General features: G+C 44.3%; 1 protein-coding gene across 2 annotated transcripts; it reads right to left on the reverse strand.

Annotated features, from left to right (window-relative positions):
* Window positions 1-7,017: 7,017 nt before the first annotated feature.
* On the reverse strand, window positions 7,018-108,486 carry Ube2h (ubiquitin conjugating enzyme E2 H). Of its 2 annotated transcripts, XM_059257502.1 has the most exons (7): window positions 108,256-108,484; window positions 59,858-59,934; window positions 58,927-59,001; window positions 38,514-38,553; window positions 37,433-37,485; window positions 13,318-13,446; window positions 7,018-7,296 (listed from the first exon to the last, which is right to left on the reverse strand). In XM_059257502.1, exons 1-7 carry the CDS (start codon window positions 108,306-108,308, stop codon window positions 7,172-7,174), a joined length of 552 nt encoding a protein of 183 aa, XP_059113485.1. In that variant the 5' UTR covers window positions 108,309-108,484; the 3' UTR covers window positions 7,018-7,171. The 2 variants fall into 2 exon arrangements, with proteins under 2 accessions (XP_059113485.1, XP_059113486.1); XM_059257503.1 differs by lacking the exons at window positions 37,433-37,485; window positions 38,514-38,553 and having other exon boundaries at window positions 108,256-108,486.
* Between the last annotated feature and the right edge of the window lie 35,693 nt (window positions 108,487-144,179).

Below are 144,179 nucleotides of genomic sequence, written 5' to 3' on the forward strand. Positions count from 1 at the left end.
AAACCCTAATCTAATCTTTAAAAGAAAACAATGTAACCCTAAGCTGGAGATGGTAGTGCATGCCTTTAATGCCAGCACTCAGGAGGCAGAGGCAGGTGGATCTCTAAGGGTTGGAGGCCAGCCTGGGCTACAGAGCAAATTCCAAGACAGCCAGAGCCATACAGAGAAACCCTGTCTCAAACAGCCAAAACCAAAACCAACAAAACATAACCTTAACCCTTTGAGGGGTGGGGGATGCACTCCTCAAAGTTGGGTTTTTGTTTGTTTTTTGAGACAGGGTTTCACTGTGTAGCCCTGGCTGTCCTGGAACTCACTCTGTAGCCCAGGCTGGCCTTGAACTCAAGAGATTTGTTTGCCTCTGCCTCCAAAGTGCTGGGATTAAGTGTGTGTTACCACCACCTGCAATTGAAAGTTTTTTTTTTTTTTTTGGTTTTTCGAGACAGGGTTTCTCTGTGTAGCTTTGCGCCTTTCCTGGGACTCACTTGGTAGTCCAGGCTGGCCTCGAACTCACAGAGATCCGCCTGGCTCTGCCTCCCGAGTGCTGGGATTAAAGGCGTGCGCCATCACCGCCCGGCAATAGAAAGTTTTAATATACTTAGGGAGATGGCATTCTATATTTCTGCTCTAGAGAGTGGATTCCCAGTCAATTTTTATTTATTGGTACTAAAGCTTGAACCCAGGGCCTTACCTACATAGGCAGGTATTCTACCACTGAGCTACATCTCCTGCCCCTACCATTTTTCATTTTCTGTCTCTACTAACGACCGCAGAAACACCAGAGACATTGCCAGTGGGGGAAATGGGATGTGTTGGGGCTGAAGTCCTGACTCTCAGATCTGGACCAAGCCTATGGAGCCGATACCTGGGCAGGTCAGCCATGATGTATCTGGCTGGGTCCTGGATGGCAGGAGGTTCCAGTGGCTGCTGGGCCACAGACTCTACACTTGAAACATCATGAGCTCAACAGACTCACAAAGCCTGAAGCCCTAGGATCCAGCATGGCACCACTCTCTCTCTCAGTTACGGCCGGCAAGATGGAGGCCTGGTCTACTCACTGGAGCGCTCACAATGGAATCTCAGCGAGCAGAGCTTTCTGTATCTGGGGCTCAATCTTCCTAATGCTGTAGTCCTTTAATATATCATGGTGACCCTCAACCATAAATTATTTCATCGATACTTAACCACTGTAATTTTGCTACTATTAGGAATCATAATGTAAATATCTGTGTTTTCTGATGGTCTTAGGTGACCCCCTAAGGGGTCACAACCCACAGGGTGAGAAGGGAAGGCATTATGGCAAGGCGTGTTTTTCTGATGCTATCGGCACAGAACTCTTTTGAAATCTGCAGAAGGGTTTCTTGGTTTATTTTTACTTTGTTGAGACAGGGTCTCACTATGCCTCCTAGCTGGCCCTGGAACTCTTTATGTACAGCAGGATGGCTTTGGGCTGAGATCCACCTGCTTCTTCCTACTGAATGAATTGGATCGTTGAAGGTATGTACCACCATGCCTGGTCCAGAAGGGCATCTTTAAAAAGCATCTTTCTGCTTTAATCCCAGCACTCAGGAGACAGAGGCAGAGAGACAAGAGCTCTGTGAGTTTGGGGCCAACATGGTCTACAGAGCTAGTTCCAGGATAGACAAAGCTGTTAAACAGAAACCCTGTCTCAAAAACAGAAACAACAAAACAACAATAAAATCCCCATCATTCCCACCTTTCCAAACACATGCCCGTGGTGGTCTTCATCCACAAAAACAGAGGCCAGGCTGCCTGCAGGAGCTGGGGCTGTCTGCCCTATGCTGGCTAGCCAAGGTGACAAGGTCCTACAAGGGCCACACTCCATCTGCCACCTAGCATTCTCTCCTGATTATGACAATAGGGTTCTCCAAGTGCAGATCTGTCCCTGCCACTTTTCATGGCCTCACACAAGGTTTTGGGAGCCACATCCTGAGCCCCAGTGAGTACTTAGGAACCAGGAAATGCCATTGTTTAAAACTTTATCACCACAAACAGCCTGAACTAGAGGGAACACGCCTTTGAGGTAAATCCGAAGGGTCGGATAACCTTTCCCTTCCCAGAGGTTATAGCTCGGGGATCAGGCCTCAGCCACCATGTCTTCATCAAGGCGTCTGTTTAGAGGCTCTGGGAACTGTCCGGGTCCTACGCCTTTTCTTCCTTCTCTGGTGGGAAGGTCACCCCAAGATCCAATTGTCACAGGCAATGACAAGCTATTGCCACCCAGGGGGCAGTTCAGGGTGTGAGAGATGTTGACAGATCACCAGGTGGGGAGGACAGTGGACTTCTCCTGGGGTTGTGACCCATATTTCCCTGTTCAAAAATGGGCCCTGGAACTCTAAAAGCCTCTTGGGTCTAAATAAACCTGTATTCAAGCCTCGGTTTTCCAAGCGGAGGATCCCACAGCAGCCTTTCTGAATATTGGTGCTACGGTAATTGCTTCAGTTTGCATGGAGTTGTCAGTGTCAAGGCAATGGAGACTCGTTAATGAAGGGCCTGCGGTGTGCAGGAGCTGGAATTGAGTAGGCCAGCTCCTAAGAGGACTAGAACTCAACAGCTCCAGCCTCCAGTCCTTTGGGTAAAGGTTCAGTGAGGACTGCAGATGCTTCAGAGCACTGGAGGAAGCCGTGCCTGGAGGGTGCCCTTCCCTATTCAAGGGGCGCTGTTCCAGGTGTCTGCCCCCCCCATGCCAGTTCTGACAGGCATACGAAGGTGGGTTCCTGGAGCCAGGATCACTATGCCCAGGAAACAAAACATCACAACAGACTTGGTGAGGAAACCCTTGTCTCTGGTCTTCTGGTTGCTCAGTGGGGTCAGAAGACTGGACAGCACCGCCACCTGGTGTCCGGCTGGGGTAGTGTTAGGTTCTCCAGCCAGGAAGAGGCAGCACTGGGCACACAGGGGCAGGCTCCCGTCCAGACACTCATCAAGTTCAGACTAACTTCACGTCCTCATCAGGACGTCCTCATCCAGGATACAGGTGCGTAGGCGCACACAGGGCAGTGAGGCCCTCTAGGGCACAGGGCTTGCACGAGATGGCTTTGTCGGGAGGGCGCTGATGCACACACCTCAGCCAGCTGTCTGGGGGGCGGGGTCTTTTGGTTATTCCCGCCTGAGGGTGACACACTCCCTTACTGATTTCTGTCCTCTGTCTTGTCGGATATGTGTGGGCAGCTATTGATCGAGTTCAGCCATTTGCCAAGGTATATACACATTTTATTTAAAAAAGTTTACAGTTTTCATTATACACAACTATTAAGAGGTTATAGGAGGCATTTGTCCAGGTGACAGACATGCCCACTAGATCATCACAATGCAAGGAAGGTGGAAGGAAGGAGCCAGGGCAGGGAGGGAGAGCAGTAAAAAGCTTCAATTTCAATTAAGGGCTGCTGAGTCCCTTTATCTCTTCAAGTATCACACAATGTGTACCAAATACAATCAGTAATTCAAGGCCATTGCTTCCCACGCCCACAGCCAAGTAACTGCTAACCCAAGAGCCATAGCCATCCTCAGGTGAGTGGAAAGCTGCACATCCACTCAGGTGAGTGGAAAGCTGCACACCCACTCAGGTGAGTGGAAAGCTGCACATCCACTCAGGTGAGTGGAAAGCTGCACACCCACGACCCCAAAGGGCCTTCACCCCATCCAGTCCCTAAAGAGCTGGCCAAGGTGTTCAGTGGCCAAAGGAAGATGAACATGGATTCACAAGTCCAAAGAAATGCAGTTCTTTGTGCCCAATCAGAAACAAGTCGGTTTTTCACTCAGCAAGGCTATGACCCAATCAGAAGTGAAGAAAACAAAGTAAAACCCTTTGCTAACTTGTAAATTGCTTCACTTTCCTGAGTCACTAAAACAGAGGGGCCACATATCATTAAAATCCAATACCAGTTTTCAGAAACCTGACCTAGAGAGACTAGACTGGCAGAGGATCTGTCATGATTCTTAGCCACCCCAAAAGGTGGCCTAGAAAATGCAAGTATCAGGTCAAGGCCAACTAGAACTTCGGGGAGCCCTTTCCAGGACACATTTCCTCTGAGAAGATGCACTCCTCAGGAGCCTAGATCAGCCGTTGGCAATTAGAACAGCGCTTGAAGTGGACAGAAACATTAGTGCTGGAGAGATGTGGCAACTTCTGAGAACTCTCTCGTTAGTAGGAAATGCTGGTTGAAGCTGCACAGTACTCTCGAGGAAGGTGGAAACTGCTGACAAGAAATGTCAAGTGCCAGGGTCTATGTTGGCAACCACAGAACACAGCCCACTGGCCCAGTGCTGGGCTTCGGGGGCAGAGGGACGCGGCAGGTGTGGGCTACCAGGCAGCAGCCACTTTGCTTGTCGGTGTTTGGCAAGAGCTCCAGTCATCTGAACGGCTTGCACTGGTAAACCACACGGTAGGCCCTCAAAATGGTTACTACAAGGGGTGGGCAAATGCCAGCAACAGCCCGGACTTACTGCTCCCCCTTCCAAGGAGTGCTCAGCCTCCGAAGGAGCTCAGCGCCCCCTTGGGAGTCAGGAGGGACGCCCACAGCCAACTAAAGAGGGTTTCGGTGCCCAAACAGCAGAGCTCACCTACTTACTATGGAGACCTGGAGCCCCGAGTCACAGCCAGGCTTTATTTCTGGTCCTTTGCACCTATGGATATGGTATGGTCATCTAGTCCTACCTCACCAAGGAGTAAGGAAGGGCCAGAAAGATTGCGAAGTCAACTTCCTAGCAGAGTCAAGGCCCAGAGAGCAGCAACGTGCACAGAACCAGACCTGGCTCCAGGAAGTTGAGGGTAGAGTGATTTGGGGGGCAGTCATGACCTGTCAGTACTGCAGTGATTCACCATTCACCCGGATGGACCTTCTACCCTGTGGCCTCAAGCCCTAGGCTCCACATGGGCATTCTGCACGGTCAGCTGTGTACTGCTGTTGCTCTGCATGGGAGGGAGTGATGTGTCTTCAATGCAGCAAGGTGGATTCTGGGGAGGGTTGGAGCAGCAGCTGCTCACACCCATTCCCTAAACTTGACTCTGTTATGCTTTGTTGGATTTTTGTTTTGCTTTGTATTTCTTTCAACAAGATTGAACACAATTATCAGGATTTTTTTTTTTTTTTGGAAAGGTAATTAGAATACTATTTTTATACGGTATTGAAAAAATACAATTTTTTATTGTTTGAACTCAATCACCACCCAGCACTTCAAGCCTACCCTAAGTAGCACCTACAGAAAAGGTTAGAGCATGAGCAAACTGCTAGTCCTCAGGGGAAGCAATGTGGAGGCGCCAGCAGACCCTCCTTCCCTCCGACAGAAGACAGCATGCCAGGTAGGCACGGCGGCATTACATGACACAGCGATTCACAACTGCTGAACCACCTTCCAACAGGCAGGGTGCCCGAGGGGACAGCGCAGTGAACCGACCACAGCCCCTCCCCCCCCCAGAACTGCAGTTTCCCCAAAGAAAACCTTTTGCTTCATGCCCGTAATTAACATAAAATAAGTAAATTATTTGTCTTTTTATTTAGGAAAATAATCATGCTAAAAGTTGTACTTTATATAGATTTTCAAAGGAAAAACTGATTGTGCTTTCTGAATTAAAAAAGAGAGGTGTCTCCCAACCTCACCGACTTAAACCCTGTGGAATACAGCACTTCTACACTAGAAACACATGGAAAGAAAAGTTAGTCCAGTGGGACATTCAAATGTCTTCAGAAGGTCTTAGGATTGGCTACTCCTACTGCTCAGGTTTCCACACAAAGAATACAGAGCTGCTGTCTAAACTGTCTTCAAATCCCTTCCAGAGCCAGATGGAAGCTGCTGGGCACTCTGGGTGGCAGTCAGCCGAGCAGACACTGAGGCGGCAGCGGTGACAGCGGCAGGCCAGGCTTCCAGCTGTCTGACTTGCTGTTAGGGCAGAGGGAGAAAGTGTCCTCCCTCCCACAACCAGCCTACGTCTGGTTCACACCTTCTCCCTAGCCAGTCACAGAAGAAAGTGGTTCTTCCCCACCTCAACAACTTGTTTCAATTATTACCCATTTTAAATTGAGGATGTTTTGGGTCTCATATACCCACACTTCCCTCTCCCATAAGCGGTCGGCAACTGGGCGCTGCCACGAGCAGCTGCCAGAGAGAAAAAAAACAAACTAAGACTGGAGTTCAAAGGATCGCTCGCACAGGGCCGAGTCTTCCTCCACCTGATGGTCCAACTGAGTGCCTCGTCCAGGGAGGAGACTGTCTCCTCGTAGGTAAAATTCAATCTGTAACCTGTCTAAGTTCAATTCACACAAATAAAAAATAAAAAGGAACAAAAGAAAAGAAAAACACCAAACAAAAACTGCTTCCAGTTTTTGCCGCTCAGCCCAGGGCGTGGTCTCCAACGGCCCAGTGCTGGGGCAGATCTAACTGCATCTCCTACTTCTCTCCTCCAGTCCTGTTCTCTCAAAAAAATGTTCTGGATGACGAGCTGTACCCCAAGAAAAAGATTTATGTTCAGAAACACTTCCAAAAGTTCTTCAGAGCAAAACCAATGTGGCTGCAGGTCTGGTAGCACAGAGGACAGGAATCTACCTAGAAAAAATGCTCTTAAATCTGAGTAAAAAAAAAAAAAAGTCTCACTTCTCATCCACCTCCCTGTCTCCCACTGCTCCTCAGAAAGGGCCACGGAGGACGTGGAGCAGTGGAGCAGCTGCTGTGTACGTGGCTAGCTTCACACGCTCCCAAAGCTTGCCTCTTCCTCAACCTTTCCTTTCCACTCTCGAAATGCACTGTTCTATCTTCATCCAAGAGCTGGTAGATTTGGTTTTTTTCTTTGGAACCATCACTAAAAAGAAGCAACCTTTTCCTGTTAGTTTTACTCATGTTGACCTATCCGAGCGGCAATTTCTTGACAGTTCAGTAGCACACAGGCTGACTTGGCCAAATGGACTTATGAATGCATGCATTCAGACCGCATATTGCTACCAAAATGGAATGTGGGAATATGCTATGCACCTCAGGTTGAGAAATGACCAAGAAATCAAGATCTAAAGGGTGATATATAATATATATATATCAATGCTATTATTCATAAAAACCTTGTTTAGTAATAAAAAAAATTGCTTTGTTTAAATATGAATATTATAGTCTGCTTCTCATGGTTAGGAAATAATAGTCTTTCTGAAAAGCAGATGCTTTTCTACTACAACTCCATGTCCTGGGCCTCATCTTCCGAAAAGTCAGACATAGAACTCTCCGAAGAGCTGTCTCCAGTGCCCTCTTCCTGCTCCTTCAGGGCCTCCTCCGTTGCATACTTCTGGATGTACTCTGCACAGGGAAGGGGAGGGAAGAAAACACAGAGTGAGTTCAGTGACCCCAAGGTACAAACTCCCTGCTCTACCAGGGTAAGGGTTGTTATGAGGACTAAAAGCCAAGGGGGATTCCAAAGGGAGGTGACTAGTGTGGGGTGAAGTGGGCAAGCCCCACTTTTGACTTTCCATGTTATAAAGCGATGACTTTCCCAGGTAGAACAGGACTAGTGATGACTCCACGGAGGTTATCAGGACACCCATCCTCCTGACCTGCAGCTTCGTAATTACAGCTAGCTCAGGTCTGCTACTGCAGACTCTCGAGATGCTGACCACTGGGGTTTGGAAGCAGACAGTAATAATGGTCTCAGTGCGCTCATCAGGAACAAGCTGCTATGTGGAGGCTGAGGGGTAGCCGAGTGGTTCTGCCATGCATTATTCTCGTCAAGATCTATGCTTCAAGAGCCTAGGCCAGCCGGGCGGTGGTGGAGCACGCCTTTAATCCCAGCACTCGGGAGGCAGAGCCAGGCGGATCTCTGTGAGTTCGAGGCCAGCCTGGGCTACCGAGTGAGTCCCAGGAAAGGCGCAAAGCTACACAGAGAAACTCTGTCTCGAAACACCAAAAAAAAAAAAAAAATAAATAAAATAAATAAATAAATAAATAAATAAATAAATAAATAAATAAATAAATAAATAAATAAATAAAAAGAGCCTAGGCCAATGTGCCGGCTGAAAATGAATTTAAGATGTGCTGAATAGAGAATAAAGTTGTTCCTAAAAGCACACTCTGTTGCTAGGAGGTGGTGGCGCATGCCTTTAATCCCAGCACTCAGGAGGATCTATCTCTGCGAGTTCCAGGTCAGCCTGGTCTACAGAGTGAGTTCAGGACAGCCAGGGCTACACAGAGAAACCCTGTCTTGAAAAAACAAAATACACTGAGTAAACTCCCTACACATATAAGGAAGGGAGGCTTGCGGGAAACCTATCAGGACACAAGCTGGACACACATGGTCCCTCATGTCCTCAGGCTGTCTTTTTCTATGGAGCTGTAGGAGCTGCAATCAGGAGGTAGACCGAAGCCCCCATGGGCCTGCCAGAGCTGGAAACAACAGCATGGAGCCCAGGCAGAAACTCTCCCCTGTCCCCACTTCAGTCTGTACTGTGACAGAGTGTGGCCCAGGATGGCGTGGAACCTACTATGTACCAGACTGGCTTAAACTGTCTGAGTGCCGGGGGGTGGAGGCAGCGCATGCCTTTAGTCCCAACATTTGGAGACAAAGGCAGGCAGATCTCTGTGAGTTTGAGGCCACCCTGGTCTACAGAGTGAGTTCAGGCACAGCCAAGGCTACACAGAGACACCTTGTCTTGAAAATCCAAACCAAACCAAAGCAAAAAGTACCACAAGTACTTTTTGGAATAAGAAAAATGTTGAATTATATACATGTGGGAGCACACAGGTGTTCAAAGCAGCCAGGTGTAGTAGCCTACTGTTAGAGTTGCAGGTGGTTGTGAGCCACTTATGTGGTGCTGGGAATTGAACTTGGGTTTTCTGAAAGAGCACCAAGTGCTGCTAACCACGGAGCCATTTCTCCAGCCCAGAGACTTTATTTCTGATTCATGACTGGCTATTCTACTTTCCCTTCATAGAAGTTGCTACATCTGTCACACCATCCTTAAGATATTCAAAGAAACAAGTATCTATGAAGCATTTACCAAGACAGGCTTTTCAGAAGGCAAAGAAATGAAGAACAATGTCACTGACGGGAAGATACCACAGACACAGAGGCAGGGGCTGCACCATGACAGGAACCGGATGAAGGCTCAGGGAAGCAGCTACAGCCACTTAGGCCCTACGATGTCAACTCTGCACAGGACAGTCCATTCAATTTTAGTGTCACCAAAATTGTGTGGCTGGGCTATGAAAACTCAACACTAACTTTTCTTTTTCTTTTTGAGACAGGGTCTCTCTCTGTAGCCCAGGCTGGCCTTGAATTCGGAGATCCACCTGTCTCTGCCTCCCAAGTGCTGGGATTAAAGGTGTGTGCAAGCATTGCCCAGCATAAATATATATATGCCAGCTATGCCCCAAGCTGGCCTAAAAAAAAAAAAAAAAAAGGGCAACAAGACCAAAACTGAGGAAAATGAGGCAGAATGTGAGAGGCCTTGGTGAGTACACATAAATCAAGAAATTCTGTGTTTTTCTATGGCAGTGGTTCTCAACCTGTGGGTCACTACTCTCACAGGGGTTAAATATTAGACATCCTGCACAGCAGATATTTACATTACAATTCCTAACAGTAGCAAAATTACAGTTATAAGCAGCAATGAAAATAATTTTGTGGTCAGGGGTCAGCACACCATGAGGAGCTGTACTGAAGGGATGCAGCTTAGGAAGGGAGAGAACCAGTGTTCTATAGGTTAGTTTCTCATGACTAACAGAGGGCGTAACTACACTCCAGTTCCTGAAACTCCTCCAACAAGAGAGTCGCAGAAAGAAGCAATCAGAGGAGGAAGAAAAAGAGGTAGATTACCCAGCACTGAGATCCCTGGCCGGATGGTGCTTTGTGTGTGCATACCTGCATCTGCGTGGAGGCCAGAGGCGGGTGTCAGGCCTCTTTTTTTTTCTTTTTTAAAGATTTATTTATTTATTATGTATATGGAAGAGGGCGCCAGATCTCATTACAGATGGTTATGAGCCACCATGTGAGTGCTGGGAATTGAACTCAGGACCTCTGGAAGAGCAGTCGGTGCTCTTAACCTCTGAGCCATCTCTCCAGCCCTTTTGTTTTGTTGTTTGTTTGTTTGGTTAGTTGGTTGGTTTTCTTTTCTTTTCTTTTTTTTTTTTTGGTTTTTCGAGACAGGGTTTCTCTGTGTAGCTTTGCACCTTTCCTGGAACTCACTTGGTAGCCCAGGCTGGCCTCGAACTCACAGAGATCCGCCTGGCTCTGCCTCCCGAGTGCTGGGATTAAAGGCGTGCGCCACCACCGCCCGGCCAGGCTTCTTTTTTTATTGTTCTTCACTTTTTTTGAGGCATGGTCTCTTACTGACCTTGGCCAGGCCAGTCGGTGAGCTCCACAGAGCCTCCTGTGGCTCTGCTTATGCTATCAAGGCAAGTACTTGAATGACTGAGCTCTCTCCCGGGCACTAGCAAAGGTGTTTTTTGTTGTTTTTTTGAGAGGGGTCTCTCTCTACAGCCCTGGCTGTCCTCTAACTCGAGAGATCTGCTTCCTTTGAAAGCCTCCTCCACCACGTCGGGTTTTACTAGCAAAGGTTTTGAGCAGGGAAGCCACCTATCTTTAGAAAACGCCAAGGGAACCCATTTTCACCGGCCGCCGCTTAGTTTTCAACCTTGTTTTTACACCTGCGGGGTTTTTTTTTTTTAAGATTTACTTTTATTTTTAATCATTTGGATATGGGTATGTCTGTGTGTCTGCCATACGTGTGGGGGTACCTGAGGAGGCTGGAGACATTGGATACTTTGGAGCTGAAGTTCCAGGCAGTTGTGATCTGTTGGACGTTGGACTGGGAACTGAAATCAGACCCTGTGTGGTGGGTTGAATTAGAATGTTCTCCCTAGGCTCATTTATGTGAATTTTTGGTCCCGAGTTAATGAAACTGGGCAGGACTAGAAGGTGTGGCCTTATTGGAGGAGTGTGTCACTGGGAGTGGGCTTGGAGGTTTCAGAAGCCCACGCCCTGCAGGGCCAGTTTTGCTCTCCCTCTGCCTCCAAGTTATAGTTCAAATGTGAGCGCTCAGCTACTGTCCCAGCACCACGTCTGCCTGCTGTCTGCCACACCCCCCACCATGATGAGAATGGACTAATCTTCCCAAACCGTTAACAAGTCCCCAGTTAAATGCTTCCTTTACAGGCTGCTTTGGTCATGGTGTCTCCTCACAGCAATAGAACCATGACACTCTGGAGAGTGATTCATGTTCTTGGTCATTGAGCCATCATCTCTCCAGGTCTTACACCTACATTCTTCTCTTTTTTCTTTTCTTTCTGTTTTTTCTGTTTTTCGAGACAGGGTTTCTCTGTGTAGTTTTGGTGCCTGTCCTGGATCTTGCTCTGTAGACCAGGCTGGCCTTGAACTCATAGAGATCCGCCTGGTTCTGCCTCCCGAGGGCTGGGATGAAAGGTGTGCGCCACCGCCGCCCGGCCCTATCCCTGCATTCTTAAAACAGCATCAGCTAGATCTAAACACTAACACCTAGGAGAGAAAAGTTATGGACTTCTCTGTAATGCAAGTACACCATGCTGTGACTGCCACTGTAGTGTCCCAAGACACCCTGGGAGAAGGGTCAGGCCTAGACATACCCACTTTGAGTCCATCTACCTGGAGAGTTACCTGAAGTCATGAACAAGCAGCTCAGGGGAGACAGGGAGCTTTGGGGGGGGGGGGGGATGTCTAAGCAAAAGTTGGTCATAAGAGAATGGCTACATTCAGGGAACGGAATGAGAGATGATTCAGAAAGGAAGTGTCAAAGCTGTATCGAGGCCCAGGAAGACGGACCTGAGAAGGGTCCACAGACTCAGAAGTCAGGCCACAGCTTTGGTAGAGAAGGGAAGCAAGGATGAGCCGGAAATGACACACGGAGGCTCGTTCCTAAGAGGGTCCATGGGAGCAGACAAGGACTTTGGAAATGGGTGATCCCAGTAGTGACGGGAGCAAGGGTAAAAGCTGGTGAGGAGGTAAGTTTGAGAAATAAGGCAAGGCACCTCTTATTTCCTGAAGGGCAAAGGGAAAACGGGGAGGCAGCATACTAAAGAACACTAGAAAGCAGGGCCGAGCTCAGGCCTAACTGCCACAACTGCCTCAGATATCAACAACGGCAGACTGACCACAGCATGGACACCATAGAAAGGTGGAGTCGGTCGGTCGGTCCCTGAAACAGAGGTAGCTCCTTCAGATGGACACAGGCCTGGATCCTTTTGTAACTAGGACCAGCGCAGACTCGCACTACAGTCAGGACGGTACCACATTGCTGAGGCATGAGTACAAGGACTACAGAAGTATCTTCTTTACTACAAAGCCTATGTTTTACAGACACTGGCAAGTAAAGGCCAGGCCAAAAATTTAGCATAGTTCCCTATCAAGATTCTCTCTGGTTGAAACTGCAGTTTTCTTGGAATACATGGTTGTTTGGCTATGTAAGTTACTGTGCTGTATATTAAATTAGGTCTGAAATTTTCAAAGTACTTGAGACCTAAGAAAATAAATTACAGGCCATTTCTACTTTATTTAAACAGAAATACTCAACAATACTCCATGGAGACTTGGGGAGGACCAGGAAACAGATTATTTAACACACGCCTTGCACAGCTAAAGGGGACGGCCCATGTATTTGAGCTCCCCCAACATACTGCCATTGTTGGCAAATGGACTGGACACATCGAGGATTCTGATGCTCTGCATTCTGTGCAGATGAGCACATCACTACCTACAAGGAGGGCACTCCAGCGCCTGCCGTTTGTGCAGAAAGAACAGACACACTGTCACACTTCAAGTTCTTCTCCATTCATGTTACTGCTTATGCGTCTACACTTTTTACTAGGCAAGTCCTTGATACAGATAAAGGGAAAGAGGCAAGCCAGAGGCTGTGGGTAGAGTGCAACCACAGAACACACTGAAGAGGAGGGAGGGCGGGCAAGCTGATGAAACTCATGAGTTTTAGATGTTCTTTCACAACCGTATTCCTTTTAACCCCACTCCAGCATCAGTATGCAAGTGGTCCTAAGTGTGGGAAAGCAGGATTCTAGCCCCTAAGAGAGGACCAATGGAGTCATGTCAGTCACATGGCGTCTGTGTAGTGAACAGCAATCCCTTTCTAGACTAGAGAAAAACTATGAGGAACTGAGTAATTTTCTTTTTTCTAAGACAGGGTTTCTCTGTGTAGCCCTGGTTGGCCTTGAACTCTCAGAGATTCGCTGGCCTCTGCCTCCTGAGTGCTGGGATTAAAGGCGTGCACCATCGCCGCCCAGCAGGAACTAAGTAATTTAAGGCAGCTTTAAATGGTCAACTAAAAGTATATGCCATCTTACCTTTAATTTTCTGCTTGTATTCTTCTGGTCGGTGGAGGTACATGGCTGCAGCATCACCATTGAGAGGATCTATGGGGTTAGGATAGGCCAACAACTGGGGCAGGAAGGACTCAAATATATTGGTAAGATCTGAAAAAACAAACAGAAATACTTCATTCATGGCAACATGCAATTTCACCTAATTAACTGGAGTTCAGTAGCCACGAATGCTCACTTAAAAATTTATTTTTATTTATGTGCCTCATGTTCACGCAGGTGCCCATGAAGGCCAGGGGTTGCTGGGTACCACAGTTAGGTTCACTACAAGAGCAGTAAGCACTCCATTTTTAAATTTATTCTTCCTATCTTTGACATCATGTTTTCTGATCCCACCACCCAGCTCCCACTCCCTTAAATTAGCCCCTGCAATCTCCCCTCAAAAGTAAAATAAAATTAAGAAAATAAAATAAAATTAAGAAGGGGGGGGAATCTCATCATGGAAGCTGCAATGTGACACAGTGAGTCACTCAGTAAACCCCTTTATCCATACATCTTTACATGCAGACGTTCACTGCAAAGAATCACTGGTTTGGTTCAAGGACCCTGGTCTCTGCTACACTATCATAGAATAGACACTGGACCCTCACTGGGACTCTATCTGGACATCCCATTGCCGCCCTGTGTAGCCCTGGGTCCGCAGGACCACCCCCCAAACCTGTGCTCCAGCAGATCACAAATGGGGTGGATCAACACATAACCCTGGTTCTAGACCTAGGTAGTTGCAGGGTTGGTCAGCCCGCCAGCTCTCATGTCTTCACCACCAGGGTGAGCTCTCCAGAATTGCCCTGGCCAGTTCTCCACCGTCAGGGCCAGCTCTACTGTGTGGCCCAAGGAGGTGTGGCCGCTCTCCGGAGAAGGACTCTTCACTACAGAGCTACCTCTCCACTCCAACACCGTCCACCTCCCATCTTGCTCACCTGCTTAACCTACCTACCATGGGGATGATTTTCCACAAAGTGTGTTCCACAATAACAATCTTAACATCAATTACATTTTTAAAATTTAAACTTAAGGAACCAAATTAGGATATAAAGAATATTATTCTCTTTGAAGGGCAATTTTCCCATCCTTTCCCCACCCCCATTTTCCCATTGATAGGAGTTTGAATCCAGGGCCTTGTGTTAGACTAGTATGACCACAGCCCAGTTTTCTCAATTCCAAGTCACTCTATTTCCCAAATTGAGACCCTAGAGACAAACACACATCATTTACTGAAAATTACACCCCAATAATCTATTCCACCCCAAGTTACTGTCTTTTTTTCCTTCTGAAAAGACTGTATTACTACTGTGTGCACAGGTCCAACTGTGAGGGCGCATGCGCCATGGTGTGAATGCTGAAGTCAGATGACTCTGTGGGGCTGGTTCTGCCCTCCACCTTTACATGGGTTCTGGGCATTAACTCAGGGATGCACGGCAAGCAGCTCACTCACACTATGCCATCTCACCAGCTCAAAGTGAGTTAATTTCCTTTCAAAAATTCATTTTTGTTTTACGGATGTGGGTGTTTTGCCTGAATGTACTTCACTGCACCACAAGTGTGCAGTGTCCACAGCTGACAGAAGAGGGCATCAGATCCCCTGGAACTGGAGTTTCAGACAGTTATTAGTCACTGTATGATGGGTGCTGGGAATTGAACCTGGGTCCCCTAGAAAAGCAGCCATTGTTCTTAACCACTGAGCTATTTCTCCAACCCCATGAGTAATTCCTTAAAATAGCCATGTTTCACCATTTTCAAAACCTTCTACTGTATCATTATTGTTGCTGTTTGTGATTCAGGATCTCCCTTAGCTTAAGCTGGCCACAAACTTGACATGTACCAGAGGATGCCCTTATAGTCCTGCTTCACCTTACAGGTCCCAGGATCACAGGCAATGTCAGCATTCATTCAGGAAGAGTAAGGCAGGAGAACCATCATGAGGCTGAAGCCTTGCCCTAGGCTACCCAGTGAATTCCAGGCCAATCTGGGCTATTTACTGAAATCTTACTTTGGAGGGGAAAAAAAGAATGGAAAATTCTTTTTTTTTTTTTTTTTAAAACTAGGAGTAAGTACAGAGTGTTTTTTTTTTTTAATTTTTATTTATTTTATTATGTATACAGTGTTCTGTCTGCATGTATGCCTACATGCCAGAAGAGGGCACCAGATCTCATTACAGATGGTTGTGAGCCACCATGTGGTTGCTGGGAATTGAACTCAGGACCTCTGGAAGAGCAGCCAGTGCTCTTAACCTCTGAGCCATCTCTCCAGCCCGGAAAATTCTTTTTATAGGACTTGACATTTAATAGTCTGTTCCCCAAGTCCCTTGACAAGATCTCACTAAGTAGCTCAGCTGGCCTTGAATTCATAATTGTACTCAGTGCTGGGATTGTAAGAATGGGTAGTAACTTCTACTGGATATAGATATAATCAAGTTCTTCAATTATTCAAAATAAGGATAGAAACCCAGCCCGGCCTGGTGGCACACACACGCCTTTACTCCCAGCACTTGGGAGGCAGGAGGCAGAAGCAGGCAGATCTCTGAGTTTGAGGCTGGCCTGCCTGGTCTACAGAGCAAGTTCCAGGATAGCCAGGGCTGCTACGCAGAAAAACCCTGTCTTAGAAAAAAGAAAAGAGAAAAGTAAAAGAAATCTATATGAACCACTTATAATCATAAATAACCACAAGACAGATAAGCAACCTACTGCTAATATTAACTCTTGTCTTACTGGTATATCCACATGATATCAGTTACCTCGTGCTCTACAAAGGAAGAAGCCTTGAAAACCTGGGTACAGCACAGCCCACACTTCCCAACTTCAGAGATGATGTGATTTCCATTCACGGGGCCTCTGCTGTCAACAGCGAGCTTCAGACCCCATGCCTCCACTCTTCTTCCTGCTCCAACCACCCTGCATATAAACACTCCTGTCTCTGGAGGAACACTGAAGTAACAAAACTCTTTATTCCTTATTCTCACTGGATCTGGTCTATTTTCATAATGACTGCCTACGCTCTGTTACTAGTGGATGCTTTCCAAGCCTCCCTACCTGAGGTCTGTGCTCCCCATGGAATCTAGGAGGATATGGAAATATTTCTGGTCATCAAAACAGGGTGGGATGCTATTGACATCCACTGGGTAAGGGCCAAGGATGCTATTAAAGTGTTACAATGCACAGGATGCACTCACAACAAAGGACTGTCTGGTTGAAAAAGAAAACTGTCAGATGATTGGAGTGAATACTTTAGATCTTGTGGCCAACAAACGCGGTCTTTTTCAGTATAGCTCTGCCAACGTGGCACCAAGTAGCCAAAGATAAACACCACAAAAGGGCGTGACTATGCTCCAGTAAAGCTTTATATACAAACGGCCCAACTCCACTCTAGAAGAGCCTCCACAAAGCAAGGGATGTAGTGCAGTGGTAGAGGGCTTACTTAGCATGCCCAAGGCCCTAGGTTCATTCCAACACCATACAAATAAAGAGAGGGGGTGGGGAAGAAGAAAATCTTTCAGACTGCAGGTTCTTCCTGCTCACTTCCTGGAATACTGTAGAGTTGTGCTTCTCAACAGAACATTTTACAGAGATAAAAATGTCCTATCTCTGTACTGTCCAAAACATCTGCCACAAATCACATGTGTCTGCTCAAGATACAGTGAGTGTAAATCAGGAAATAAGCTTTTCGTTTTATTCAAGCCTAGTTTTAAACACTCATATGTGGGCAGTAGATCCTGTACCAGATCTCTGGACAGCTTGCTTGGTCTGCTCTCACACCGAGTAGCTCTATCCAGAAGGTGAAGACACGCTTTAGAAGTTTCCACCTGGGCTTTTAAAAGGCTCTCTTCACAAAAGTCTCATGGAACCAAATTATAGTAAAGTGCCACACACCAGAACCTAAGTGCTAAAATTTTAACCAAGAAGGAAAAACAAAACACGTTCCCCTAAGACTTCATAGTTTTAAAAATCTAGGCTGGGTATGGTGATGCACGCCTTTAATCCTAGCACTAGGGAAGCAGAGACAGGGGGATCTCTGAGTTTGAGGCCAGCCTGGTCTACAGAGTGAGTTCTAGAACAGCTAGAGCTATTATATAGAGAAACCCTGTCTCTAAAAATCAAAATAAATAAATAGAACCATAATGCCAGAGCAGGAGAGTTAGCAATAGTCACAGTTAACATCAGTGGTAGATGAACACATGGCACTGGCCTCAAACTCTTGATCCTCCTTCCTTGAATTCCCCAGTTGCTGGGATTATAGGTGTGACCCACCACACTCAGTTTGGCCAGACACACTTTGAGCTTAGGTGATTAATTCACTACAACCAATGAGGTGGTTACCACTATCAAGTCCACTTCACAAATAAAGAAACTGAGGCACACAGGTTATATAACTTGCCCAAGAGGCTGGACTCCCACCTTGCTGCCTCTGTCAATGGATGAAACATACTATCTCGCTTTCATGATGAGGCAAGTTCTCCATGTCTGCAGCAAAACTGCACAGTGCTCAGGGGAGCCATGCATGCCTAGAGACAGGCTTGCCTCTCTCCAAAGTGTCCCTTTCTCAAGTGCAAGGCCAGCAGAATAGGCTTTATCACAGACTGTCCAGGCTGCCTCTGCAGTACTTCACAGTGGCAATGTGCTTATTTTCACGTCCCTCGGCCTAGGAAATAGCCCATGCTGCTCACTGTCACGTTTTATGACAGGGGCTGCTGAAAGGATTCCTGTTGAATGTTCCCACCGAACAATAACAAAACCCTTTAAAACTAAAATCTAGGTTTTGTTCTCTTTGATGTTCAGAAGGGTTTTGGGGCTAGAGAAATACTGCAGACCACCTCTTACAGACCCAGGGCTTGCCTGTGTCCCGGGGAGAGATCTCATAAACTTTCCCACTACTTTCAAGTTTCCTCAAGCTACCAATAAGCTTTGCCAATGTGTTTGCCCCAAACAAACAAAAGAACCCTTAATTATTGGCTCTCCCTTCCTGTTTATACCCTCTTCCTGTGTTAACACACTTCTGATCCATGTTACAGATGTGATGAGTCACACCTGTAAAAACAGAAAAGCAACAAAGGAAAAGTCCACATTAGCTTTGAGTGGAGATGACACACCTTTTGGGCACCAGGAGCTTCTGGCTCTGGCCACTATGAAGCAGTGGGAGCTTCCTCAAATGGCCAGCCGTGACAACTGGGTAAAGCAGCATGCTCTGCACGTGAAGACATGCAGATTCTTCATTCAAGGTAAGACATGAGGCTTGGGATAGAACTCAGTAACAGAGCACTTGGAAGGCTTTGGGCACCAAAACAAACAAACAAACAAAAAACCCCCAAAACCAAAGGCGCTGACAGAGAAAACCCAAACTACAAACTAAGAAAAATTCACAATGAACTCTGTTTTGTTGGTGTTTTTTTAGGACAGGGTCTCACTCTGTAGCCCAGTCTGGCTCTAAATTCTTGGTGATCCTCCTGCCTCAGCCTCCTGATTGTTGGATTATGACAACATCCTTTCTCACAATGAATTTCTTTCCTAGAATATTTTTGAAGTATTAGGTAAAAAAAAAAAAATCTTAGAGGCTTCTGCATCCATGTGCTATAAGCCTGTGTTTACAAACAGTCAGGGAATACCAGTCTAAGCACTGCTTGTCCCCAAAGTCCAAGCAGGGCTGTGTGTGGGTTTTCGGCTCAATCCCAAACATCTGGGTGTGGCAATCAAGAGGCTTCAGTTGAAGACCCTCTCTTTAGCCTTTTTCCTAAGTCAGGCTCTCCCTACTTAGCCCTGGCTGGTCTGGAACTCACAGAAAACTGCTGTCTCTGCCTCCAGGGTCCTAGAGATTAAAGGTGTGCGCCACCATGCCTGGCTCCTGATCCCTTTCTCACCACTTTTCCCGGAAAACTGTGTGGCCACTACCTTCTCCAGGCAAGACCATGGATCTATTTTAGAGGCATTAAGGGGCTGCCTCAGGAGGGTAAGCAGAAGCAACTATCACCAAATGCACTGTGGACATCTGGCTTTGCAAACTCCATCAGGCTGCACTACCTCCATCAATAGGGATATTTGTTCCTCAATAATGAACAATGGGCTAGAGCCTCAAGTCTAATCTCAGGCCCCACTAACTTGCTCACTGATCTTCTAAGTCTCTCCTCTCCGCAACTCAACTTCTTCACCTGTAAAAAGAGAAGTATAATACTGCTGTTCTTTATCAGGACGTTTTACACAGCACTAAAATAACTATAAAACACATTTTAAACTAAGCAAAGGACTAGCCTAAAATATTAATACAAATGTGACATCTCATCAGAGTGGAAATGCCAGCTACCTGTATCTCTTCAGGAGTGTTATGTTCAAATGAATCATGCAGTTCACCAGTTCTTAAAGCACAGAGACAGTAAGGTGGCTCACAACTTAAAAGGAGGACCCACAGGAGAGGAATTCTATGGCTAAGGTTTTTTTCTTGGTTGCTTATGAGCCAGTGTCCATTGTTTGTTTTTTCTTTCTTCCTTCCTCTATTTCAACACTAAAACAGAAAAGTATAGTCAATTTCTTGGGTTAAAATCCTGTGGACAGGACAAACGGTGGTGGAACATGCCTTTGATCTCAGCACTTTTGAGGCAGAGGCAGGCGGATCTCTTGAGTTTAAGGTCAGCCTGGTGGTCTACAAAGAGAGTTCCAGGACAGCCAGAACTGTTACACAGAGAAACCCTGTCTCGAAAAACAAACCAACAAAATAAATCCTGTGGATATCTAGGAATGACACTTTGTCTCACTTAAACCACAATTAGCAATCATTTCAGGGACTTTTACTAGCAAATTTTTTGCTTTTTCAGATTCAGTGCAGAAAATACCACCATTGCGCACTACAGTGAGCACCAGGTGTTAACTATTAAGGCGGGGCTGGGGGTGGCTCAGTTAGAGTGCTTGCCTCCAGGCCGAAGACCAGAGTTTAAATTCTCAGAAGCATGGAAAAAACCTGGGCACACACTTGTAATTCAGCAGAGGAGATGAGCCACAGAGGCAAGCAGATCCCTGGAGTGTGTCAGCCAACTAGCTTCGGTATTTGGTGATATTGCACACTATTAAGAAGAGAAACTCAGCCCGGCAGTGGTGGCGCACGCCTTTGATCCGAGCACCCAGGCGGATCTCTGAGTTCCAGGCCAGGCACCAAAACTACACAGAAAAACCTTGTCTCAAAAAACCAAAAAAACAAACAAACAAAAAAACCAAAAAACAAACCAACCCAACAAACCAAAAACAACAACAAAAACAAAAAAAACCCACGCCCCCCCCCCAAAAAAAGAGAAACTCTGCCTCAAATGGTATAAGGTATCTAAGGAACAACACCCAAGGTTGTCCTTGTACTGCCCATCCTCTGGCTGCACAGGCTACCATAGGTTTCCCTTTTATCCACCCACTTCCTCTAAAGAATTAGCTTTGTAGACTCGCTCTGGGAGCCCACTGTCTTATAATATTAAAGCAATAGAGCTGGAGAGATGGCTCAGTGGTTAGGAGCACTGGCTGTTCTTCCAGAGGTCCCGAGTTCAATTCCCAGCAAACACATGATGGCTCACAACCATCTATAGTGAGATCTGGTGCCCTCTTCTGGAATAAAGGTGTACACGCAGATAGAGCACTCACATACATAAATCTTTAAAAAAATATTAAGCCAAGCAGCGGTGGTGCATGCCTTTAATCCCAGGACTCAGGAGGCAGAGCCAGGCAGATCTCTGTGAGTTCGAGGCCAGCTTGGTCTACAGAATGAGTTACAGGACAGGCACCAAAACTACAGAGAGAAACCCTGGCTCAAAAAAAACAACAAAAAAAATAAAGCAGTAATGTATGCTGATAACTACAAAATCTTTGTAATAGGTCCTTCATATTTCTAGTTTTATCAGATTTCTATAACTGCCCTGACAAAACGCCTCTGCCATGTCTCAGTCAAGCTGGACCTTAGACGGACGGACAGCATTCAGGACTCCAAATTCTCACCCCGACAGGCAGAAAAAGCTCCCTTAGAACAATCACCTCATTTCTCTTCAAGAGTGAGCTCTAATGCTATAAAACATGTGCCCAGCATACCTAAAATTAACTTTGTAAAAACCCATCCCCTTATCATCAAGGGAGTGGGCTCACCGAACACCCTTGCCCTTGGAGTCTGTGGAGGTTAGAATGAGAATTGTGGGATGACTCATCCCTAACAGGCTGAGGGCCAGCCAGCCCAAACCAGTAAAAAAGATACTTTCTGAGAGCTAGCCTGGGTCTGCCTGAGGGCCTTAGCCCAGCATGCCCAAGGGCCTGGACTCCATGCCTAGCACAAACAGGACCAAACAGAGCAGCACATACTTCTGACTGACTACTCTGGGCAGTCACAGCCACAGTCACGACTCCCTTTTCTGTAATTCAGTAAGGAGCAGGCTTAAAGAGGAGGGGAAAAAAAAATCATTCACAACTAGACAGGGAAAGAAAGATTTGGGGGGTCTTACTTACTTTTCTATTGCTTACAGCCAAAGCAACTTAGAAAGGAAAGTATTTAATTGGTACTTGCTTACATTTTCACAGGGTGAGTCTGTTACCATCATGCAGTGGGCATGGCCTGAAACAATAGCTGAGAGATCACTCAAGAGCCACCTAACTCACCCCCTTTCTTGTCTGCAGGGGGGAGGGAGGCAGAGGGGGAGACTGGGCCTGACAGGGACTCACCTCCTCCAACAGGGCCACACCTTCCAATCCTTCCTAAACATCCCACCAGCTGGGAACCAGACATTCAAATATACATGCCTCTAGGGGTCATTCTCTGTGGCAGGGTCCTGTGCTGTTGTTCCCTTTGGGGGAATGGGGCCAAGCAGGCGCAGAGTCAATGACACAGACTCTGGGAGAATGTCGAAACAACAAGCTCAGTTTATTCGGGAAGAGGCAAGCCTTTTATTTTTTTTGTTTTTTTTGAGACAGGGTTTCTCTGTGTAGCTTTGCGTCTTTCCTGGATCTCACTCTGTAGACCAGACTGGCCCCGAACTCAGAGATCTGCCTGGCTCTGCCTCCCAAGTGCTGGGATTAAAGGCGTGTGCCACCACCGCCCGGCTCCATGGCAAAGTAACTAATGGCCACACCATGCCTGGCCATTAGTTACTTTGTTAGGAAAGAGTTTATCTGTATGATAGGTGTACTTGAGTACATGCACTGTTTTTTATAAAGAAACATTTAGTTGGGGTGGCTTACATTTTCAGAGGTTTAGTCCGTTATCATCATGGTACAACAATGGTGGCACAAGACATGGTGCTAGAGTAGGAGCTGAGTGTCTACATCTTGACTTGCAGGCAAAAGGAAGTGAACTATCTCACTGGGTGTGGCTTGGGTATGAGAGCTCAAAGCCTGCCCCTACAGTGACACACTTCCTCCAACAAGGCCACACCCACCCCAACAAGGCCTCTGCCGCCATCATCATCATCATCATCATCATCGGTGAAGACAGGGTCTCACTTGTCTTGGCTGTTCTCGAATTCACTACATGGACCAGGCTTGGACTCAAACTCAGAGATCCACCTGTCTCTGCTTCCCTAGTGCTTGGATTAAAGGAGTGCACACCATGCCTGGCCATTAGTTACTTTGTTAGAAAAGAGTTTATTTGTATGATAGGTGTACTTGAGTACATGCACTGTTATATGAACACCGGGATTAGGTCTTCATGGTTGTACAGCAAGAAGTCTTCTCTAGGCCTGCATTAGTTATGTCTGCACAGATTAAGTCCACTACCTCAAATACCAACCTAAAGGAGCAAGATTTATTGGCACATCGCATGGCTGCTTGGCCCCGTGGACTTTTGGATAGAACACAGAGGTTCTTGTTGGTCAGAACAGACAGCAAGTAAGAGACCAGGTACTGAGTATAAGTGTCAAACACATGCCTCCAGTGACCCCCTCCCTCCAGCTAGATCCACCTCCTAAAGTTTCTACCACCTCCCAAAATAGCACTACCAGGTGGGGGCCAACTGTTCAACACATGAGCCTGCTGGAGACATTTCATACTCAAACCACAATACCTATGCACCTAAACAACCAGACAACCCTATACTGCATATAACTTGCACAGTTACGGGTGAGAAAAACTTGATAAGGGGGCTATAAAAGGTAGCAGACACCTTTCGAATAAAATTTTAGTAAAGTTAATCAGAAATATTCCTAGGTAGACTGACTTTTAAAAAATGAGATTAAAAGTAACATTCTCTAAAATAAATGCTGCTGGAGCAAGGAAGCCCCTGAATCTCTGCTGGCCTAGAGTAGTCAAGAGGTAACTGGAGCAGCTTACCACAGACCTCCTATAGCATGTGTGGCACACACTAACATACTGCAAATGTAAATGCATCACATCTAGACCAGTTCATGTTTCACAACTTAACTGCTAAACGATGAATTCAAGAATGTATTAAAATTAGCTGGGTTTAGTGACCCAAGCCTGTACACTCAGGAGGAAGAGGCAGGAGGACTTCAAGTTCAAGGCCAGCCTGTGTTACACAGTGAGATCCAGTCTCAAAATAAAGAGCAAAAAACTCCAGAGACACAGCTATGGGTGGGGTGGGAGAGGGGGGAGGAAAGAGGGGGGGGGGAGGAGGAGGAGAAAGAGAGAGAGACTTAAGTCTATGTGTCGATGAAATGCAAGATCTGCTCTCACTCATGTTTGTTGTGAAATCTCTTTTAACAGAATGTTTATGCAGCTAAAATCTAAACAGAGAAGTTAGCAGGAATTAAGAATTAAGTCACATACTTGAACTTTAAACATACATGATGTGTTTAGTGAATTTCACTTAGTGCTTTGGCTTTCCAGTATTTTAAGTTTAAACCAGGTAGTTCTGTTCTCTGTGGGAAAGAGCAACAAAAAAGATGTAGCACCCTAAAACCCAGAGAACACTAACATGTTCCACTAAGTACAATCTGAACATAAGAACCAATTGTATGAATGGATGCAAATTATTTATTTACTTACATATTTATTGTGATATTGGAGATCGAACCCAGGGCTTTGTACATGATAGTAAGTGCTTTTCACTGAGAAACATTTCCAGTATATGGACCACGGTAAAAGCATTCTAGGTTGGAAATGGTAATGCATTCCTTTAATCTCAGTACTTGTGAGGCAGAGGCAGGTGGATGTCTGAGTCTGAGTCCACAATGATTTATGAAGTGAGCTCTAGGCCAGCCAAGGCTACATAGTGAGCCTCTGTGACAAGATAAAATAGGGGCTAGAGGGATGGCTCAGTGGTTAAGAGCACTGGTTGCTCTTCTCAAGGACCTGGGTTTGATTCCCAGCACCTACGTGGTGGCTCACAACTGTCTGTACCTCCAGTTTCTGGGGAATCTGATGTCCTCTTCTGGCCTCAGAGGGCACTAGGCAAGCATGTGGTGCAAAGACATACATGTAGGCAAAATATTCATCCAAATAAAATAAAAATAAATCTTAAAAATAAAGCTATCTAAACCCACATATAAAATTCTTCCCCATTAACTGCTTAATAGTTCCTTCCCCAATGTATATAAACTGAGGATGATCTAAAGAAAATGCATACTTCTACATATCTCAGATGAGCAGCTCTTGAAGACACCGCTCATCACCTAGTCAATCTCAAAACACTTCTCACCTTACTTGGGTGGTTTTAGGTCACTGTAGTTCAAACCCTGTCTCGAAAAACCAAAAATAAATAAATAAATAAAAAATAAAACACCACACCACCAGACAAAGGACTGATCTCCAAAGTATATAAAGAACTCAAAAAACTAGACATCAAAATAATGAACAATCCAATTAAAAAATGGGCTAAAGAGCTAAACAGAGAATTCTCGAAAGAAGAATCACAAATGGCTGAAAGACATTTAAGGAAACGCTCAAAATCCTTAATCATCAGAGAAATGTAAATCAAAATGACTCTGAGATACCACCTTACACCTGTCAGAATGTCTATGATCAAAAACACTAATGACAGTCAATGTTGGAGAGAATGTGGAGCAAAGGGAACACTCCTCCACTGTTGGTGGGAGTGCAAACTTGTACAACCACTGTTATACAATCAGTATGGTGGTTTCTCAGAAAATTAGGAATCGAGCTACCTCAAAGACCCAGACATACCACTCTTGGGCATATACCCAAGGAATGTTCAATCATACTACAAAGATACATGCTCAACTATGTTCATAGCAGCACTATTCGTAATAGCCAGAACCTGGAAACAACCTAGATGCCCGTCAACTGAAGAATGGATTAAGAAAATGTGGTACATATACACAATGGAGTACTACTCAGCAGTAAAAAACAATGACAGCATGAAATTTGCAGGAAAATGGATGGAACTAGAAAATACCATCCTGAGTGAGGTAACCCAAACCCAGAAGGACAAACATGGTATGTACTCACTCATAAGTGGATACTAGATATAAAGCAAAGAACAATCAGACTGCAACCCACAGAACCAGGGAGGCTATATTGCAGGGGGGGCCCTAGGATGACTGTGGCTTATAATAAGTTTTGGTTTTACTCAATCACTGGGCAAGCTTCTGTGAAACATTTCACTATCACTATTAGGATAAGAATTTATACTGTATCAAGCTGATAATAGAAAAACAACAACAAGCCGGGGGTTGGTGGCGCACGCCTTTAATCCCAGCACTCAAGAGGCAGAGCCAGGCAGATCTCTGTGAGTTCAAGGCCAGCCTGGGCTACCAAGTGAGTGCCAGGAAAAGGCGCAAAGCTACACAGAGAAACCCTGTCTCGAAAAACCAAAAAAAAAAAAAGAAAAAAAAAAAAGAAAAAAAAAAAAAGAAAAACAACAACAACACCCCAAAACCCAACTCTCCCCGCAAAAAAAAAAAGGGTATAACTTCATGTAATTACAAGCTAAGACTCCATGTGTAAGAAATCTACCTGTAAGAAAGATTTTTACCTATGCATCATAAACACAAAGAAAAAACAAATCAGGTGTTGTAGAATATTATTTCAAAGTGTGTTACTTTTGTTTATGTTGCGTTTGTTTAACTCTGTGAAGCTGTGTTACTGTGCCTGTCTAAAACACCTGATGGACTAATAAAGAACTGAATGGCCAACAGCAAGGCAGGAGAAAGGATAGGTGGGGCAGGCAGAGAGAATATATAGAAGGAGAAATCTGGGAGGAAAGAGAAAAGAAAGAAGAAGCCAGAGAACAAGGAAGACTCTAGGGGCCAGCCACCCAGCTACACAGCAAATCACGGAGTAAGAATAAGATTTACAAAAGTAAGGGAATGGAAAAGCCCAGAGGCAAAAGGTAGATGGGATAAATTAAAGTTAAGAAAAGCTGGCTAGTAACAAGCCAAGCTAAGACCGGGCATTTATAAGTAAGAATAAGCCTCCGTGTGTGATTTATTTGGGAGCTGGGTGGCGGGCCCCAAAAGAGCAAAAACAACAAACGACAAGCAGGGTTTCTTGTCTACATATTTAAGAACTAAAGGTGGCCCTATAACTATAGCCCCAAGATCATCTTTGTGAGTCCTTTCTTGGCTGGCTCACGATCCACAATCCAAAGCCTGTTTACTACATGGTCTAGAACTTGCCCCAAGTGAATGGGGCATCTCTAATCCACTAAATTCTTCAATCCAAGAACAACTCTTCGCATTTTCCTAAATAACTACTTCCTGAGCCACATACAAATATGACTTCTGAAGAGTTCCAAGTCCATAAAGAAGGCTGGTCACGGAGCCAGCTAAATCCTGTCAAAGCCAACAAATCTAAACCTCAGCATATGTCTACCTTGTGTGTAACAGGTGCCACTCCTCTCATGTTCTGACAAGAAGCTGCTCTACTTGGCCTCTGTCTAGAAGACTCAGAATGACATCCAGCTTTGAAGTAATGAGTCTACATATACCGATACAACACTGAGTTTCTGTGCTTCAATTAGTCATAAAGATACACAAAGGAAGGCATGGTCGCGTACACCTTCTCTGTAAGCTTGAGGGCAGCCTGGTCTACAAAGTGAGTTCCAGGACCCTGTCACAAAAAAACAAAAATAAATAAATAAATAAAGCATAAAGCAAGCCTTACACAAACCTGTCAGTGTAGCTACACTAAAACATCTACAAACAGCTGGGCATGGTGGCACATATGTGCCACCAAGCACTTGGGAGGCAGGAGGATTGCTGTACCAGAGGCCAGCCTGGGCTTCATAACCACCTAAAACAAAAACAGAATCTAGAAAGAACACACTGGAGTGACAAAGCATTATTAGTTTTCTTCAGGCAACGTTTTGCTATGTAAATCAGACTCGCCTGGAACTCGAAATCTTTCTGCCCTGGCTACCCAACTGTTAGGATTACAAATTTGGTCTACCAACACAGCCCATAGAAGGGTTTTCATGGTTTTGCTTTTTTCAGTACAGGGCATCAAATCTAGGGCCTTATGCATAACTAGCAGAAGGCTCTACCACTGAGCTCTATACCTCAGCAAACCATAATAAACATAATTACCTTTAGCCAAAATATGAATTTGGAAAGTGTTTGAAAAGAAGATAATTATTTAGTTCTATCCGTCCCGTCCTTCCATGACTGATAAAACTAACTGTTTCTCTTGCCTAGCCTCCAAGTTCCTGACATTCCTTTAGCCACAGCCAATCTTATTTATCTATTACTAATGTCCGGATGAATCTAGGGAAGTAATAGCCAATATGCTGACTTTTAGCTTCAATAAAAGCTTGCCTACTGGTTAACAATCCTAAGGGTAAGAACTGTAAATTGTCCAATTCTATAAGAAAGTAGTCTTTCACCTCACTTGTCCACAATTTGATCCATAATATAACTTACCAGCTAGATCAGTACAATGAAAGGTGCAGGGGTCAAACTTACCTAAGACTAAAGCTGTACTACAGTTAAAGAGTCTCAGGCCCAGGAGTGTGGACTGATAAGGCAAGTACAAAAAACAGTATTTTGAAGAAAACTTACAAACTAAGAAATAGAAGGTGTGGGGAATTTAAAGAAAATGGACGCTAAAGGGAGTGCCACTATTAGGAGGAGTGGCCTTGCTGGAGTAGGTGTGGTCTTGTTTAGAGGAAGTATGTCATTGTGAAGGCAAGCTTTGAGGTCTCATACATGTTCAAGCCATGGCCAGTGAGATAGACCACTTCACTGTTGCCTGCAAATCAATATGTAGGGACACATGGCTACTTTTTCAGTACCATGTCTGCCTCCACATCACCATGATGATGATAATGGACTGAACCTCTGAAACTGTAAGCCACCCAATTAAATGTTTTCCTTTACAAGAGTTGTCATGGTCACAGTGTCTCTTCACAGCAATAGAAACCCTAAGACAGAAGCGGAGCTTTAAAAGTATACATGACTACAGGGAACTCAGCATGGCTCAATGGCTAAGGGCACTCACTGCTTATGCAGTGACTAGAGTTCAGTTCCCAATATCTACATTGGGTAGCTCACAGCTTCTTGTAATTCCAGCTCTCTGACCCTCTCTTTTGGCCTCTTTGGATACATATATGCACATGTGGTGTTTGTATATATGAAGACACAAGAATACCCATAAACAAGAATAAATCTTTAGGGGCTGGAGAGATGGCTTAGTGGTTAAGAGCACTGACTGCTCTTCCAGAGGACCCTGGTTCAATTCCCAGCACCCACATGGCAGCTCACAACTGTCTGTAACTCCAGTTCCTGAGATCCAATACCCATGGCAAAACACCAATGTACGTGAAATAAAATTAAATAAATTTAAAAAATATATTAAAAAAAGAATAAATCTTTAAAAAAATTTTTTAAAAACTATCCATGGCTTAATGAACTTTCCTCATCAATTTTTTGTAAAGATTTACTTATTATTCTATTTATATATGTGTTTATGTCTGTGTGAATGGATGGTGCCTGTATGGTGCTCAGAGGCCAGAAGGAGTCACAAATCCTGCCTTAGTTGGGATTTCCATGTCTAGAATAAAACACCATGACCAAAAAGCAATTTGGGATGGAAGAGACTGTATTTCAGTTTACATATCTCAATCATAGTCCGTCATGAAGGGAAGCCAGGGCAATAATTCCAGGATGAAGAAGATACCATGAGGAACACTTCTTGGCTACTAGTGGCTTGCTCAGTGTGCTTTCTGGTTTTTTTAGACGTATTTATTTATTATGTATATATGTTCTGCCTGCATGTATGCCTGCATGACAGAAGAGGGCACCAGATCTCATTACAGATGGTAGTGAGCCACCATGTGGTTGCTGGGAATTGAACTCAGGACCTCTAAAAGAGCAGTCTGTGCTCTTAACCTCTGAGCCATCTCTCCAGCCCCAGTGTGCTTTCTTATAGTATCCAGAGCCACCAATCCAGATGTGGCACCACCCTCAGTGGGCTGGGCCTTCCTTTATCAGTCATTTTTTACTTTTACTTCCCCAAGACAGGGTTTCTCTGTGTAGCCCTGGCTGTCCTGGAACTCACTATGTATACCAGGCTGTCCTCAAACTCACAGAGAGATCTGTCTGCCTCTGCCTCCCAAGTGCTAGGATTAAAGGTATGTTCCACTATGCCAAGCTCTACATCAATCATTAACCTGCAAGGGGTTGGGTTGGCAGGGCGGTGGCGCACACCTTTAATCCTAGCACTCAGGAGGCAGAGACAGACAGATCTCTGAGTTTGAGGCCAGCCTGGTCTACAGAGAGAGTTCCAGGATAACTAGGGCTACACAGAAACACTGACACAACAACAACAACAACAACAACAACAACAACAACAACAAAACTACAGGCTAATGTCATAGAAGCATTTTCTTGATTAAGGTTCTCAGATGACTCTAGCTAATGTCAAGTTGATCCCTGGCCCACTCCCAACACAGATTCTCGGAGGTGGGCTTATAAGGTAGGTTGTGAGGTACCTGATATGGATACTGGAAACAAACTCTGGAAGAACTGGAAAAACACCAAGTGAGCTTAACTGGTAAGCCATCCCTCTCCAGACCCTCCACCTATCTATCTATCTATCTATCTATCTATCTATCTATCTATCTATCTATCTATCTATCTATCTAATGTGCATTGGTGTTTTGCCATGGGTGTTGGGTCCCTTGGAACTGAAATTACAGACAGTTTTGAGCTGCCATGTGGGTGCTGGGAATTGAACTCAGGTCCTCTGGAAAAACAGTCCCTGATCTTAACCTCTGAGTCGTCTCTCCAGCCCCCCTCCACCAATTCTTAAATTTCATTTGTCTTTGACCCTGAAATCCAGAAGCCCTTAGTTGCAGTTTAAGTTTCTCAGTGCTTTTATCATGGCTGTCTTGCAAGAACAGGAAGGGATGTAAGATGCTATTGTGCTATAAGCCAGAGCAAATCAATTTGCCATCTGCTATTTTCTCTTAATGTCATTAGGAGCACATCAGATAACTACTAGATAAATGCTAGATAGAGAATTTCATATTGATGACATCATCTTTACAGAAGTAACCACATTACCCACTATAATGAATTCTCTGGCAATATTAAGTAATATAAAATTACTTGTTGATTAAATTATGATCATTCCAATTTGGAACTTCTGAACCAACAAGCTTTGTGTGTGCTCAGCAAAGAGACAATACGATGAGAACAGAAGCCATGTGCCAGTCATATAGGCCACCAGCAATCAGCTTTATTTGGCAAAGGGGATGAAGGACTAAATTTAATGCTAGCACGAACAGTGCTTAATATTATGCTATGGCAAGTGCAGATCTGAAACTTCAGCTGAAACGGCTCTTCTAAACACACTTGTGCCCATTGTACAGCACATGCCCCAGCACACTGAACAGCAGGAAACCTTACCGCCAGCTTCTCCCTGCCTCTCTCCAGGTACTCAGAAGTAGGTGATATAGTGCTGTTACAAGTTTTTGGGGCCAGGTTAAGTCTTTTGCTTTTCAGTTGCATACTTACATTAACAGGGCATCTTTCTCTAATTATTTAGTCTTATATTAGAAAAAAATTTTGGAGCTAAGATTTTCTTTTTCTTTTTTTGTTTTTTTTTCAGACGGGGTTCGCTGTGTAGCATTGGCTGTCCTGGAACTCACTCTATAGACCAGGCTAGCCCAAACTCAGAGAGATCCACCTGCATGCACCCCTCCGCTTCCCAAGTGCTGGGATTAAAGGTGTGTGCCACCACTGCCCAGCCGAACCCTACCAAACTAATGCCCTCTTAAGAATTACTGCAGGAAATGGAGTGTCTCAGGACTCACCAATTATATACTAACCTTCAATGTGAGAGGCTTTAGCAGTCTGCAACAAAAGTTCAGTTCTCAAAATCAGATAAATCTTAAAAAACTCCCACAAAAACCTTCATGGGCATTTGAACCAACTCGACCAATACCTGACCCATGTTGAATTTTCTAGAGAAATACTCTATGTTTAGAGCTGAATGTCAAAGCAATCTTCACACACTCATTTTACCTTTGACTACTATCTGCAAGTATTTGTTTTCCTGCACTTACCTGTAATGTCAGAATGGCCATGTTCATGTCATGGAACACTTAGAAAAAATGCAACTGTGTCTGTGGAAATGTACTTTCAATTCTCTTTGACCTTATTAAATGCTTTACAAGAGAATACAAGAACATACACTAACATTTTGTAGGTGTGACTGTCAGTCACACTGGCTTCTACTTTGACTTCTTTTCTGACAGTCTCACAGTTTCTGACAGGATTTTTAAGATGGTGCGGCAACTTTGCAAAGAGAAATGAAAGCACATGACCACATCAAGATTTGTACATCAAGGCTGGAGAGATGGCTCAGTGGGCAGAGTACGGACTGCTCTTCCTCAGAACCTAGGTTCTGTTCCCAGCACCCACAGGGTGCCTCACAAGTGTCTGTTAACTCCAGTTCCAGGAGGTCTAACACCTTCTGGCCTCTGCAGACACTGTACACACACACAGTGCAGACACATACATGTAGGTCAAACACCCATACACATAACATAAATAAATTTCAACTTTTTAAAGAATTTGTACACCAATAGTTACCAAAGCACTACTCAAGTGCCCATCATCTGATAAACACATCAATAAAATGTGTTAACAACAGAATAATATTCAGTCGTGAAAAGAAGATTCTGATACATGCTATTGACTGGGGTGAGCCTTCTAAGACCATGCAAACTGCAAACAGCCACCACCAAAGGGCACATAGTTGATAAAGAATGTTCAGAGCAAATAAACCTAGAAATATAGAAAGTAGACTGGTGGTTCTCTAGGGCTGGTGTGTGTGTGTGTGTGTGTGTGTGTGTGTGTGTGTGTACAGCTAACAAACATCTTTCTTTTGGGGCTGGTGGATAGTGGTGAGCTTGCACACAGCTGGTAAACAAAAACATTCAGTGTGTGACTCATATGAATTACAGTGAATAAATCTGCTAAAAACTTTTGGAGACATGAGGTCCTTGAGAATCGGCAAACTTTTCCTAGAAAGGTTTTCTGGACAGAGTTCGTGAAATTCAATCTAACTTACTTGAATGTAACTGGAACAAAGCTGTAACATTTTGCTAGGTACATTTCTAAAATGTGAATGCAGTTTAAGAAAAAACATTACGTCAAATAGTTCAGGCAGCTTGACAGAAATGTATTGTTCGTCTATCTAAACACACATGTTTATACACATACACACACACACACACACACACACACACACACACACACACACGTGTGCACATGTGCAAACACACACACAGTCACCCCTGGAGTGTGTGTGCTCTGGTTGTCTTGTCTTTTTAGTTTAACAAATGGTTGAAACTTACTGTACAGCAGACACTGTTCTAGGAGCACAGGTGTAAACATACCAAGACAAGGCCCTCCTCTATTATTTAGCTTCTTACAACTGTGGACAATGACCCCATATGGAGGGAGAGAATGAAAAAAAGTAAATATTTTGGAAAAAGTTAAACATTTTAGAAAATGCAGCAACCAAAATTAATTCAAAATCAAACACAGAAGGAATGCAAAGGCCTCAGCAGCACTGCCTGGGCTGCACTGTGAACTCACTGCAGCCCTGCTTCTGAACACACATGTGTGCTTTGCGGTGCATGTGCTGCCATGCTATACATGCCAATGAATGCTGCCCGATACACCTGAGCTCAGACCCGAGACTGCAGTGTGTTGAGAACTGTGATGTTTTTACTGTGCAAGTTTTCTGCTCGTATATAAATAATGGTTTAAGTACAAAAAAACAAATACTTTTGATATTTATACCATTTCTCCTCTGCATATAAGTATCAAGTTAGAAGTTCTAACATCTTTTTAAATGTTCCCACACAGATCTGTTATCTTGTATTATATATTAATCAAGGTGACTGTTACTGGCTTTTTTTTTTTTTTTATTACTCTTTACTTTTTTGGGGGGGCCTGCCACCCAGCTCCCAAATAAAATCACACATGGAGGCTTATTCTTAATTATAAATGCCTGCCCTTGGCTTGGCTTGTTTCTAGCTAGCTTTTCTTAACTAAAATTAGCCCATCTACCTTTTGCCTTGGGGCTTTTCTCTTTCTCTATTACCGTATACCTTTTCCTTCTTCTTACTGCGAGTCTGCCTGTGTAGCTGTGTAGTAGGTGGCTGGCCCTTGAAGTCTTCCTCCTTCCTCTTTTGTTCCTTGACCTTTCTTCCTTCTTTTTTCCTCCCAGACATCTCCTATTTATCCTCTCTGTCTGCCAACCCCGCTTATCCTTTCTCCTCCCTCACTATTGGCCATTCAGCTCTTTATTAGACCATCAGGTGTTTTAGGCAAAGAATCATGGCTGCACAGAGTTAAACAAATGCAATATAAAGGAATGCAACACATCTTTGCATCATTAAACAAATGTTCCACAGCATAAATACATGAAACACATTTTAAAATAGTATTCTACAATGGGTGGCCTTCAGTATTGACATCCAAGATGCTTTATACTTGGTAGTATCAAATATTCAGTCAATATTTAATTCTTTAAAAATACACAAATTCATCACCCTCTATTAGCATGCAAGTTTGCTTTCATTTTTAACAGTAAAATCATATGCATGCCAAAGAATTGTTTTGTTTTGTTTTTTATTTTGTTTTCTCGAGACAGGGTTTCTTTGTCCAGGACAGCTTAGGAGCCTGTCCTGGAACTCACTCTATAGACTAGGCTGACCTCGAACTCAGAAGATCCACCTGCCTCTGCCTGCCTTTGCCTCCCGAGTGCTGGAATTAAAGTGCACCACCGCTGCCCAGCTCAAAGAATTGTTCTAAAATATGGTTTGTTACCAGTAGATGTTTAATTTGTGTATTTGTTGTATATGCTTATATATCTATGGTCACACAAAAAAAATGTCTGGGGCTAGGGGCTGGAGAGACAGCTAGTAGTTAAGACAGTGGCTGCTCTTGCCGAGGCCCTGGGCTTGATTCAGCACCAACGTGGCTGCTTAAAGTCATCTGATCCTTCTGGCCACCATAGGCTCTGAGCATGCAAGTGGTACACATACACACACAGGCAGAACTCCCTTAAACATAAAAAATAAGTTTTAGAATTTTTAGAAGTTTCTCTTTTAATCCTAATACTCGGGAGGCAGAGGCAGGAAGATTTCTGTGAGTTCGAGGCCAGCCTGGTCTACACAGCAAGTTCCAACACAGTCAGGGCTGCTACATAGAGTAACCCTGTCTTGGAAAACAAACAAACAACAAAACCAAAATAACAACAATAAAAACAGTTTCTCTTGAGCTAAAAGGGGTTGCAAATGCACAAAATTTATGAAGTCCTACTCTACCGGAGCTTACAATAAACACAAAACAAGATGTTATAGGATAGGCTGGCTGGGAAAGGAGGCATCTCTGAGAAAGTAATGCTTGAGACTGAGAAAAGGGACAGCCACATAAAGATAAGGAGACAGACTTCCAGAGGAACTACTTCTGAAATGAGTGAACTATGTGCTGCTGGCAACTACCCATCCTCAGTGATCTCATCAACTAACCAGTCTGAGAAAGGCGGCTTTCAGGCTGTGGGTAGACCAACAGTGGAAAAAGCTCTCCAGCATTGTCTGTTAAATTTCTTTTCTATTTTGAGATTACAATATAATTACATCATTTCTCCTTTCCTGTTCCTCGCTCCAACTTCTCCCATATACCCATCCTTGTCTTCGCACAAGTCTTTTTCATTTGTCTAATTTTTTGGGAAAAGGTCTCTTGACTGGGCTAATTCAACCTTAAGAGATCCTTCTGCCTCTGCCTCTCAAGCTCTGGGATTAAAAGTGTGACCGCCACTCCAGGCTCTCCTCACGGTCTTTAGGAAACCATCTCTGGACAATGCAGCTTCCCTCCTTTTCTTGTGTCTTCAACAACTCTTATCTATTAGGCCTTCTTGCAACCCTTTTTTAGTGAGAGACATTGTGTTAAAAGTCTTAGGACTCGGGCTGGAGAGATGGCTCAGAGGTTAAGAGCACTGGCTGCTCTTCCAGAGGTCCTGAGTTCAATTCCCAGCAACCACATGGTGACTCACAACCATCTATAATGAGATCTGATGCCCTCTTCTGGCATTCAGGCATACGTGCAGGGAGAACACTGTATATGTAATAAATAAATAAGTCTTTAAAAAAAAAAAAAAAAAAAAAAAAAAAAGTCTTAGGACTTAAAGACAAATCAGACACACACCTAACAGTCCCTAAATAGACAACAATCTAGTAGAGCAAAAATAGGTACATAGGAACACACACACACACACACAACCAATACCAAGTCAAGGGGGGATGGATGAGAGAGCTGTAAGATGAATTCAGAGATCACTAACAGCAGAAACAGTGCAGGAAAAGCTCATGTGGTAGGAACATCAGAAAAGGGAGTGTCTAATTATGACTGTGGATCTGGACTTGTAGGTAAAAATATTTTGCTTTAGTATCACTGATTGACTTTAAATAGACTTTTAATTATTGTCAGCTCCCCAAGCAGGTCTCAAGTCCAAGGACCAAAAGCTTGCTATTCCTCATACCTCTGCAATATTCAACATGCACGGTATTCTCAAGAGCTGACTCAGTCATTTGTTGACTTGTTACAATGGATGAGTCTCCACTTTCAGAACTCAAGGATGCCTAAGAGATCCCTGGAATGCCCACCAGAGCATGTTTCAGAACCCATAAAAAAACTGTTTGTATATGTATTTGTGTTTATATACATAATAATGTTGCACCTTTAATTCAGAATCTTATAAATTGTACTATTTTTTTTTTAATTTTCCAGCCAGCAGGCTAGCAATGTCCTCAGATTTCTTCCTGCCTCAGCTTCCTGAGTGCTGCTCGAGTTACGGGTGTGGGCTACCACACCTGGCCCACAGAAATTTTGTTTTAAAGATTAAAAAATGTGTTTAAAATTATCTCTATTTGTTGGGGGTGAGTAGGTACATTCACATGAATGCAGGTACCTGAGGCAGAGTCATCAGATCTCCCGGAACTGAAAAGTTACAGGCAACTGCAGCCTGACATGGGTACAGGAAACTGAACTCTGGTCCTAATCATTCTTTTTTTCCCCCCTTTTTTCTTTTTGGTTTTTCAAGACAGGGTTTCACTATGTAAACCTGGCTGTCCTGGAACTCTCGCTTTGTAGACCAGGCTGGTCTTGAACTCACAGAGATCTGCCTGCCTCTGCCTTCCGAGTGCTGGGACTAAAGGCGTGCGCCACCACCGCCCGGCTTTGTTAACCATTCTTGAGCCATCTCTTCAGCCCTTCATTAACTTGTTTGTTTGCACTTCAGACTGTTTCTCTTTCCATTTCCATTTCCATAGTGTGCACGTGTTCTTTCTACTTTAGTCACTGACGCAGGGTCTCTCAAACAAACCAGAGGCCCCTGATCTGGCTAGTCTCACTGAATTTCCCAAGTCTCTGACTTGAGAGGCTGCCCCATGCCCGCCTGGCACTCTCACCAGTCCTGGGGATTCCGATTCCAGCCTCATGTTTGTGCAACAAGCACTTTTAACCACTGAGCCATCTCCCTAGCCATGCCCATTTTTTCTATTGAGCAAACCTTCCCACTCAACCCCTCAAAATTCTTTCCCATTCCCAACACAACATATTAACCACAGAAGAAAAAAAGCCAAACAACATTCTTTTGAGGCAATGTCTCAGTATCTCCAAAAAATATTCCATGGCCAAACTCACCATAGAGAGCTGTCCAAGTTTGATTAATTACATCTAGACACACAGTTCCTGACCTGAAACAGATGGAAAAAAAATAGCACTTTTAAAAAATTAGAAATCTAGTTGCATGTTTCCGGCAGCTAATTTTATAAAAAACACTTTGTAACATCCTTTAAGATGCAGTTGGGAGTAAAGAAGATGAGAAGCACAGGTATTTACAAGCTCTTTTGCGCCTTGTTTACATCCAACAAGGAACAAGACCAACCATATGAAGAAGAAAACACCTAAAGCAACAAGTGTTGAGAATTAACCCAGGGAACAAGGGTAGATCCACCTTGTGATTCCCTGAGGACAGAATTTCACTATACAGTCAAGGGTGTGCATATTCTCGTAAAGTCTCGTAAAGGTAGCAGAGAGCCTGACATTATTGCACTACAGATTAGATAAAAGTATTACATCCTACTAAATTCCTGAATCTACTTTCCTGGGGTTACCTCAGAGAACATCCTGTCGTTAGGATGGTGGATACATAAGGCATTAAAGATTAGGGGCACAATGTAGACATGTAACCTACTCATACTAGGTTCATAAAAATTTCCTATGCAGTTGTTGAAACAGCAAAAACTGAAGTTGGACAAAGAAAAGTATAGTCCAAATAACCAGCACTGGAAGGACAAGATGGGCTATGATGGAATCATTTAAAAACAGTCATTAAGAAATATATAATTAAGATAAACGATCATCATTCACATTTGTCAAATATCTTAAGGGCTGAAAACAGTAAATCCATATGCTGACAATGGGTCTTCAAGTTGGGTCTACACTTAAGAATGGAGATGTGGGTTATTCCAGCTGGATCCCAGTCATGAAAATGGAAAAATGTAACAGTACAATCAATAATTGTGCTGGAACCTCAATGACTTAGATGATCCCATCCCTAGGACTCTACAGTCCAAGTGACCATTCATACAGTGCTGCCTTCCAGTAACACCCAAATGATAACTGAGGGTTCTTTTACAACAGGGAAAGAGAGATGACCTCTAATTAATCAAGAACAGCTGCTGCGAAATTCAAATTTAAACATTTTTAAATAGTTACTTACGCTTCATCAATGTTGGGGTGGAAAATTTTATTCATGAATCCTGCAAAAAGAGATGTTCATTAGCAGCACAAAGGATGCAGAGAACAATGAACTTTAACTTGTCAGTACTGGAGACCATATAGGATTGGAAAAGGTGGCAATACTCAAAGCGTTACTTTCAACCTTAGGTCTTCGGCTACTCACCCCAACTAACTAAAGCGCAGGAGTCCTATGACAAGCAAACAAACTTTGGGACCATGCAGCTTTCTGTATAAGAAAATATTAAAAGCAATTGTCTCCTGAATTATGAAGCACTTGCCAAAAGAGAATATTATGTAATACTAAATGATTTATAACTCGTGCCACAATGAAAGCTAAGAAACGTTCACAGCAGCTGAACTGTTCGAGCTTTACTGAAGATTCTGCACTTGAACTCCAGAAGCATATCTACAGGTATCATTTGGCCACACAGTGGAGCATGAACGAAGCTGTTGAAGCTAGAAGAACACTGCTTCCGAACCACAAAAGTTCCTCTGAATCTATCCACTCAAAGTCAATTCTGAATAAAATTGACGCAACCAAGAAATAAGGCAAGGACTTAAAAATACATTCTCTAAGGTAGCTGAATCTGTCAGAGATCTAACTTTTAAAATTTATTCCTAGAGAAAAGTATAAACTTAAAATTTTTCTGTTTAGCCAGGCGGTGGTGGCGCACGCCTTTAATCCCAGCACTCGGGAGGCAGAGGCAGGCGGATCTCTGTGAGTTCGAGGCCAGCCTGGGCTACCAAGTGAGTTCCAGGAAAGGCGCAAAGCTACACAGAGAAACCCTGTCTCGAAAAAAAAAAAATTCGCTGTTTAAATTATAAGGAGGAATTTATTCATTTTAAACGTAAAACTAATGATTTAATCACTATATACGAATGGAAACTACAATATCCTAAGAAGAAACTCCGAGCTCCTCATTGTGCCATAGTATTCCCATGTTCCCTATCCCACACTTCCAATGGGTTCCTTTAGGATGACTCTCACCAGCACTGTCCCCACACTCCTCTCTCATCCCCTTCCCACAGGTTCTATTGTTACTTCCAAATATGCTTGTCAGCACCTACTGGGCAGTCATTACTCAGGGTACAAAAATGCGACAGCACACTCTCCCAGAGGTCACCGTAGCAGCAGATCCAGAGACAAGAAGAAGTAACTGCTGTGTGGACAAAGTATGGACACAATCAGAGAACACACGTGGAAAGAGGAAGAGGCTATGGAAACAGACATGGTAAACTCAAGAGGAGCCTTATGTGAATCCCCAAAACCTTAGAACATCCCTCAAATTAGGTAACAAGGATTAGAACACAAAAGCATAGGCACTTCAGACTTTGCTCTAGCCATTCCAAATAATCCCACTCTTGTCTTTAGAACCTTTATGTGTCAACAGTTTAAAGCTTTATCTACTATTACAGCAAGAAAGTCCTGTAACGCATAAATAACTGGTTCAAAGGCTGCATCGATATTAATTTTTCATCAAAGGAATTTAGGGATGCTTAAGAGATATCCCAAGCTAATAGAAGTGCTCATGTCTTAAAAGGAAAAAAACTCCTTGTAATGCTAGGAAAATGCTAATAACTTAATGTCCAGGTTAAGCTTTAAGAATACTGGAAGTTGCTGGGTGGTGATGGCGCACGCCTTTAATCCCAGCACTCGGGAGGCAGAGCCAGGCAGATCTCTGTGAGTTCGAGTCTAGCCTGGTCTACGAAGCAAGTTCCAGGAAAGGCGCAAAGCTACACAGAGAAACCCTGTCTCGAAAAACAAAACAGAGAGAGAGAGAGAGAGAGAAGAAAGAGGTCATAAAGGCATAAAGGTGGGGGGCATTTCTGGGGAAGAGTGGAAGGAAGGAGTGTGGGGGTGGCTATGATCAAGATACAAGGAATACATGTATAAATTTGCCAAAGAATAAATTAAAAATACTCTTTAAACAAGGCAAAACCACATAAGAGACTGATGTATTGATAATATAGTACTATTTAAATGATAAAGTAGTACTTATGCTCTGTGCTTTAGGGGAAATTCTATTGAACCACATATATCAAAGCTGCAAAGACATTCTAACTAGGCTACAGAGCCATGGCTGCAGTAGACATCGAAACAGACTATCGAAAGGATGGTTCTTGATTACTTGATCTGCTCAAGGTAGTGCTACAGGACTCTCATGGGGGGGGGGGGGGGGAGAAAAGCAGGATTTCAAGTCTGAGACCAGCCTGGGTGATACAGTCAGACCCTGTCTCTAAAAGCAAGAGATTTTATACAACACTTTGTCCTTTCAAAGAGACAAAGGTGGCTGGAGAGAGAGCTCAACAGTTAAGAGTAGATGCTGCAATTGCTGAAGATCTGAGTTCAGTTCCCAGCAGCCACATGGCGGCTCACAATTACCTGTAACTCCAGCTCCAGGAGATCTGACATTCTCTGGCCTCACATGGCACAAACATAGATATATACACATAAAATAAGAAAAAAATTAAAAATAAATAAAACAAGAGACAAAGTTGGAGAGATGGCTCAGTGATTAAAAACACTGGCTGCTCTTCCAGAGGACCTAGGTTCAATTCCCAGTACCCATGTGACAGCTCACAACTGTCTGTAACTCCAGCTCCAGGGAATTAGATCTCTTCTTCTGGCAGTGTATGCACACATACAATGCACAAATATACATGCAGGTAAAAATTCCTACATATTACATAAAAATAAATCTTTAAAAAGGAGACAAAACGCTTAGTTATTTTTGCCTTTTTTTTTTAAACATCAAGTGTGTTTAAAGAAGCTGGAAGCAAACATTCAAAGGTTAACAGTGCAGAATTCTCAGTTGAAACACTTCTGCAGCAGTATTTTCAAAATCCTATCCCTCCCAACCCATCCTCAGAACCAGAACTAGGGCTGAGTGTCAAGCATCTGAGCGGTAGCTCCAGTATTTCTACATTTCCTTTCTGGTGCTCCTGAATTTCTACCACGTTTAACATTAATAGTTAACCTTTCAAACAAAATCAAGTGAGTTTCTCTGTGTAGCTTTGGAGCCTGTCCTGGAACTCACTCTGTAGACCAGGCTGGCCTCGAACTCACAGAGATCTGCCTGCCTCTGCCTCCTGAGTGCTGAGACTAAAGATGTGCGCCACCACCGCCCAGCCACTATCAGGTTTTTAAAGTAGATTTAATTATATGTGTGTTAACTAGTGCTGAATTTTCTAAAGGAAAATGACCAATAAGACCAAAACCAACTGTTCTGGGATCTCACATCTTAATTTCCTCTTGCTTAAATAAAACAAAATCCATTACTCCCCCCCCAAAAAAAAATCAAAACTCCCTCAGCTTGAAGAATAACTGTTATCTCGGGGGCTGGAGAGGTTAAGAGCACTGGCTGCTCTTCCAGAGGTCCTGAGTTCAATTCCCAGCCATGAATGACATGGTGGCTCACAACCATCTGTAATGAGATCTGGTGCCTTCTTCTGGCATGCAGAACATTGTATATGTAACAAGTACATCTTTGAAAAAGAAAGAATATACTACTATCTCAATCATAAAGGATTTTAGAGCTTGGCCTCACACTTGCAATGCTCCTCCCCTGCCTCCCGAGTGCTGGGATTAAAGCAAGGGTCTTACACATGAGAGGTTGAGTATTCTACAAATGATCTACCCCACAGCCTACAAAACTTTCCAATGAACAGGAGACAAGACTGAATCATTATCTTTTGAACTAAGAATGGTTCTCCTATATGAACTACAGCAGTTGGTAGCTACTATTAATAACCCAAAGATGCTCTTGGTACTTTTAACACCCTGCTTCTGCTAGAACCTGCAGTGAACACTGGTAAAGCAGAAGCTCCCCACGCTGACTATAGATAGGACTTGTCTGGAGAGCTCTGTACAACAAGCATGTGTTGGATTAGAAGGTGGACAATGTTATGAAGGGGAAAAAAATAGGAAGGTGAGGGGCAGTTGAGGCCAAGAAAGACACGTGTGTGTGTGTGTGTGTGTGTGTGTGTGTGTGTGTGTGTGAGAGAGAGAGAGAGAGAGAGAGAGAGAGAGAGAGAGAGAGCACGAGCGAACACGCATTTGGTACGCTGAAGTTGGCTTCGTTTATACTTTTGAAAATCAGCAGAGACACTGGCTGGAGTGAAGGGATAAGGGACAAAAGACAAGGTATGGGGGCAGAGAGCTTTCAATGAGAGGAAGATGAGAAGCCAGTGAAACTAGCATCTCAACATAGTCTTGTTTTTAAACAGATGGTGTCAAAAAGCAAACCAAACAGGCTTGTTGAAGGACAGCTCAATAGGTTCCCAGCACCTCCAGTAGTTGACAGGTGATACAATGGCGTATCTCAAACAAAATGGAATGAATGGGAATCCTACGTGCCTTAGCACCCTGACGCTACGGGGCTCCTTGAAGGATTAGGAACAATGATGGTGACGAGCTCTGACTATATCAAAACTGTCCATGAGAGATTAAAGTATCCCCTTCTTTGGCTGTCCTGGAGAGTACAACTGGAATTATGTAGTTTCTACACTGTTTACAACTAAATTTTAATTTGGCCTGGTTTGAATACAAGAGTATATAAAAGAAAGGACCAAAAAATTTCATAAATGTACTTTAGTAGAAAAAGCCTTGGAGCCCAGAGTCCTGCATCTGGTATGCTTCTAAGAATTAACACCATCAGGGGCTGGAGAGGCAGCTCGGCAGTTAAGCACTGCTGCTCTTCCAGAGGACCTGGGTTCAATTCCCAGCACCCACATGGCAGCTCACAACTGTCTGCATCTCCTGTTCCAGGGGATTTGACACCCTACACAGATATACATGCAGACAAAACACCAATGCGCATAAAATGAAAATAAATTAAAAATGAATACAATCAGAGTTCTGAGAAATAGGGCAGAAGCACATGCATAGGGTAAAGTACTGAATAAAGTTCTGGCCCTCCCTCTGCTGCCAACTGCAAGCTTTGGGCCAGTCACCTCACTTCCAAACATGGGTCTGTTTTGTCATCTGTGGAGATAAACCGCTGGGGTGTGTCATCTCTAAAAGTCCCATTCTGACTCTATTTCTAGAGATCCTATGGGGGCCAAAATCTAGGGTTTATTAACAGTGTCTAGAGCTTCAAGAACAGAGGCTTAAAAGGAAATGTCCACTGAAGGAAAGTGACTTTGTAAGGCAGCACCACTAAGTAGAACATTCTAGAACATGATTGATACATAACTACCAGTGTGCTACACTACCATGGAGAGCCACAAAATCACTGACGATTCCAAAGTGAGCAACATCAACTGACAACTTCACCTTCAAGGACCAGGTCCTAATAGACCAACACTACCTGAGAAACCCTCCCAGACCACAGAGAGCTCTTCCTACTGCAGGCTTTTATTTAAACACATATTTCTTTCAAAAAATTGTTTTTTGAGAATTTCATACATGTCTATAATGTACTTTGATCATATTCATCCTCCTCCCAACTTTCAAATCCTTCTGGATCCCTCCCTCCACAGACTATCTGATATTGGAAAGACATACCAGGCTTTTGAAGGGTGGGGAGAATATGAGCATGAATGTGTGTGCTTCAGACATGCTCTTCAGCCTTGGCTGGCCTGGAACCTGCCTTGCTGGCCTCAAACTTGCAATGATCCTCCTGCTTCCAAAGTACACAGACTAGAGGCATATGCTACCACGCTCAGCTCAAATTGTTAAAAAACAAAATAAAACCCAAAGCCAATCAATAAAAAGGAGCATTATTTCTTTTATATTTGTTCTTGGACAAGCTGTGTGCAGAGTTTCTGGCAAAGCTATTTATGTTCTGGACAACGATGCTAACATGAAACTTGTGGGTTCAGAAGAGAGAAGGCTGGGAAAGAACAAACTAGGAATTCAGAGAAGGGAGGTTCTCAGGCCGGAGTGTGTTTGCCCTGGCACAGTCTCTTCCTTTTGGCAACGCTGTCACCACACTACGGAGTGTGTCTGCAACAAGAGAATTTCATCCAGCACTTGTTCCCATTTCACCAGAAACTATTATGAAGGTATTTTAAGAGAGTATTTTGAAAACAGCTTTTATGGAAACATGGTAAGTAAATGCAGCAAGTCCTAGAGACAGAGCCCAAGGGTGGGAGCACTAGAGACTGCATTCAGGGCCTTGCGAACACTAGGCAAGTGCTCTACTCCCTGAATATCAATTGTGTAAAATCTGGATGTATCTTTACCATTTTAATTGCTAGCAGACACACTAATGACCAAATCTGTGGGTGAAGAAATATCCTGCGGTCAGCCCCCATCTGTAATTCTGCCAGATTTATCTTGGTGAAACTCGAGGTCAGACAAATGACCAGGCAAGGGGAATGCCAAAGGTAAAGGTTAGCTCTATCCCAGGGACAGAGGGAGCCAGGACTGGAGTGGTTGTGGTTTGTTGTGTGGCCGATGCAACTGAACTGTAAATGTATGAATTCCTATGAGAAAATAGTTAAGGGAAAACATTCACTTTGATGTTAGGACACATATGCCCACACAAGCGTTCTCAGAAAACAGCCAATTCAAAACCAGGCGTTCTGCTTTTTAAAATATATTTAGAGGTTGAGACTACAGCTTGGTGGTGGGGCTTGTGCTTCTTTAAGTATGAAGCCCTGGGTTCAATTCCCGGTACCAAAGAAAAACCTACCCAGAAACACAGACTAAATGTGTTTAGTCTCCCTTCAGTGCCTCAGAACGTGCATTCTTTAGAGTCGGAGCTTCAATCTCAGCTCCTGACACTCAGAGGTGGAGTGATCCGGCCGAGGAAGAGAGACAGCCAGATGCCAGCTGTGTGCACTGGCCCTCCATCTCAGACTCTCATCTTACCTCAGGCAGATCGGCCCAGCCTGAGGAGCCTGCACCTGGGCAGAAGTCTCTTCAGAGTAGGCCTTCCCTATCAGGAGAGACAGACCTGGGCTCTTTCCAGGTGAGGACGCAAGCATGGAACTCACTCTCAAAGCCGTGGTTATGCAAACTTCTGAAGCCATCCTATGTCAGTTTCAGGAGACCTACTCACTAAGGGGTCCTCTTTTCTGCTTCTCTTTTTTCTCTGATAATTTGGAATCCGAGGGCCAGATGGATAAAAAAAAGTTCATTTATAACTAAGAAAGGGTAGGGGCTGGAGAGATGGCTCAGAGGTTAAGAGCACTGACTACTCTTCCAGAGGTCCTGAGTTCAATTCCTGAAACTCACATGGCAGCTCACAACCTCTGTAACTCCAGTCCAGGGGATCTGACACCCACACACAGACATACATGAAGGCAAACAGCAGTTCATACAAAATAAAAATAAAAGGAAAAAGGAAAAGGTGGAGGGCTGTCCTTCAACAGCACAACCTAGTTTGCCTCCTAGAAATGAAACTCTCGACCATACACAAACATCACTCTTTTTTTTTTTTTTTTTTTTTTTTTTTTGGTTTTTCGAGACAGGGTTTCTCTGTGTAGCTTTGCGCCTTTTCCTGGAACTCACTTGGTAGCCCAGGCTGGCCTCAAACTCACAGAGATCCGCCTGGCTCTGCCTCCCGAGTGCTGGGATTAAAGGCGTGCGCCACCACCGCCCAGCTAAACATCACTCTTTTAAAAAAGTCTTTTTCATTTGTTTCTCGAGTAAGTTACCAAATCCTTTAGCCTACTTGCCTTTTGTTTCTTTTTTAACCTCGTTCCATCTCCATAATTTATCTTTCAGTGTCTTGCTCATCCAGCTAGTCATACTGAGAGATCTGGAAGGATTTTCGTTTTGTTTTGTGTTTGTTTTTTGAGACAGGGTTTCTCTGTGTAGTTTTGGCGCCTGTCCTGGAACCTGCTTTGTAGACAAGGTAGGCCTCGAACTCACAAAGATCTACTTGCTTTTTCCCACCAAGTGCTGGGACTAAAGGTGTGCGCCACCACATCCAGTTTGACCTAACTTTTTAAAAAATTTAGAACTTCGCCGGGCGGTGGTGGCGCACGCCTTTAATCCCAGCACTCGGGAGGCAGAGCCAGGCGGATCTCTGTGAGTTCGAGGCCAGCCTGGGCTACCAAGTGAGTTCCAGGAAAGGCGCAAAGCTACACGGAGAAACCCTGTCTCGAAAACGCCCCCCCCCCCCCAAAAAAAAAATTTAGAACTTCAGTTCAAAGGCAAAGGAAACTAGGCTGGGGAGATGGCTTGGCGTTAAAAGCCTTTGCTGCCCTTCCAAAGGACTCAAATTTGGTTCCTTGCACCCACACTGGGCAGCTTACAACTGCCTGTACCTCCAGTTCCAAGGCATCTTTTTTTTTTTTTCTTTTTCTTTTTTGGTTTTTCGAGACAGGGTTTCTCTGTGTAGCTTTGTGCCTTTCCTGGAACTCACTCTGTAAACCAGGCTGGCCTTGAACTCACGGAGATCCGCCTGCCTCTGCCTCCTGAGTGCTGGGATTAAAGGTGTGTGCCGCCACCACCCGGCTCAGTTCCAAGGCATCTAAGACCCTCTTCTGGCTTCTGTAAGCACCTGCACCAGATGGTATTCATTCATTCATACACAGACATAAAATTCAATCTAAAATCAACCTTACAACAGGTAAAAAAGGAAGCCAAGATTACATGTTTGCATTCTAACATCAAATCTTAACAACAAATAAATCATCTAATATACCAAAAGAGATGTCAAAATACCAACACAAAAGTGAAGATCATCCATTTGAAAGTAGAAACCTGGGCAGCAAGATAGAAGGTTTGTTTAGCCAACAGGAAGATAATGTAACAATGAACCACCCAGAAGCCATACCAGAAAACCCTACTGCCAAGAGTAGACTACTTCCCTACTGGTCAGAGGCTTCTCCTGAGGCTTTCAAAACAATACAGGCAATTACCACTGTTCTTGTTTGCCCACCACAAGTAGATGGTAAGACCCTACTGTGTAGATACCAAGCACACCTTAGTTGTAGGACACGGAGAAATCAAGCTGGAACTGGTGAGGAGCTTCCTACCTGTTAGCTAGCCCTGCCAGTGTCCAAAGGTGCGATGCTGCTATTCAGGCTACTAGCGGAGAATTGTCATCGACAGTCTTACTCAGCTCTGGACTCTGTCTGCAACAACAATGACTCACTAGGCAAGAGGAGACTACTGGTGCATTAGTGGCAAGTTTGCTAGAGGAGTAACCGAGTACTTTCTGTCTGCTCCACAGGAGGGAATTCGTGTCTGGTACTGTAAACCCAGCCAAAAGTTTGTGGCTGGGGAAATCACAGGGCATAGTCGGGAAGCCACTGCTGTTGTTTTGCTAAGTGATCGGGATGTGCTTGTCCAACTGCCTTCTAAGTAACTATGTTAAGCATATAGAGTAGTGTTCCTTTTGCAGTGGTCAAAGTGACTCATAACTAGCCAGAATACTGAGCATAAATAACTGTCAAATGTCCAAGCCATAAATGGGACATCTATGCCACTCCTCCAAAGCTCAGGAACAAAGCAGAAGGGCAGAAAGCCTGTAAGAGCCAGAGGAAAAGGGTGGGTATGTAGAGTGGAACACTGACATCAGGGCATGATATGACTGCTGCATTCTTGAACTTACTGCAATTGTGATTACATGCAAAAGGTCCCCACAAAACTGGGCCCTTCAACACTACCATGTAATAGAGGGACCCACGGAGCACTACACCTCTGTGAAGATCTACACAAAGTTAAATAGTCAATATGGGACAGAGAGACATTCCTTAGTGGTACAGCTACTATTAAGGTGTCCAAGTTCCCATAAACAAACTTTTATACATGCTCTTGTAAAGAACCCTCATGAAACTCAGTAGGACGGATGGACGGACGGACGGACGGACGGATACACACACGTACCCTTAGCTAGGAACAGGAAGGGAGAAAAGCAATTAGCAGGAGTGTGTGTGTGTGTGTAACAGGGTAATACAATAGAAATATATACATATGAAAATGTCATAATACTTATTATGAATAACTAATATATATAAACAAAAACATCTTTTAAAAGTGAAAAAAGGGCCGGGTGGTGGTGGCACATGCCTTTAATCTCAGCACTCAGGAGACAGAGCCAGGCAGATCTCTGTGAGTTCGAGGCCAGCCTGGTCTACAGAGCCAGATCCAGGACAGGCGCCAAAACTACACAGAGAAATCCTGTCTCAAAAAACCCAAAGAAAAAAAGTAAAAAAAGGAACTGTTCAAGATAGAATTTAAATTGGCATTATTAGGTCAACTTCAAGAAGAAAAGGCTAAATCCTCTTCAGTAGCACACACAGGGAAGGTCAACCCTTAAGAGGAGAGGTAAGGGCTGGAGAGATGGGTCAGAGGTTAAGAGCACTGGCTGCTCTTCCAGAGATCCTAAGTTCAATTCCCAGCAACCACATGGTGGCTCACGGCCATCTGTAATGAGATCTGGTGCCCTCTTCTGGCCTGTGGGCATACATGCAGGCAGAATACTGTATACATAATAAATAAATAAATCTTTAAAAAAAAAAGAAAAAAGAGGAGAGGTAAGCTAATGTACTATTTTTACTCTACTAACTTACTGAAGAGCAAGATGAATTTTTATGACATGGGTCTTGTCAATAGGACCAACTTAGTAATACCTGGCTTCTCTCTGTGATAACTTTAGTACTTGGTACCCAGTCCTCGCTCTGTCCCACCCCTATTTATTATCATCATAAAGACCATATTCTTACCCTCTCAGTTTTTTCTGTTTCTCCTCAACAGCTGTTCTTCTGTCTCATTCCACTTCATATTCCCAGGACATATCAAGAACTGTCATTATCTACAAATAGCAATGCCTCTTCAGCCACAAATCTAGACATCTCTTCTCCTACAGTCTCTTGTTCTTACTAAGGGTTTTCTGACATTCATCTTCTTCCTACCTGCCAGCCCTTATTCAACTTAAGACGGAAGAGCTACCACTAACAACCGGCAGCTGTCCTCTGCAAACCCCATGCCCTTCCCACAGAAAATGTCTATCCGCTGTCCAGCCGTTCCTCTGCAGCCCCTCATTGGAGTTGCTCCAGCAGCACACCACTACCGCCCAAAATTCCACAAAAGTTCAAGTGCTCCACAGGCACAGGAGTTAGTTTTCCATGACTGACAGATCCTTCCATGTATTTCAATTAACTCTGGGCCATCTATAACTGATACAACGCACATGCTATGTGATGAGTTGCATTTTATCATTCAGGGAATGCTGTACACATTCCTTATAGATGAAATAGCTTTCAGATTGCTTCTGATACATAGTGGGGTTCAATCAGTGGATACAGAATCTTTGGATTTAGAAGGCAAATTGGACACTGAGGTGACACTAAACAGAAATCCACTCATTCTCATTTTCTTCAATGCAACAGGCCCTAAGTATTTGCTGGGTATGAGTGTTGTTAGCAAAATAGAACATTTGTGGAGTTTACGTCTATATACTGAGTTTTATAAAAGAAAAAAAAAATACAGCAACTTGTCACAGTGTGCTCAAGAACTGTCCCTGCCACATACAATCTTCCTGTTAGCCGCCTCGTTCTCCAATGACTTTTCTTTCTGCTTACGTCTATTCTGCACATCTCCCTCTCACTTCCCTCCTGAGCTCTCTTTCACTCAACAGTCCATTTTTACAATGAGAATATCCAACTGGCAGGCTTTCTCACTTTCCTTTTTGTTTGTTTTGGTTTTTTGAGACAGAGTTTCTCTGTGTAGTTTTGCAGCCTGTCCTGAAACTCACTCTGTAGACCAGGCTGGCCTTGAACTCACAGAGATCTGCCCGCCTCTGCCTCCTGAGTGATGATGGGATTAAAGGCGTGCACCACCACTGCCTGGCCTCCACTTTTTATTTTTTAGAGATAGGTTTCAATGTGTACCCCTGGCTGTCCTGCAACTTGCTCTGTAGACCAGCCTGGCCTTGAACTCACTGAGATTGGCCTGCCTCTGCCAAGTGCTGGGATTAAAGGTGTGTGCCATTACCATCTGGCCTCATTTTTCCATCTCTAACATCTCCAATGAATACATGCTCCCTTCTTTACCCCCTCCTTTCTCAAAGGCTCCTACTGACCCTATTGTATCAAGTTTTTCTTTGCTAGACAACTCCCTACAAAGAATATTTTAAAATCTTTCAGAATCTCCCATAAAAAAATAGATAAATAAAACCAGGCTGGGTACAACGGTACATTTCTTTAATCCTAACACTCAGGAGGCAGAGGCAGGTGGATCTCTGCATTCAAGGCCAGCCTGGTCTACACAATGAGTTACAGGCCAGCTAGAGTGAGATACTGTCCGTTCTATGGCTAGGTATATGGTACATCTTTAATCCTAGATCTGGGAAGCAGAGGCAAGTGGTTCTCTCTGAGTTCAAGACTCTGTCTCAAAACCAAACCAAAATAAAACAAAACACAAACTTTCCCTTTGCTGGATTTTGTTTTAGTTTTGTGAGAGTTTCCTATAACCCAGGCTGGCCTTGAACTCACTAGGCAGCTGAGGATGACCTTGAAACTCGGATCCTCCTGCCTCCACCTCCTGAATGCTAGGACTACATGTATTTGATCCCAAGCCAGGTGCCTGCTAATTTCTCAACCTCAGCATCCTTGTCCACAACAGCAGGATCTTTCTCACAGCAGCTGGAGGAACTGCTTCCAACCATCACTCTCCTCTCAACAGAAGAGTCATTAATGAAAAACCAAAATCTAACCTTTAAATGATCTTTCCATTACATTTAAGATGAAATTTAAGCTTTGAGCCTAGCTTACAGAGCCCTCTGTGACCACCCCTGCTTCGGTGTACCCCTAATAACACTTCACTGTTTAGCCAGCCTCCCAGTGTGGGACACTAGTACTTCGGAATTCTTCTTGCCTGTACACTCTTTTTCTGATCTAGGAGGATTAGGGTTGTCTTTTAAGTATTAATTTAAATGTACTTGGTTAGATTCAATATCTAAACCAAATTTACTATCCCATTACACCAATTCTTTACATAAAGTGGTCAGTCATTTTAAGTTTGCATGGGAGCAGCTTGCTCACGTCTGTATCCTAGCACCTTAGCAGCACCTGCTGTGGGATATCATTCTGTATGCTGTGAATATCTGTTGTTCTGATTGACTGATAAATAAAACATTGATTGGCCAGTAGTCAGGCAGGAAGTATAGGCGGGATAAGCAGAGAGGAGAATTCTGGGAAGAGGAAGGCTGAGTCAGGAGTCACCAGCCAGACACAGAGAAAGCAAGATGACAAGGCAGAACTGAGGAAAGGTACCAAGCCACGTGGCTAAACACAGATAAGAATTATGGTTTAATTTAAGTGTAAGAGTTAGTCAATAATAAGCCTGAGCTAATGGCCGAGCAGTTATAATTAACATAAGCCTCTGTATGTTCACTTGGGGGATGCGAGTGGGAAAGACTTGTCCTGACCGCCAGCAGGGTGGGACACAGGAAAACTGACTACATTTGGCGCCCAACATGAGGCCAGAGTTTCCACCTAAAACCTGAGAAAGCTTTAAAAAAAAAAAAAAAATTCTAAAACAGAGCCTAAAAACAGCTTCCTAGTTGTGTCTCTCAGGCAAGCCATGAGATACAGTATGGCAGGTTCACAGCAGTGTGTGGGCTTGACTTGCAGCATGGCAGATTCCCACTGCTGTACACAGAGGCGTCTCCAAACTGCGCAGTGTTCATGCTACGTGGTGGATTTAGCTTTTGCTAGTACAGACCAAAAAAAAAAAAAAAAAAAGTTTCTGGGCTACACGCTGCTTTAATAGACTCACTGCTTCCAAGAGGTGGTGGTACGCATGGCTCACAGAGCCAGTGGTAAACAAACTAGCACCATTTGAAAAGCTGAGGTGCGCAGAGTCAACAGCCAAGGCTGACACTTCTGTTCTAACCACTCTGCAGTTTAAACCAATAGATTCACAATAAAACAGATTCAGATGGGATAAACCCTAAACAATTTAGGGTTTACAATGTGTGTAAAAACATACATAGGCTTGGAAGAAAGAGGTAAAGTTATATAGACAGTTATATAAAGAAACAGAAAGTTTTAAAAAATAAAATCTTTAAAGAGAAAGTAAAAGTAATATAAAAAAAATAAACCATGTAAAGATGGAAATCAGACAGAGTCTGGATTGTGTTGTCTCTGGGATTTTTAACTGAAGAGAAACATTTGATTGTAAAAAGCTGCTGAGTTAAATCAATATGTATATTTTAAAGGTATCTTGATTTCAAAATTTATGTCTAAGGATAAGTTGCTTTGGAAAAGAGGTTCTGCTTTTGTTTCCACAGAAGATGAGAACCTGTGGATTGCTTCCAGGTTAATATGGTTTGATCAAGGAAGACCCCTGAGAGGTCTCCAGATGATCTAACATCCAGAACAGCTTCAAGGCAACTGGCTCAGAAAATACAGCATCACAGCCTATTCCAGTCAGGACTTGACCATAATTCTTAATTTTCTCAGGATCCCCATAAGAATACAGCGCCCTGAATCAGCAGGAAGTAGTCTAGAACACTACGCCCACATTCACAAAAACTGGATATAGATATTTGACTTTTTTTAGAGATTGGTTACAAATTGTTATTGGTCATAGTCAATATCTTTCTAAAGAAACAAAGGGGGATATGACATAGATATGATAGGATGAAAGGGTAGATTATTGAATCTACTTTTAAAGAGCAACTTGTTTAAAATGTTTTACATTGCTATAGATTTTAGTTTATTACAAATTTAAAGTTAATTTTGTTATACTGTATATATATTTCTACTCTTGTTTAAGGTATTATATTTGTGCAGCTCATTTGAAATTGTAATGGATAATTAAGAAATACAGATTAATTAGTCTTCTATGATAGTCAAACTTATAGTCATGTTAGTTAAGTTTTCTAGGTATACATAGATCTAATTCAATTAGGTAGGTAATCCTCAAACACTTCAAAGACTTACAGAATACAGCATTTAAAATGTTTTAAAAACTTAAGACTTTTATGGACACGTCTGTTCCTGGCAGCACCAATTACTTTAAGGAAGATGATAGGCATTCAAAGACACTCCATATAGAGTTTACCTTTTTCGTGGCAAAAGATAGCCATTTGGGCAAGAAACTGTTCTTGTCTGGACTGCTTGACAAAATGTTATATAAACTGGACATGCAGGACCCATAGGAAGGTGACCACTGAACTTTGCAAGGGGAGATGGTCCTTCAGGTTACTGCTTTGCAGAAGAAACTGCCGGACATTCTACAGGACACAGAGAGAAGCAACTAAAAAGCTCTAGGCCTACAGATGAGGATGAATGCCCCAATGTTACAGATGACTGTCCAGGCAGCCAACTGTCTCTGTCATTTCCAAAATTTTGGAATTTGCTTACAATGCATTTTCTGTTTACTTAGGTAATATTACATTATTACCTAATATTCTGGGGTCTTTGATGTAGTTGAAGACTAGATAGTTATAGTTTAGTCATGATAAAAGATAAATTAGATATGAAACCTTAGACTCATAAATATAGGACAGAATATTTTTCTTTCATTTTGCCAAATACAAATAGACTAGATATTGTAACTGTAATTCTTTTTTTTTCTTTTTTTTTAATCTATTTTTTTTTCTTTTTTTTTTCTTTTTTTCTTTTTTGGTTTTTCGAGACAGGGTTTCTCTGTGTAGCTTTGTGCCTTTCCTGGGACTCACTTGGTAGTCCAGGCTGGCCTCGAACTCACAGAGATCCGCCTGGCTCTGCCTCCCAAGTGCTGGGATTAAAGGCGTGCGCCACCACCGCCCGGCTGTAACTGTAATTCTTGCTTGATAACTGTTTTATGTAATTTTACTATGGCAAAGTTAAAACCTTCCTTTTTGATTAGACAGAAAAGGGGAAGTGCTGTAGGATGTCATTCTGTATGCTGTGAATATGTGTTGCTCTGATTGATTGATAAAACGCTGATTGGCCAGTAGTCAGGCAGGAAGTATAGGCGGGATAAGCCAACGAGTAGAATTCTGGGAAGAGGGGGGCTGAGTCAGGAGTCACCAGCCAGACACAGAGGAAGTAAGATGAGAAGGCAGAACTGAGGAAAGGTACCAAGCCACGTGGCTAAACACAGATAAGAATTGTGGGTTAATTTAAGTGTAAGAGCTAGTCAGTAATAAGCCTGAGCTAATGGCCAAGTAGTCATAATTAACGTAAGCCTGTGTATGTTCACTTGGGGGATGCGAGTGGGAAAGACTTGTCCTGACCGCCAGCAGGGTGGGACACAGGAGAACTTCTGACTACAAGCACCAGTAGAGCAAGAATCCAGTGAATTCGATGAAATGAATGCACACTGTGACCACACTCACTTTCAGAGCTACCGTGACAAGGGGACATTGCACAGCTGCATTCTCACAGTATTGACTTTAACATGTTCATGAAATGTTCCTAACACTTCTCTACTGAAATTCAAGACAGCTATTTGAGATAGGAACATGAAAGTATGGAAGGATATAAGTGATCTAAATGGAATGTTGCTACCTTAGCTCAAAAATTCACTTATGTGTACAAATACTGTGGCGGCCCAAGTAAGCCTTTGTTAAAAATGACTAACCCCAAATCTCTCGTGACTGACATGACACACTCCTCCCCATCCTGAAAATCTACTGCTCACTTCAGTTATGCACATTAGTTCTGGGGGAGTAACTATAGACTATTTCCATCTAGGAACATATGAACTAGAACGAAGCATCCTAAGTTCTACAGATAGTCACACTGTATTATAAAACGTCAATCCTAAAATAGTGAGGTAACTGCTGACCATAGTGAATAAAACACTGAAATGCACTGCCCTTAATCACTGGCACAAGCATAAAAATATGGTTACCAGAGTAACTTCCAACTAAAAATTTATCAGATTAGGAAATGTAAAAAGGATTTTGATTAGTCTGATAACCTAAACTATCCTACTTTGACATGACAGCCTAATCTAAAGGTCTGTGCTATGGCTCAGTACAGTTCACCACATAGTCAAGGAGTACCTTCAACTCCTGATCACTCTGCTTCTGCTGTCAAGTGCTGGGATTACAAGTGTGTGCCACCATGACTGGTTTACTTTGTTTTTATTTATTTATTTATTTATTTTTTAATCTTTGAAGTAAAAAAATTTCAAGCCGGGAGGTGGTGGCGCACGCCTTTAATCCCAGCACTCGGGAGGCAGAGCCAGGTGGATCTCTGTGAGTTCAAGGCCAGCCTGGGCTACCAAGTGAGTCCTAGAAAAGGCGCAAAGCTACACAGAGAAACCCTGTCTCGAAAAACCAAAAAAAAAAAAAAAAAAAAAATTCAAAGGACATAAGAACTTTACCAAGCATATATACTACTAGACTAGCTACCAAAACAAAACAAGCTTGCAAACACTATAGCTCAACCAATTATTGCTTAATTTTTTAAAAATCTTTACTCTTTTTGGCTATACATAAAACATTTTGTTGTTGTTTGGAGACTTACTATATAGTTCTGGCTGGCCTAAAACTAGATACGTAGAACAGGCGAAACTGGACTAATAGATCTACCTATCTGTCTCCATAGTGATGTGCTACCACACCCAGGACAAATGAAGCATTTTATATACAATGGTTTTGTTGTTGTTTATGTGCACAGTAGTGCCCTTTTAGAATATGTACTCAGCTATGCAACTACTGCACATCTTTTCCTTGCACTGTGGAAGCTTTCTCTTAACTGCCAAGCACAAGTTATAGCTAACAAACAGAATCTGGAGAAGTACACAATGAGAGCTTGTGGAGCAACTTCTCAGCTTAAAACAGAATCTTCATGAACTGAGGACTATTTGGGATTCCAATGAATCAGTTAATAACAATCACACAGAATTCACTTGATTCTAATAGGATCCTACGTAGTCCATTCTGGCCTTGAATCCTAACCTTCCTGCCTCCACCTCCTCACAGTGCGGACACTACAGGTAAGCACCACTAAGTCTGGCTGTTCATTTTTCGCGTTTTATGATATATATGTGTGTGGGTTCAAGCAATCCTCCTATCTCAGCCTACTGAATAGTTGCAACTAGAGATGCGTGCCACATAAGATCCAGTATCTTATTTTCTAGAAAGGAAACCACAGATCAGATGAGTGTCAGTTTTATGGAAAACTGAGAACCAAGTCCAGAACTCTTCCCTGATAACCAGTGATAACTGGTTACTCATGCATGCCTAACTACATATAACTACACATGGTCACTAACAGCTAGCTGCATGCTAACAGGCATACTGTTTAAGAAACATCTACAAATGAAAAAAGAAATAGGAAAAATAAGCCAGAACTATTGTACTAGGAGGCACATGTTTTTAATTCCAGCACTGGAGGCAGAGACAGGCAGACCCCTGGAGCTCACTGGCCAGGCAACCTAGCCTAACTGTGAGACCTCAATCCCAGTGAGAGAGACTGCCTCAAAAACCAAGTAGACAGTTCCTAAAGAACACCACCTGAGGTTGACATCTGACATCTAGCCTCCATACACCAACATGTATATATACCTGCACATTAACTCACACATACAGATTATATACTCATAAATATTTTAAAATCCAAGCTAAGATTAACGGCATATCCCTGAGATCAAGAGGCTTAGGCAAAAGGACAAATTGAAGGACTATCTGAGTCTACACATAGGCAGACAGACACACAGTGTAAGCATAAGAGATTTTTTTAATTATTATTTATCTATTTAAGTGCTAGGGGCTGAACTCAGGACCTCATACATGCCAGGCAAGCACCCTGCCACCAAGTTACACATCCCAATTCTACATCTTAATATTTAAGGGCTTAAATTAAACTCAAGAATAGGAGACAGGCCAGATACTATGGAAGAAAGATTTTAAAGAAACAATGAGTCGAGTTTATCTCATTTTTTCCCCTTGTTTAATTCCATGTCTATACAACTCAGAAACTAAGCCTTGCCTTTTTTAAATGAGCTATTGCCTCTCCAAATGCTTACAGAACATCTTAACAGCATTACGTTGTTGACAACCTGAAAATGGGTCACCTCACAAACTGATTAAAACTCTTATGCAATTCTCCTTTGAAGGAAAGAACAGCTTGTACAAATATTTCAACTAGATCAACTTCCTCAAGGGAAGATGATACTCATTTGTAGAGTTATCAAATTCTAAAAAGTATAGAGAATGGCAAAATAAAACTTACAAATGTTAAATTAACTTGGTCATTTGTCTTAACCAACTATATACCATGGCATTAACTTGGGAATTTGGTCATTAGTTAGTTTAGGTATTTTAGGGCAGGGGATGCATGCAGCTAAGTGGTGGAGTACATGCCTAGCATGTGCCAGGCCTGGAGTCTGATCCCAGCGACGGAGCAGAAAAAAGGTCTTTTAGAATAAAGTTCAGAAAGCTACAGTGGAATGTACCCTTTGCCTGAGACAACAGGTTAAAGCCGGAGGAACAGCTACATTTCTACGGCACAGGCTGTATTCCCATAGTTTATTCTTGGCTTCCACAGCCCTACTGTTTCCTGTAAACAGCAATGTAAGGTTACAAAGCTATACCCGGAATGCCAACTTCCTGTCTTTAAATGGGTATTTATGACAAATATTTTAAAGTGTATATTTGAACTGTTGCAATAGAAGGAAACACTACAGTTAAGAGACACATGAGTAAACCAGGCACGGGACCAGAGCAGAAAAGCCCTCTGAAGAGAGTGATGCCTCCTTTCTGCCACTGTGGAAGGCAGCTGTGGAGAGGCTTCGTTCGATCCCCAGCCACACAGGTCTAACGTCCAGTGTGCCTGTGAGCTGTACCGGACTCAAGAGCTCACAATTACCCTGTTACCATCCCTGTCTCTACAACCTGCAGGCTCTTGCAGCAGGCACTGAGGTCGTTTCTCATCCGTTTGTCCACAAACATCTCCTGGGGGCTGCAGGATTAGAAAACCTCCCTAAGGACCTGAAGGAAAAGGACAGCCTATTGTTCAGATGAACACTACGAATTCACCAGTTTAAGAATGACAGATGCTCTTTAGCATTTTTAGGACATCAAACTCTACAGGAAGTAAAGTGGTCTGAGACCAGTGCAAGGCTGCAACTTCAGACAGGACTTAGTTGTGTGATCATTCTAACACACTACATCATCCTAATACACTATTTGCCCTACACAAAAATTTAGAAGCTAGGGATCACAGCATACCTTCAGAAAAAAACAGTTTTTGCTGGAGTAGGGGTTAGTGTAAATTGCAGGAGACTAGGTATGGCATTAGTTCTGAAGATAGCTCATAACTGTAGGCCCATGAGACCCATGCCTTCTTTTAGTGTGCAGACGTACAGGCAGACAGAAGATCCATATACATAATAAGTAAATTAATCTTTTTTTTTTTTTAAAGCCAAGAAAGGAAAAATTCAGTTTAGTAAAAATTTTGGGGTTAATCAACTCTCAAAAAATATAAGATTTTTATTTTCCTCTTAGATTTCAGAACTGTCTTATAGAAACCAAGTCATCACATACCTATAGATGGAGATTTGAAAGGGTATTTATCAGGAAGATCCACTCTAACTTTCCACACTCCGCCTTCATATGGTGCTGGAACAGAAATAAAACATGTTATCCATTTGGACTGTGTCTTCAAATTAGAAAATAAATCCAAATGTAAATGAACATCAAATCCCTCTCTCTCCTGAAAAAAGGCCTCAAACTAATTCTCAAAGAATTCAGGAACTAACTGGACATGGTGACATAGGCTGTCAGAAGATAAGGCACCAGGATTGCTGTGGGTTCCAGGCTAGCCTGGGTTAAAAAGCCCGGGAGCACCGGGCGGTGGTGGCACACGCCTTTAATCCCAGCACTCAGGAGGCAGAGCCAGGTGGACCTCTGTGAGTTCGAGGCCAGCCTGGTCTCCAAAGCCAGTTCCAGGAAAGGTGCAAAGCTACGTGTCTCGAGAAAAAAAAAAAAAAAAAAAAAAAAAAAGTCCAGGACAGGCACCAAAACTACACAGAGAAACCCTGTCCTGAAAAACCAAAGGAAAACTTTTAAAAGTAAAAGAAAGGAAGACCAGGGAATGTAACTCAGCGGTAGAGTACTTCCCAAACATGCACAAAGCCTGGGGTCAATCACCAGTACCAGAAACCAAGAGAAAACCACGCCACGTATTTTCCTTTAAAATATCCCGAGTTAAGCAAATAGTCACTCTCTTACTTCATACTATTGAACACCACTCAATTATTTGATAAGAGATAGTCATGTTCCTTTTTTTCCTACTTCAGAACAGAATATGCACTTCCTGAAGAACACCTCTGTGGCCATCGTAACAGAACCCAGAATCTGTGAGAATGAGTGCATGAATGACAAGGGTTTCTCCACACCCTGGTTCTAGTGCTAAAACTTACTTCATTGTCTAGTCAAGATGATAAAAAGAACACATACCCACACATGTACTTACTTCCTTGTGGTCCATAAAACTTGACAACGAATTCGTTGAGTCCTCCTAGGATTGTCACCTCATGTTTGCTTTCAATGCTGAGGTAAAAAGTAAAGGAAACGACACAGGCACATGTAAGAGCTACAGGTGACATTCTAGACAGTTTGCAAGGGCTGCCCCACTGGACACACTTCTGGTAAAACAGATGCTATGCAGAATAACTCTAGTAGAGAAGAGACAATGTATACCCTATGAAGAGAATGCGAATGAGCTTTGGATTCAGAGACTAATAACACACATTTACTCTCTGACCATTTGCTCTCTCTCTGCAAACTAGGAAACTATCACTTCATGGGGTTTGTGTCAAGTTACAACAGGGAAAATTAGAGCAAATCTATGGCAACTGTTTTCACTCACTCTTTGCTCCGGCAAGCCCAACCCTTTAGCTGTGTCTTTAGATGCAGGTGTGGATCAAGACTAACCATAGAGGGCAGCCCTTCTAATTCTCCCCCTCAAACACCACTCAGCCTTGAGACAGCTTGAGAACTCCTCATAGAAGTAAGATTCAGGCCTGGGGAGACATGTTACTCGGTAATGAGCTTGCCATACAAGCATGAGGACCTGAATTTGACCCCAGCACCTACACCAAAACCTAGGCATGGTGTTCTGCAGCTGTAACCCTAACCAAAACCAAGGAAGCAAAGACAGGCAGGCAGACCCCCCAGGGGTCCCATGGCCATCCAGCATAACCAGTAAGCCTTAGGTCCTGGTGAGAAACCCTGCCTCAAAAACCATGGTAGGCCAGGCATGGTGGCACATGCCTTCAATTCTAGCACTCAGGAGGCAGAGGCTGGTGGATCTTGGTGTTTCAAAACTAGTCTGATCTGCCGGGCGGTGGTGGAGCACGCCTTTAATCCCAGCACTCGGGAGGCAGAGCCAGGCGGATCTCTGTGAGTTCAAGGCCAGCCTGGGCTACCAAGTGAGTTCCAGGAAAGGCACAAAGCTACACAGAGAAACCCTGTCTCGAAAAACCAAAAAAAAACAAAAAACAAAAAAAAAACAAAACTAGTCTGATCTACATAGCAAGTTCCAGGACAGACCTTGTTACAAACAAACAAATTCCCTTCCCCGAAAACAAAGATAATAGCTCCTAAGGCAACATTTGAGGTTGACCTCTGGCCTCCACATGCACACACACACACATGAATCCATGTACACACGGAGTAATGTGATTCACTTATAAGATACTAAATTAATCCACATTAGTAAAAAATCAGGCTACTGCTCTAAAATCTTATTTCTAAAGTCCTGTTTCTGCTTTGTGGTCTAACCCACTAATGACTACAATAGAAATTTTAGGTAGTAAGGGCCCTAATCTACCTGCAACAATAAGGAAAAATGCATTCAAACAGTATGCACAAAGAAAAACTGGCATAATTTCTTGTTGGTCAGGTCATACATATATGTATGCCTGTTTGGGGGTCATGTTTTATTCTGACTGAATCACCACCCCAGTACCTTAAAAAATTCCAAAACTAAACATGTTTAAAACATGTTAAAGCTTTTTCAAAAGGTACCTATGTCTTGAGGGGAAATCAACACCAGTGATAATAAACCTCAATGTAAGCGATGAAGGCCTCAAAGAAAACAGACTTCATAGAAAAACGTCTCCTTACAAATGAGACCCAGACCAGAAACCACAGAAGATGAGTGGACATAAACACAGAACACTCACGAACACCGTGTATTACATACACTTTTACACTGTAAAAGCCAAAGACAAAGCCAGGCGGTGGTGAGGAAAAATGCAAAGCATATGTATGACAAGGGTGGACCAGAGGGGTCTTGGGAGGCTGGGGAAAGAGAACCAGGAGTTCGAGGATAGTCTTGGCTACACCAGGCGCTGAGAGTCAGCACGGACTACATAAGGAGACAACCCAGGACAGGACACAAAGTGATCTGGGTCGGAGTAGAGATAGCCCAGTGATAGAGCATGTGTTCAGCATGCATGAGAACCCGGGTTCAATTTCCAGCATTCTCCCTCAAAGCTAACTTTAAAAAATAAGATGTTATTAGAGTAAGGGGGAAGATATCCTAACAAAGAAAAGGTCCAAACAGTAAGGCAAAAAAAAAAAAAAAAAAAAAAAAAAAGAAAAAAAAGAAAAAAAAGGAAACCAGAAAGGCTAAAAAGATGGCTCCGTGAGAGGAAGTACATATTGTCCTTGCACATGTCCCAAGTCAGTTCCCAGCACCCTGGCAGGTGGCTCACAAGCGCCTCCAACTCCAGGGCATTTGATTGGATGCCTACTGGCCTCCTCAGGCACTGTAGTCATAGACACACACACACACACACACACACACACACACACACACACACATCAATGAAAATAAAAGAAAATGTAAAGGAAAAGATATAAAGGATTTGTCAGGCAGCGGTGGCCCACACCTTTAATCCCAGCACTCGGGAGGCAGAGGCAGGTGGATCTCTGTGAGTTCGAGGCCAGCCTGATCTACAGAGTGAGATCCAGGACAGGCACCAAAACTACACAGAGAAACCCTGTCTTCAAAAACAAAAACAAAAACAACAACAACAACAACAAAAAAGATGTGATTCCCCAGCTACACATCGATGGAGATGAAACAGAAGCAGGCCAGTGTCTGGTGGAGCATGGACCTGTACTTCGGAGAACAGATTCTACTTCCACCAGTCCAAAAACCTAAAATGAAACTTGCTTTTATTCAAATTTCACATCAGTGATGTTTTTAGTTTACTTTCTTTTGTTTGAGACAGTGTTTCTCTGTGTAACCCTGGCTCTCCTAGAACTTGCTATGTAGACCAGGCTGGCCTCCGCCTCCTGAGTCCTGGGATTAAAGGCGTGCACCACTATGGCCTGGCAGTTTGTTTTTTTTTTTTTTTTTGGTTTTTTTGAGACAGGGTTTCTCTGTGTAGCTTTGCGCCTTTCCTGGGACTCACTTGGTAGTCCAGGCTGGCCTCGAACTCACAGAGATCCGCCTGGCTCTGCCTCCCGAGTGCTGGGATTAAAGGCGTGCGCCACCACCGCCCGGCGGCAGTTTGTTTTTTTAAAGCCAGTCCCAGCTGGTAGGAGTAGGATCTGATTTTATTTTCTTTTGAAAACTGATGGGGTGGAGAGATGGAGAAACTGCTGCTCTTCAGAGGGCAGGCTGGATTCTCAGTACTCACGAGGTACTTACAGTCATCTGTAACTCCAGTTCCAGGGATCAGACTCCCTCTTCTGGCCTCCTTGGGCACCACACATATGCATGCAAGCAAAATACCCTTATATTTACAAAAAGTTCCTCCCATGTACATGCCAACATACATACAGCTATCTTCACCAAAGCTCCTATCTGTAATATGTGTTAACGTTCAAACCCCAGAAACAACCTAAAGTTCACTAACAGCAGGAAGGGTCCACTGTGGCAGTCACACAACAGAGGATCACATCATACTTGAAAAGAGGGAGAACAAGAGCTGAGGATGATAAAACACGCAGGAAAGGTTCAATCCCAAGCACCACAGCCTCCTCACCTCAAAAGAAACCTTCAATATTTACAATTGTGACTTATACTGTGGTCATCAGTTCTAGAAACTAAAGACATCTTTTCTGTCCTGTATCAAAAGGATGCAATCAAACAGCACTTAATCTGCTTGCATCTACTTGACAAAGATTCTCTTTCCTAAATCATGTTAAAACAAGATTAGATCAATGCTCCTGTCTTTAGTACAACCCACAACAGGTCTCTAATTACACACCAAATCATACCTGGGAGTCCTGAGCATAGTTCATTTTGTATGAGAATCTAAAGGCCAACTGAAGGAAAAATGTAAAAAATGCAAGTTGGTAATAAACTACTAAATTTACGCTGCAGTGGAACCATACAGACACTAAATCAGACAGAGAAGGGATTCACAACGGAGATGTGCAGCAGAAGCCGGTGGTGTCTTTCTCCTCTCTGCTGTGAAGTCAAGGGCAAGGGGAGGCAAAGAGAGGGCCACTTAGAATGACAGAATCATCATCTGCTGAAATGGGCTGGTTAGACCAGGAGAAGTGGAAATAGGAGATAAAGAAACAGGGTTCCTTTATCATTTGGGGGTATTAGAAAAAGAAATCTATAAATTCTTCAGATACTGCTGATAAAAAAAAAAGTCAAACCCATAAATCACATTGTATTCATTTCTAAGTTATTCACAAAATACTAGTCCTTACCTACTTAGTGTTTCACCTTAAAGATTCTGTTTTCAGAACAATGATTAGCACTGAGGAACTCAAGTCCATTTCACTCTTGAAATACCAGCCGCCCACCACCTTATTTCCCTGAATGGCATTATGGTTACACAATCTAATATTTAAAGGTGAATGTCAAACTGTCAGAGATAACTGACATTCTTGGCAAAATGTGTCTATCAGGATATTAAGTGATTTTTATATAGTTCAGAAATTTTCCAAAAAGGGAGAGAAGGGCTAACTAAGCCTCTGCCACAGGAATCACACTGACATGTCAAGGACCTAGGACTCAAAGACATCAGCGTGTCCTCAGCTCACGGATGATGCCTTTATAAAGTAAGTGGCCTCCATACCTGTGTCCCAGGAAGGACAAGGGTGAAGAATGTGCTTTTGTTTAGACATAGACACTTCATGGCTGCTTCTTTCCACATTGAGACCAGTCTGTTTCCAACTCTCCTTGAAAAGTGACCACGTAGGAAAGTTCAAAAACTGAGCAGCTGTCAAATACCTGTCTGTCAATGTGAAAATCATCACATGGAGTAATATTCATCATATGGGCCAGGCGGTGGTGGCGCACACCTTTAATCCCAGCACTCAGGAGGCAGAGCCAGGTGGATCTCTGTGAGTTTGAGGCCAGCCTGGTCTACAGAGCAAGATTCAAGACAGGCACCAAAGCTACACTGAGAAACCCTGGGGCGGGGGGAGGATGTCTTATGGAAGATGTATGATATCTAGGATTTGCTTCCTAACAGCCCAGGGGCAGGGAAGAATACAAGACATATGCAAGAAATAATACTGGTCTTGAATTGCTGGGTCCGAGTGGTTACAGGCTGCTATAAGCCACTTGCTATGGGTTCTGGTAAACAAACCTGAGTTCTCTTATTTTAAATGCAATGTCGGTGTTTTGCCTGTGTGTATGTCTGCACCATGTGTGTGCAGTGTCTATAGAGGCCAGAAGAGGGCATCACATCCTCTGGAACTGGAATAAAGATGGTTTTCAGCAGCCATGTGGGTGCTGGGAATCGAACCCAGTCCTCCCTGGAAGAGCAGCCAGTGCTCTTGAACTGCTGAGCCACCTTCCCAGGCACCTTATTTTTCTTTCTTTCTTTCTTTCTGTTTTTTTCAGGACAGTTTCTCAGTGTAGTCCTGGCTGTCCTGGAACTCGCCCTGTAGACCAGGCTAGCTTCAAAACTCAGAACTCAAAGAGATCTGCCTGCCTGTGGGCCACCACTGTTGTAGGATATCTGTATACTATATTGCTGTGATTGGTGTAATAAAAAGCTAAATGGCCAACAGCTAGGCAGGAGATATAGGCAGGACTTCCGGGCAGAGTGAGAACTCTGGGGGAAAAAAAGGTGGAGATGCCAGCCAGCCAAGGAGGAAGCAGCACGGGCAGTAGAGAAATGAGGAAATGAGCCATTTGATAGAATGCAGTTTAAAATAAACAGGTTAATTTAACATATACAAACTAGTGGGACAAGCCTGAGCTAAAGCCGAGCTTTCATAATTAATACTAAGTCTCTGTGTTATTTGGGAGCTGGCTTGTAGGACAGAAAGAGACTCATTACCCACAGCTGCTTGGTAACTCCTTATTTTCTTAATATCTTAATTCTGTATTAAGGTAACCTGGGGATTCATAATACTAGTCCATTTTGTTTGATTTCAAACTTTCTCTCATAGTAAGAAATAGTAACATAGTCATGAACAGAACTTTAGCTTCTTCAATAAGGAAAATATTTAAGAAGACCTTAGCCTTAAGAGTTTAGGAATTGCTGGGCGGTAGTAGCACACACCTTTAACCCCAACATTTGGTGGGCAGCGGCAGACGGAACTCTGGGAGTTCAAGGCCAGCCTGATCTAAAGGGAGTTCCAAGAAAACCAGGCTACACAGAAAAACAGTCTTGAAACCACCCCCCAATTCCCCAAAAAAAGTTTAGGAATTGAGGCTTGTGTGGTATCACATGCCTGTGATGAAACACTTGAAAAGCATAGGCTAGATCAAGACTTCAAGGCCAGCCTTGGATCATAGCAAACTTAAGGTTCACCATAGCAACAAGAGAATCTTTCTCAAAAATGGGAGGGAGAAAGGGGGCAAAACCTCCAAAATTTTATGAAATGACCTAATGTTTTCATGAGGCACCATACTTAGTCTGGGGAAGGGAAACTATCAAGTGATCCAGATTTTAAGAAAACAGACTTTGCCAGTGGTGGTGCACACCTTTAATCCCAGCACTCGGGAGGCAGAGGCAGGCGGATCTCTGTGAGTTCGAGGCCAGCCTGGGCTACAGAGTGAGTTCCAGGAAAGGTGCAAAGCTACACATAGAAACCCTGTCTCGAAAAACCAAAAAAAGAATAAAGAAAGGAAACAGACTTCACATCCAGAAGACGGCTGTGCCAGGACAATAATCAACAGCTAGCAGTGCAGTCAAATCTGAAGTGGTTTGGGCCTGGGAACCTTTCCTGCCTGCGGGAGGGTCTAGGTTTGTTTGACCCTGGCAATGGAGACAGGAAAGTGGGAGGAGGGGAAGAAGAGGTAAGAAGAAGCTGCAGAAGAAAATGAAAAGTGGCATCATAAGGATGTCTATACCCAATCTAATCATAGTGAAAGAAGAAATACATGGCTTTTAGGAACCCATGACAACCAACCTCTGGACAGAGGAACAACCTAGAACCGATCTGAAGTTCAAGAGCAGGGTGCTGGCTAGAACGAAGAGCTTCCACTTAAAAAGATTAGGCACTGGACATGACTGAGGTAGAAGTGTCTTCAGTTTTGAGTGTAACCAGGGCTACATATCAAGTTCCAGGGCAGCCTGGGCCACAAACTAAGAGCCTTTCCAAAATAAATGAATGAATTGAAAGTGTATATGAAGGTTTGTGTTCTTACTATTAAGAATGGAACCCTTATTCAAAGAAAAATTTAAAAAGATACAAGGTATTAAGAAAATAAGCAGCAAAATACTTGAGAGGCAGAGGCAGGTGGACCTCTGAGTTCGAGGCCAGCCTGGTCTATAGAGTGAGTTCCAGGACAGCCGGATATATATATCTGTCTCAAAAAACAAAAAAATAAAAAAATTTTAAAAGAAAAGGAAATCAAAATAAGCAGGAGGTCTGGGGAAAGGGCTTACTGTTCTTCCAGAGGACTGGTCACCACCATCTGTAACTCCAATTCCAGGGGATTTGATGTCCTTTTCCGGCCTCCATGGGGACTGCACACAGATGGTGCAGACATAGACATACACGTAAATTAAGAGGGTCCACATCTGGTTCCCAGAACCCATATCAGGTGGCTTGCAATTGTGAAAAAGTAGAGCCTGTAACCTCACTTACAGAAGACACAGTCACAGTCATATACACACACAAAATAACAACTTCTAAAGAAAATAAGCACACAGAGAGAGAGAGAGAGAGAGAGAGAGAGAGAGAGAGAGAGAGAAAGAGATTCTAGTAATAAAATCCCTAAACGTAAAGAACACATAGAATCATTATGTGTTTCTCTGAACCCAAAAGGAAACACTACAGGACAATCAACAAATAAATAGATATGTGTCGTTATCTTTTAAGGCCAAGCAATTTTATACTCTATATTTCCCCAAAACTAGTTTTAAGCTTCCTGTATGAAATAATTTGAGCCCTTAAACTGGTCTGTGGGAAATACAGTGTGGATCTATTATATCCACACAAGATCGCAGACTTCATTTCTATCAGAACTTGTTTACTAGTTCTACACATCTCCCACATAAGCACCATATGCCAAACGAAAATTCCTCTAACAGTGTCTGCCTACAAGAAAGTCTAAGAATGTGGTATGGGAACGTAAGACATACTGATTAAGCAGGAAGTACAACTCAGGCATGGTGACTCGTGTCTGTGATCCTTGCACTCCAGAAGATAAGGCAAGAGGGCTGACAAGAGTTTGAGGCTAGCTTAGGCTACAGTGTGAATTCCAGAAGGCAGGCCTGGACTAAAGTGTGCGACCCTGGTTCAAAGGTCAAACACTAAAACCCAAACAAAAAGAAATAGTAAAAGCAAAAACACAACTAGAATTTAGAGTCAGAATCCTCTAAGGCCAGCAAGATGGCTTTGCAAGTAATGGTGTTCGTCACCACCCTGGTGGCTTTCAGTTGGAGACCTCTATGAAGAGAATGGATTCCTGCAAGTTGTTCTTTGACCTCCACACAAATACCATGACAGGTACATGTACACACACGTACACACACACACACACACACACAGACACTACATACATAGAACAGTATAGTAACATTGAGCTTAAGTTTACACAATGTCTTAAAATTATTTAAACACGCAGATGTAGGAACAAGCTTTTGAAGTAAAGATTGAAGACAGAAATAGTGGGACACACCTGTAATCCCAGCCTTCAGGAGGTGGAGGCCGAAGAGTCAGGAGTGTAAGGTCGTCCCCAGCTACATAGTGAGTCGGAAAGCTTGTCTCATAAGAACAAAACTAACATTAAAATAAAATACAGCAGACTTAAGATAGGTCCAGAGAACACTAACATTTTATTTTGATGACGGAATACTAAAAGAAAGAAAAGGCTGGGCAAGAACGGATAGTGGGGTCTCGAGGTACCTGGCCCAGGCAGTAAGCAGGGACCCAGTATTTCCATGCACAGTTCCTGTCAGTGTGCTTTACAGAGATGAACCAGTTGTGGTGTGCCGAACAGGGAAAAGACGGCCAAACCAAGAAACGATAGGAGACCTAACAGATTCTGCAGTTGATTGAACAAAGCACAAGCATTAGAAAGCTCTATGTTGCTAAAACGTCCTTTCATTAAAAAACTAAATACATAAAAAATAAAAATATTTTTTAAAGAGACAGGGTGTTTTACTATGCAGCCCTGGCTGGTCTGGCACTTGCTATGAAGTCCAGGTTGGCCTTGGGAGCTGCCTGCCTCTGCCTTCCAAGTGCTGGGATAAAAGGCGTGCACTCCCATACCCAACGTACTTTACTGTTCTGTTTGTTTTTGGTGCTTTTCTAAGACAGGTTTCATGTAGCCCAGGTTGGACTCGAACTCACTATACAGCCAAGGAAGACCATAAGCCTTCCAAGTACTTCAGTTACAGTGAACTACTAATAAGTATGGGTGTCCAAAAATCAACAATTCCCCACCTTACTTGTATGACTTCAGTAACAAGGAATGTGTCTCAAAACAAGCTTTTACAAGTTTCAATGTTTGTCAATCCAGAGGAAAAAGGAAAGATCACACACACCTACATCAACTAGTTTACCACTGTGAGCAGGTTAGAAATCACTTCTCTAAAGAGCTGATCACAAACAGCTTCGCTCCCTATCAGGTTGTCCAACCTTTTTGACAATGGCCTGTCTGTTGTCATCTGCAAATATTTTGTGGCACACTCATAGCTCTCTCGGGACTTGTGTGACCCACATGCAGGTTAGACATGCCTGCAGTGGTTTTCCGGAACATGAATGGCTGACACCTGCAGTCCTCTTTACTACTCCATGTTCATTAGGCACAGCAGGTGTCAATTATTAAGTGGCATTCAACTTTGATTTCATACAAATTAAAAGAGGCCAGAGAACAGCACACACTTAAGTCCTATTTAAAGCAACATGCGCAAAGGAATAAGAGGTTCAAGATCACTCACTGCCAAGATTTTAAGTGAAGAAAGCAAAGCACAAATAAATACAGTAGCTGAAGCCGGCTTTAATCCCTGCACTCTGGAGGCAGAGGCAGGTGGATCTATGATTTCAAGGCCAGCTTGGTCTACAGTTTGAGTTCCAGGAGAGCCAGGAATACACAGAGAAAAACTTTCAAAACAAAACAAAAAATGAACCACAACAAACTAGTTGGTATGTTAAATGTGACCATCGTGTGATCTACCAAATAGAGAACTCTGTTTTAAAACGAACGAGTATATATATGCCTTTATTCAGCTGGGCCCAATTTCTACTGTCCACTTAGAAGACTTATAAAAAGAAATAGTAAATACTGTCCTAAGTGTTTTTATTTTAAAAAGTAGTCTAAAGTGATGTGGAAAACAGCAGCTTCTTCTTGAATCAAAGTCTGCTTAAAATCCAGTGGAACCAGGCCTGCTGGTACAGATATATTATCCCAGTTACTTTAGAGGCTGAGGCTTCCAAATTCAAGGCCTATCTACCTGTATTGTGGAATGACAGACCTGAGTACTGCCCCAGTTGTCCTCTGACCTCCCCACACTGGCCATAGCATGCATATACCCACACATAAACACACATACACAACAACAAAAGTCAGTATTTAAAAGTGTCTTATTTCTGCTTATGGTTAGAATGAAAAAAAAGGGAAGAAACCTCAACTATGTCATTGATTTTATTTTAAAAATCCACAGAAAATAAGCAAACGAATTTTTTATGGGGGATGGATGAGGTAGCTTGGTCAGTAACAACACTTGTTTATTTAGCGTGCATGAAGCCTAAGTTCACTCTCCAGAATCACACAGACCAGACATGGTGGTACACAGCTGTAATCACAACACTGAAGCACAAACAGGAGGAGGAGCACAAGTCCAAGGCTACCCAGTGAGGACAAGGCCATCCTGGCCTATGCGAGCTCTTGTTGCCCTTGCTACTCTTCTGGAGTATCCAAGTTCAGTTCCCAGCACCCATGTCCTACGGCTCACACATACCTTAAACTCCAGTTCCCAGGGATTTGATTCCCTCTTCTGTCTTCTGAGGACACCTAAAAACACAGGGCATTCACTCATAGACAGTGAAACAGAAACACACACACCTATTAACAAGAAATACCTGTACTGGTGAGATGGTATAAGCATCTGAGTTCAGTCCCTGGAATCTATATAAATGTGCAAGGAGAAAATCAAGTCCACAGAGTGGTCTTGTGACTGTTCTTACCCACAATAATAAATAAAATTAAAAATTAATTTTAATTAAAAATTAAAAAATTGGGGCTGGAGAGATGGCTCAGAGGTTAAGAGCACCGAGTGTTCTTCCAGAGGTCCTGAGTTCAATTCCCAGCACCCACATGGTGGCTGACAACCATCTGTAATGAGATCTGGCAACCTCTTCCGCATACATAATAAATAAATAAATCTTTAAAAAAAAAAAAAAGATAGTTAAAAAAAAAATTTAAAAATTGGGGTTCTTGTTTATTTAAAGGGACAGGCTTTCTCTGTGTAACCTTGGCTGTCCTGGAACTCGCTCTGTAGACCAGGCTGGCCTCAAACTTAAGAGATCCACCTGGCTCTGCCCCCCGAGTGCCGGGATTAAAGGCGTGCACCACCACCGCCTGGCTTGAATTTGGGATTCTAAGCAAATCATTCCAATAAATGAGCACCAAACCCTGGAAAGTCAAGCGCAGGGACATGAAAGGACACGGTAACTAGATATGCAACGTGATACAAGGGTGTTGTAGAGCTATTTTCGGCACCATATAAGTAACAGGTGGTGGTGGTGGGGCTTGCCATTCTAACAGGACTGGTTGCTCCAGACCAACAGAGGTGATTAGTAACAGAGCGCCTGGTACAATTACAACATGGAAGTGGCTATGTTTTACAGAAGCTGATCTAGAAAGTGACAGAAGTTTGAGATTTAAATATACACAAACAGTAAAATAAGGCTGAACTTAAATAAGGTTGGAATGTACAGGCAGGAAACAAAAGTTGCTCACAAGAATACTGAGCTGGGTGGTAGTGGCGCACACCTTTGACCCAGCACTCGGGAGGCAGATCTCTGTGAGTTTGAGGCCAGCCTGGGCTACCAAGTGAGTTCCAGGAAAGGCGTAAAGCTACACAGAAAAACCCTGTCTCGAAAAACAAAAAACAAAAAACAAACAAAAAACAAACCTAGACAGACACAAGCGTGTGTGTGTGTGTGTGTGTGTGTGTGTGTGTGTGTGTGTAAGTTGACAGAACTCCTGGGTTCTCTTCTTTCCTGTGTATAGCCTGGGCTGCCTGGAATTTGCTCTGTAGCCTCAAACTAAAGAGATCGGTCTGCCTCTGCCTCCTGAGAACTAGAATTGAAGGCCACCCCCTTCTCTCTCGGCACAACTGTAGTTTTCAATCATTATTTTTGATGACTAACATCTCAGAAAAGCAAATGCAAAAACATACACTTAGAATCCCAAATTCAAGCCAGGCGGTGGTGGCGCACGCCTTTAATCCCGGCACTCGGGGGGCAGAGCCAGGTGGATCTCTAAGTTTGAGGCCAGCCTGGTCTACAGAGCGAGTTCCAGGACAGCCAAGGTTACACAGAGAAAGCCTGTCCCTTTAAATAAACAAGAACCCCAAGTTCTCACACTACCAGTTCCGATTAGATCTTAACCTCTACACGTCTCGTCTAGTTATCATCCACCCCAGAAGGACTGGTGCAGAAGGCCTCTTCCAGCTTTGCTGGCCAGCTTTCGTTTCCTGAAATACAACGAACATCCTCCTCCTCAGGGGCTCTGCTGTCTGTTTCTTCTGCCTAGCCCCAACTTCCTTGTTTCTACAGACAGCTGTTTCTTGGACTGGAGAGATGGCTCTGAGGTTGAGAGCACTGGCTGCTCTTCTAGGACCCGGGTTCAATTCCGAGCACCCACATTGTAGCTCACAACTGTCTGTAACTCTAAGATCTGACATCCTCACACAGACACACAAAACACCAATGCACAAAAAATAAAAATACATTATTTTAAAAAGAAGAGAGAAAGACTAAACAGACAAATATTGAGAACAGTTGTGCTATTTGCTGAGCAGTGGGAAATGAGTGTCTGTCTTTAGACAGCTCAAAGTTCCGTCCGTTATCAGGAAGGAAGGAAAGTGATGTGACAGGCATGCACTCACAAAGCATCCTAGCCTAGGAGGCCAAGGAAGCAAAAGGAGTTTTCAACAGGTGCTGATCCTGAGTGCTCTGCCATTCCCGACATGGCTTCTGAGAGCTAAACTTGAAACCAACACACAATGTCTGGGAGGAGAAGGACACTTCTCAAGAACAAAGTAAAGAGAAAATCAGGGAACGCTCTTACTCCTTGAAACCTGAAAAAACAAATTATGAGGTGAAGGCAGATGTGAACAGAACAGTACTCGCGCTGAGCCTAGCAAGGCTACCATCTGAAAGAGAAAGCTTGGTCTCCTACACAGCAAGGCTGCAGTAGATCCAGACTAAGCACATTCACACATGTCAAGAAACAAACTGTCTGCCAGAAAAGGGGACCTCTATGAGCACCAAAAGAAAGAGATGCCGGCAGGGGCTACTGAGACCCCAGAGAGAAAAAGAACAAGTGCTGGTCACAGCAGCACATTGATAAGGCCATTATATGCAGCTTCTGTGCCAGCTCTTTCTCAAACAATCTTCTGGTTGTAGCATCTGACTCCCTGTTACGTCCACCCACACAGAGACCAGACACTTGTCCACACTGACAAATACTGGCTTGACAGTGTTAACGTTCAGATTTGAGAGGTTAGTTCATCTGGGCCAAAGACATTACCTTGCTCTTAGTTCAAATTCCATATTTAGGCAAGAGATAAGGGCAACAACAAAGGGGAGTTAGCCTGAGCTCAGGATGTAAGAAAATGTTTGGGGATAATAGCAACACTTTTGAGTTACTTGGGAATCATAAAATTCAGCAAAAAGAGTATGGGACACAGGTCCCAGTTAGGGCAACAAAATCTGAAGTCTCTGAAGGTCAGGGTCAGTAAAGATGTCTAGTAGACATCTGACCATCCAAGACTGGAGCTTGGAGATGGGGTGTCTGGTCACCTGGGTCCTATCACCTACTTTTAATTCTGGAAACAAATGTTTATTCAAAAATTGCTCCCCCCTAAAAAATTTTTTTTCAACTAATTAGAGATAAGGATCTACTATGAAACTGACTAGACCCAACATTTAAAGGACAAGCAGGTAAGATGGCTCAGCAGGTAAAGATACTCACTGCCAAGACTAAAGACCTAAGTTCAATCCCTGGGACCCACACGGTAAAAAAAAGAGAGGAGAGAGAGAGAGAGAGAGAGAGAGAGAGAGAGAGAGAGAGAGAGAGAGAGAGAGAGAGAGAGAGAGAGAGAACTGACTTCACAGATATCCTCAGAGAGAGAGAGAGAGAGAGAGAGAGAACTGACTTCACAGATATCCTCTGACCTCCAACATGCACGCACACAGGCACAGTAGGGGAGAGAAAAGAGCTTAAGAATAAAACAAACTGTAAACTACAGATCCTGGCTGGCTGAGGTTAATTCAAGTCAGATGACTGTATTCACCTTGTCCCGATGTCACACTGTACACAGGTCTGCCCCAGTACAGCATTTACACCTCAAATCAGCAACACTCCAAACCAGGGTTTACACACAGCCCGCGTTACTGCTGTACGAAGTCTAACATGAAAAGGGCACTAACAGAGAGTTCTTTGATATTTCCTTCCAACTCCAGATAATGAAGACAGTTCTGAAGCACCATTTATCTTACCATCAATAGATGGTAATCAAAAATGTGTGTAATGGGGACTGGGAAGATAGCTTAGTGGTTAGAGCACTGACTGCTCTTCCAGAGGACCCTGCTTCAATTCCCAGCACTCACACGGTAGCTCACAACTGTATGTAACTCCAGTCCCAGGAGATACAGTGCCCTTTTCTGGCCTTCGTGGGCACCAGCCACTCAAGTGGTGCACAGACAAATACATGTATGCAAAACACTCATACACATAAAATAATTTAAAAGACGGGAAGGAAACAGACAAGGTGGGCAGAGACCTCAAGCTGTGAGGTCACTGTGGATGGAGAACGGGAGCAGAGTAAAGAGGAGGGAGTAAATGCTTGCCCACAAAGCCTGGCTACCTGCATTCAACGCCTGGAATCCAAAAAGGTGGAAAGAGAACCAACTTCACAATGTTGTCCTCTGACCTCCACATGTGCACAGCGGCATATACACCACCTACCCCACACACCATTCACACACACAAACTTTTTTTTTAATTGCTCAGTAAAAGCCAAGTATACTTCCAAATAAAGTTAAGTTTTCCAAAATTGGAAAACACAAGACCAGGCACAGTGGAACATGCATTAATTTCAGCATTTGGAAGGCAGAGCCAGGCAGACCTCTGATGAGTCTGAAGCCAGCCTGGTCACCGGACAGTCAGGGCTACATAGTGAGACCCTGTCTCAATGCCCAACCCCGCCCCCAAGGATTGGAAAACACAATATCTAAGTCAAAAGACAATTTATTGACATGATTATAAAATAAAGAGAAGCCTAATTTTCTATTTTTTATATACAATTCAGTGTTGGGCCAGAGTCTCCTGGACAAAGCATCCATCTCTCCCACACCACTACCCTCATTTCCTACAGACCATCAACGTTCCACTATGCTTAGATACCATCCATAAGCACCTGTGGTCTGTTTATCTCATTTGAACCCCACTGCTGTCCCATGAGGACACCCACACATCTTACAAATTAGGTTAAAAGCTTTACCTCAAGACCCCTGGGGAGTGGGTGAGAGAACCAGGTCTGACTTCTCTGGTTCTGTACTTACCCACACTCCCGTACTTTATACTTACACTGAGATGATATCTGAAGAGAAGGAACAGAACCTGGAAACTAGTAGGAACACACAGTTGCTTGTCTTTCTCCCTTTGAACTCAGTGCAGATCTTAGAACCCAGGTGGCCCACTGGCTTCAGGAGAAAGTTATCAACTGGGCAGCCACTTAGAACTCCTACCAGCTATCACACAGGACGGCACTACTGCCAGGAGACAATGGATTCCTAGTGCAAAATACTAGCTCACAAATCAACTTTTTCAACAACCCTTCTGTGAACAGGGCAGCACACATAAGAAAGATCTTTGCAAACCAGACGCTGCATTAATGTACTCTATGAGGTTCCATGATACACTTTGAAAGGAGAGAGCATATGCTCTCACTGAGCCAAGCTTCAACAGGAGCCTTAGGAAGCAAACATATCTTCTCTGAGACACTCCCTCCTTGCCACCAGGTCCAGCGAGTTATCTGTCATATAGAATTGAGTTCAGAGCCAAAGTCCCAGACGTGGGCAGCCTAAGCTGATGGCCCCGCTCTGCAACTTGACTTACCCAAGCCTTACTTTCTCACCTGTAAAACACCACTAGCTATCTATCTCTTGGAGTCGTTCTGAGGATTGAGGAAGCCACACAAAGTGCTAAAATACAGAGTGCATGCCTGGCACAGGACACACTGCCGCGTCAGCTGCTCCTGCTCCTGCTACCATGTCTAGCTTAGAGGAGGGATTCACAGAGCCTTTGCCACTAGGTAAGCTCCAGGAAAATGACAACCCAGCTCCTCCACCACCACTAGGATAGTCTTCCGTGAGGTTGTGAAAGTAACTTTTACAGCTTACGGGAGTGAGGGGAACACAGTTCATAGAACTAAAACGGCTGGCTTGCCTCCCTTTTGTTAAACGGTAGGAAGGTTCTTCATCAGCTGCTCCAGTCTTTAAACTACTTACTAAGTTCTGCTGCTCACAGGCAGGCAACACCCTTTCCCTAGAAACACTTTCCCGTCTGTGGCCCTCAGAGCACCCAGTTAAGAGAACCAGACAGAACAATGAGGCAGAGCAGCATCTTTTGCTCAGCAGTGGGACTTGAGCCCTCAAGAGCTGCTTGCTGGCACCTGTGCCCACAGCAGAAGCAAACAGACCAGGTGCATGGCCCAGACAGAAGCTGCCCATCTTTCAGAAGAATTCTGTATGTCAGCATGCAGCTGCCTTTGAACCTCACTGGCATCACCAAAGCCAAAAAGATGTTGAGCTCCATGGATTTTCCTTTCTACCACTAGTTAGGATACAGAAACAAGACCTAAAGCAGTTAAAGGAAACCTATAAAAAAAAAAAAAAAAAAAAAAAAAAAAAATTCCTTGACGTCTAACCTAAGTCCATTTAGCCAAAATGTACTTTTCATGTCAAGTTCAATTATTAAAGAAAAAAAAAAACACATAAAAAAAACTCTTAGGTTCTGAGAGAGCTTTCTCAGATGCATTTTAAATTTTCAAGTGGCTCATATTTCTCTTCCTGATTTTTCTTCAAATAATTTTGGATTTTTTTTTTCCTAAGCAGATATTATATCTATTCTGGGACTCTAAAAACAAAGTTTTAATGGGCAGTATAATTAACTGGCTTAATCTTCCATTAAAGATATCCAAATCATCTGGACAAAGTGGCTCATGCCTATAATCCAAGCACCTCAGAGGCTGAGGCAGGAGAGTGTCATGAGTTTTCGGGCCAGCAGGGTAATGTAGCAAGACCCTGTCACACAAAAATATCCCCATTTCCCACAAAGATACTCAGTTTGAGGATTAGCTAAGAAGACACGGGAAAATAACCTCCAGACATTAGCTTTTATTCACCACAGAAACAAACACACTTGACTTCTACAATTTGACCAATTTTGCCTTAAACTTTTCAGTTATTTGAAACAGTATACACACAAGTGGTTAGTAATTTTGTGTTTTCTTTCACCTTAAATATTTCTCATTACATTTACTCTGGTGGAAGGGTACATGTGCAGGAGCACATACCAGGGGCAGAGGACAGCCTGTGGGAGTACGTCTTCTCCCTCTACCATGTGGGTCATGAGGATCAAACTCAGGTTACCAGACCCGGCAGCAAGCCTCCACCCACTGGACCACCTTCCAGCCACGACTTCTCACTTTAAAAACAAAACATGTATCTATGTTCAATGTCTAACTGAATTTAAAAAAAAAAGGAGAGAGAGAAAGAGAGAGAGAGAAAGGAAGGAAGGAACAGAACCCTCACCCCCACACACACACTTCAGATTTACAAGCCATACTTTGTCTTGAACGCTCAGAGGAAGAAAACAGCTTTTCCCCTTTAGACTCCATCTCTGACAACGGAAGTAGAGCTTCAAGGTGACACCGTGCCCAGAACACCCTGTCCACTTGCCTCATACACTCTGCTCACGGTCCTCGCTGATGGACAAACCACCTGCAAGAGTCTCATTTGTTTAGCCTCCCATGCTACCTACAAAGTCAGGATTCTGCTGCTGTTTTATTTTAGAGTGGTCATCTTCTAGCCAACTGCTCCAACCCCCTTTTACTGCCAAGGAGTTAACAAGAAGCATTAACATCTGTTCAATGCGAGAGGTAAATCAGAGAGCCCCAGCCCTAGCCCAGAACATCCTTCCCAACTGTCAAATGTGTGTGCAGACACATTTGTGCATAAGGGTGTACATGCTGGAGTTGAGAAGGTGACAGGGTAAGGCTGACAGAATCTGCCATGTCCCTGGAGGTTCTGAGAAGAAAGCCAGGGCAGGGATATTGTATGGCATACACTTCTTGTTCAGCACTTTCCATTTCAAGCATAGTTCCCTCAGAAAACTCTCCCCAAATTAAATACAAAGTAGTAAAAAAATCTTTAGAGATAGCACAAAGGAAAGTATTTAATTTAGGAAACACAGGTAAAAATTCAACTAACTGTAAGATCCAGAAGTGAATTCTACGTGCATGATTCTCCTCAATTAAACATGGCAAGCCAGGGCTAGTAGTGCACACCTGTAACCCAGTCCCTCAGGAGGCAAGGGAAAGAGTGACACCAGCTAAGGCAGCCTGGTCTACACAGCCTGGCTCCACATACAAAGAAATCAACTTCAACAACACAGTAGAGTGGAAAGAAGGCGCAGGGGTTAACAGCATCAGATGCTCTTACGGAAGATGGAGTGTGATTCCCAGCACCCATATGGTGGCTCACAAGCATACTTCAGCTCCAGGGGGATCCAACACCCTCTTCTGGCTTCTGCAGACATGCAAGTGATACACAGACATACATGCAGGCAAAACACTCATACCATAAAATTATTAAAATTTTAGAAAAAGAGCCAGTGTTTACTAAAAACAAGTGAAAATAGCCTCATGAAAGACATTTTCCAAAAATACAAATTCTTAAAAATTACTAACCCAAATGGGCTGGAGAGATGGCTCAGCAGTTAAGAGCACTGGCTGCTCTTCCAGAGAACCCGGGGTTCAATTCCCAGCAACCACACGGCAGCTCACAACTGTCTGTAACTCCTGTTCTGAGGACCCCACATCCTCATACAGACATGCATGCAGGCAAAACACCAACACACACACACATAAATAAATAAATAAATAAATAAATAAATAAATAAATAAATAAATAAATAAATAAATAAATAAATATTGAGATTAAAAAAAAAAAACTCAAGCTGGGAGGGGTGGTTCCTTTAATCTCAGCATTCGGGAGGCAGAGGCAAGCAGATCTCTAAGAGTTCCAGGCCAGCCTGGTCTACAGAGTGAGTTTCAGGATAGCCAGGGCTACACAGAGAAACCCTGTCTCAAAAACAAAAACTACAACAACAAAAACCAACTCTACACAATGCTCTACCCATTCTTATTTGACAACAGAGAACACCTGTGAAGTTCATCTGTTGAACCACTTAAAACAAAGCCTGAATGGGACTGAATACATTGTGTGCTAGGCTATAAATATTTTCCCACTAGGATAGCCAATTACCAAGCTAAATTCAGCTTAGAAGAAAATTTCTCCTATCTGCATGTTTAAAAAGTTCAAAGAGCCGGGCGGTGGTGGCGCATGCCTTTAATCCCAGCACTCGGGAGGCAGAGCCAGGCGGATCTCTGTGAGTTCAAGGCCAGCCTGGTCTACAGAGCGAGATCCAGGAAAGGCGCAAAGCTACACAGAGAAACCCTGTCTCGAAAAAAACAAAAACAAAACAAAACAAAACAAACAAAAAAAAGTTCAAAGAGGTAAAAAAACAGAAGCTTACAATCTTGAAACTAAATTTAAAACTCTGGGTAGCATGTAGGGCACATGCCAGTTACCCTGTCTTCAGGGAGTTAAGTGGGGTGATCACAAGTTCCAGCCACTGTGGGCCACACAGCAAGAGCCTGTTTCAAAACAAAACAAAGTGGGATGACCACACTATTAGTTTGTTTTTAGTGTCTAATGCTATTGCCTAGGCTTCCTCACCTCTAACTCAGTCTCTTGGTGCTGAGATTATAAGCATGCCCAGTCACACTGAGCATAATTCTTATTTTAAACACCTCAATTTCTGGGCGAAAACAAAAGAAAACACCTCTCCAGTTTATATCCTGCCTCTTAGTGCTTGCAACATAAAGACCATTTTCCAGGCTACGTGTCTACAGGTTGTCTCCTCTGTTTATCCCTCAGTCTCGTAAATCCCGAGTAGACACTGAACATGCAAGTTCTTTAGCTATACAGCTCTATGCTTCTGACTAATTAATCCTAATCCCTCCTTTCTCCAAGTCCACTGCTCTTTCAAAAGCCCTTTTGTAACCAAAATCAAGTGTTCTCTCTCAAACAGTCTCCTCTCCCTGGTGAGCTGGGCATCCCTCTCTCTGTGTGCTTGACACTTGAAACTGACAAAGTTGAGCCGGAGAGAGGGCTCAGTGGTTAGAAGCACTGGCTGTTCTTCCAGAGGTCCTGAGTTAATTTCCCAGCATCCATATGGCAGCTCACAACTGTCCTTAACTGTAGTCCCATAGGATCTGATGGCCTCTTCTGGTGTGCAGATGTAGATGCAGACAAAACATTCACATCCATAAATAAATAAAACTTAAAAAAAAAAAGTTGACGGGGCTGGAGAGATGGCTCAGAGGTTAAGAGCACTGACTGCTCTTCCAGAGGTCCTGAGTTCAATTCCCAGCAACCACATGGTGGCTCACAACCATCTATAATGAGATCTGGTGCCCTCTTCTGGTCATACATGCTGTACACAAAGTAAATAAATAAATCTAAAAAAAAAAAAAAAAAAAAAAAAAAAAAAAAAAAAAGAGAGATACACATGTATCTGAGGAGTCACACTTTCTCTTTAAAAAAAAAAAAAAAAAAGTTGACAAACTCTAGCTCATCCTCCTAGACAAGCTTCCTAGAATAGAAGTCATGTTTCAGCCAGACATAGTGTCACACATCTATAATCCCAGCACTTGGAAGGTGGGGGGTCATCCTGGACTACAGGAGACTCTGACTCAAAAAAAAGAGAAAAGCCATGTTTTGTTCTTCTTGGTAACACCACTTTGCAAAGAGTCTGAAAGTAGCTCACTAAAAAAAGTATTTGACTAGAAAAGAGTTTCATGCTGGGCAGTGGTGGTACCCACCTTTAATCCAAGCACTTGGGAGGCAGAGGCAGACAGATCTCTGAGTTCAAGGCCAGCCTGGTCTACAGAGTGAGTTCTAGGACAGCCAGGGCCATTACAGCAGAGAAAACCTGTCTCAAAAAAGAAAAAAAAAAAAAAAAGAAAGAAATTTCACATACAAAATCACCAAAATAAACATGTAAAATTACCTTCATACACTTAGCACACAAATATATATAAGATAAAATTTTGTGTTTAAACTTGGGTCCCTTTCCCAAAATACCTAATCTAGAATATGCAAATATTCCAAAATATCCCAAACCCCAAACCTTTCTAACCCTGAGAATTCCAGATTAGGGACACTTGATCTATAGTAAGTCAAATTAAGGTGAAAAGATCTATAAATAAACATCTGGTGCTGGATAGATGGCTCAAGGGTTAAGAACCTGGCTGCTCTTCCAGCGGTGACATGACTGTTCACAACTATCTGTACAGTCCCAGGGAGCAATCTCCCTCATCTGGCTTCTACACACATGTGGTATACAAACATGCATGCAGGCAAAACCTATATTTAAAAATAGCAAGGCATGGTGGTACACACCTTTAATTCTAGCACTCGGGATCAGAGGCAGGCAGATCTCTGAGTAGAAGCCAGCTAGGGCTACATATTGAGACCCCTCTTCTCAAAATAATAAAATCTCAAAAAATATCTAATTTAATGCTTTGCTCTTAGCTAATGTGAATCAAAATATCCCAAATGCCAATTAAAGTAACTGAAGTGACTGATATAGTTAGGCACAGAAGCACTGGGAAACAAATTTTACTCTGAGATAAGGTTTCAAGTAGCCCAGGCTGAAATTTGCTATCTAATACTATGTAACTGTGGTCAGCCTTGAACTCTGATCTTCCTTGCCTACATTTCCCATGTGCCAGGATTACAGGCAGACACCACCATACCCAATTAAAAGCTACTGTTCTTAAAATCAAGGATTACAGAAAAAAAGTAAAGAGAAATTTACTGCTTGAATTTATATGTTATCATTAAGGGGTGTTAGATTTTGTCAGAGGATTTTTCAGCATCTAATGAGATGATTATGTGTTTTTTTCTTTCAGTTTGTTTATATGGTGTATTACATTGACAGATTTTCATATGTTGAACCATCCTTGCATCTCTGGGATGAAACCTACTTGGTTATGGTGGATAATTTTTTTGATGTGTTCTTGGATTCAGTTTGCCAATATTTTGTTGAATATTTTTACATCAATGTTCATGAGGGAGATGGGTCTGTAATTCTCTTTCTTTGTTGCATCTTTGTGTGGTTTGGGTAGTTGGGTCACTGTCTGGGGGGGGGGAATTTATTCTAAAATAAAATAATAAACTGCAGAATCTTTTTTTTACTGCAAAAATTTATCTATAAAAATCCAGAATAAGGGTTGGGGATTTAGCTCAGTGGTAGAGCGCTTGCCTAGCAAGCACAAGACCCTGGGTTGGGTCCTCAGCTCCAGAAAATAAAAATTAAAATAAAAAGAATCCAGAATAAGCATAGAGCAAGTTCTACCAAAGGCTATACAGAGACCCTGTCTCAAAAAAAAAAAAAAAAAAAAAAAAAAAAAAAAACTAAAAAAAAAACAAAACAAAAAATTAAAATAAGCTTTTAAATTTAAGTTACAACTTTTTTCTCAATTCTCTTTCCTATAAGAGGCAATACAGGTACACATGTCTGAAAATCTTTCTCATATCCTCAAGTACATACACACAAGTAACAAGACTAGCTATATAGAGAGACCCTGTCACAACAAAAATTGGCTATGTAGAGAGACCTTGTCACAACAAAAGAAAACAAAACAAAAAAACTAATTAAAAAATAAATAAAACTGCCACTCCATTAAAACCTTGACAAGTACTGGATCTGCTACTCAGGAGACTAAGTAAGGCGAAAAGTTCAAGGCTGGCCTAAGGCAACTTAATGAGAAAGAGTGAGATACATGCTTGTCTATCACTGTCCAAAGCCTTAGGTTTATTCCTTTAAGTGGGAGGATGACCCCCTGCCAATCCATGGAGAGGTTTCAAACAACTTCTGTGGATACATACTTCTCCAACAGTCCTCCTTTGATTGATGAGAAACACCAGAAAAGTATGACATGAAATCCTATAGAGATCCCAGAGTATTCCCAGATCAGAAGAAAAGCTCAGCTGGTCCACCCAATAGGAACCCACGCTGCTGCTCCGACACACTGCACTCTAGTACATACAGCTCCAGAGTGACTCATTTATATCCTCAGGTCTTTAACAAACCACTAACCACCTTCCAGCCTTCCTCATTGGCCTCCTGTCACTCAGCTTCTTTAGGGAAGCATTCTCTGGGTGTGGTACCTCAATGCCTGTAATCCCAGCACTTGGGGAACTGAGACAGGACTGCCAAAGTTCAAGACCATCCTGGGCTACAAAATGAGTTCCACTAGACTACAGTGTGAGACTCTGTCTCAAAAGAAACAGCAAAGAAACAACTGAATTTTTCTAAGGCTTGATCTCCACTTTATACTTTTTTTTTTTGGTTGTGAGCCTAGCCTTTAATGGCTGAGCTATCCCTCCAGCCTCCCACTTTATACTTATGTTTAAAGCACACTGAAGAACTGGACAATGATGGCACACACCTTTAATTCCAATACTAGAAGGCAGAGGTACACAGATCTTTTCAAGTTCCAGATAGCCTAGTCTACATAGCAAGCTCCATGCCAGCCAGAACTAAATAGTAATAAAACTAATAAAATAAAAAATAAAATGGCAGAGTACACAAGCTACTTATTCACAGGACATGATCTTGGTCTTTATGACTAAAACAGGAACAATATTAATAACTTAATGAATTAACTTTACTTGTAAAAAAATTTATTATTTGTATGTGTGGTCTTGTGCTCATGTGTGTAGGTACCTACAGAGGCCAAAAAAGGGTATCAGATCCCCTTGAGGTGGAGTCACAGGCAGTTAGTTGTAAGCTATCTGATATGGGAGCTGAGAACTGAACTTGGATCCTCTGCAAGAGCAGCAAGTGTTCTTAACCACTGACCCATCTCTCCACCACCGTCCACCCTCTTATGAGACAGGGTCTCAGTATATAGCCCAGACTAACACATCTGGGTTCAAAGTGACCCCACTTCCCCCAATCCCAATCCTCCTGAGGAGCAGGAACTACAGGCAAAGGTCACTGTTTACTCTTTTTTGTTTCATTTCTTGTTTTGAAACAAAGTCTTGCTTATATATAACCCCGGCTGACCTTCTCACTCCCCATCCTCCTCCTTCAGCCTTCAAGTGCTAGAATTAGAGGCATTAGCTGGATCAAAAATCACCTTTTAAAAGATTTAACTAAGATCTGAACAAGGAAAAGAAAGATGCAGATATCACTATCTGAATGTGAAATGCCCCTCACAAGCTCACACGTTTTAAAAACCTGGTCCCTAGCTGGTAGCAGTTTTGGGAAGCTGTAACAGTTTTAGATGAGGCCTAGCTAGAGAAGCAGGTCAGTCGAGGGCAGGCCTTGAGGTTTATGGGTAGGCTTGTGTTGAGGCCTCCACTGCTTCCTGGTTCACTAACTAGAAGCAAGCAGCTGTAGTGTTTACACTCCTGCCCTGAGGAGCTGTCCATCAGCAGGCCTTCCTTCCCTGACAGGAAAGGCCACTATCCCCTCAAACGGTAAGTCAGTGAACCTCTACTCATGGAGATGAGAAGAGCAACTAATATACTATATATATTAGCACACATCTATAATCCCAGCATTCTCAAGGAAGTGGAGGACCAAGAAAGAGTTCAAGGCCAGCCTGGGCTATAGAGCAAAACCACATTGAAATTGAAATTAATAAGCAAGCAAATGTCTTTAATCCAAGCATTCATGAGGCAGACAGATCTCTGAACTCAAGGCCAGCCAGGGCTACAGTGGAGAACCCTGTCTCCAAAAAAAAAAAGAAAGAAAAAGAAAAAAACAGAGAAGACACAAAACTATAAAATGGGAAGAAAATGATGAAAAACAAAAAAAGCAAACAGCTTTGCACATAAAAAATGTTTACTAACCAGGCAGTGGTGGCGCACACCTTTAATCCCAGCACTTGGGAGGCAGAGGCAAGCTGATCTCTGAGTTCAAGGTCAGCCTGGTCTACAGAATGTGAGTTCCAGGACAGCCAGAGCTACACAGAGAAACCCTGTCTCGAAAACAAAACAAAACAAAACAAACCCCACAAGATTTACAGAATTTTACATGGTATGTTTATTTGTGCAATTCAATCAATCAAACTCAGGATTTCCTGCATGTTAGGAAAGTACCCTACCACTCAGCTATAGCCCTTGAAGTGTTTTAGGACAGTGTCTCACTCCAATAACACAGGCTGAACTGGTACTCACTACATAACCCAGGCCAGCCTCAAACTTTTGACCCTCCTGCCTCAGTCTTTAGAGTGCTAGGATCAGAGGTGGGGGCTGCCTGCCTGGCTCCCATGATTTACTTGTAAAAGCTTGCATTCTAACACTGAAGTCTAGTCTTCTGACTTGGAATTACTATTTTTTAATATATGAAACTCTCGAACAATGGGAACACTATCAACTACCCAGAGTCAATTTAATGCCTGATAAGAACATTTAATGCAGTATAACCTGTATCTTAGGAAACTAAACTACAATTCTATGCTTCTCTCCACACAAAAAGATACGACCATATTTCATCACATGTACAACACATCATTATGTTATGACACACCAAGAAAGAAAAAAGCTGCATTAAAGTGACTCACCACCAATTTTAAGACATCTCAATTTCAAAGATGTTGAGATGTGGAAAAAACTGTCTTAGAGTTTAGAAAATATGATGTAAACCTGACATTGTTTACTAACATAAAATCACTTGCCATCTTCACACACCAATTTTCCTTCTGGGCTCAATGTGTATTTTTATGACTTGCTGTATAATTAAATTCAATATGATTCATACATTGTATAAAGAACCTACTAATCTGCCTGGCACTGTGCTGGGTACAATTAAAGTACGCCCTAGACATTATCGCAAAGTGACAACTTCTCTTTCAACATATATTTGTTAGAGTATTAGTTCTCAAACTTTGTGGTCTCAGCACTCCTGACATAAAATTTTTATAGACTTATTTAACTTTATGTGCATGAGTGTTTTATTTGCATATATTTATGTACCTGATGCCTAAAAAGGTTAGATGGGGGCGGGGGTGCTAGGAACAGAACCTAGGCCCTCAATGCTCTTAACCACTGAACCATGTCTCTAGCCCCACTCTTAAGACTTGGAGGGCTGGAGAGAGGGCTCCATTGGAAAAGCGATTACCAAATAAGCGTGAGTGAGGTCTTGAACTAGATCCCCAGAACCCACCTAAAAAAGCCCAGCGCTGCAGTGCACACCTATAATCCTAGCTCTGGGGAGGCAGGAAGAGTAGGTGGTTCCCAGGATGTTGACAAATCACTGAACTCCAGACTCAACAAGGGACCTTGTCTCCAAAAATAAGGGAGACAGTTGGAGAGATGGCTTAACAAGGAAAAGAGTTTGTCACTAAGCCTACAGCCTGAGTGAAATCTCTGGAACCCATGACGGAAGGAGAAAACTCACCTCCTCATGTGCTATAGTACACATATACACCACATGTACACACAGCACACAATAAAGTGAACAGAGATGTAGCTCAGTTGTCCTTGCCTAGATCTCAACACCACATAAACAAGCCATGGTGATGTTGTCTGTTAATGCCACAGCACTAGGGAAGTGAAGGCAGATCAAAAATTCATCCTTAGCTATACAATAAGTTTGGGGCAGCCTGTGATTCAGGATTCGTTGTCTTAGATATAGATAGATAGATTAGATAGACAGACAGAGAGAGAAATTATAGCCGGGCAGTAATGGTGCACACCTTTAATCCCAGCACTTGGGAGGCAGAGCCAGGTGGATCTCTGAGTTTGAGGCCAGCCTGGTCTACAGAGCAAGATCCAGGACAGGCACCAAAACTACAGAGAAACCCTGTCTCGAAACCCCCCATTCCCCCAAATATATAATATATATATATACACACACATATTTACATATTGGATATATTAATACACTTTAGAGTAGTAAATCTTATCCCTGTTAATATGTATCTTTTTTATAAAAGCTATAATTTCTAAAACAAAAACTTAAGTCAGAATGGCATTTTTTATGTGTTAAGTGCTTTGCCTGCATATATGTATGTGTACCATATGTGTGTATGGTGCCCTTTGAGGCCAGAGGGCCTCACTGGATTCCCTGGAACTGAAGTTATAGATGCTTGTGAGCCACCATGTGGGTGCTAGGAATCAAACCTAGGTCCCCTGCAAGAGCAGTCAGTGCTCTTAAACCGCTGAGGCATCTCTCAGCCCAGAGAATGGCATTTTTAAATGACTTCACAAATCTCTTTAGTGTCTGCCTCATAGAAGGCAGCCAGATTCTCATGTGTGCTTATGCAATCAATCTGCTCAGAATATAGTTGAAAAGGAGACTAATAATATTTTTCAGATATTTCTGGACATAGTTCATTGACAGTACACCACAACAATACACATAGGAATCTTCCAAAGGCTAAATGTAACATGCAATCTAGATTCTACCAGTAAAGTTTTCATACTCACAATAAAATCTGCTGGTCTACTTTATTCTTTATGAGTCTTTTACCCAAGCCTGATTTTCTATCATGCACTGGACATTTTCAAAATAATGGTTCACTGACTTATATATGGATCTCCCCAAAGTGGACGAACTTCCTCAGATAGTATCAAAATACTGTCCGGAATGTAAGTATTAGAAAACTACAAAGTGCTTGGTAACTGACAGACGTTCTCAAACATTCTGCTTTAAAGTTCTGATTTTATCATGCAACACATGGTATTAGTTTGCCTAGAAATAAAGGCTTAGCTGATTCATTTTTGACAAAGTCTAATTGACAAATATCTAAGTTTAAACAATTTGTCAGTCACTTTCAAATACAAATGGCATTTCCAAAAGAACAGCCAGTTCAGATGGTAATTCAAAAACCCACAAGCAAGAAGAGGGCAGATCCCCTAGGACTTGAGTTATGGGTGGGTTTGAGCTGGTATTTTTGAGCTGGGAAATGAACTTGGGTACTCTGGAAGAATAAGCTAGTGCTCTTAACTGCTGAGCCATCTTTAATCCTACCCTAACCAAGGGCAAGCTTCCAAGGAAACACTCTTTTTAGCAGTAGATGTGTATCTTCAGCAAGTGTTCTACATTGGGAGTGAATGGTTGGGGGAGTGGATGGGTGGTTGGAGACGGACTGTAGCCAATTGGAACACACCTGTCTCACCTCCTGAGCAGCTGTGACTGCATACCTGCACACCAGGCTCAGCAGAACTGCCCTCTAAACCTGCAGCACATGCTGAAGTGCACAACTGCAAACATGATCTGGTACACTAAGCTCCTGCCATTGGTTTTGCACTCTCGGTATAAATGTCAATAAAGCACAAAGAGCAATCAATGAATTAACATTACTATCAAGTTCTGGATTGTGGATGAAATGCCTTGGGGATCCCCAGGTAACTTCAGGCAATGTGTGTAATGGAACCTCAGAAGGGTCAACTGATTAAACATTTACCAATATAATCCCAGCTCTTAGAAGATGGAGCCAGGAGAATGAGAATACACACACCAGAACAGAATTATCAATGCCTAAGGAGCACAACTGTGTGTTTCTTTAACTGAGCATGCATGTCCATCCAGAGAAGGGGAAAAGCACTGTACTTATGGGCAAGGACATCCCTAGTGGTGGAGAATGTCATCGGTTAGCTTGCACGAGGCTGTAGGTTAACTGCCAATACCAAAACAAAAATCTAGCAGTTAAATCTCAAAACATAAAGCACTGGCTGAAGTATTAGAATTGAGGGGCAGTGCATACATAAATGCATTTATTACATGTAGAAAGTCACAAATGCTATGCATAAAGCAGCAATAGGGCCTCATGCCTTTCATCCCAGCACTCAGGGGACAGAGGCAGGTAGATCATGAGTTCAAAGTCAGCCTGGTCTACATAGTGAGTTCGAGGACAGCCAGGACTACACAGAGAGGCCCTGTTTCAAAAAACAAACAAACAACAAACAAACAAACAAAAAAACCCAAGTGGGATCTGCAAAGGAAACAGCAGTCCCTTTTTTTGTTTGTTTGTTTGTTTTTTCTTTAAAAGACAGGGTTCTCTGTAGCCCTGGCTGTCCTGGAACTGTAGACCAGGTTGACCTCAACTTAAGAGATCTGCCTGCCTCTGCCTCCCAAGTGCTGGGATTAAAGGCGTGCACCACCATGCCTGGCTAAAAGAAGTCCTACCTTTTGAAAATTTGCCCATTTCCATAGTTTTTTTTTAATTTTTATTTTATGTACATTGGTGTTCTGACTGCAGGTATGTCTGTACAAGGGCATCAGACCCCCTGGAACTGGAGTTACAGATGCTGTGAACGGCCATGTGGGTGCTTGGAATTGAACCCAGCTCCTCTAGTAAGACCAGCCAGTGCTCTTAACCACTGAGCCATCTCTCCAGCCTCCCTCTATACTGTTTCTTTTACAGGTGCCAAAAATTCAATCTAATAATGATTTGACTTGGGGAATACCAGAAGTATATAATTTATACTAACTGATTTAATAGATACTTCCTGAATACTTAGAACATACACAAAGTTCACTACGTGCTCTAAGGGACAAATGTATAAGAAATGCCAGCAGTCTGTCTTTGATGGCAGAGACAGGCAGATCTTTGTGTTTAAAGGCAGCCTGATCTGCACAAGTGTCATACCAGCCAGGGCTACAAATTGAGAAATCTGTCTCAAAAAAAGAAAAAGAGGAACCCCAATAGTAAATCTGGAGCTAACAAGGGTGATCTCAGCTCTTTTAACAAACCCAAGCAGTGTGGGTTTTTAATGCACAAAAAGTATACCATAACATCTAAAAACCAATGATGCTACAAGAATAAAGGGAGGGGGTATAGAGATGGGTCAGTGGTTAAGAGCACTTGCTGGTCTTGTACAGTTCAATTCCCAGCACATACATTGTAGCTCACAACCACCTGTTATCTCCAGAAGATCCAACGCTCTCTTCTGGCCTGAGAGCACTGTATTCACAGACACATGCAGGCAAAACACCCATATACTTTATAAAAAAAAAAAAAACAAAACAAAACAAAAAAACCCACTGGGCGGCAGTAGCACACGCCTTTGATCCCAGCACTCAGGAGGCAGAGCCAAGTGGATCTCTGAGTTCGAGACCAGCCTGGTCTACAGAGCAAGCTCCAGGACAGGGACCAAAACTACACAGAGAAACCCTGTCTCAAAAAACAAACAAAAAAACTCAAAAGGCAAAACATATTACTATGTAAAATACTATAATATACAGTAAGAATAAGGAAATTAAGGCCAAATTAAAGACAGAATGGGTCAACAGTGCAGAACTTAGTCACTTGCTCTGGAAACATAATTTATACCAGGTATGCGGACACACCTATAATACCAGCACTCAGGAAGCTGTGGCAGAGATCTCTGAGGTCAAGAGCAGGCTTGGTGGTGTACAGTCATCTCAGCACTTGAAAGGCTAACCTCAGCCATAAATAAAGAATTCCAGGCCAGCCTGGGCTACATGAGACCCTGTCTCAAAAAAAATTACATCAGCAACAAAGCAAAATATCAAAACTTAGAAAAGAGTTCTGTTTACCGAAGTGACCCACAGCTCACAGCACTCAAATCTAAGGTGTGGAGAGGAAGCAGAGGTGCAAAAGAACAAACTGAGTGCCAGCCCAGTGTCAACGAGCCGGCAAGAAGACCTAAAATGTCACACAGCTGACACTCAGCACCTATGTGACAGCCAGGTGTGTGTATTTTTAAATACAAAGGTCTAAAAATACACCAGCAGCAGAGTTACTGAGCCAATGAGCTGCTAGTTACACTTCTGACCCAGACTGCACAAAAACGCAGGTGTCCTGCAGAGAGTTCTCAGCTCTTCAGTCTCAAATTAGAGAATCTGTCCTACACTCATAACTAGTAAGGTGTTGCTACAACATTCCATTTCTACCCTTAAGATGAACGATAAACTCTTAACTTTTTAGGCAAGAACCCAAATGGATTGGACCACATTTTAACATCTTGCTTTTCCAACAGCTTCACTTATCCAATAGCTTCAATAATAAAAACAGTCTGCTCAACAATGCATTTACATTAAGACTTGTATCATCTAACAAAACCATCTACTTCCCAGGAAGGAGAAAAACAACAAAAGCATCAGCAAAATAAAAAGAAAATATCCAGAACAGGCACAGTGGCACAAGCTATTCTAAATGTATCTTTCTTTTCACACATTATTATCTATCTAAAACAAACAAGAAAAGTAGAATCTGTCATGAAAAATGGCTAAACCCCAAAGTTGTGTTCTTAGACCACATCCTTTTACTTGTATCCCATCTTGGTATCTAAAAGAGTAATAATTTGCTCTTAATTCAAAAATCAAATGTACCAATCAGGTGGCACACGCCTTTGACCCCAGCACTTGGGAGGCAGAGGCAGGTAGATCTCTGTGAGTTCAAGGCCAGCCTGGTCTACTCGCTATCCTGGCCAGTGAGTTCCAGGAAAGCCAGGACTGTTCCAGAAATCCTGTCTCGGAAAACAAACAAACAAACAAACAAAACCACTAACAGGAACAAAAAGTATAGTGGCTTATGCTTGTAATCTTAGCACTTAGACAACTGAGTTAGGAGATTGCAGGGTCGAGGCCAGTCTGGGCAACATAGAAAACCTTTCTAAGCTGGGAGTGGTGGAACAGACCAGACCTATCACCCCACCAATCAGGAGACTTAGGAAAAAGATTTCTATATATTCAAAATGAACCTGTTCTACAGTTTTGGGCCAGCCAGAGCTAACTAGGCAGACTGTCTCGATAACAACAAATTACCAGAGTTTACTTCCTTACTATGAAAGCACATATCCAAGCATAAGAACTTCGTTAAACTGCTACTTAAGGCCAAAAATAGCATTGCCTAGAGGATACAATTAATTTCTACTAAAAAAAAAAAACAAAAAAAACAAAACAAAACAAAAAAACCCTCTTATTTGCAGAAAGGACCAGTGTGCTTTATAATGCTCTTATATGTAGTCCAGGTTTCCCCAAGTAACAATCTGAGTATAATTAACTGGTGAAACTGACTTTAACCAGATGTCATCAGAACTTCATCAGAACTGACAAAACACTTGACTAACACTAAAGTAAAATAGCCATAACTGACGATAAAACCACTGCATTTTATCCAATTCATTCAGCCGCAAAATAGGCTCCTATTTTAAAGCATACAAATCATACACTAATTTGTTTCTATTTAAAAAAATAGAATTTCGAATTCTACTTCCCATTAAGCAAACAGATGGACATTCATGCCTTTAAATTAACATAAACTAGTTGAAAAGCTTCAGCATCTCACACCAGGTCACTAAAAGAGTGGAGTTAAAGTAAGGGCTGGGATGCTGCGTGTGGAAGAACACTTGTGAATCACCACCAAGGCCCTGGATTGAATCTCCAGCACAGGGAAGGGAAAAAAGAGTAAGTCCAAGTAGACAGTTCTCCTTATTTAAAATGCTAAGATTTGAATTGAGGGCCCTGAGGACACCAGGCAAGCATTCTACACTAATTTATATCCTCAGCCTTGCTTGGCATCGTATTAGATGTCAGAGATCTCAAGACCTCCTTTGTTGAAGAACTAAAAACTAAAAGAAAACAAGTCTTTAGCTTCCAAATCTCAAACACATGAATCAAACTATAAAAATTAACATTTAAAAGTTTCTTCAGCCTTTAGGCAGTAGTTCTCAATTCGTGTTTCGAAATCCCTTTGGGAATTGAACGATCTTTTCACAGGGGTCGTCGAATATCAGATATCCTGCATATTAGATATTTACAATTCATAACAGTAGCATAATTACAGTTGTGAAGTAGCAATGAAAATAATTTTATGGTTGAGGTCACCACAACATTAGGAACTGTAGTAAAGGGCAGAAGCGTTAGGAAGATTGAGAACCACTGTTCTAAGGAATAACAATACAGTTGGACCTGAACCCATAACTTCCAGCACTTTGAAAGGCTGAAGAGGAGGATGGCTGTGAAGTCAAGGCCAGCCCAGCTAGTTCCAGGTCAGTCTGGGCTAACGGGAGATTCTGCTCCAAAAAGATAGTAAGAGCAAAAATAAGCAGCAGCAACAGCAAGAGCAGCGGCCTGACAGAAGAGCTCTGTAATCCAAGCACTCAGAGGGCTGAGGCAAGAGGATCACTGAAGTTAGAAGCCAGTCCGACTGAACCAGTGTTCCAGGCCAGGATAGGCTACACTGTCTCAACTCTCAAAACTCTGCCTCAACAATACACACCAAAATTAAGGTGCCAAGTTGCATTCCACTGATTTTAATGTAGTTAAGGAAAACAGGCTTCCTTGCTGTTTCTCTCCTTCAGAAGACACATACTAAAGTTGTAAACTACTATATGTTCTCAAATTTTCAAATCTGACATGTCATTGCTAACCGCATAAAGTGAACCGGACCAAGCTACTTCTCAACTCAAAGAAAATGATCTGAGCAGGTTGGCAAGATGGCTCAGCAGGTGAAGGAGCTTGCAGCCACGTGACCCGAGTTCGATCTGTAGGACCTACACAGTGGAAGGAATGCACCAACTCCCCCAGGTTGTCTTCTGACCACCTCACACTTACCACGGTACTCAAGTGCCCACATTCACACACAAATACACACAAAAAACAGTACATTTAAAAACAAAGGGAGGTGGATGGAGTGATGGCTCAACAGTTGAGAGTACTTACTTTCAGAGGACCAGGGTTTAAATCCCAACACCCACATGACGGCCCAACTGTCTGTAACTCCAGATCCAGGGATCCAACGGTATATTCTAACCTCTGCAGGTGCTGCAAGCCATGTGGTACACAGACATAGATGCAGGCAAACCACCCATATACATAAAGTAAAAAAGAGAGCGCCAGGAGTGGCGGCACAAGCATTTAATCCCAGTGCTCAGGAGACAGCACAAGACAATTGCTGAGTTCAAGGCCAGCCTGGTTTACATAGTTGAGCTCCAGTCCAGACAGGGCTACACAGTGAAACCCTGACTCAAAAATTAATAAAAATAGGTGCCATAGAATAGCACAATGGTTAAAAGCACTTGCTGCTCTTCCAGAGAACCTGGGTTTGATTCTCAGCACCCATATGGGTCTAACAATCATTTATAACCAGTTTTAGGGGATCCGACACCTTCTTTTGACTTTCACAGGCCCCAGGCACACATGTGGTACACAGACATACATGTAGACAAAACACTCATACACATAAAATAAAATAAATATATGGAGTACATATGCTATGATTCACATAGTGTCTTTACACTTCCATGTTCTGATCATACAGGAACAATATTTTTAAAACATTTCTACATATGTATATTAAGTATATCACCAATTTAAAGCTAAAATTCTTGACATTTTCCTATGTTCATCCATTTTAGTATAAATCTAATTTAATATAAATTTATTTTTTTTTGTTTTGTTTTGGGTTTTTTTTTTTGTTTTTTTTTTGTTTTTTCGAGACAAGGTTTCTCTGTGTAGCTTTGTGCCTTTTCCTGGAACTCACTTGGTAGCCCAGGCTGGCCTCGAACTCACAGAGATCCGCCTGGCTCTGCCTCCCGAGTGCTGGGATTAAAGGCGTGCACCACCACCACCTGGCTAAATTTAATTTATAATAGAGATATAGATTGTCCAAAGTCTGTATTATGAGATGATTTGAGGTAATTCTCTTAGTTTCGATTAGTGATCTAATTATCAATTCACAGCAGTGAGAAACTAAGGCCATGCAAACCTAAAGCCATGAAAAAAAAAAAAAGACTTTTTTTTTTGGTTTTTCTCCGTGTAGTTTTGGTGGCTGTCCTGGATCTCGCTCTGTAGCACAGGCTGGTCTCGAACTCATAGAGATCCACTTGGCTCTGCCTCCCCAGTGCTGGGATTAAAGGCATGCGCCACCACCACCCGGCGACCATTTATTATTAATGAATATAAATAAAAAATCCAAGTCTAGTTTCTTTCCTTTGCAAAATTTTATTTTCCAAGCTTTGTTCCCAAGGAGACCAATTTATTTGGAGATCTAGACTCAAAGATGGCGGGGGCACCATGCTGGAAAGATGGGTTAGACCACTTGTTGCTCCTACGAGGACCTGAGTTGGGTTCCCAGCACCCACAACTATCTGTCTTCTGACCTCTCTTTGGGCACCAGGCATGTACTACCTGATATTATGTACACATAAGATAATTTGTAAAAGATTGGCCAAAAGAACCTAAACATTCAGCAGTATAATATAAGGCCATAAAATAATATATCTTTTTTTTAAATGTTTATTTATTTACTATCTGTGTGTGTGTAGGGGGGGGCATGAAAATCAGAACAGTCCTCTGAGATTGGCTTTTTCCTACTATGTTGTGGTGGGATCTCTGTCCCTTCTCCTGCCATGCTTCACACCTATAGCTTGTCATCTGGTGAGCTGCCAAGACATCCTCCTGTGTCTGCCCCCCATGTCCTAGGCACACTGGGATGACAGATGCATGCTACCAGATGCAGCTTTTGCATAGGTTCAGGGCATCAAGCATGGGTGGTCAGCAGTTAGCATTTTTTTTTAAAGATTTATTTATTTATTATGTATACAGAAGAGGGTACCAGATCTCATTACAGATGGTTGTGAGCCACCATGTGGGTACTGGGAATTGAACTCAGGACCTCTGGAAGAGCAGTCGGTGCTCTTATCCTCTCAGCCATCTCTCTAGTCCAAGATAATAATCTTAACCATAGCACACTTGTTGATCTCTTATGGACACAAACCTAACAGTATCTGTTAGGGGAAAAGCTACAATGAGAACACTTACCTGAATAAGTTTTAAAAATTAACCAATCACTCATCAATTGTCTATACAATATAAAGTCAACTTACTGACAAAATTATAAATCCGAAGTTATACTGGCATCATTAAGACAAAACAATTTCATTTATTTATTTATTTTTGAGGCAAGGTCTCTCTATATAACCCTGGCTGTCCTAGAACTCACTATGCAGACCAGGCTGGCCTTGAACTCATTAAGACCCTGTCTCTACCCCAGTGCTGGGATTAAAGGTGTGTGCACCCTGCCCAGTTTTTTGTTGTTTTGTTTGAGGCAGGGTCTCACTATGTAGCCCTGGCTGGCATAGAACTCAAGAGATCAACCTGCCTCCACCTCCCAAACACTGGGGTTAAAGGCAAGAGCCATCATCCCTGGTAACCTGAATTTTCACTACATCAGTGTCAGCCCAACTGCTTCCGAGAGAACAGGAGTAGGCCCACTCTAGACCTAGTTTCTATTTGTAGCACCACCACTAAGAGTTTACAATCCAAGAAAACTTGAAAAGCATACATACTAAAAACATGATACATAGAAAACATATTTTCTGGGCCAGCAAGATGGCTTAGCGGTTAAAAGATGTTTACCTTGCAAGCCTGACAACCTGAGTTTGGTCACTTGAATCCATAAAGGTGAATGGAGAGAACCCACTTCACAATGCTGTTCTCTGACCTTCACATGTGCACCCAGGCGTGCGAATGCACTTGTACACACACACACACACACACACACACACACACACACACACACACGCACTTTATTTAACACTGAAAGAGGAAAAGTACATCAATATATTGGGGATACCTCCTTTCATGTATAAGGCCACCCTAAAATTTATTTTCAAAATTAGAAACCAGGAAGTGGGACAAAAGACAACTATCTCATTTCCCAAACAAATAATATTCCATGCCTGAAATTGTGTTCCTTCAAGTGACACCCACCAGCCTTGTCTTCCTGAGAGCAACAAAGCAAAAGCCTCCCAGACAGATTTGGGACTCCTTCCTGACCTCTCCAACCGCCCACCTAATGCCCTAAACAGTGGGAGAGCACATGGATCATTCACCTTCCACAAACACACTGCTCTGTGAGGCTCTCCATGTGGCTCCTGAGATTTTTGGATTATGCTGGGCAGATAATAACCTTAAGAACCAGCCTGCAAACAAACAGCCATGTTTCTCAAGTATCTGGTTTGATAGCACAAAGAATTTACAATAACCATAGTACTTGCCCATAAGACAAGACAATTCAGCACTTAGGAGGTAAAGAAGGGAGGATTTCTGAGTTCCAGGCCAGCCAGGCCTACACAGTGGGACCTTGTCTCAAAACCTGACAATTCCTCAACCATAAAGCACTGAAGGACTACTAGTCCCACAAGAGCACGAACAGCCCTCTGTTGGCAAAGGTTTTCAGTGCACTCGACTCCAATCTTCCTGATGAGAAAACATATGCTGACATAATGCTCTGGGCAGCACACTGAGCACTGACTGAAACAATCTACTCACCCAATGTGCTGCTGTCACTGACCCCAACCTAAAACAGGCAAAAAACCAAGTTGTTGTTTTCTTGTTATCCAATCGGTGTTCTATCTGTCATCAACAAGGTATTAACCTGTTAAGCAACACACATGTAAATACCACACACAAACACAACTGTAATTTATCAGAAGAAAAGGAACAGTGACATCACATAGTAGTGTGTTTTGTTACATCACTATCTACTCCTAAGAGTCCAAAACCAGGGCTGGAGAGATGGCTCAGTGGTTAAGCACAATGGCTGCTCTTCCAGGGGTCCTGAGTTCAATTCCCAGCAACCACATGCTCACAAACCATCTACAATGAGATCTGATGCCCTCTTCTGGCATAAAGGCATACATGCAGCGAGAACACTGTATACACAATAAATAAATCAAACTTAAAAAAAAAAGTCCAAAACCTTTTTCTTCTTTTTTGAAGACGAGTTCTTGCTATGGACAGCCCAGGCTGGCCCCGAACTCCCATCCCTCCTGCCTTAGCTGCCCTAGGGCTGGGTTACAAAGTACACTACTCTACCAAAAAACAAAAAAGAGAAATTTTTTTAAAGAAATTTTAATTAAGAAATTAATTTTCGGGTTGGGGATTTAGCTCAGTGGTAGAGCGCTTGCCTAGCAAGCGCAAGGCCCTGGGTTCGATCCTCAGCTCCAAAAAAAAAAAATAATAATTTCTAAGTTTATATACAAAGCAATGGGTTTCACTCTATTCATCCAAAGTGATGGCATTTTCATAGGTGTTACAGCAGTAATGTGTTGTTATGCACTTAAAAAACTTTACCAGTAACTTTCTGAATTTTTGAAAAGCATATTAAGGATATCCTAACTCTTCAAATCTCAATTCTGTCAGGAATTGTCAGCTCCTTCATCTGAGTTTAGTCCATACGAAAATTAGTCATGATTCCGATAACAGAGTTTCATGCAAATATTAGCAAATTATTGTAAACTTCATGGAGGTGCTAAGGAAATGTTAGTTTTTAAAATTTGATCAATACTTCACAAAAACAAGTATCATCAACAAAATACATGCTGACCTTTGTTCAATTATATTTTGTTTGTTTGTTTGTTGAGACAGGGTTTCTCTATGTAGCCCTGGCTGTCCTGGAACTCATTTTGTGGACCAGGCTGGCCTCAAACTCACAGAGATCCGCCTGCCTCTGCCTCCCGAGTGCTGGGATTAAAGGATTAAAGGTGGTGTGCCACCACCACCTGGTGTGCTAACCTTTGTAAACAAGGTCTTATCAGCAAGTGCAAAAGTTATGACTGTAATTCCTAAAGGGTCACAAAACAAAATTACTTCATAATAAAAACTTTTAATTCACTACTTCCCCCTTTTTCAATCTTTATGTGAGCATGAGTATAGTGTGTATGTGTGTATAAGTATGTATGCATGTGGCTGTGCATGTTCATGTGTGCTTGTAGACGCCAGAGGACAACCTCAGGTACTGGTCCTTGCCTTTTACCTGGTCTGACACAGGCTGCTGTAAAAAGCGAGGCACTCCCCAGGCTACCTGACCTACAGGCTTCTGTCCTCACTTCCCATCCTGTCACAGAGGCACAGGGAATACAGATTCATGCTATAGCACCAGCTTTTAATTGGTTCTATGGATCAGAACTCTGATTCTCACACACTTTCCCCCATCCCAGCCATCTGCTTAGCCTTAACGCACCGGTTTCAAGGAGGAAGAAGATCTGTAACACCAGCTTTGACAAAGTAGGGCTAGGAATCAGTACTTTAGGAGGGTGTTATTTAATGTGAGTCCTTTAAAACACCCAGCTGAAACAAGTTTAACACCAGTTCTACCCATGTATGAAATAGAGATATCATTAGTAAAAGCTATATTCAAATTGTCTTCTAAAAAGTAAAACATAGAACCTTGCCTCAGCCTTTAATCCTAGTACTAGGAAAGTTGAAGCAAGGGGTGTGGGAGAAGTCAAGGCCAGCACAGGATACATACTGAACCCGTCTCAAGCAAAAAGTTAACCACATACCTACCTCACGGTGCAGGTATTTCTTAGTCCAAAGAAAGCATACATCCATACAAAACTTCACAGCCACTTAAAACTAGAACCCAAGCATGAAGATGTAAATTCTACCAGGCTTATAGGACATGTGGTAATCCCATTTTGGTAAACTGAGGAGGAACGTTCTTAAATTCAAGGCCTGCACAGGCTACAGAGCAGGGTAACTTGGTTGAGACTGTCTCAAAATTTAAAACAAAAAGGCTATCAGGATGGCTCAGCAGTGGTGGTGGTGGTGGTGGTGGTGGTGGTGGTGGTGGTGGTGGTGGCGGCACGCACGCACGCACTCACGCCTTCTTTTAATCACTGCACTCGGGAGGCAGAGGCAGGCAGATCTGAGTTTGAGGCCAGCCTGGTCTACAGAATGAGTTCCAGGACAGCCTCGGCTACACAGTGAAACCCTGGGGGGGTGGGGGGGTGGGGGGGGGGAAGGCTCAGCAGGTAAAGGCACTTGCCACCAAGATTGACAACCTGAGTTTAACTTCCAGTACCCACATGTTAGAAAAAAACAAACAGCCGGGCCGTGGTGGCACACGCCTTTAATCCCAGCACTCGGGAGGCAGAGGCAGGCAGATCTCTGTGAGTTCGAGGCCAGCCTCGTCCCCAAAGCGAGTTCCAGGAAAGACGTAAAGCTACACAGAGAAACCCTGTCTTGAAAAACAAAAAAAAACCAAAAAAAAAAAAAAAAAAAACCAACAGGAGAACTGATTCCCACAAATGGTCCTCTGACACCCCCCACACACACATACACATACATACTGATAAATGCAATTTAAAAAAAAATTAAGTTATCTAAACATCTAAAAAACAACAAAAAGGTCTGGGCAGAAGTGCAGTATTACAGACCTTGCCTAGCTTACACAAGGCCCTGAGCCCAGTGCCGAGTTCTGTACACAACATGGAGAGTAAAAACACAAACCTCTAAGTTACAGCACATCCAAACAATGGAATATTGCTCAGCGACCTAAGAATATACAATGTAAAAAGGACACACATACTATATGATTCCATTTGTATATAACTCTAGAAAATAGAAAATCATCTAGGGACAGAAACCAGAGCAAAGAGAGGAGGGAAGAAAGAACTACAAGTAATACAAGAAATTTTGGGCACTTGGGCAGTGGAAGCAAGAGGATCAGGAGTTCAAGGCTAACCTGGACTATGTGAGACGTTTGGGGAAAGAAGTGTGTTTCTTCTTGATTGTGGGGACAGGCTCCATGGACAGTATGTTAAGACAGCACTAAAACCGTATCCATCACTTTTAAATAGGTAGTTTCTTGGCACTCGGAGACAGAGGCAGCAGGATCTCAATTTAGAGACCTTTCTAAGCAACATAGAAAAGACTACGAGTCAAAAAAACAAGGCTATAGAGCTGGCTCAGTGGTTAAAAGCACTTGCTGCTTTTGCAGAGGTCCTGGGTTCTATTCCAAGTATCCACATGGTGGCTTCCAGTCACCCATAACTCCAGTTCCAGGGGATCTAAAGTCCTCTTGTTGGTTTCTGGGGGAACCACATGGTGCACACACATACATGCAGATGACATATTTGTACACATAAAGATAAAAATCATTTTTTTTAAAGGCTGAGGGTCTGGTGAAATGGTTCAACAGGTAAAGGTGTTTACCAACAAAGCTAATGACTTGAATTCAATCCCCAGAACCCAAATGATAGGAGAGAACAAACTCCCAAAAGCTGTCCTCCGATCTGACCTATACATACACACACACACACACACACACACACACACACGACTTTTCCATGTGTGTACACATAAGTGTGTAGTGTGTGTGTATGTGTGTCTTCTCAAGAACATGCTGATTTCAAACCCGCAGAGATCCACTAAGTTTTGAGATGTGCACCACAACACCCCCCCCCACCCCCCCACCCCCCGCCTCCCCCAGGGTCTCACTCCTTAGCTTTGGCTGTCCTGGAACTCTGTAAACCAGCCTGGCCTTGAACTCAAAAAGATCTGCAGGCCTCTGACTCAAGTGCTGGGATTAAAAGCATGTACCACTACAACCAGCTGAAAAGTAGTTTTTAAAACTGTTTTAAGGTTAGCCTGGTCTACATAACAAGTTCTGGTTACCTAGAGCTACATAGTAAGACCCCATTCTCAAAAAACAGAAACAAAAAAGGACAAAGGGCAGTGGTGTCACACACCTTTAATCCCAGCACTCGGGAGGCAGAAGCAGGCGGATCTCTGTGAGTTTGAGGCCAGCCTGGTCTACCAAGGGAGTTCCAGGATAGCCAGAGCTCTTACACAGAGAAAGCCTGCAGGGGAGAAGGGGGTCGGGACACACAACTATGAGTGAGACAGCACAATACAATACTCACTGTATCTACTTTTTCCCTTTTTGGATGCTTTTGATGATTCTAGGTCACAAGCAGGAGTTTGTGTGTGTACTGGTCAAATCTATCACTCTACAGTCTCAGACATTGCTTTTGTCTTGTTGTCTGCACCCCCCACCACCACCCAGGGAGGGTTGAGATTAAGACAACATCTTACCATCATTATATATAGCCCCAGCTGGCCTCAAATTTCAGAGTTCTACCTGCCTTTATGTCTGGAATTCTGGGATTACACGTGTGTTTCAATACACCAGCTATTTCCAATATTTTTAACAGGAGAAAGCAGTTACAAAAATATTAAGCAGCCGGGCGGTGGTGGTGCACGCCTTTAATCCCAGCACTTGGGAGGCAGAGCCAGGTGGATCTCTGTGAGTTCGAGGCCAGCCTGGTCTACAGAGCAAGATCCAGGAAAGACACAAAGCTACACAGAGAAACCCTGTCTCAAAAAAAAAAAAAAAATATTAAGCAAAAACAGAGCAGGTACATATAATATGGCCAATAAATCCTGGGGAGAATAAAATGCTATAGGAAAAACACCAACAGGCTAGCATTTAAGGGTGATTTCTAGGCCACAGTCCCTGGAGCATCAGCCTCTCTCATTCCCAGACCCTACTCTGGACCTCCTAAAGTAGTAAGTCCTGGGGGTGGGATCCAAAACCAGTTTTAACAAACCCTCCAAGTAATTAAGATCACACTCAAGTTTGAGAACTATTATTTAAAGGATAAGATTATGAGTGGCTGTTTTCTTTCTTTTTTTGTAACCTGTATTTTCCCAAATTACTTTATTACAACACTTTCAAAACCCAACTAAGTATTTTATTAAAAACAGATTCTCTGGTCTCCAGGTACAAAGTTACTACATCTACTACATTGTAAGCATTATAAGATCTGAATTGCATGTCTAAAAAACCTTGGTTCTTGGAACTATGAATCTGTTAACACAGAACAAGATATCAACTCCGGCCGGGTGGTAGTGGCACACACTTTTAATGCCAGCACTAGGGAGGCAGAGGCAGGCAGATCTCTGTGACTTTGAGGCCAGCCTGGTCTACAAAGTGAGTTCCAGGAAAGGCGCAAAGCTACACAGAGAAACCCTGTCTCGAAAACAACAACAACAAAAAAAAAGATATCAACTCCATGTACGTATAAACCCCAGTCAAGGTACTGGGTAAATCACACTACAAACCTAGGTTGTCTTAATGCTTGCACACAGCCAAGGGTCTCTTACAGGTCACACCTACACAAGATTTTTCCCTTCTAAAAGCTGAACTTTTAGGCCTGTTTGTAATTTATTACATCTTCATTGTAAAACTCACACAGGTTCCTGCTTTACCAAAATGGTATAATGATCTATTTGTCACCAAAATTGTCTACACAGGGAAGACAAATTCAAAATCCTGGGAATTGCCCAATCTTTAACTTTTAGCTTTAAGACCCAACACCTGTTCTAACTCTTGCCTCACCAACTCACTAGAGGCCGCAAGTTCTAAGAGGTCAACCAAGGTTGACACTGGGGCTAGTCAGAGGACTGTCCACACTGTGAACACAAATTAAACAGTAACAACAACTAACTTGGGGATAGAGTAACTGCTGATTAACAGGAAGTGCCAAAGTTAAAGTCAATGATAAACGGCTCCACATTTCATGCCTGCTTTTGTTCTAATGCCTACTTCTTTAAAAAAAAAAAAAAGGGGGGGGCATTTAGATGCCCATATAGATAGATCTCTATCACATAAAATTACTTTTTAACTTTTCATGTATAAAAAAATTCAGGCCGGGGGGGGGGGGGGGGGGGTGGGGGTGGTGGTGCATACCTTTAATCCTAGCACTCAGGAGGCAGAGGCAGGTGGACCTCTGTAGCCTGGTTGGTCTACAGAGCGAGTTCCAGGATAGGCTCCAAAGCTACACAGAGAAACCTTGTCTCAAAAATAATTTTTTTTTCAGGTTTTGAATTTTTGAATAAAGCTAGGGTCTTTATGTAACCCTAGCTGTCCTTGACCTCACAGAGACTCACCTGTCTTTGCCTCCCAATTATTGGGATTAAAGGTGTGAGATACAACACATGGCCAAAAAAAGGGAAGGGAGGGGGAAAAAAGCAATTCTGAAAATACAAAGTCTTTTGAAAAGCAAGATGATAACATACAGTGCTGTCCTTCCTGGATTACAAGAACAATTTAATAACTAATTCCTAAGCCCTATGTCCACCACACTTCTCTTTTCACTAATTCCTCCACAGACACACAGTGCCTGGCACAAAGAAAGAGGGGCACAAATACCAAAGGGTTTAAACTTGGTACAGAAAATATCTGAAGCCCTAGTGCGGTCCTCAGCCTTGCTGTAAATCTGCTCAGGCTGTCAATTCCATCAGGCTTTCTGCTTTGGAGGGACATTTCCACCACACCTTTATTTAAAAGGGCATATCCTGTTTTGTTACTGAGATCCTTCTGGAAAAGACAATCTCTGAAAACTCATAGTATTCTTAAATTTCCAAACATTACAGCAATATAAGGGTGAGCCAAGTCCCATTATGATCAGATTCGGTTTTCTGGTTTAATTTTCTGAACATGTCTTGAATCTAAGTGTACGGTTTTTTTTCCCCTTGAAAACACACTTGGTCTTGTCAGCAGCTCACAAGGCCTCCCCTGCCCCCACCTCTTTTGTATGTAAACACACTCTTGTCACACACTCCCATCAGCTGTTGGGTAGCTCCACCCCTCCTCCTTTTCCGGGTAGTAACAGAGCAGCCAATGAGCTGCAAGGAGCTGTGCCTGCGGCCTTTTGCCTGCATACGCTTTTCCAAAACAAGCAGCTCTAGCCTTCAGCAGGGGCACTGGTTCACAGATAAAAGGCTCACCAGGGCTGTGCAACAGGGCGAGACAGTCACCCCCACCAACAAGGAAACCCATGTAACCTGAGCTGTTTGTTCCTCCACCAGGGAGAACTTCAACCAATATTCCTTTAGGGCAAATCACGCTTAAGGTCACTAGAGTCCCAGGTCTCAGACAATCTAAATAATCAGTGGTTGCCGGTGGAAACCTCAAAGGTTGGTGATCCTGCGCTGCTCTCGGGCTGGCAATCCACCTGACTCGGGCAAGCAAATGGCTGTACTAACCAAGACCATTCCACCAGACCTAGGCTAAGGACAAGTGTTTTGATTCCACAGCGCCCAAAAGTCATGTAAATCAGTTTGTCGGCTCCTGTGGAGGTTTGCACAACCCTCAGATGAGGCTCAGAAGAGAAACAATGAATGAGTCAGAGTTTCAGAGCATAATCGCCCAGCAGATTAAGTGCATTGGTGCAAAACACTCACTCCCTGCATAACTTGGGAGTCAGCTACCCTACCAACCGGTCACAAAAGAAATATCAGACTCTGGAGAGACTGTGTCTAGCAAGGTGGTGGAAAGCAGTGACCAATTAGTCACACATCCCCTTCCCTCCCTACCCCCACACCGCTACTTTCCTACTATATAGGTTCCCTGCCAGGCTGTAAATCCTTGTGGTATAATTACGCCCAGAGACAGCCAAAACTGGGCTGAAACAGGAGATGTCGATGAAACCAGCTATCAGCCTCCACACCAAAGAACTCATCCACGACAAGGGACAAGAAGAGCCCTGCATTCCTTCAGACCTTTTCTTTCTACTTCCTTACCACCATCTTTCATTTTTCTCCCTCGTCACTGACACGCAATTGTACTCATCTTAGCAGAAGGCTGGGAAATGAGCTCTTAAAATTTTTCACTAAGGATACCTTATCCAAAACTGTAAACTCCCCTTGGGCCTACTGATGTGAATTCAACTGAGACAGGAGGCCGTAAAACCCTCCACAATACACACCAACACACAAAAGGAAACCCGAAATGTTTAACTTCCAAACTACATTAAACCAGAAAAGAAACTCGAAGCAGAGATACCCTCTAGCTTTCAAATCAAAACTGGTATCGTCTTATTGAGAAAGCTACAATTTTAAAGAGCCCTGCTTTCTTTTGTCAGCAAAGGGAAGGTGGAGAAAGAACAGAAGCCAATGCATCTTCGCCTTTCTTCATCTTCTACTAAAAATAAGCTATGAAATAAGCCACTTAGGGAGAGGGAAAAGAGACACCCTGCTGTTCTTTGTCTGTTTCCCTCTCCCTCACCACCCCCCAGCCCCGCCACCCCCCACACCCGGACTCCTAAATGCGGTAATCATTGTAGATGCCACAACTACTCCACGAACAAAAGGCACTGTATAGAAAAGGCATCAGGTCAAGTTAGGCCTCGGTCCTCATCCTCAATCTTTTAGAAATCTGTATATGAACGGAATCTGAGGAACTGACATCGATCAAAAACAGCTGGAATCCCCCCATCCCAATTACACATTAGAGTGAAATTCACATTAGGTGTGACAGTAACTCTCAATTCAAGACAAAAATAACTCCTAAGTCTACCAGCATGTCATTTCCTAGTTTCTAAATAAAAATAACGCCCCAAACTGCTTTGTGTAAAATACACACAGCCATAGTTACAAGTTTTCCTGCAGTCTTATGAAAAGCCAACATTCCTGCTATCATTCACATATTTAAAAAGCAATCACAGCCACAAGCAGCTCATAAAGAGTTGATTTCACTTGTGCCTAGGTGTGTATCTGGCATATTACCCTTTATTAATGGCTGCTCTCTGATCCCTCCTACCACCCTTTCCCCAAACCCTAAACTTTGGAGTTTACCCACTATTCTTAATTTCTAGCCAGATCTCCCCTGGGCAAGAAGAAAAACTCGTTCTTATCCTGAAAAGATGGATTGGACAAAAAAAAAAAAAAAAAAGATTTAAAAAAAAAAAAAACCTCTTGCCTAGGCAACTTCCCCTCCCATCCCCCAAACTGAAATCCTATGCAAAAACTACTTTTTTAAAAACTTCAGCAAATTCCATAACTGAGTTTTTGACAACCACCACTGATTGCTAGAAAAGGCAAAACAATGAAAAACAGCAACAAATAAAAGAATTCACCTGAAGAATCTAGCCAAACAACTTGAGTTATATAAACAAAATCCTGCAACAGGGGGAAACGGTGGGGGATGGGGGCGAGGCAGAAAGAGAAACAGGAGACAGGACTTTTTTAACAGCCTTTCACCTTCTCCCAAGGGATTAGCTATTTAGAACACTAGGCTCTCAGCCCCCCTCCACCACCACCCATTAGCCCTCAAAAAATTAAAAAAACATTTTTTAAATACTCGATTTGTCTCAGGAACCTTCGCGAATTTCTCTAGCTGGTCATGAAATAATCAGTCTGGATTCCAACCAAAACCACTGCCTGGAAGACTTATCAGTCACAGCTCTCCCACTGCAACCTCGGGTGTACATAAAGTTGGGGGCAGGGGGTAGAAAATAAAAGATGTCACTTGGCCCAGATCAGGGCAAGCAGTCCCCAAGAACCGTACTCTCACAGAGGGAGTTTTGCTCAAGTGGCTAGTACAGGGGCTATTTTGTTCAGGAGCTCCCCTTTCTCTGCTTCCTCCCAGCTGTCAGATCCACAATATGGAGGGTGGCCTGCCTGCTAAGAGGGCCTGGGGGTCCTCACTGCACGCACTATGAGTGGGATAGGCTTTGTCAGTAGAAAGAAAAACAGGAACGTTCTCCAGACCAGAAGGCTTAACAGGAGTGTCTGATTTAAAACACACGGAGCTCTTTATTACAAGAGGGGCCCGGAGCAGACTACTCTCTTCCTAATATAGAAAGGAATTAGGGATAAAGAAGGTCGATTGAGTTACCCCGGTTTAAGCAGCACTGTGAGTGGAAGGAACCCGGACACCTTAAAAAAAAAAAAAGAAAGAAAGAAAGAAAGAAAAAGAAAGAAAGAAGAAGAAAGGCTTCCCTCTCAGGAAATTTCTATCTTGAGTCCATAAATCCAAAGCTAGCAAACAGGAAGCAAAGACCCTGAAGATGAGCTCCCGGTGACGAAGGAGGCGGCTAGTTATGCCCCCCCCCCCAACCAAAGAAAGGCCGTCTTAGGAATCCAAACGTCGTGGAGGAAAAGTCACGGGCTCCGGGGGGTGCAGGGAGAGCGAGGAGCAACGCACATCTCCTCGGGGGGCTGCAGATAAAGGGGCGCTGAAAAAGCCCTCGGCTCCTGGAGGTGCTAAGGGGCCGCCGTAGGCACCGGGGGAGGGAGGGAGGGGAGGCGCGGCCAGTGGCCTGGAGTGCCCCGAAGCCCTCGCCTGGGCACCCCCACCCGCCCCACACGCAGTCCCAATTCCCCTCCATGAAGGATACAGCTTGACTACGTCCGTGTCCATCCGCCTCTTGCCGGGACTGGGGGATGACATGGTGTCGCCGCCGCCGCCGCTGCCTCCCCGTCGCCTGCGCCGCCGCCGCCTCTCTCCCCTCCTCGGCCCGTCTGTCACGGGCCCCGGGCCCAGCTCGCAGGGCCCCGCGGCCGCGCCGGCTCCTCGGCCGAGGTGGCAACACCCGCGCGGTCCCGTGGGGTCCGCTCAGCCGCCGCCGCCGCCCCCCGCACGGGGGAACACCGGGCACTGCCCCGCCGAGTGGGGGCGGGGACCGAGGCGCCCGCTCGGGCTGCCCTCCGGCTGAGGCTTCGCCGCGGCCCGGGCAGGCGCTGCTCCGCGCCGTGCGCCGCTCCCCCCCGCCTGCGCTCGCTCGTTCGCCTGCCCGCCCGCTCACGCTCTCGCCAGCTCCCAGCTGCTTCCTCCACAAGCCGACGACTCCAGCTCGGTCGGCCTCTCTCTACCCTAGCCTCGCTCTAGGCGCCGTGATGTCACCTCTGTGACGTCATCGGCGGGGAGGGGCGCCGGTGGGAGGGGCGGGGCGTCGTCGCGGTGTAGGTTTGTCCGGGGAGTTCTGGGAGATGTAGTTCCTCTTTTTCTCCTGCCCGCCTGCATCCCTCTGCCCCCCTCCCCCAACCTCCCTACACACTTCATTGCTCAACTGCCAGTGCCGTCGTTACCATCAGCATAAACGATGGTAGTAAAGAATGGCAGTATGATTACATTCATGTGCTTTATGAACCACCCTCTCACGACAGTGTTACAAAGCGCTGTTTGGATATGGAGGAGGCCAAAGGGGCAATTACTCAGACTGGCGTCCAAATCTGGAAATACCCACACCAGCGTGTTCTCTGCACTCTGCTCCCTCTTCAGATGGAAAGAATTTGTTTGCAGGGATTGTAGACTACAGCAAGGCTTCCTCAGGGTTTGCAAACCAGGGGTCATTAATCCTCCACACAAGACCAATAATTCCAGGAGTGCAGGAGAAGCAGCAAGGTGGCAAGAAAAGAAATAATTTGGTACTAACATCCTTGTTCTACAGAATTTGAGGTAAGTTGAGGACATTTTAAACTCACAGTGTGTGTGACTGATAGAAGCACCCAAAATGTGTTCTAGTTCAGGATAAAGATGGTTCTGCCCTCCAAACTCCTATATTAACCATGTGTACTTGCTCATTCGTTTAATAAACATTGAGTGCCACTGTGTTTTTATGGCTCTGAGTTCTTGAGGATATAGTGTGAATGTAGAGAAACTTTACACAGTCCTCCCAGAATGGACCTGAGTGTCAGCATCACTTGGGAGCTAGTTAGAAATGCCACTAGAAGGGCCTTAGGCCTACTCAGTTAGCATACGCAGTTGAACAAAGTTCTCAGGTGGCTCCCTAAACAGTGAAGTTTGTGGGATACCGCCCCTCAGGCCTCAAAAGTGACGGTGACCCTAAGGAGCTAACCGGGCAAAAGAGGAGAAGAGTGCCAAGTATTTTCAAAAGCTTTAGCTATTGTATGGCTACACTTGTACTTTAACAAGCCAGGTCCCCTTTAAAAACCTTACACACACACACACACACACACACACACACACACACACACTCACACTCACACTCACACTCACACACTCCTGGGACCAGAGCAATGGGCTAAAGTTGAACATTATTTGCTCCTACCATTCCACCCTTCAATATACCAGCTATTTTTTAATTGTAACATACATATAAAATGTGCAGTGTTAACCACATTTAAATATTGAATGCAACAGCATAAAATAATATTAGCTGTTGTGCAACCATCATTACTGCTCATTTCTAGAAACTTCTCATCAATGCCAACAGAAACTGTGTACCCCTTAAGTAATAAGTCCTCACCCCCATTCCCAGCAGCCCTTGTAACCTCTATTCTATGTTCTGGGCAGAAAAAGGATGATTCATTGCTTTCTCTTACAACAATTCTGTCGGCAGACACGTGTGAAGGGACTTCTAACCCCCTTTATTTCATCACCTCAATGAAGGGAGAAAAAAAACAAACCGTGATTTGTCTTTCTCACTGTCTACCCCAGACTCCCTAGGGTGGTATTGCTGCTACCTACTCTCCTAGAGTGGCTCCCCCACCCTCCTTGGCCTGATTAACTTCCATCCCTGAGCTAAGACAGTGGTTTTCAAGGTTGGCCCAATACTTTAGAATCACCTGGAGAGCTTGTTAAGCTCCCAAATGTCCAGGAACTGCCCCTGGGAATTCTGATTCAGAAGGTTCAGGGTGAGGCCTTTACCTTACCTTGTCCTTACCTTTACCAAGCACCCCAGATGGTTCTGATGCTGGCCAAAGTCAGAGAACCTCTGCCTTCAACGTGCCAATAGGCATCTCGACTTTAGAATACCTACCTGACCACCCCTTGCTGTTAAGTGCATTTATAAAGTCCTAGGCCGAGAAGGCAGAAGCTGCGGACCCTCTGATCCTCCACCACGCCCAGTGGCGCCTAGAGGACCCATGGTTATTGTCTCTAAAACCACAGCATGGATACAGAACAGACAGAGAAGGGGGGTAAGGGAAGGGATGATCAGGGAAGAAAGGCCTGGAGTGGGGGCCTAGAAATTCTCCCTGGTACTTTCCTCTTCACTGATAGAACTGCTGTGAGAAAAGAACTTGACACAACTATCAGAGCAGTGTTTCATCGTGGGAACTTGCAGGCTGCACTGAGAAGCTTGCAGGCCACACTGATGGCGGCAAGGCTGCTCTCTCCACAGGCGATGGAGTGTCAGCCCTTCAAGCAGTCTTAGCAAAGGAAACGTCCTAAAGGAGAGCCATGATGTTGTTAGGAAGTATTTCGTTTTTACGTGTTTACTTCTTTTTAACGTGGATGAGTGTTTGGTTGCGTGAATGGATGTGCGCCATGTGTCTGGTGCCCTTGGAGGCCCACAGAGAGAGTCCATTTCCCTGGAACAGGTGTTACAGGCCATTGTGAGCCCTTGGGAACTAAACTGAGATCCTCCTCAAGAGCTGTGCCTGGTCTTAACTATGGAGCCATCCCCCCAGCCCTGGGAAGAACTGACCTTAACTCCTGGTCACTTAGGACAAATCTACCCCTCCCTGCTCTTAATTATGCCTCAGTAAGTTGCTTATATCCTCCCCGAGTCTCAGATTTTCTCATCTATAAAATATGGGCTCTGATGCTCTGTCCTGCTTGAGTAGGTTGATGGAGTCAGTGGGAAAGATTAATGTGAAAGTCCTAGACTCAAGGGTCTGGAAACTATGGACCGCTTCCATAGAGGGAGTGGGAAATGACCAGGTTTACTATGGTACTAGTGCTGGTCTTAGGTAACTATTACTATATCTTCAGCACCCCATTTTCTCCACTGCTTACATACTATTTATAGGAGGAGATCGTTTGCTTTGAGGAAACTGGTTTTGTTTATTCACTTTTGAGGATGCTACAACATCCATTGTCCCTCTCTGTGACAAAAGTATACACACATTTCTCTCTGGGTATTTTGCCATGTGTTCTTTCACGAATGCACCTCCCCTAGTCTGACCTTCCTTCTTACTTCCAGAACTTCAGGGAACTCCTGAGCCTGGCCTTGACTGCTTAAGTTCAAAAACTTTCCCATGGTTTAGCTAAAGAAAACTGAAGCTACCTTTGAATCTGTTCAGTTTGCTTTTGCCTTTTCCCCATGTTTCAGCCATTCAGAAGGTCAATAATTTACTCTAAGACAACACCGGGTCCTGGGAGTGTCTGTTTATACTTGTGCACTCTCAAGACGGTGTTCTGGAATGAGCGATGTGCTTCCTTATCAGGTACAGCCAAGGGGCGCCTGGGAGGGAGCAGCTGTCCGACCCTGCCTGACTCACGAGTGTTGCAATCTGAGAAATAGATTCTGGGCCTGTTTATCTCTGCCCAGGGCAAGGCTAAGCTTGACCGGTGAGGCCTCTGAGCTCAGAAGCAGCTTCTAAGGGGCAAGAATATAAGCTTGGAGAGAACAGAATGCTTCTAGCAAGACAGTAAGATGAAACCCAGTTATTTGGCTGAGTGAGTGGAAGAGGCCAGTGAGAACCTTAAACAGTTTCTGAAATGACCTATTAACCCTTAAGGTGAATCTATGGCTGTCCCTTCCCAGTGTGACAATCCCCCCAATACAGCCTCCTGTGTCCATGGGGTTGTTCCTCAGAGAAAGCAGTTCATCTCACACGGAAGGTCTGGATCCCTTCAGGGGGTCATCACATCAGCAGGCTCTGCTCCTGTGCACATAAAGCTGTAAAACCCTGCCCTGGGGACATGGCTCTGTAGATAGAGTGCATGCCACATGAGCATGAGGACCTGAATTCAGATTCCCATGGAGTTTCTGTGCCTGTAATCTCAGGGCTCTCCTGGGGGACTGGGACAGAAAGCAGGAAGGAAGGACTGCTGCCCATGGTTGTCCCCGACCTCCACATACATGCCTGAACTGAAACACACGTGAATGCTTGCACACACACATACACAAATTAAAAACAAACAAACAAACAACTGTAACTCTCACTTGAAGTTATCTCTATGTAACCCGGACGCAGTGTGTCCTCAGAAGCAGTGAGAGCTAAGAAACATGCAGCAGGACTCAGTAGCAGCTTAGAGACCGGAATCCCTTCTTCTCCCAGTCCCACCTGTCACTGAGAGAACCTTGGATTAGATCACCTAGCCTTTAAGTTTCTATTTTCTCATCTGAAAGCAGGAGGACAGCTTTTGTCAGGCTCACAGAGGAGATATTGCAACCTCTATAGCACCAGTCATGTGTGACATGTCATGTCTACACACATGTGCACATGACACCTCACACACACTCCCCAGCAGCAAACTCTGGGAAAGAAAAAGCCTGGGAATTACTCACACCTACATCTAGGGAGCTCTCATTTGGGCCAGGTGTCCTGGCTAGGGTCCTTGTTTCCACAGGTGGGATCCTGCCTTTTCTTTTCCACTGTTATCTCCCTGTTCTGGAGATATGGATGCCTCAGATCCCCAGGCTGCCTAATCCCCACATGACCTCGTCCAGCCTCAGAGCTTTAACTGCTACCCCTACTGACTCCTGAGAAGACATCCGTGACACAGGCCTTTACCCCTCAACTCCAGACATGTACAGAGAGGACTATTTAGCATCTCCTCAGGACCCAGAATGCCTATCAGATGCCTCACCCTTTCCTCTTCACAGCTTTCTTCATCTTGGCAACTTAGTTAGAAATATATGAAATTACTCTTTAAGGTTAAAACCATTGTTTAAGCTGGGTGGTTGTGGCACACGCCTTTAATCCTAGCACTAGGGAGGCAGAAACAGGTGGATCTCTGTGAGTTTGAGGCCAGCCTGGTCTACAGAGCGAGTTCTGGGACAGTCAGGGCAACACAAAGAAATACTGTCTCAAAAAACCAAAAAGAACCATTGTTTAACCTAATGTATCCAAAGCCCATGATTATTGTTTAAAATCTTTTTCTAAATCCTGTATCTATCAGAAGATCTGTTGCCTCTACCATCCAGATATATCCAGAATCCTTATGTTTACCTTATCTGCTCTCTCAAACCACAATTGCCCCGTTTGGATCTCTCTCTCTCTCTCTCTCTCTCTCTCTCTCTCTCTCTCTCTCTCTCGATAGAGGTCAACCTTGAATGTCTATCTACCTTGTTTTTTTGAGGCAGGGTCTCTCACTGGTCTCTCACTTGCCATATAAGCTGGGTTGGCTGCCACTGAGCCTGGGATCCATCTGTGTTTGCCTCCCCAGCCTCCCCGGGGCTGGGGTTCTGAGTGGTGCCAGCACTCTGGTTTTATGTAACTTCTGGGGGTCAAATTCAGGTCCCCATGCTTGCAAGGTAAGCACTTTAAAAACTGAGCTGTCTCCCCAGCCCCTTGTTTGTTTTGAGAGACAAAGTCTCACATAACACAGGCTGACCTAGAATTATGGTACAGACCAGGCTGGCTTTCTAACGTGTGATAATCCTCTTGTCTCTGCATCCTGAGGCCTGGGACTATAGGCATGCATCACTACAGCCTACAAACCACGTATTTTTAAAACCATGAGTCGACTATTGTCTCCCTACTGTTCAAAACCCTCCAAAGGTTTTCTGTTTTGGACTGTGAAAAGCCGAAGTCATGGCAGGTTCCGAGGCCTAGCAGAAGGCAGCCCACCACTTTTCCTTACTCACGTCTCTCCAGGCCTGGTTGCTCTTCTTCATACATGAAGCATGCTCCTAGGCCTTTGAACTTGACACGCCCTTAGCCTGAACTATTTTCCTCTAGAGAATGAGCACTCTTGAGCCTCCCTTAAGTCTTTACTGAAACCAATGGAGCCTCCCGTGAACAGCGTATTTAAAATGGGTCCCCAGTCTGTCTACCTTAGCACTCTCTGTCTCCCACATCCTTCTTCCATAGAACTTAACACCAGCCCCTGCTCATTGTCCTCTCCTACCAGAACATAAGCTCTACAAAGAGAGAAGTTTTGTCTGTCTCACGTACTCCTATACATCAAGTGCCTAGATCAATATGTGGAACACAAATTGGTCATATTAGCCAGGCCTGGTAGCTCATACTTATAATCCCATCCCAGCACTCATGAGGTTGAGACAGGAGAATTGCCAAGAGTTCAAAGACAATCTGGGAAAATAATAATAATAATAATAATAATAATAAATAAATAAAAATCACACACTAACTCAGAAGGATGGCACACCCCTATGAACCCAGCACGCGGGAAGCAGAGGCAGGAGGGTGGTAGCTCAAAGCCACCCTCAGCTGCTTGAACCCTATTTCCAAACAGGGGTTGGGGAGGTCATTTATTTGGTAGCATGCTTGTTGCATCAGCATAAGGATGTGAGTTTGACCCTCAGAACCCACATAGAAGATCCAGGCAGAGTGGCGTCAGTTAGTAACCCCAGGGCCGGGGAGGCAGAGACAGCCTGATCTCTAATCAGTGGGCTCGGGGTTCCAGTAAGAGATCCATCTCAGAAAATAAGGCAAAGGGCACCTAGGGAGGAATAACACCTGAGGTTGTCCTCTGGTCTCCAGAGCATGCACATACATGTGCCCCTACACACACACACACACACACACACACACACACACACACACACACACCACATGGGGGTGAGGGTGGGGCAACTGTCTGAAAAGACAAAAAAAAAAAAAAAAAAAAAAAGCTTCAACCCGTCACTTCTCTCAAGAGGTGTTTCTGGGCCGTGAAATGATTCAAGGGATAGAAGCACTTGCCACACAAACCTGATGACCTTCTGAGTCTGAGCCCCAGAACCCACAGTGGAAGGACTGAGTACTTGGAAGTCCTGTCCTGACTCTCACATCGATGCCTCTTGGCGTCTCATTAATCAAAGAATTTAAGCATGGACTCAAACAAGAGCTCAAGGACGATTTTATTAGAATTGGAAAGAAAAGCCCAAGTGTAGCCCGGCCGTAAACTTCAGGCTGCCCAGGGCGGACAATGGAAGAAAGAAGGGAAAAGCCATGCCACTCAAGCTGACAGGGAGGTCAGACACGTGGCAGACAAGTAGCCACCCAGGGAGGAGGGAGGCTTAGACACATGGGGAGGGGAAAGTCCGAAGTGTAAGGAAAGCAGGCTAGAGAAAGAGATAAGGAGGAAAAGGGAAAGTTGGGGTTTTCTGAATAATTCAAAAGTAACGGAGAGGTGTACAAGCTACATGTCTGTGGCACGGTGGACCTGAGGCCTCACAGCCTACTGCGCTAGGAGTGAGAGTATGGGGAGAAACGGTACAGTACATCATTAAAGGACTAAGAACTCCACCTATCTCTTTAGCATGGCTTAAAGTGAGCCTGCCTCCTAGGGGTAGGCCCTGGGCCAGGTGATGAGCCATCTGGAGTGTTAGGTATATATCCAGGCCAGAGAACTCTGTCTCTCTGACTCTGTCTCTGGCTCTTAATTTTTTTTGTTTAGATTTAGTCATTTTATTTTATGTGTGAGTTGTTTGCCTGAACGTATGTATGTATATCACATACATTGTGCTTAGTACCCTTGAAGGTCAGAAGAAGGCACTGGATTCCCGGAACTGGAGTTAGGGATGGTTGTGAGCCACCATGTGGGTGCTGGGAATCGAACCAGGGTCCTCTGGAAGAGTAGCATGTGCCCTTAACCACTGAGCCGTCTTTCCAGCCCCTCTATTCTCTTGGCCAGAATTTTTTTTTGCTCTAACAACATGTGCACCAGGCACATATGCTCCTGCACTCACACATACTCCCACCATATCATACATATGCAAACACACACACAAACCCACAATAACAATACATAAGATTTTAAATGAGATGGCTCAGTGAGAAAAGACACTTGCAAGCAAACCTGAGTTCTCTTTTAGAGACCCAGAGGGTGGGAGGGTTGCATCAACTCCCATAGTTGTCCCCTGACCTACATATATCATGGTGGCATATACAGCAGCCCCCCTCCATAAATTAATTAATTAAAATGTTAAAAGATTGTTTAACCAGTTCTTTCTAGAGTTCTCTTCAAAGCAGCAGAACGGCTTATGTACAGAGTGCCTCCCCTGAGTCAGGCACTGGGCCAAGGTATGACATTCACAACCCAACAGTCTGCAGGACAGGTGAGGACTCCAAGAAGTTAAATGACTTGCCCAGGTCATACAGACAGGAAGTGAAAACATCAGGATTCATCCATTCGTTTGGTTTGGTTCTGGAGATGCAACCTCGTTTGTTAACTCCGATGAAAACTTCATTGGTAGATGTTGATGAGTACTTTCTGTTTAGTACTCCAAACTCACTGCCTTCATAACCTTGAGGATACTCCTCCTACCCTCAGCTGGGGCCGGAGAGAAGGTTAGTAGCTAAGAGCACTTATTGTTCTTCCAGAGGACGAGAGTTCAGATCCCAGCACCCATGTTAGCAGCTCACAGTCACCTATAACTCTAGCTCAAGAAGATCTGACATCCTCTTCTGACCTCCGTGGACGTCCGCACACACATACACGTAAATGAAAATAATTTACATAAATGAATAAAGGCTTCCAGACTATTCTAAACAAAATGAATTTCTTCGGAAGAGGAACCGTCTCCTCTGGTGCTCCCCACACAGTGAGGCGACAGTTCCAACAGCTGCTCTGAGGCCTTGGAGCAGCCCGTGATGATTTTTGTTCACACCTACACCCTGTCCACTGGCAAGCTCATGCAGCCCTCCTATGTGTGTGTCAAACCCAAGTCCTCACCAACATCTGTCTCCTAATCTGAGCCTCCCACCTCTGCAAGAAACTCCGCTTGCCTTTGGTCCTGTTCTTGCCCCCCACCCCCACCCCACAGTCCATCCTTTACCCATTTTTAAGTTTGTGGTTCCAGGACCCCTGCAGATACCAGAGTCCGTAGATGCTCAGATCACTGATAGGAAATAATACACTGCTTGCATAACCACCTCCAAATTTGATCTATTTTATTTGGCTTTTTGAATCAGGATTTCTTTGTGTAGCCCTGGCTGTTGCTCTGTAGATCAGGATGGTCTCCAACTCAAAGATCCACCTGCCTCTGCCTCCCAAGTGCTGGGATTGAAGGTGTGAGCCACAATGACTAGCAATTTATTTATTTCTTTTAAATCTGGGGCTTGTGGGCCGGGCAATGGTGACTCAAGCCTTTAATCCCAGCACTCGAGAGGCAGAGGCAAGCAGATCTCTGAGTTCAAGGCCAGCCTGGTCTATAGAGCAAGTTCCAGGACAGCCAAGGCTACACAAAGAGACCTTGTCTTGAAAACAAAACAAAACAAAAAAAGTAGGGTTTGCTATGCTGGTCTGTCTTAACTTTCTGAGTGGCTGGGTCCATGGGCTCAGTAATGCCCCACCTTCCCAAACATTCAGTCATCTGTAGGTTAGTTTTAATAATTCACACCAGGTAATGTTAGATAAGTGCTCACCATAGTGTGTTGTTAGGGAATAATGACAACCAAAAAAATCTGTACATATTCAATAGACAAAATATGTCAAAGTTTAAAATATTTATTATTATTATTTGTGTGTGTGTATGCATGGTGTGCTCTGTAAGTGTGTGTGTGTGTGTGTGTGTGTGTGTGTGTGTGTGTGTGTGTGTGATGCCACAACTTGAGTGTCAGTGTCAGAGGACAACTTCTGGGAGTCCATTCTCCCATGCTCCTGTAGGATCTGGGACTCACACTCAGGAGATCAGGCTTATGCAGCACCTGCTGAGCACCTCCCAGGACAAGACATGATTCATTTCAAACTATGTCTAAGTCAAATGTGGTGCACACACCTTTAGTCCCAGCACAGCAGGGGCAGGTGGGTCTCTGTGAGTTTGAGGCCAGCCTTGTCTACAGAGTGAGTTCCAGAACAACCAGGGCTACAGAGTGAGACCCTGTTTCAAAACAAAGTGAATAGTGTGTGTGTGTGTTTATTTTTTCTCCCAAGCCTTTTTTTTTTCATTTCTTCCTTGTTTTATGTGTGGTGTATGCTTTTTTATTGTTGTTATTTCTTGTTTAATTGATTTATAATTAATTTAACTAATTTTGATGTCACCCCAACTACACGTTAAGTTCCAGGCCAATTTGAGCCTTTGTGATAAGTGATACGAATCCCAGCTCACTCCCTCATTAACTGTGTGACCTCCTTCAATTTCCTTTGCACAAGAGGGCTGATCCACTGTGACCTGATTATTAGAATTAAAGGTACTCAAAAGTGAATGGTTGTCATTAATTTAAATATTTCTCAAAAACATAGTCTTCCCTAACTAGTCGTAGGACAGAGATTACATTTTTTAAAATCATTTATTTTTATTTTATGTGCATTGGTGTTTTCCCTGAATGTATGTCTGCGTGAGGGTGTCAGGTCCCCTGGAACTCGACTTACAGACAGTTGTGAGCTGCCATATGGGTGCTGGGAGTTGAACTGGGACCTCTGGAAGAGCAGTCAGTGCTCTTAACTGCTGAGTCATCTCTCCAGGCCCCAGTGATTACATTTTATACTTATAGATCCCTTAAGTCTTTGCCTTCCTACATTTCTTCCTTCAACTTCCCTTTTACCCCATGCTCTGTGCACAGCAGGCAGTTAATAAATGCTTGTTAAATATTAACTGAAAAGTTCTACCTATGTCCATACACTGGAGTATTATTCAGCAATAAAAAGAAAAGTACAAATATATGCTGTATCACAGGTGATGACTAAAAACATGCAAAACGAAAGAAGCCAGTCACAAACTGCCCACATAGTGTGTGACTGCATTTCCGTGAAACATCCGGGAAAGGTCTCTTGGGCCAGGGTTACACCTAATGGGTGCAAGGGGTTTTGTTGTAATTACTGTTGTTTTGTTATTTTTCTTTTATTGGTTTAATTTTATTTTTATTTATTTATTTTTTTTTTTGGTTTTCTCTATATAACAGCCTTGGCTGTCTTGGAACTCACTCTGTAGACCAGCTGGCCCTCGAACTCACAGAGATCTGCCTGCCTCTGCCTCCCGTGTACTGGGATTAAAGGTGTGTTCCACCACTGCCTGGGTATTGTTTTTGGGGTTTTTTTGTTTTGTTTTGTTGGTTTGGTTTGGTTTGGTTTTTCGAGACAGGGTTTCTCTGTGTAGTTTTGGTTCCTGTCCTGGATCTCGCTCTGCAGACCAGGCTGACAGAGATCCGCCTGGCTCTGCCTCCCGAGTGCTGGGATCAAAGGCATGCCCACCACCGCCCGGCCGTTTTTGTTTGTTTTTAATTATTACATTTTTGGTAACTTATCTTGTGTGTAAGGATGTGTATGAGAGCCGAGGCTCACATGTGGAGGTCAGAGGACAGCTTGTAGGGTTGGTTCTCTCCTTCTACCATGTGGATCCTAGGGATGGAACGAACTCAGGTCCTTAGACTTAGCATAAGTACCTTGACCCACTGAGCCATCTGGCTGACCTCTCTGGGTCCAATCCAGTGTCTTTAACTACTGAGTTTTATCACTCTTCTTCTTTTTTTTTTTTTCTATTTTTATTTTATGTGCATTGGTGTTTTGCCTGCATGTATGTCTTTGTGAGGGTCTCGGGTCCCCTGGAACTGGAGTAATAGACAGCTGTGAGTGGCCACGTGGGTGGTGGGAATTGAACATGTCTTCTGGAAGAGCGGTCAGTACTCTTAACCACTGAGCCATCTCTGCAGCCCTGCATCATTCTTCCTTAAAGAGTTGTTTTGTACTGATGAGATCTCTCAGAAGGAAAAACACCGGCCTTACTAGCAAGCTTGTCAACCTGAGTTTAATCCCTACAACTCAGGGTGGAAAGCAAGAACCTACTGTGGAAAGTCTGGGGACCAGGGAGACTGCTCAGCAGCTAAGAGTACTTCCTGTGCCTGCAGAGGAGCTGAGTTCAGTTCTCAGTACCCGCATGGCTGTCTTGCATCTGCCTGTGGGATCCAGCTCCTTCTTTTGGACTCTTGGGGCATCTGCATTCACAAGTGCACACCTGCCACAGAGACCCAATTAAAAGGAAAATAAACCTTAAAGATGAGAGAGCTAACTCAGCGGTAGAGTGTTCGCCTGGCCCGGGTTGAAATCTTCAGTAACACACATACATACACACACACACACACACACACACACACACACACACACATTAAAAACAAACAAACAAACAAACAGCTGTTTGAAACAGGGGCTCACTGTGCTCCCCAGGCTGGCCTTCAACTCCTGGGCTCCAATGATGTTTCCACCTCAGACTCTGAAGTGGACAGAACTGCAGGCACCCATCACCATGCTTAAAGATTTTGTTATTTTTGTTGTTTGCTTTTGTTTTTCAAGACAGGGGTTCTCTGTGTCACCCTGACTGTCCTGGATCTCACTCTGTAGACCAGGCTGGCCTGGAACTCACAGAGATCCACCTGCCTCTGCCTCCCAAGTGCTGGAACTAAAGGTGTGCGCCACAACCCAGCTAGTTTTTTTTTTTTTCAATGCTCCTCCATGGTATAGTGTTTCCCTGGTATGCATGAGGTTCAAGCCAGGAGCCAGGCATGGCAGAGCACTCTTGGTACTCAGGAGGCAGAGGCAGGAGAATTGCCTCAAGGCCAGTTCCAGGCCAGGACTTCACAGTGAAACACTGCCCGCCCTACAAAATAATAACAATAATAATAAGAAGAAGAAGAAGAACAGGAAAGGAAGGAAGGAAGGAGAAAGAAAAACAAACAGGTAGTTTATGCCTGTGATATCAACTAGCAAGGCTACAGCAGGAAGGTTATCAAAAATTTGATGTCAATCTGGGCAGTGGTGGTGCACTCGGGAGGCAGAGGCAAGCGGATCTCTGTGAGTTCGAGGCAAGCCTGGGCTACAGAGTGAGTTCCAGGAAAGGCTCCAAAGCTACATAGAGAAACCCTGTCTCGAAAAACAAAAAAAAAATGAATGTCATTATGAACTTGGTGAGTTCCAGACTAGCCTAACTACAGAGTGAGCTGTTGTTGCAGCAAACAAACCAACAAAATAAACAGAGGGGGCCGGAAAGATGGCTCAGTGGTTAAGGGCACTGACTGCTCTCCCAAAGGACCTGGGTTCAAATCCCAGCACCCACATGGCGTCTAACAACTGCCTGTAACTCAAAGATCTGACCTGCAGGCAAAACACCAATGCACATAAAATAAAAGTAAATAAAAATTAAAAAAAATAGCTAGATAGCTAGATAGACAAATAAATAAATAAAATAAACTTCCTCTTCCTTGCTCCATCAGGGACAGAGGCTGACAGAACACTCTCTCCTGGGGGCCAGGGAGAGGCAGCTGTGGGTAGGGAAGGACGAAGCTGCCTCAGAGGGCCTTCATCTCTTCATCTTCTAAGAAGAGCCGTGCTTTTCTTTCGGTGAGCACGCCGCCGCCGTGCCCTCTCTGCCAGTATTTCCCACCAAGTGTGCAGCTAGCCCTTCCCTCCCAGCCTTGGGCTGTTGCAGGTCAAGGTCCCCTGAAAGCAAATACAGATGCCCACCTGAGGCCACCATTGTCGCCAAAGGCCCCTAGCCCTGCCCACCTGAGCAGACGTAGCATCTCTGTCTTGCCGGTGCGGGGCAGTTGAGATGGCTCCGGCTCCCTGTTACCCTCCAGCCTGGTTGCTGCGCTCCTCCCAGATGTTTTTCTTCCATCTGTGCTTTAAAGGCAGAATGTGTGGGATTAGGGCTTCTGCCTTTCGTACTCCCACCTGGCTGAACTCTAAGGAGAGGAATAAATGAGGTTTGTGATCCCAAATCCCAATCCCAGCTCCATCCCTGAGCATACAGGGAATCTACCTGCTCACCTCCTACGTTACATGCAGGGAGTGGACAGCTTAGCATGTAATTCTTTACTTTGAATTAGAAGTAGGCTAAGAACCAGACAGGGTGGCTGGTGGTGCATACCTGTAATCCCCTCATTTGGGAGGCAGAGGCTCAGAGGCTTGAGGACCAAGGAATTCAAGGCCAGCCTCGGCTACATAGTAAGTTCAAAGTCAGCCTGGGTTACGCACTACTCCTTCAAACAAACAAACAAACAAAAACAAAAAAACAAAACAAAAAAATCAGTCAGGCAGCAGTGGCAAATGACTTTAATCTCAGCACTCGGGAGGCAGAGGCAGGCTGATCTCTGTGAGTTCGAGGCCAGCGTGGTCTACAGAGCAAGTTCCAGGACAGGCACCAAAGCTACAGAGAAACCCTGTCTTAAAAAACAAAAACAAACGAACAAAAAAAGACAAAAATCAAAAGAGCTAGACATGGCGTTCCAAGCTATTTAGGAGTTGAGGCTCCGCCTGGGCTACTGAGAGAGTTCAAGGCCAGATTGGGCAAGTTAGTGACACCCTATCTCAAAACAAAAGCAAAAAATGGAACGGGGACATCACTCAGTAGTCAAGAACTCCCTAATATGCAAGAAGTTCTGGGTTCAAACATGAGCACCCATGTGCAAGCACACCTGCGTACACACACACACACACACACACACACACACACACAAGCTCTGGGGGAGAAATGAATGACGTTACATAAGGGGAAAGTGAGATGTACGAATCTGCTTCGTTGACTAAAGAAGAAAGCTGACTGTGGTGGGGTGTGGTGTAGTTCAGGTTGTAGACTATTAGCCTAGCAAGCTGGAGGCTCTGGATTTCATCCCTAGCACTGCATAAACCAGGTATGGTGGTTTATATGATGGCATATATCTGTAGTGCCTGCCCTTGGGAAATAGACACAGGAGGATCAGAACTCAAGGCTAGCCACAAATACAGAGGAGCCTGAGGCCAGCATGGGCTACAGGAGGGAGGAGAAAAGGAAAGGAAGAAAAAGAGGGAGGAAGGGAGGGAGGGAGGGAGGAGGGAGGGAGGGAGGGATTAAAGTCAGATTCTACCAATGTTGCTAGAGCCGGGGCCCCATGGTGCTGTGGCAACACTGGTGTATGAAGGCCTTTGGCCCCATTCAGATGGTACACAGCTTCAGCTGAGAGCTGGTAATGATAGGTGGGGAAAAGGGAAGAGAATTATAATTTTTGCAAAACTGTGTGATGACTGACTGATTCTGACTGTTTGGTGAAAACATTAAAAACGCTGCTATCCCAGCATTTTGACTACCTGGTCAGTGGTTGGGCCAGGATCTAGGCCTTTTGCACAGCTGCTGGCCCAGACCCAGCTTCTTCATCCCATCACAAGGAGGGAACATGAGGGGGCCTCTGCAGTCACATGGCCCCCCTTCTTCTCTTCTTCTTCTCCTCCTGCTCCTCTTCTTATTCTTCTTCCTCTTCTTCCTCCTCCTCCTCCTCCTCCTCTTCTTCCTCTTCTTCTACCTAGAGCTTACCAAAGTTGTCATCACCACGCATCTGAAGACCCAGAACGGAGGTTCCAACCAGACTTGCCTGTTACTGCTCATCAGTCAGAGCCTCAGGTTCGCCTAGGTGGGCTGATTGCAGGCCTGGCTCTGATTTGCTTCAGCACCTGTCACGATTGGGAGCAAACGATTTGATTACAATGATGCCAACCTACCTTCCCCTCAGGCTAGAAAAGGCATCTAGAGACCACCAGACATCCCAAGCAGGCCTCCCCTGGCCAAAGGCTCTCAATTGCAATAAGGGGCGTGGAGGACTGGCCAGGACTCAGTATTAATAATGTTTCTGACAGAGATTAGACCATCACTTAAAAGGTCTGTGTTTTGCTTTGGGCCTAAAGCTAAGATATATCTACACTATCTGAGATTCATATTTCATCTCATCACTGTGTCAGTGGCAGATGCACTGTTTATTAATTCCAGGTGACTGCTTTTTTTCTTTTCTTTTTTTTTTTTTTTTTTTGTGCAGTGCCTAGGCTTCTGCTGTGGTTTAAATCTGAAATGTCCCCCACAGAGTCATATCTTGCCTGTTCGCTCCCCAGCTGGTGGCATTGCTTTGAAGGCCTTTGAACCTGTAAGAGGTAGAGCCTGGCTGCGGGAAGATGGTCACTAGGAGCTGGCCTTCAATGGTTATAGAATGACCCTCCAGGTCCAGCTGTTCTAGGCTCCCTTGCCCACTGTGATGTGAGGAGTCCCTGACAGATGCTCCCGCCACCATGAACTCTGTGATCCCTCCCCTGCCATGGTGTACTGGAGCTGGAAACCATGAATCGAAATGTACCTTTCTTCCCTTCCTCTGCCCAGGCATTTTGTTCACAGTGAGACAAGATGATGGACAAAGACAAGCACTGCCACACCCGTTTTCTGCTGTGCTGGAGCTCAGCTGGCCTTCCAACTGAGCTGCATCTCTCATCCCATACATTCATAACCACCAGAGAAGTCCAAAGGTTCCCAACACGGTCGAGAGCTGAGTGTAGTGGCATGGACCTGTAATCGCCACACTTGGGAAGCTGAGGCAGGAAGATTTTGAGTTCAGCATGAACTACATAGCAAGATCCAGATGAGCCTGAGCTACGGAATATCCCTTTTTAAAATCATAAAAACCGGACTCCACAAGTTGTCTTCTTACCTCCACCAGCACTGTCACATAATTAATTAATTAGTAATTAATTAATTAATTAATAAAACAATCTGGGAGTGGAATCACAGACCTATAATCCCAGCATTTAGGACGTGTTGCGGTGGAAGCAGGAGGATTGGGAGTTTTGGGAGTTCAAGGTTGTCCTTGGCCATATAGCTAGTTTGAGGCCAGCCTGGGCTATCTATGTGAGACCCTATCTCAAAAAAAATAAAATAAATAAATAATAATAATAATAAACAAAATAAAAATATTTGAGGAGATGGACATGGTGATCCTCCTAATTTAATCAATACACATTGAATGTGTTTATAGAATCATTGTACCATGCCCCATAAATATATAAATATGTACAAACATTATGTGCCGGTGGAAAATAAATCCCGACTCTTTCGGCTTCTCCTTCCCTGTTTTTGTCTCTTTGCCGCAGAAGTAGCTTGGAGACAGGCACAGGCCTCCCCTACATTACTGCCTGGCTTTTTGGTTCCTTGAGGCTTTTCCCCTGCTGCCTCCAACCCCTGGACAGCCGCCACTGTCCCCGGGGCCTCACCCGCTGCCACCTCCCCGGGATGCTGGCTTTCGGTACTCGGTGATTACTCACATGTCGGCCTTTGTTGGAGGCTCTGTTCCCCACCCGGTGGCTTGGATTTTGAATTCCTGAGAGGGAAGCAGCCTTCGAGGATCGAGGGATTTTACAGTGTGGAGGGATTCCAACACGTGCTGGGTGGCCTGCGCTTCATTTTTGCCTGGAACTTTGACCAGTGAATTGGTTGGGAATAATATCCCAAACTTCTTTACTCAAAAACTTACGAAACACTGGGGTGGGTGGGTGGGGCTTGGGACCTCTTGTCAGGCCTCCTCTTCCTCATGGCAAGGCTGGCATTGGTTCCCCACAATCACCAGCCAGGTAGCACTCCCGCTCACCCATGCCCACTCAAGGTTGTGAGTCGTATTTGTGATTCCCTGTTATACTTTGATTTCTACGTTACCCCAAATCCTTGTAGGGAAGAGAAAGGGGCACAGTGGCTGCTGGGAGTGACTGTTTCCAGGGCAGAGAGATAAGACGAGGTCTCCTGGGCATTGCTGCCCAGGTCTCAGTTTTCCTTTGGCATCTTCCTCTGCTCTCAGAGCAATTTGCTTCCTCCTGAGGCCCCGGAATGGCACGCCTCCTCGCCTAGCCTCGGCTGCACGTATGAAGTTCACCTGCATGCCTGCCACACCTTGAAAAGGTGGCCAAGGCTGGCGGAGGTGGCTTGGTTTAGGTGTAGGCTGTTTCCGAGGACTGCCAGACTGATCAGTGCCAGACTGATCCTCCAAGCTTACAAGACCAAAGGCTTGGCCCTGCCTCACAGGCCTTTGCCCTTCCTTCCTGAGCCTGGAACAGAGGAGAGAGGACTGCTGGGAGAGCTAGACTCCAAAAGAAGACCCAGCTGAGTGTGGTACTTCTGCCTGTAATCCTAGCACTTGAGCTGAGGCAGGAGGATCACAGTGAGTTCAAGGCCAGCCTGGGCTACATAGTGAATTCCAGGTCAGTCTGGACTACAGAGTGAGACCCTATCTCGAAAACAAAACAACATGAAAAATCTCAGCTACAACTGCTTTTTAATTCTCTCTGTCTGTCTCTGTCTGTCTCTGTCTCTGTCTCTGTCTCTGTCTCTCTCTCTCTCTCTCTCCTTCTTTTCTTTTTTGAGACAGAGTCTATTCTATGTAGTTTTGATTGTCCTAGAATTCTCTATGTAGACCAGGCTGGCCTCAAACTCACAGAGATCCAACTGCCTCTGCCTCTCGAGTGCTGGGATTAAAATCATGCACCATTAATGTCCCTTTCCCAGCTGATATTTTTAATTTTAATTTTAATGTTCTGTGTATGGGTGTTTTACCTGTGTGTATATCTACGTACCATGTGCTTGCCTGGTGCCCAAGGAGGACAAATGAAGGTGTTGGGTCTCTTGGAACTGAAGTTACAGACAGGCAGATTCGAGCAACCATGTGGGTACTTGGAATTGAACCTGGGTTCTCTGGAAGAGCAGCCAGTACTCTTAACCCATGAGTCATCTCTCCAAACCCCAGCAGTGGGGAGGGATGGAGACAGGCAGATTCCAGGGCTTTCTGGCCAGTCTATCTGAAAAAGGCAACTGTAGGTCCTGTGAGAGTGGAGGATGACATAGGAAGACACCCAAAGTACTATCTGGCCTCCACATATCCACGCACAAGTGAGTACACTCCCATCCATGTGCACACACTCATACCTCACAAACACACGTAAGTATTTTTGTCTTACAATATATTAGAAATAAAATAGAATTCTTAGAAGTCAAGGTCGAAGGCTCTTGATTTTTTGAAAGGTTATTTATGCCCCAGCAGTGTTTGAGGATGTCAGGCATTTTAAAATAAATCACTGGACTCCCTCAAAAAATTTAACCGGGCTGGGCGGTGGTGGCGCACACCTTTAATCCCAGCACTCGGGAGGCAGAGCCAGGTGGATCTCTGTGAGTTCTTGGTCTACAGAGCAAGATCCAGGACAGGCACCAAAACTACACAGAGAAACCTTGTCTCGAAAAGCAAAAAAGCAAAACAAAACAAAAATTTAACTGTGTCTGTCTGTCTGTCTGTCTGTCTGTCTGTGTCTGTGACTGGGGACTGAACCCAGGACCTCCATGTACTGGAAAAATGCTCTACAACCGAACTGTATGCACTCCAGTCCTGTAACTTAATCCTACTCAGTAATGACAGATTGCCTCTCGGACAGGATATGAGAGGAGAGCTATCCTGCTGGAACTGGATCCATCTTCAACGGTAGAGAAAGAACACCGAATGTGGCTGAGGCAATGCCCTGGCCGGAAGCAGGTTTGAAGTTTGAAGACTGCTGAAGCTCACGATTGTCTCTGTGTGATGAACTGATGAATGCCTGTCTCTCTCAATGTTCTAGAGGCCCCACAGGGGTCAAGACCAGATCTCTCTTACAGTACACCCTGGCGCTGAGCAGAGTCCCTGCTCTAGACAAAGCTCAATGATGGTTTGAACATAAATGGTGTCCCTCACCTCCTTTTTCATTGGCTGAAAGTTCTTTTCAGACTTCTATTTCCAGGGGCCATTGTGTAGACTGAGGTGCAGAATTTTCTCCCGGCTTCCCTTGTCCTCTATGAAGTGCTGGGGTTTCCTGTGCTATAGGAATTCAACTCAGCAGCATTGGCGTCCACCCTTGCTCGGCCCCTCACTGTTGGACTCTGCCTTTGACAGAATTGCATGTCCTCCATAGTTCCCTTCTCTGAGGAGTCTTCCCCTGGCTGGGTGATAGTCCTCTTCTTCCCCAAAACTCCCCCAGGGAGGACAACTTTACATCTAAGCTGTGCACAACTGCGTCTTTGTTTAGCATGGACAGGGACTCTTTCCAGTTCAAGGGTTTGCTTCCCACTACGTTTCAACTACGATCAATAAGTAAGTCAAGGAGGGCTGGGGGTGTGGCTCAGCTGGTGCGGTGTTTGCCTATCATGGTCGAAGCTCCGAGCTTTATGCCCAGCGACACATAAAACCAGATGTGGTGGCAAACACTTAACATTGCAGCACCCCAGAGGAAGAAGCAAGAGGAGCCAGAGTTCAAGGTCAGGCTCAGCTATGTAATGATTTTGAGGCTAACCTGAGCTATATGAGATGCTGTTTCAAAAATGATAATAAGGCCAGGGTGGGGGAGAATTCATCTCCTTATGGGGAGGATCTACTTTTCAGAAACGCATGTGTTTGTTATTAGGTACCTTTCTCTCAAGCCCTACCGGCTGTGACAGGGATCCCTTGAACTTACTCACACAGATGACTGGAATTACATTTCTCTGACTCAAGAGCATACCTCATTGTTTGTTACTGAGATCACCGAGTGCATTTCTAAGCACTAGTCTGTGTCCTAGGGAAGGGATGAAGAACTTGGTCCCCAGTCCTATAAGAGATCTGGCTGAGGAGCCCTCCTCTGGCTTGCCCTGCTGGGATGGAGCAACCCTCCCTGTAGTCAGCTAGGCAAAGCAGACTCATTTTTAGCCCAGGTGGAGGCACTGTGTCAAAGGGCAGCTGGGACTCAAGAGCTGCGATTACTCAGCTGGTCATATTTGGTCAGGTTTGGGTTTTTTGTTTTGTTTTGTTTTGTTTTGTTTGTTTGTTTGTTTGTTTGTTTTTGTTTTTCCAGACTGGGTTTCTCTGTGTAGTTTTAGAGCCTGTCCTGGATCTCACTCTGTAGCCCAGGCTGACCTCGAACTCGCAGAGAAGCTCCTGGCTCTGTCTCCCTAGTGCTGGGATTAAAGGTGTGTGCCACCACCGCCCCGGCTTGGTCAGTTTAATTAGCATGCTAAAGCCAGGGTCTGACGGAGCAAATACAAAACCAAACCAAAAGACCCACACACACACACACACACACACACACACACACACACACACACACACACACAAAACCCACAAGCAGAGGAACCGGCAAACGATAAACCTGCCTAACTACACACAATCTTTCAAAGCTTTTGTCTGTATTTGTGAAATTAACTTTTTTTTTTTGAAACAGGGTGTTGTATAGCCCAAGCTGGCCTCAAATTCACATGTATTAGAGGATGATCTTGACATTATTATTCTCTCGATTCTGCTTCCTTAGTGCTGGGATTCACCACACCTGGTTTATGCAGCGTTGGGGTCAGACTCAGGACCAGGCAAGCACTCTACCAACAATGTCTAGTGTAAGATTATTAACTTCTAACTGCCAGAGTCAGAAAGTTCCCATTGATTACTTTGACCAGGGAATCGATCTTCACAGGTAGCCAAGATTTGATTACATATGAGAGAAAATTCCAGTAATGAAGATTCTATCTTACCGAAGCTTCTCCCACAGACAACCTGTGAGGATGAGCCTCCATCACATTCCAAAAACCAGGAGCTGTTAGTACAAGGGGATGCTAGAGGTCCTGGGATTTAAGTCTCCTAATGCTGCCTGTAAGTACAATATTTAGGGAGAGTTCTGAATTCCTTCAGCAGTTCATTCCTTCATCCAGCACTTATTAAGCACCTGTACTGGAACACAAAACTTTTTAAACTGGGATATCTGTCCTTAAGTTGTCCTTGTGACTATCAAAGACACTGCAACATCCATGATTACAACATCCATGGGTACAACCTTCTCTCTGGCCCTTTCTCTCTTCTCTGGTTAAGAGATGTCAGTGCATGGATGGTAGCAGAGTAATCGGCTAGGAATCAACTCCCATTTGTTTTTGCTACTGTGGAAAGGCACTTTTCCCCTCCAAGGAGGGTAAGCAGGCCTCTATTTGGGGAAGTCTTCTCTCCAAGAGGTTATAATATGAAGAGATGAGGGACTTTTGTGTGATCTGTCAGTGAGATTGGATTTTACGATTCTCAGAAAGAGAGGCCAAGTGGGTAAAGAAAGACACTTGCTGCCCAGCCTGCCTACCTGAGTTCAGTTCTGGATCCACACGGCAGGAGAAAAGAACTGACTCTGTTGACCTCCACAAACATGCTGAGGCTCCTGCGTGTGTGTGTGTGTGTGTGTGTGTGTGTGTGTGTGTGTGTGTGTGTCTGGAGACTGAGGCAGGAGAATCCAAATTTTAAAGCATGTGCCATTGGTGGTGGGGACCGCCTTTAATCCCAGCACTTTGGAAGAACAGCTCCCTCAGCCTGGTCTACAGAGTGAGTTCCAGGACAGCCCAGGCTACATAGAGAAACCCTGTCTCAAAAAACCAAACTAAAAAAAAAAAAAAAAAAAAAAAGTTTAAAGGAGGCTGCTTGGAGATATAGAGTGAGTTCAAGGCTAGCCTGAGTAGCTGAGTGAGACCTTGTCTCAAAATAAAAAGGGGAAAAAAGGCTGGGGATATAGGTCGGTGGTAGAGTACTTACCTAGCATGCAGGAGGTCCTGGTAACAATAATATTGTTACTAGGCGCTAAAGAAGTCACTCAGACTGGGGGTGGTGGCACATGCCTTTAATCCCAGCACTCTGAAGGCAGACCCAGCCTGATCTCTGTGAGTTCGAGGCCAGCCTGGGCTACAGAGTGAGTTCCAGGAAAGGCTCCAAAGCTACACAGAGAAACCCTGTCTCTCCCCCAAACCCCCCTCACAAAAGAAGTCACTCAGCAGTTTAGAGTACTTGTTGCTTTTGCAGAGGACCCAGGTTCAATTTCCAGAACTCCCATGATGACTTGTAATCACTCCTCACTCCAGTTCTTGGGGATCAAACATCCTCTTCTGACTTTGATGGGCACAAGGCACACACACAGTGCAAGAACACATACATGCAGACAACACGTCCATATATATGTGTATATATATGCATATATATATATATATAAACACACACATATATATGCCAGTGGTGGAACACACCTTTAATCCCAGCACTCAGGAGGCAGAGGCAGGTGGATCTCTGTGAGTTCAAGGCCAGCCTGGTCTACAAAGTGAGTTCCAAGACAGCCAGGGCTACACAGAGAAACCCTGTCTCAAAAAACAAACAGCAACAACAAAGATAATAATCAAGACATTGAAGTGAATGTGGCCTTATTTGGAATAAGGGTCTTTGCGGAGGTGCTCAAGTTTAGGTCATACTAGATCAAGGGGACATCGGAGCTGAGTGTGGTGGTGCACACCTTCAATCCCGGCACTCAGGGGGGCAGAAGCAGACGAATCTCTGTGCTAAACATTGTCTAAAAGTTTTAGGCCAGCCAGGGCAACACAGTGATACTCTGTCTCAAAAAAAAAAAAAAGGAAAATCTTTGGCGGGGTGGGGAATGGGTGGTACTAGGGACCGTTCAATCAGTAAAATGCTTCCTCTGTAAGCATGAGGACCTGAATTCAGATCCCTAAGTAACCCACCCCCCAAAAAGAAAAAATAGCACAGAAACTGGCAGCGTAGTGATTGTCCGTAACCCCAGAGTTGAGGAGATGAGTACAGTAGGATCCCTGGAGCTTGTGAGGAATTCCAATTCAAAAAAAAAAAAAAAAAAAAAAAAAAAAGATGAGCACAATTGGGGATCACCTGTACACACACATAACACCACACACACATAACACCAAAAAAACCCAACAAAACAACAACAAAAAGAGGAAATTGGGACACACATGCTGGGAAGAACCCTGTGACAGCAGTCGCAGGGGCGGCAGCAGGAAGAGGCCATCCTGTCACCTTAAGCCACCCCCTTTTGTGCAAGTTGATTACAGCAGCGCAGGAAACAGTTTTCAGCTGTTTTGTGGCCGGAGACGGGAAACACAGACTCCTGCCGCCTTAGTTACTCTTCCAGTGGCGGTGGTAAAACATTCTGATGGAAGCAACGGAGGGGCTTATTTTGGCTCACAGATCAAGGGTGTTGCCCGTTACGGTGGGCACATCAAGGCAGCAGGAGCTTGAACTAGCTGGTCACTTGGCATCCACAAACAGGAAGCAGAGAGCTGGGCCGGCCGCTTGAGGCCAGCTAGCTTTCTCCTTTGTACACAGCCCCAAAGCCGGGAGGGCTCTCTTTTCCAGCCAGCCGTTAACCTTCTCCACATCATCCCTCAGAGGCATGCCAGAGGCTAACCAACCCCTCCCAGTGTGTCTGGAAGGCTGTTGCTTCCGTGTTTCCAGATCACATCCTGCAGACAGTCCTGAGCAGCACTGTGTCCATTTCAGTGGGTCACATCTCTGATGTCCAAATGGAATATTGGTTCTCCTATTGTCTCCCAAATTCCTCATCTCTACCATGGACACCACTGCGGTTTGACTAACCCCACTTGTGGGGGGCTAGAGCCCCCACATGCTTTCACTCACTGTGCTTTCTCCTTCCTATCTTTCTTTCAGTCAGGCTTTTGTGACAAAGCCCAGCCTGGCTTCCAGTTGGTCCCTCCTAACTTGAGCTGCCTAGTGCTCGGATTATAAACCTGGCTTTTGAAACAGCTTTCAACTTGACGGCTCCCACACTGCCTCTGCCCAGTCTCCAGACTCATCTAGTGAAGGAATTTCCTTTCTTCTCACATTGTACTATGAGCATAGATTCTGTGGGTCAAAAGTTCACAGGGAATGACTCGTTTCTGCTGCATGGTGTCTGGGGACTCGGCCAGAAGGACTGACACTAGATAGGAACAGACAGGCAGAATCATCTTGTGCACGCCTGTACCTGGGCTAGGGTGACTCAAAGGTAGAACTGTCCCCAGAGTGCCAACATGGGACTTCTTCACACATGCTCTCTTTTATGGGTTGTGGTTTTGCAATATATAAGTCATCTTTGCCTAGATATACGGCATGTTCTTTTTTTTTTAAGATTTATTTATTTTAGGTGTATAAGTGTTTTGCCCACATGTATGTATTTGCACCATGTGCATTCTTGGTGCCCAAAGGGGTCAGAAAAGGGAGTTGAATCTCCTGGAACTGGAGTTATGGATGATTATAAGCTGCTGTTGGGTGCTGGGAACTGAACCTGGGTCTTCTGTAACATGGACAAGTGCTCTTAACTGCTGAGTCATCTTTCTAGCATGGTGTATTCTTTTTGAGGGGGAGAAGGCTCCCAGGAATGTGGTTTTGCTATGTAACTCAGGTTGGCCTGGCACTGGCTTATAGCCCAGACTGGCACTGAATTCACAATAATTCTCCTGCCTCAGCCCCCTGAGTGTTAGGAATGCAGCATTCTTTGGTATTTACCTGGTAACTGTTGAGAAATTCATCGTTAATTTTATGACTTCAGTTCTCTCTCTCTCTCTCTCTCTCTCTCTCTCTGTCACACACACACACACACACACACACTGGTGTTGCTCTTCATCATTAGCCAATGAAGAAAATGAAGAAGATTTTTTTTCCTTGTTTGTATTGAAACATGTACCACCACTGCTCTGCAGGAGTTTTCAATTTAGAAAGAGAAAAACAAAATCAGGTCAATAAATGCTTTTATTTATTTGTTTATTTATTTAGGTTTTGTGGGACAAGGTCTCACTCTGTAGCCCAGGCTTGCCTCAAACTAATGATGGTCTTCCTGCCTCAGACTCCCCAATTACAGGCAAAAATTACAGAAATGGGCCACCACGTATTAAATGATTTTAGAAACACATACAGAGACAACATTAAATTCTGAAAGAGAAGGGAACAAAGATATATCTATCCCAGTGTTTGTAAAACCTCACTATCCTCTCAAGCTCAACCCAGTGTTAGAGTCTCCTTGGAATCTGTTTTGTGGGCAAGAAGCTTAGAGAAGTCACAGGATACCAGGGATGCCTCTGTCATGAGGAGGTACCAAAGACAGGGATAAGGTGCTCAAGGATTCAGTAGCTAGCCTGGGCAGAGGGAAGAATAATGCCCATTTCCACATCTCCAAGTTATCTGGAGAACATGATTTCAGGGCTGCAGAAACCTTCCACAGCCCAAGCACATGTAGGAGAGAGGAAGAGAAATCCTGAGGACAGAGAGGTAAAACTTACCATGGTCAAGCTTCTGTGCCCCAACCCCCAAATCTGGATGTGAGTCTAGCAATGGCAAGCCCAGCCCAGGGTTCAAAGCCAGCCTGGAGGAAAGGCTATCTTGAATGCCACAGCCCTGCCCGTGGCTACCCTCCATACCTGCTTCTTTTCTTTCCTTTTTCATTTAGTCCAACAAAAGAAAAATCCCTGCTGGGTGGGGGGTGTCGGTGCATGCCTTTAATCCTAGCACTCCAGAGACAGAGTTTAAGGTCAGCCTGGTCTACAGAGCGAGTTTTAAGACAGTGAGGGTTACACAGAGAAACCCTGTCTCAAAAAACAAAAAAAAAAAAAAAAAAAGAGAAAGGCAAGAAAAAAGAAACATTCCTACATGAATCTTTGTGAAGGACCATAGAAATGAGAGTCCTGTAGATAATTTGTGGTGCTGTGAATATTTTGAGTTGATTGGATGGAAGAGCCTTGAAAATGAAAATGGGTGTTAAAAAGAAGCATACGGAATTAGTTGGGAACAGTGTGTATGCCTGTAATCCCAGTACAGAGACAGAGGCAAGAGATGGAGAGTTCGAGACCAGCTTGGACTGTCTAGGAAATTCCAAGCCAGCCTGAGGTTACCTAGTGAGGTTACATTGTCTCTAAACAAAAACAGAGATAGCCGAGCACACCCGGGCATAGATCCATCCCAGCTGGAGTACGCACTGGAAGTGCAGTCAGCCTGGGATGCACTGAGGTGGCCAGCCATGATTACATGCAAAGAACAAAAGCATCCAGCCACGCTGTTGACCCCGAGGAAGAGACTGATCCGTTGAGGGACAGCAGAGACAAGGCAGAAGACTTTTGGTGAGCTCCAGGTCAACATTCAGAAATGTCCAAACTCTCGCTGGGCGGTGGTGGTGAACGCCTTTGATCCCAGCACTTGGGAAGCAGAGGCAGGTGGATCTCTGTGAGTTCGAGGCCAGCCTGGTCTACAAAACAAGGACAGCCAGGACTGTTACACAGAGGAACTCTGTCTTGAAAAACAAAAACAAAAATCAAGAACTGTCCAAACTCAGTGCACTAAAAACTCCAGTCCAGGGGTAGGGGAGACGAATCGGTAGTTACAGAGCTTGCCATGGAAGCTTGAGGTTGGAGTTTGGATCCTCCCTCACAAATGCCCAGTGGGTGTAATTCCAGCTTTGGAAGAGACAAAGTCTACAGAGCAAGCTGGCTGAGAAGAGTAGCTACATCAGCGAGTTCGGCATTTGATTAAGACTGCCTCAACATAGAAAGTGGAAGAGCTACCAAAGATGATTCCAGATGACTTCAGGGTGTCCACATATGCACCCACACAAATACAAGCATACATACACACATGTATACCACACACACACACATACACAGCAATGAAAAACAATACAAAATCTCCAGCCTACATCTTCTTCCCAAGCCTGCTCCTCCTGCTGAGGTCCCCTGCATGTTTTGACTCCCCTGGATTACAGGCTTCTGTCTTGCCTTCATCCCAATCAGTTTTTGGGTACCATAGGTTCCCCTGAAGAAATCTCTTACCCCTCACTCTTGTTAGTCACCTCAGATCTCATTTGTCATAGGAACTGCCTAGCTGACCCGTCTTCATCCAGGGCTCCTAATGATTTAACTTTTATACTGCTACCAATCTTCCCACCTTCCTAGGCCTGGGGTACCCATCTCTCAGGTCAAAACCCCTGGGTATGTTCCACCCACAGGTGGAGATGTGTAGATATTGATGGTGGACTCAGGTGGGAACTCAAAAAGAAAGATGATTCTCTGGTGGGGATAAAAAGCCAAATACAAGGGCTGGAGAGATGGCTTGCCAGTTAAGAGCACTGGCTGCTCATCTGGAGGACCCAGGTTTGATTCCCAGCACCCACAGCGCCAAGGGATCAGATGCCTGCCTTCTTCTGGCCTCTTTCGACACTGCGTGCACATGGAGAACAGACATATATTCATACACGGAAAATAAAACGGGAAAAATGAAAACCTGGCACAATAGCTGTGACATAGTGACAGAGCCATGCCAAGGTAGGAAGTGGTGACTCTATGTACACGGTCCCTCCTGATTCCAGAAAACCTCAGATCATGCTGGTTAAGAAAGGCAGACTGGCTCCTCATTGCCCGTGGGATAAAACCCTAACTCCTAGCCCACAAGGTCATTTGCAGTCTGAGCTCACCTTATCTTCCAACGTCCCTCTCCACCTCCCCTGTTCTCTGGCTCCAGGATCCTTGAACTTCTCTGTTCTGAACTGGCCATGACCTGTTGCAGTAGCCGCCATCAGCCCCCACTATTTCTCCTCCTGGACCTGCCTCCCACTCAGAGTTCCCAGCAAACAACTGCTCTCCTTAAGGCTGCCTTTCCTTGGGCATTCCTGCGACCCCCAGGTTTAGACTTTTTGTCTGGTCTTCAGTATATTCTGCTCTAATTTATGTTTGCCTTTTTCCTCTCTCTATTTGGTATATTTCAGGGGGCGACCCCTTTCCCGTCTCTTCCGAGGAAAACACTTGTTCTCCTCTGCTGAAGGACAAGACCCACAAGTGACTGGGCCAGAGCTGGACAGTGAACTAATTCAGCCACCCACAGAGAGTTGCCAAGCTACCTCTTTCACACCAAGAACATGGCGGCTAATCTTGGTTATCAACTTGACACCTGAGAAGAGGGAACCTCAATTGAAGATTCGCCACTATCAGACGCTATCCCTTTCTTTCTTTTCTTTCTTTTCTCTCTCTTTCTTTCTTTCTTTCTTTCTTTCTTTTTTGTTTTGTTTGTTTGTTTGTTTTTGAGACAGGGTTTCTCTGTGTAGCTTTGGAACCTCTCCTGGAGCTCACTCTGTAGCCCAGGCTGGCCTCGAACTCACAGAGATCCGCCTGGCTCTGCCTCCCGAGTGCTGGGATTAAAGGCGTGCACCACCGCTGTGCGGCCAGCCTGTGGGCATTTCTATGGGGCATTTTCTTGATTGCTGATTGATAGAGGGCCCAGCCCACTGTGGGTGGTGCCATCCACAGGCAGGTGGGCCTGGGCTGTACGAAAAAAGAAGTTGAGGGGCTGGAGAGATGGCTCAGTGGCTAAAAGTGCTGACTACTCTTCCAGAGGACCCGGGTTCAGTTCCCAGGACCCACATGGCAGCTGACAGCTGTCTGTAACTCCAAGATCTGACACCCTCACACAGATATGCAGGCAAACACTGATACACATAAAATAAATAAAAAATAAAGAAAGAGAGAGAGAGAGAGAGAGAAAGGAAGTTAGTTAGTCGAACATAAGCCTGGGAGCAAGTCAGTGTTCCTCCATGGTGTCTGCCTTGACTTCCTCCGGCTCGCTTTGACGATGAACTATTTCCTGTAAGATGAAGTAAATCCGCCCCCACCAAGTTGGTTTTGTTCCATGTTTTACCACAGCAACAGAAACCAAACTGGGACCATGAGCCAGCCAGAGGTCTCCGCTGGGAATGTGAAACTGGAAAGCTGAGAGACTGAGCCAGTTAGCAGTGGGGGCAGAAACTGAAAGGCTGACTCAGGAACGGAGGAGCCGGGCACGGCGGGGCACACCTGTGACCCCAGCACACAGGCACACTGAGGTGGAGAACAGCTGTTCCGTACTAGTCTCGGCTACCCAGCGAGTCTGAAACCAGTCTGAACCTCTAACCTTGTCTCAAAAACAAAACTAAACAAAGAGTCAGGCGATGGTGGTGCACATCAGCCAGAGGAAAGTTGATCTCTGTGAGTTCAAGGCCAGCCTGGTCTACAGAGCGAGTTCTAGGACAGCCAGGGCTACACAGAGAAACCTTGTCTTGAAAAAAAAAAAAACAAAACAAATGACAGAAAAGAGTTGCCATTTGAGCCAGACCTAGCAGTATATGCCTTCAATCCCAGATTGGAGAGGCTAAACCTGACTGAGTTCTATAGTGTGAGATCCTGTCTCAAAAAAAAGCCAAAAAATAGAAATAAAAAGAGAAGTGAGGCCAATAGATGTGGTGGAGGCAGGAGGGTCAGGAGTTCAAGGTCATCCTTAGCTACAAATTGAGTTCAAGGACCCTGACTCAGAATAAATATGCCGGAGAGATGGCTCAGGGGCTAAGTAACAGCTCTTCCAGAAGACCTGGGTTCGGTTCCCAGCACCCATCTGGTGACTCACCACCTGTAACTCCAGTTCCAGAGGAGCTGAAGGTGTTTTCAGACCTGCACAGGCACTGCATGCAAATGCTGCCCAGACATGTGACCAGGTGAAACACTCAGACACGTTAAATAATACACAAATAATCTTAAAAGCTGACGTAGCTGGGTGATGGTGGCGCCTCCTTGGTTTCTACCCTTCTTGCTGCTCTGTTGGTTTCTCTTCTAACAATAATCGCTCTTCCTTCTCTTCAAGGACTCCCTGTGCCTTGTCACAAAGGAGCCTGAGTAAGTTCCCCCTCCCCCCTCATTTCCTGGCCGATGGTTTGCTCAGCTCCACCCCAGGAATAGATGAGGAAGAAGAAAAGTCACTGGACTATACCACTGCGTTATTCTTTGGGAGCTGGGCTCCCCAGCTGGCGGACTTCCCTTCTACCTTCCAAATCTTCCTTTTATTCCATAGATAATGCCCAGGGCCTTTAGCTTGTGTTGTTGGGAGGGAGGTGTGCATGCCAGCTGTAGTTTAAATGTTTTCCTTCCCTTTGAAATTGCTGCCGCAACTGGATTTCCACTGGGTGGTGCTGGGCGGGGTCCTGCTGAGAAGTGGTTATGTGATGAAGGCTGTGCCCTCATGAGTGAATTAACGCCTCGGAGGCGGCGACAAGCCTTGCAGGTGGGAGTCAGCTGGCCTTTGCTCCTCTGGTACATGAAGGTGGAATGTCTTGTCCTTTCTTGCTGTGAGGGTGTAATGTTTTGTCTTTTCTTGTTGTGAGGGTGCCATGTTTTGTCTTTTCTTGTGAGGGTACAGTGTTTTGTCCCTTCTTGCCCTGCTGCCGCCCACGACATGAAAAAACAGCCGAAGGCCCGCAGCCGACACCAGTTCAAGCACCCTGACCTTGGACTTCTAGTTTCCAGAACCAGGAGAAAGAAGTGCCCAGTGTTAGGTGGGCTTTTTTTTTTTTTTTTTTTTTAGCAGCAGAGTGCATGAGAACAATATGAGAACAATTCTCTGTGTATCTTCCATCCAGAGAGAGAACACAATACCAAAACTTCTTATTTTTGACTCAGGGCCTGGAACGCTAATGTAGAAGCTGACCTTGTCCTCACAGAAACCTGCCTGCCTCTGCATTAAATGTGTGCACCGCTGCACCCAGCCAATACCAGTACTTTTTGACATTCCGGGTGCTCCTGAATTGGGTGCATTCTTTTTTCCTCACCTTGTGACCCCCGTGGGAATATCTTCCCTCCGCTTTCCCAACTTCCTTCTCTCTTTTCTCTTTCTTTTTTTTGAGAAAGGGCCTCACAAGTTACCTAAGACTGACTTCAAATTCGTGGCAGTCTCCACCCTCCCGAAGTGCTGGGTCCTCAAGCGTGCACCACCACTCCTGACTCCCTATACGTTCTTCATACTTCCTACGTATGCACGTGTTTGGGCATGTTCCTATGTGTGATGTTGGAGACTGAATCTAGAACCTCCTGCTTGCTCAGTAAAGTGCTCTACCACTGAGCTACATCCCCCAGCCACCTTTACACGTTCATTTAGTTAGTTAATCTGAGCCAGGTTTTCACTACACAGCCCTGGATGTCCTACAACTCACTTAGGTAAGCCAGTGTTGACACTGAGTCTCCTGTTCCAGTGTCCCAAGTAGTGGCATTACAGGCATATGTCACTACTTCTGGTTGGAGACCACCCCACCCCCATAATCATACTATGTAACACAGCCTGGCCTTGAACTTGGGATTCTCTTGCCTTGGCTTCCTGGGTGCTGGGATTACAGGCACACATCACCGTGCAAGGCTAAAGCTCTATTTTCCAATAAGAAAGAAAAAAACAGCGCTGCTGATGGGAGCTTAGTGGAGATGTTTGGCTAGCACGAAGCCCTTGAGTTCAATCCTAAGCAGTACTATCCACCACTCAAAGAAAGAAAAGAAAGCAATGGGGGATAGAAGGAAGGAAGGAAGGGGGGCTGGAGAGATGGCTCAGAGGTTAAGAGCACCGACTGCTCTTCCAGAGGTCCTGAGTTCAGTTCCCAGCAACCACATGGTGGCTCACAGCCATCTGTAATGCCAGTTTCAGGGGACCCAACACCCATGGCAAAAACACCAATATACATAAAATAAGTAAATTAAAAAGGAGGAGGAGGAGGAGCAGGAGGAGGGAGGAAGGAAGGAAGGGGACAGACAGACAACTGCAGCCAGCACAGGCAGCCTGGCATCCAGGAGGCCAAAGTTCTTCTCTGATGCCCTCAGCTGTACCAGGAGACTGGTATCAGCTTCTACTGTCTCCCTCTCTCCCTGCCCCGGCAGAAGTGCTGTGAGTGAGGTGGAAGAAGATGCAGGCATCTGGCATGCTCAATGTCCCTTCCTAGAGGGCCCGGGCACATGCTTCTCCATGTTCCTGAGATAGGGGTCTCTGAAGCAGTTTCAGCCCCAGATGAATGAGAAAAAAGGAAATAAAAGGAGGGAATGACGGCTCCTAAGGGGTTGAGGTTTTTATTACAGATATAAAGGAGAAAACAGGCAGAGGCATCTGGGAGAGTCCAGAGTGAACACGACCTTGAGCTGGGCCATGTGTGGTGACCGGAGACAGGAGCGAGAGCAACCTGGAGCAGCGGCCAAGAGGCCGAAAGGGCCAGTGTAGCCAAAATGTCTGGATTATACAGGGAAGGGCAGCTGGGGGAAGGGCAGCCCAGCTCCTGGGCTGGAGAGTTCAGTGGGGGAGGGGGGTATGCCAGCCAGGAGGACCCTGTAATAGTAGGGACTGAGGGAAGCTGGCAGAACCTGGCAGCCAGCATCCACTTTGGCACGCTAATCGGTACCTCAGTTTGCCAGTTTGTCCTGGGTTTGAGACTTAACATTCTTCTTTAAGCTCTGCAGGTTGTCTTTCATTGGAAAGCCCGATGCTCTGTGGTACGTGCTCACCAGGATACCTGGATGGCTTCGTTTGGGGTTTCCCCATCGTTCATGGAAGAGAATGCCTGCTCCGTTGTTCCTGGACTTGTTGGCATGCTTATGACAGGAGCCAGAGTGACACCTTCGTTGGTGCTGACTCAGGTACACCAGGGTGAGATATAATTATCCTTCAGTCCCATTTTTCAGATGGGCAGACTGAGGCAGAGGAGCGGGGAAGGGAAGGTGTTTCAGAGCTACTTCCTCCCTTCTGAGGCTGACATCCCTCCACCTGTTGTTCCTCCTTCAGGGTCTCCGTTGTCTGGGACACCTTGCTCCTCAGTTTTGCCTGCTGACTCTTCAACTGGAGTCGGGTAGCAGCCCAAGCGCCACTTTCCCACCTCTCTAACACCGGCCCCTCGCGTCTCCCCCACCCCGCCCGCCCCCCATGCTGTCACATCCGCCCCGCTTTGGTTCTCGGCAGGGCACTTTGTAGCAGACACTGTTGGCTGCCTTCCCAGCAGCCACTTCCCCTTCCTCACTCGGAGTTTGTTTGGGTTACTTCGCCAGTCAGTCCCACTCACCCCGGGAGTAAGTCCTGAGGTGCTTGGCGGCCTCTCGCTAGCGGTTGAGCGCCTATGAGTGACATGTGAGTGGAATCTGCTGGGAGGCTTCTGGGGAGATCTTTTATTTTTCTGAAAAGGAGATGCAGAGCAACAAGATGCCCTCCTTGTCTTTTTTGTTTGTTTGTTTGTTAGGTTTGGTTTTTTCGAGACAGGGTTTCTCTGTGTAGCTTTGGTGCCTGTCCTGGATCTCGCTCTGTAGACCAGGCTGGCCTCGAACCTGCACATCCGTCTTGTTGGAGGTAGGGTCTCTTTTACTGTTTGCCACTTAACTCCAGGCTAGCCGGCCTGAGCCTTGCTGTGACCCTCCTGTTACTGTCCCCATCTTGCTTAGGAACGCTAGGACTACAGACACAAGCCACTTCAGGTGGCTTTTATACGGGCTCTGGGGTCCACATTCAGGTTGCAGGCCTATGTGTCAAGCGTTTTTACCTGCTGAATCATCTATCCCCCAGCCTGCCTCCCCTCCCCTCCCCTCCCCTCCCCTCCCCTTCCCCACCCTTCCCCTCTCCTTCGGTGCTTATGTGGCCCACAATGACCTTTACACTTACTATGTAGCTGAGGATTAGTAACGACCTTGAATTTCTGATTCTCCTGCCTCTAACGTCCAAGGGCTGGGGTCACAGGTGTGTAGCACCACACTTGGTCTAGGCCACGCTGGGGGTGGAACCCAGAGCTTCATGGGTGTTAGGTAAGCACTCTGCTCCAAGTATAGCCCTGCCTTCCACCCTAGGAGTTAGAATTTCACCGTATGACTAGTGAAGGGACACAACCATTCCACAACAGGGCAAAAGATTGCTCTTGTAACTGCAGGCAGTGCGCCTGTGATTTTTTTTGTTACTGGTGGTGAAGAACATCAATTCATTGATTCCGCTCCTGTCTGAAATGAGTTTATTTACTTATATATTCACTTATTAACAGTCTCTTTCATCAGGACATCAACTCCATGAGGGCAGGAACAGTCTGGCCTATTCCTTGCTCTAACCCCAGTGCCTAAAAATAGACACTTTATTTACTGCCTCTGCCCCTGTTACTCTTGCTGATATTGATCACAATTTACATTTAAAAAGCAGAATGGGAAAATACAAGAACTTCTAGTCCCCGGATAGATGGGAAGCCAGTTCTTCATCTCGAAGGTCCGAGTGCAGTGTGCGTGTGTGTTCTAGAGGCTACTTTATAGAGCGGCACACAGTGTTGGCCCAGCCCCAGCCGCTGGGGTTTCCAGTTTCAGACAAGGAAGTGTGCATCAAAGAGAGCACCACTGATTAGGACAGGACTCTAGAGTTTGGAGTGAATCAGAATCACCTAGAACCCTGTTTAAAAAGTGCAGACGCCGGGCTCCACCCCACAGACTCTGACACCTGTGCATTTAACGAGCCACCAGGGCCTGCTGGAGGAAGAGTCTGACCCGAGGAAGGATGAGGAAGAGTAGAGTTGTTGTTCCTGGACCTGTGTGGGGAGGACCACGATCCCCTCTGTGTGGGAAGAGCTTCACTGTGGGGCTGTTTGGACCAGACCACCAGATCATGCATGGGAAGGCTGTTAGCGCAGGATAGGATAAGAGCTGTTTGTGTGTGTGTGTGTGTGTGTGTGTGTGTGTGTGTATAGTGTGTGTGTGTAGTGTATGTAGTGTATGTGTAGTGGTGTAGTGTCTGGTGTGTATGTACTATGTGTAGTGAGTGCACAGAGAGTGTGTGTGTGTGTGTGTGTGTGTGTGTGTGTGTGTGTGTAGTGTATGTAGTGTATATGTACTGTCTGGTGTGTATGTAGCATGTGTAGTGAGTGTGTAGTGTGTGTATCATATGTACCTGTCCCAGTGGGTGTGTGTGCATGTGAGTGTACACACGTAGAAGCCAGCAACAGATGCATGTCTTCCTCTGCTGTCCTCCATCTCATTTTTAGAGACAGGATGGTTTTCTATTCTGCTGGGTTGGCAGGCCAAGAAGCTCCAGGGATCCACCTGCCTCTGTC

Source organism: Peromyscus eremicus, chromosome 3 (assembly GCF_949786415.1).
Source record: "Peromyscus eremicus chromosome 3, PerEre_H2_v1, whole genome shotgun sequence".
In the NCBI taxonomy this organism is placed as follows: domain Eukaryota; kingdom Metazoa; phylum Chordata; class Mammalia; order Rodentia; family Cricetidae; genus Peromyscus; species Peromyscus eremicus.

Bases quoted from the DNA above. Each gene is read 5' to 3' on its own strand.
- Ube2h (XM_059257502.1), bottom strand. From the start codon at position 108,308: ATGTCATCCCCCAGTCCCGGCAAGAGGCGGATGGACACGGACGTAGTC. The intron at 59,935-108,255 runs GTATCCTTCATG...TTTTTACCTCAG, and splicing joins GACACGGACGTAGTCAAGCT to CATTGAAAGCAAACATGAGG. The intron at 37,486-38,513 runs GTAAGTAACTAT...CATCTGTTTCAG, and splicing joins CACCCCAACATTGATGAAGC to GTCAGGAACTGTGTGTCTAG.